The sequence below is a fragment of the Amblyomma maculatum genome, chromosome 6 (genome assembly GCF_055883805.1).
Source record: "Amblyomma maculatum isolate TAMU_Amacu chromosome 6, ASM5588380v1, whole genome shotgun sequence".
NCBI lineage: Eukaryota > Metazoa > Arthropoda > Arachnida > Ixodida > Ixodidae > Amblyomma > Amblyomma maculatum.
Window position 1 is genome coordinate 31,580,547 of NC_139349.1, and position 112,447 is coordinate 31,692,993.

General features: G+C 45.9%; 4 protein-coding genes across 4 annotated transcripts; 2 read left to right on the forward strand and 2 right to left on the reverse strand.

Moving 5' to 3' along the window:
* The first annotated feature begins 1,109 nt into the window (after nucleotides 1-1,109).
* On the forward strand, nucleotides 1,110-4,723 carry Srp19 (signal recognition particle 19). The gene is made up of 5 exons (XM_084606347.1): nucleotides 1,110-1,189; nucleotides 2,075-2,150; nucleotides 2,530-2,601; nucleotides 2,713-2,824; nucleotides 4,446-4,723. Exons 1-5 carry the CDS (start codon nucleotides 1,143-1,145, stop codon nucleotides 4,595-4,597), a joined length of 459 nt encoding a protein of 152 aa, XP_084462473.1. The 5' UTR covers nucleotides 1,110-1,142; the 3' UTR covers nucleotides 4,598-4,723.
* A 5,072-nt stretch (nucleotides 4,724-9,795) lies between these two features.
* On the reverse strand, nucleotides 9,796-31,680 carry Prosbeta7 (proteasome subunit beta type-4). Its single transcript, XM_084606346.1, has 8 exons — nucleotides 31,524-31,680; nucleotides 30,366-30,572; nucleotides 27,596-27,679; nucleotides 24,998-25,060; nucleotides 22,444-22,525; nucleotides 21,509-21,628; nucleotides 13,184-13,272; nucleotides 9,796-9,870 (listed from the first exon to the last, which is right to left on the reverse strand). The coding sequence occupies exons 1-8, from the start codon at nucleotides 31,628-31,630 to the stop codon at nucleotides 9,858-9,860; spliced, it is 765 nt and encodes a 254-aa protein (XP_084462472.1). The 5' UTR covers nucleotides 31,631-31,680; the 3' UTR covers nucleotides 9,796-9,857.
* A 17,082-nt stretch (nucleotides 31,681-48,762) lies between these two features.
* Nucleotides 48,763-92,268, reverse strand: LOC146185405 (neuronal acetylcholine receptor subunit alpha-10-like). Its single transcript, XM_084607812.1, has 9 exons — nucleotides 92,250-92,268; nucleotides 80,276-80,421; nucleotides 69,013-69,057; nucleotides 66,444-66,553; nucleotides 63,348-63,531; nucleotides 60,474-60,906; nucleotides 58,429-58,616; nucleotides 56,649-56,915; nucleotides 48,763-53,755 (listed from the first exon to the last, which is right to left on the reverse strand). The coding sequence occupies exons 1-9, from the start codon at nucleotides 92,266-92,268 to the stop codon at nucleotides 53,579-53,581; spliced, it is 1,569 nt and encodes a 522-aa protein (XP_084463938.1). The 3' UTR covers nucleotides 48,763-53,578.
* LOC146185406 (uncharacterized) lies at nucleotides 92,267-94,328 on the forward strand. The gene is made up of 2 exons (XM_084607813.1): nucleotides 92,267-92,911; nucleotides 93,519-94,328. The coding sequence occupies exons 1-2, from the start codon at nucleotides 92,267-92,269 to the stop codon at nucleotides 94,326-94,328; spliced, it is 1,455 nt and encodes a 484-aa protein (XP_084463939.1).
* The last annotated feature ends 18,119 nt before the right edge of the window (nucleotides 94,329-112,447 follow it).

Here is a 112,447-nt window from a genome sequence, read left to right on the forward strand (position 1 = left end):
ACGACAAAATGAGGAGCTGAGAACGGAAAGTTGGGCGCCGGTGTGATTAAGGGCAGAAACAGGAACACCATCCACAAGGACTTCTATGAGGTTAGACTGTGGAGCAGGGATCAACAGAGGTTATTTAGTCAGGGCATGTATAAAGGAGGCTATATATATGGTATGATATATACGGACTGCTCCCGTACACTGAAGCTAGAAGCCGTCGGGCCATCGTCGCGATTGACGACCTGCAAGGGCCCGTATTCCGAGTTTGCGTCGTTATCGAAGTGTCGCTATCTCACGTCACCTCAAGTCATCTGATTGGTCGAAACGCCGGAACCGGGTGTTGCCACTGCGGAACCGGAAGAGGTGGCAGCATCATGTTCCGGCGTTTCAATCAGATGACTCGAGGTCAGGGAGATAACGACACTTTATATAACGACGCAAACTCGGAATACGGGCCCAGATGAGATACCTATCAGAAACCGCTGCCCTTCCATCCGCCACAGCATCAGACGCAGCCTCATTCATTTTGCAACGGTTCATTCTTCACTACGGCGCACCCCGTGAACTACTCAGTGACAGTGGATGCGTCTTTTTACCTAAAGTTGTTAAAGGATTAAAGCTCTACTCAACAGGTGCCACTTAATTCATCGAACCTCCACCGTCTATCTTCGCTGACGAACAGACTCACCGAACGCATTAACCGTACCCTTGGCGACATGCTTTTTAAGTACGTCTCCTCCGACCACTTCGCTTCCCTAATGCAGAAACCTGCGCACGCCTACGTCTCATAGCCTGTCGCTTTGGGACGTTGATCCCCATAAACCAATCAAACCAGTACGCGTTAACGCAGGTGGTCGAAATTTCGGGAGCCATTCGGCACCCCTCGCTACATAGCTGTGTCTCATTGAGGCATAAAAAAAAACTAGCCTGCGAAGCAGAGAGAGGAATAAACTTTATTTTGTCAATCAGAGAGACCAGTTTTGTCCTGAGCGGAGCTCTGGGCTTGTCTTGTCAGCTTAGGTGCAGGCCGGCACTCCTTCGAGACTGCGAATCAACGCGCGAAGCGCAAAAAGGCGGGAATGCACAACGATGCTGGCAACGTTTTAAACCAAATAATTGACGTGAGGCGGCGCCATGGTATTAGCGGAGCCAACATGGCAGCCTCCTATTTAGCTTCCAAGCAGAATTCGGATCGTGAAAGGTATTATTTATGAAATTATGCTCTACAAGTGCCTGAAACTTGCTATAATGTCGCTGAGAGATGTTCTCTGTAACGTATCTAAAACTGCTGTGAGTTTGTTGGCTGCTTATTGTAATGAGAAGCCGCATATGTTGTGTGCACGCTAGACAACTCGGTCCTTTGCTGCCCTCCCCAGGTCTAAACTGAGAGGAACTGCGGTATATGAAGAAAACAATAGCGTCCATATTTCTGTCAAAATACACGTTTTTGTGCTACGTTATCTTGACGGGTTCATATATCTCCTACTGCTTCTAATTTTCAAAATAAAGTTATTGTATGTACGCTTATGTAGGTACCGGCGGTCGCGTTACAGGCGCACAGATAGAAAAACCTTAAATGAAAACAGAATTTAGTGTGCTTTTAAAAGCCGCTAACATGCTAACGATGCTACTCTTTAGAGGAAGGAAAGCTGGGGGAATGGCGATGAAAACTGTTCTCGTCTGGAGTTGTGGCTCTACTGGTTAGTGAACCCTGCGCAGCTATGCACAAGAGTTTGGAATGGTAGAATGCTGGGCGAGTTTAGACAGCAACACAAGGAATATTACTGCGTCCGCCTACTCGTGCCATCTTTTTACGTGCATTTTAGGAAGGGCTATGCTTGACTCCAAGTCTGGTTCCGGTATAAATTTTGTTTGTTAGGCTAGTTTCTCGTCCTTTTCGACAGATAATAATCTTTTTGAAACATGCACTGCCAGCCGGCCCATCACGTGGCCGTGTTTTACGTGCATTGTCGCGAACTGCAGAGGCGCTTCGCATAAGAAGCAGCTTTTCCAGTCTCTTGTTTATCTCGAGTGTGAACTGTGTCTTACAATGCAATGCTTATTTTTGCCTTATTTGCGTTGACAGATGGATCTGCATATACCCAGCATACATAAACAGCAAAAAGACTCTTGCTGAAGGCCGGAGACTACCAAAATCGAAAGTGAGTCGTCCTAAACTGAGAGCATGTAAAAATTAAAGCCGTGTAATGTGCTAGATGTATATTTACATTGCTTGCAGTGAACTTTTTTTTTTTTTTTTTTAATATAATGGTCGAGCTGGTTGCAGTAATAGACGTGCTTACACGACTATCAGCTTGCAACTGGATATTTTTGATCTAATTGTCTAGCCAATCAGAATGGTGCTGTTATTGCAAGGAATTAAGCAGTAGCCATCCTGATGAATCTCCTGCATCATTTATGCATCGACTACACAACGCATTTACAAACAACTGGTTGCACCATTAAGAAATTGATGGTGTAGTGTTGTTTGGCAGTTGCAGGCTTTTTTATGCAGTGCTCATGTTTAATTGTTCTTGGCAGTGTGTGGAAAATCCAACATACCAGGAGATAAGAGACGTCCTTGATGCAACAGGCTTCAAAGTGGGAGTAGAGGTAAGACTCGCTATATGCTTCAACTAAAGATGTCCACAGGTTAAGGCCTGCTAATAGTGCTGTTATCTCACAAATAATGCTATTACTTAACATTGATTTTGCTCATCTCAGAACAAGCTGTACCCACGGGAACAGAACAAGGACAGTCTCCTCTACCGAGGTCGCATAAGAGTCCAGCTGAAGAATGATGACGACACACCTTGTAACCCTCAGTATCCAACACGTGAGTTGTTAAAATTGTTAGGCTGAAAGAATTCTAAGGCCGTGTTCTTTAAGGATCCATTTAAAATAATTTAAATTTTTTGTTTGGTTTGGCTGCACATCAGCATGACTGCAGCATCAGACGAAAGCAGCATATGACCGTGCACAGTGAGTTAAGTGGGATGGTGGATCCTTGTAGAATATCGTCTCTGGACTTGTTCCGTTTAGCAACATGTTAGTTTTCAAAGTGCCTTGTCACTGCTATAATTGAATTGGTTACTAACGACATGCACACAGTTCGTGACTTATGCCACCTTTTTGTGTTTTTGTATTCAGCAGTAATTAGAGAGTCTTATCAAAACAAGGCAGCTGATTGGTCACGTGAGAAGGCAATGCAGTGATTACATTTGGTGATCGATGTGAAGCTCATTTTCCTGGCACATATAATCAGCTGCAAGGGAACTGAATATTTGCCGGCAAATACGCATATGAGGAACTGATTTGCTCTGGAAGTTTGCTACCCTACCCAGCTGCTTTCCATTGTTTGGCGGAGTATTAAGATGCAATGTCTAAGCCATTGAGAATTCCTGGTGTCACATTTCTGAATGTGCTGTTGTGTGCCTACCACAAGAACCCCCCGGTTTCTTGTTAAAATTTCACCTTGCTTTGTGCCCAGCATTTGTTTTTTCTGCAACTTTTCTTGGAATCGTTCACCAACCTGCTCAGTGTGCACATTGGGCAGCATTCAAAACAGACCGATTATGCGCACATCAAGGTGACTTTTTGTCCACATGTGAACTGACGAGAATGCATTCGATGTTCACTGAGGCATATCTATGCTGTCAGTACCTATTTGCTCGCCAACTCTTAATTTGTTTCACACAATGCACATATGCTTATGCATTCACATATTTAAGTGATTAGTGATGATTGTATATATAATGGTGCAAGGGCCAGCTTGGGCTAAGAGTGCCAAGCTGTTTACAGTAGCTGTCCAATTGAGAAGGCGTGTGCATGTGAAACAGTGCTCTCTTAGTGGAGGGTTTTTATTTGAAGTACTGTAACTGGAAGAAATTATACACAGTGTTGTGGGTGAGGGACTTGGTCTGTACTACTTATATTTATTATGCAATAATTTGGTTACACCTGCATTTGGAAATTAGTTACAACAAGAGTCAAAATTAGATCGACGCATATTTTGTGCTAGTTCTGTATGTAAATTGTAACCTATGTGGGTTTAACATCTCCAGGTGACACATAGGCTTTGACACTGTGTAGTAAAAGTCTCTAGAATAATTTAGTCCACCTGGGTTCTTCAACCTGTGCTAGCATCGCAAAGTACCTGGATGCTTTTGCATTCCACCTTCATCAAAATATGGCCATCATGGATAGGATTGAACTTGCAATCATGGGATCAGCTACTGAGCCACTGTGATTTGTTGTGCCAATTCTTTTTTCATAGTGCATGCTTGTATGTATAATGCTTTGCATGTAACCTGCATATGAAGTGGGCAGATGAGAATGCAGCATCTGTAAGCAAATCAGAGCGATCAGTAATCGATTTAGATGGGAGCGTTTGTAACTTTAAATATAAATATTTTCATGAAAATGAGTTAATACTATATAACTTATTTCTCTCGCAGGCAAAGCACTGATGCACCATGTTTGTGAGATGATCCCAAGGCTGAAGACTCGCACACAGCGCCAGGGCGGTGCTGAGCAACCTGCACAGGGTGGTGCCAATGCCTCCAAGAAGGGAGGCAAAGGCGGCAAGGGTGGAAAAGGGAAGCGTTGACCAGCCGTCGTGTTGAACATGCCCAACTGCCTGTCAGGTGCAGTGTGCCATTCCACCTCATCAAACAGACTTGACGTGTCCAGTGTGCTGGAAGAAAGTTTTGTATAAAGATTTTTATCACCTTTATGTTTTGTTTGTGTGTCTGAGAGGTGAGAGGCTCACCATTAGGCATGGCTTGATGCACTGCTGTTTTATGTCGAATACAATGATTCATCTTGGCAGCTTGCATCAACACATTGGCTACTATAGCTGACTGTGCACAGAAATTCCTGGTGCCATCTTAGGAGTGCACTGGTTAGAATATAACTCCGTAGGGTCATATTCATGGTGTCTCTTGCGTGGCAGGCAGCTTTATTGAAAATATCTTAATGAGCCAGGTGCTAAGCTGCTCATCAACAAATAAAATCCTGGTCTTCTTTTAGAATGCTCGTAGTGGGGCCTAGTGCACGTGAGTTGTAGTCCACTTTTATTAGTCTGTAGGAACAGTGCTCCCATTCACTGTTGCAATATGGTAAATTTCAAGGTGTGTGGAACATTGATTTTATTTTTTATTGAATATTTTAGGGGAATGCCCCAAGGTGTAGGTTTGTAATAGAAAGATTTAGTTTGCTGAAGGTGCACTGACGTAGACATATTAGGTTTGCCGGACTCCTCCTGCGCACATGCATTGACGGGTGAGTGCAATCGCGACCACTGCACCTGTGTGGGAGGAGTATAGTAAACCGGCATAAGTCTACGTCAGTATGTCTTTGGCAAGCTAAATCTCTAATGATGTAGTAATTACTGATGGACATCCTCCCAAGCGCAGCCATACGGCTACAAAACTTTGCAGTTAAACAAAAATTCTTCATGACCCTGGGGATCGAACCCGGCACCACCGCCTTTCCAATGCAGTTGCTCTACCAACTGAGCTAACCAGGATGGTCAGCAGATCAGATGGTAAGGCGAGAGCGAATTGATCAATAACTCGAAGTGGGAATTGTGTTGAGCGCTTGGGCGGACGTCAGTGAGCAATTACTCCCTTATTATTTTGTTTGTTATAATCTTAAAGTTCATGACAAATTCTTTTGAAGCAATTAGTATGTGGCAGCATGAATATAATGGAAGCAATGTACACACAATATTTGTGCTATTTGTTAAGTTTTTCTTTTTTTTTGCAGATTTGTAATGCTGCAGATTTACCCAGTACCTTTGTTGGCCAGTAAAATGGTCGATTTCTTTAAGATTTTCGACATTGTGATCAATTTTTTTTTCTATTACTGTGAAACCTTCACCTGCCCGGTGACAAAAAAATTATTGCAAAATGCAGAGTGCTAATTTAAAACTGACGTTTTTATACGTGTAGTGGTTAAGAATTGTGAGCAAATCAGGGTCTCCTTATCCCAGTGTATTGAACCGCAGGTTTCTGACTGCAGAGCACTGTCATCTTGGGTGTTATGACATTTTGTAGGATAAAGATTTAAAAACGGCTCAGTCTATCAGAGATTTCCTAGTGGTGTGTTTCGAATAATTTCAACCACCGCGGGCGGGGTTTTAACATGCGCCGACATCACGCGGTATGTGGGTGCCCTGCATTGTGCCTGCAATGAATGGCAGCCACAGCCCAGGTCGAATGGGGCCTTCCTGCTCTATAGTCCAGCATCCAAACCATAGACACAGCAACGTGGCACCACCATTTTGCGATCCCCGTGAAAAGGCAACTCCTGCCAGTGCAGAGCTTGGTAGCAATGTTGAATTTGACAGTACATGGAAACGATATACAAGGCAAGTGAGGAAATAAAATTTAGGTTTGATTGTCTCAGCTTCACTTTCACTGCGATTGCAGTCATTAATCCTGACGGTGGGCTCCAATGTTGCTAGTGCCAAACACTTCACCGTGGCTATTGCTTATTTGCCTGCCGAGTATTCGTGGAGCCCACACTGTTTGCTATAGTTTCTGAAGCATGGCAGCTTGCTGCAGTTTGCCTGATTGATACTAATGGGACCCTTACGAAATGCCTGATGACATTGAAGGGTACAGGAAAAGAATGCTAGCACCGTCTTAATCCACAAGAAAGGAGAATTCTAGAGGCTCGAAAAATTGCAGATCAACCAGCTGACTATCCGTTACAAATGCATTGCAGTGCCCAACATAGCTGTCCTAGTGCACAAAGTTCAGTGAGCAGGTAAGGACTAAACATGCTAATTCACAGAGGTATGATCTAGACAGTACAAATATGATGTCCATCATGAAGCGTTCTGTACCATAGCATGGTCATCATTGCTAAGCATTGTGCAATGCACAGCCTCTACATGGCCAGCATTGCATGTGCACAACCTGATGCAATGAAAAAGCACAGCTTGTAAAGACAACCAAGTGCAGAAGCCTCCTCCATAGCAAGTTTTTTTTTTTTTTTTTTTTTTTGTAATATTTATTGCCTTAGGGCATCAGTAGGGTATGAGACAAAGGATGACTGAATGGAAAAAGTTGGCCGATTTTATGAAGTCCAGGAATGAGCGATGATGAGGTCCCTGCATCCAAGCAATATATGAGGCAGGATTGCTTGCTGAAAGGCCAGCTATAGTGAGTTATACTAGCAGTCTGAACATAAATATTGCAATTCCTCTCATTTCAAGTTCTGCTCCTTTGCAAGATACCAAAGAATTTAAAACAAGCTTTCTTGCTCACATAATGTGAATGTTTTAAGGTAAGCAAGGCATTCTGGTATGGCAGGGTATACGAGGTATGCCTCAATGCTGTAGCAAGGGCTCCATATGAATTCCACCCACTGGGGATTCTTCAAAGCATAGTGACATGGCTCCATATGAATTCCACCCACTGGGGATTCTTCAAAGCATAGTGACATAGCACAAAAAATGCATATTTTGCATCCTGCCTCAATCAAAATGCAGCTGCTTCGGCTGGGATTCAACCCTGTGACCTAGGGCTCAAAAGCCAAATGCCATGGCCACCAAGCCACTGCCATAGGTGACCACTTCATCCACGTATTAAAAGCGAGGGCTCTCTGTGTTAAAAAAAAAATTGTAACTGCATAATATGGTTTGCAGCTATATTTATATTATTTATATTATAAATAAATAAATACTGTATCAACACTGGGCATGTCCGTTTACTTTTCTGTAAACAACAGTTTGCACTCTAAGCAAAACATTTTCATGAGCTAGTTGGTTCAAGATTTCTGGAATCAAAAATTCCAAAAGCACTCCCGTCATTCATGTCCTCTTTGTATACGTCAATTTAGTGTGCACTTTCAAAGAACCGATTTTTAAGCTCAATTGCTTTCATCTATGGCACATTTGCCGCTTTTCACCTCAGCCAGTTTCAGTAAACTCTCAAATACCTACATGTGCACCTGTTATGAAGCATTTCATTGTGCTACTGCAAAGTTTCTGTTCACTATGTTTGCTCTGTATATATACAAACCTAACTCTGTTCAAATATAGAGAAAAGCCCTGTGCGAAAGCCACATTTCATGGGTGATGACACCGGAGGCAGACGCAGTAAAGGAGGCAGACGCTGGGATGCCTCCATGGCTAACAAAGGACAGCAAGACTGGCTGTTCACAACGCAAGGAGACGCTCGTATCAGAGTTGCTGGGCAACGGGCCATTACCATACTTTGGGAGAGAAAGAGCAGCAAATGATTATTCAAAATATTTCCATTGCGGATCGAATTTTCCCATTCAAAATTATTTAAGACGAAAACATGTGTTCAGGTATACAAATAGTTTTTTGAATAAGTGGAACAAAAAGAAAGCCACACTCTTCGATGACTGTTGTGAAAATGGCTCCCTCCGACATCACACTGAATTCTCTAGTCAGTCAATATGGGCTTGAAGGTTTAACGCCTTGAAATGGTATGTATGACAGCGATTGAGCAGGGTTCAGTCAACCCTGCCATTATGCCGGACCATAGAGACTGTAGCTCATCGCTTGCACCCCTTTAGTCTACTTACGAATGATGTGCTAGTTTATTCCCTGGCGTTGGTAAAATCAAAAATCAACCTTCTTATGCATAATATGGCAGTACAGAGCTAGCATACTGAATTTGTGGTGCATCCGCCTAGTGGAGGTCAATGCTGCGTCATATGAAAAATATATGCACCAAATTTGCACTTCTTTTGCTACTTTACCACACAGTGCCCAACATATCAAATTTGATACAAGCATAAAGTGAATCACTTCAATTTCAGTTCATATAACTATGTGAATTACTAGCATACTTTTTAGTAACTGCAATCTACAGCCCACTCATCAAAGCAAGACTGTAGTGTAAGCTGTAGATGCAAGAGGCTCACCATAAGATAAATTCATGCCAGAGATAACCATAATGACCAAAGCCCTAAAATTTCTGCGCATATAATGCTGCATTCCCAGACCACACATTTTATAATTCTGCACTTAGTTTACTGCATGCACCTGCATATTTGGTTGTTGTGGTTCATTGACATTTATAAATTAAAATAGCTCAGTTCAATCATGCTGTAAATTTTTTTTCAAGTCTCTCGGCTTTGCACATTTCCGCCTTCAAGGCCACCATCAGTTGTCAAATCCTGGAAATTTATAAAATAATTTTGATGCATGGTCATTACAGGATTAAAGTTTGCTCTCGTTTCGCCTTTAAGGCCACATATTGAAATGCTCATCAATAAGGCTGCAATATTGTTGAGGAAGCTGCAAGGAAAGCTTTTCGACAAGCCCTTTCTTTTCAAACTGGTTACAAGGTTCACCGTTTATGCTACAGATTTACATTCTGAGTGCCGATAGCTTGTACCTTGTAGGAAGTGAATTATGAACACTAACGCCGCTCTGTCAACACTGCTGAATAATTTAACCTGCTGTTCAAAACAAGAAAACTGCATGTGTTGACAACTGTGACTGTCAATGTGAGCAGCTTATCCATCATGGCAAGGGTAGGTTACTTTTCCAGCAAAAAAGCAGGCACTTAATTCTTCAACAACCATGCTCCAAGCCTGATGGCACAGATAAGTGATGCACTTACCTCCAGATACTGCTCTAGGAATAGCAAACACTTATAGATCTATAGACAAGTACCCATCTGTAACTTGGTAGCTTAAACATGCTTTCCCTGCAAGCTGAAACTAAAAAAAAAGAAAAAAAAAAGAAAAAAAGGCCATCATCACATAATGTGGCTGTGAAGCCAATCTGCCAATGAGAGGAAAAAAGAAAAGTCTCAGTGCCTTGGCCGGTAGGAAAGAGCGGACATTTATTAGACAGGAGGCTGCAGGTTTTTGCTCCATCACTCGTAGCCCCTGAAAAAAGAAAAAAAAAGAAAAAAAGTTTCCTGATGCAGTTGCACTTTGGTAAGTTACTAATGTATGACCAATGTTAAAGGCACAGAGGATGTGTACAGAAGCCCACATAGTTGACTAGGATGCTCAAACAGTGCACTGGGGAGTACACCAGTGCCATTACAAGTGGCCTGTGGTTTAAAACATATTATCATGCTTAAACATTGCCATGCAGCGTACTTAACTTTACAAGTCTCAAAGGTATACAGGCAATGGAAACTGTCACAAATGCATAACTGAGTGCACCATTCAAGCAACCTAGGCAGCTGTACAGGACCATGTCTACAACAACCAGTGCTTTGATGAAATGCTGACAGGGGAAAAAATAATTCAGCATTTACTGCATATTTTAATCAAGGGTGGAAGCAGGCTCTAGCATTCTGGAGCAGCTCAGGGAGCAGTAATTAATGCCATTTTGGGGCAGCTTTAAAGCAAATCAAGCAAGTGTTTCTGGGGTCAAAACGTTTTGATTTGCAATTTTATATTCCTGACATCCAAAACCAAACAATTTGATTCCTTTTTATTCTAAATTCAATGCTTTGCTGACTACGTATGCACCTCTGACAACACAAATCGCCAAATATAAACGTCTAAAATAACAGATGACCTGAGCAATGATTCCAAGCAGACTAGCAGCAAACGCAATGCAAAATTTGACTGAAAAAATTTGACGTTTGTTTATCTGGTTTGACAGAGAAATATGGCGTCTGCCATTTTGATGTGCTCAAGCACTGCCACTAGCCTGGAATCCACATCAATGAGCAGCACGTTTCCACACTATCTCATTCATATCACTTCTGATCCCATGCCTGAGCCAATAAATTCCTGGACACTGGTCAGTACTGTCCCCAAGGAGGACAGATGGCACCCGAGAGTAGACTTTTCCTCCGTCACCCAGTGGCTCCTGATGTTTTATCCTTGCAAGACACTGCTACCTCAATTTCAGCATGTTGGCGATAAGCCCTGTACGACTTTCCAACCCCCTTGAAACGGTTTCTAATGACTGGCCCCTTCCGTGCGTCACCCCCAAAACAATTCAAGTATGCTTTTGTTTGACATGGACTTTGCACAATCGTTACTGATAAACAGGCCCAATGGTGGAGTACCTTCCTGCTTTCACAGCAGAAGCATTAAAACTCATAGTTTTATGCAGTTGGACAAATTTTCTAACGGCTCGTGGTAATTTGCAGTAACTGCATCACCTGTCTCTCCACGGGCGATTTAAAAGGCTGTGAGGAGAGGTTATGTCATGTGAACAACATTTTTCCACAATTAATTCCCTCCAGTTGCTCGCACCTCATTCTAAATTTACTAGCAAACAAATATTTATTATTGCTCCAAATATGCTTCTCTAGATTATAAAAATTTTATTTCTGTTAGGCACAACATAAGGTGCGTTATATCTCCGTAGTCATCGTTTCAACTGTGGCAGCTCCCAAATCCAGGATGCACAACTCGAAACATGCCATCAGCCTGCTGTGCTTCTCATGGTTACAGCGTATTACAATACTACAGCAGGTTAATTGGGTTGGATCACATTTTTTGCAGGCAATAGAATGAATCACCGTGCAGCAAAAACCAGCCTTCCGCTAAATTTGACATCAATACACTTATGGAGAATTCGAGTAGGAGAGCAGGTGCACTCGAGAGCACTTCAAAAGTGCTCTTAGACAAGTAGGCGCCCTCCAGTGGGAGAGCAGAAGTAGAATCACGCTTCCAATGGTAGAGGAGGAAGGCTTTTCCTCCGCTGAGAGCAGTCGAGTGCACTCCCGGCTGCTCCCTCGGCTAAAGCAAGTGTAGAGGAAGTCACATGGCATAAAGCGTCATATCCGCGCCATCTTGTTTTTTTTTTCCTCTCGAGTCAGCAACCCCTAAAAATTTGGCTGCAAAGCGTCGGCGCTCGGCGAGCTCGATCAGAATCAAGCAAATTTGCGTCAGGAGCAGAAAGCATTGCTCAAAAGTGTTGTATGCATGTTTGAGAGTCGCTGCTCGCGTCGAAAGGACCAAAGGAGGCAAATCGGCGCGCTGTGAGAACAAAGGCATACAAAACAGGCGGTTTTTCATGGAGCATTAGCCTTTCCTCGGGTGCAACTGCTGCCACTGCGGGCAGGTGGAAAATGCTGGGGAGAGAAGCGCAGTCACATGGTCGTGATGCGCTACTCTCGACACACAGAGAGCGTTTCCGTGGGAGGACAGTTGCACCCTCGCTCGGCATGCTCCTGTACTGCTCGGCATGCTCCTGTACTGCTCCGCAATACTCGGCACCTCTGCTCTCGTCCCCCCCAACTGAATGCACCATTAAGTAGCTGTTTTGGAGCAGTTTTAGAGCAATATTGCGCTTTGGAGCAGGATGGAGCAGGAAAAGCAGTTTGGAGCAGAATGAAGAAAACGGAGCAGCGCTTCCGTTCTGTTTAACGCAGGAATGCATTGTAACGCTTGGACGGCAATTTTCGCAGACCAAATTTCGCATCCCGGTCCAAGCTCCCTTGGACGATAACCCGCATTTTTCACAGGGTCGCTCTGCGCATGCGTGCCCCTCTCCAAAGCCTAGCTGTGCATGCGTCATTGCTGGCAGTGATCGACACAGCTGGAGCCGATCACGGAAGCCATGCGCAATTCATATTCATGACAGGTATCTGCAACAGATCGCAGTAGCTGTCAAGTACACACATCACTACTTCAAGGATGATGCTGTGTGTGTGATCAAAGCAAAAGAGCAAGGATGTTTTCAACCAGTAGCAGACAAATTTTCAACCATTCCCCAGATGACGCCACATCTTGTGAAAAAGGAGGATTAAGAACACCCGTGCCTCCGTAAGTGTACACTGCATGCATGGCCTTGTAGTAGCAGAATAGCTTATCTGTATCATCCAGGTGAGCTTGGTAGTAGATGAAGAATATCACACAAGCGCATCAGCAAGAATGCATTTCTGCAGCAGTTGCACCACACGCGTGTTTTATAGGTATATATTCAGGCACCATACTTACACAGGAGAACAATAACACACACTGTAGCCCTTGCTAGCACCAAGATAAAGCTCAATGAAATACTGCGCATTTAAAAGGTCATGCGTGCCACTCATGTTAAGGCAACTCCACTCTTCAAAGCAATTAGAAGATGATAAGGGATGTGAACAATAGTGCCTCTGTGCTAATCAGCCTAACTAAGGACCGTTGCAATTTAAACCAAATTATCACGCTACTGCGACTTGAAAAGAAAGACTGCCCTGGAGCTGACTTTCTGAGCTGTGCACAAGCTGTGGGGGATACATACTTCACCAAGTGGGCGACTTCCCAGTTTGAGTCGACCTTGAGCGGTCCTTCGATGACCACGCCCTTTGCAGTCACTGTTGCCAGCTGGTACTGCAGATTGGATAAAGAGAACAACATGGGTGCAAATGTCATTTTCAGATACAAGGACTCCAGGTGAAGTAACACAATACTAGCAGCACACAAGAGTTGAGGGGGTGCCTACTGGACCCTGGACGCTTGGCAGAAGTAAAAAAGAATAATGTGTTCCTTCAATTGCCTGTAAACTGAAGGAATTATGCTCTGCTGCTTTATAAATGACCTGAACACACTGATATTTGCTTTGCAAATTTAAGCGTAAATCTGCAAGTGGCCACTTGTGCGCCACTTGCAATTCAACAACACCGATGCATGGCTTGTCCGATAAAAATTGCATTGGCTAAGCTCTTGCTTAAGAATTCAGTGGAAGGCTGACTCCCGAAGAGTAAAGGCCAGACGACAGCTACAGAGCGCTACGTATGTATGTATATGTATGTACATGTGCGAGGGTTCGAACAGTGGCACACTGTGCCGCACGACTGTGCAGGCAATAGTTGGGATGAGCAAGTGAGCTGGCGCCAACGAGACGGCCAGCAGCAGAGGCAATACACTGGCTGCAACTGAGAACGCCATCCTACCGCATATCCGATCTGGCAGCGCCCTGACTAGCAGTCCTCATGACACCGACCCTCAATAAATTCAGTGCACTAGGTCTAAACACTGATCTAGAGTTCGAGTATTTTTGTACATCGATTGAGGGCGGTTTGAACGCAGCAACGCTACCCGTTAGATCTTGTACAGCGATGATATGGTAGCCGTGCCACTCTCGTGTCTCAATCGCGTTTTCTCAGGTAGTTGGTTCTAGGAATTAGATCTTCCAAGGTGGCTGTCAGTGAGCCAATCGCAACTGAGCCATAGCAGGCATAGAGCAAAGTGCAAGGTTTTGTCCTGCTCGCCAAGGGCGTCTTTTCCTACACAATTTGCCCATTCCATTGCTGTGAAAGGCAGCAGGGGGGAACGGCTCAAAACCGAAGGCGGGAAAAAATGCGAGTCTCATGCGTGAGGAGAACGCCCGCAAGCCGCGTGGTTTGTTTCCTTCATTCTCAAAGCTTCACAGATCAATACTTGAGCTTTACGGTAGCAGGAGCGAGAAATGTAATTTTGACTGCCATACCAGCCACATTTTGGCCACGTGGCCTCAACCTGCGTACGACTCGCACACTGCTCCTCACTAGTTCCTCAGTCGACTTTCGGCGTCCTACCCCCCGTCACTTGGCTGACTTGTTCTCCTCCTACCCTTCGCCTTGTTGGCTTGTCGCTTTGCTGCCTAACCTTTCATGGAGAATGGGCAGTTCTTCGACTGCAGCTTTCAGAACGCGGAACACCGACTTTAGCGGCCTTTCACAACATTTGTTTCGCAAGCGCTCTCTTAATTTTATTTCACACTGACATGCTGAAACAAGAGGCAACGATCAACAAGCTTATTGCAAACCTGAAGCGAAAGAAGGAGGGGACGATGCAACTCCTATTGCAGATGCTTTCAAAGGTGGTTCGGCAGGAAAGGATTTGCCATCTGCCAAGGAGTTGTGTTAAGCCATTTTGGCAACAGATATCCTGTTGTGAAAACTAGCTAACAGTAACTTTCGCAGTTTTCTGGACAAGTACACCCAACAGCATGCTCTCACCAAACAAAGAAAAATTAAAATCAGAGATGAAATTGGGGACTAGTACACTCGGATGTCAGACAATAATGCCACAGACAGTTGTCGACAGTATGTGACAAGCGTAGATGTTCTTGGAAAGGTGAGCCATTCAATGATAGCATTTCTTTTTACTCCATCTCTGGAACTTCTATGTAATCTTTTCAATACAAGAAGTTAATTTTGTTCATCAGGGATGAGGCATCCTACATGTGCTAGGCAGGAAAAAGACTGACGCTTCTATACAAAGAGATGGTTCACTTGACGTGCAATGCTTATGCAATGCATCATTTCGCTGAATGTATATCTGGTTCTCCTTTCCACGAGTGGTCGTGTCCATCGCAAAACAGGTGTTCCTTATATCCCCATCAACAATTGCTGTCTTCTGTGCCACAGCACCTGACATTCTTTTGCTGCCAAAGCCTGTTTTGACTTTACGGGGAACATGGATAAATGCAGCAATGTACTAAGCATGACACTTTGATGTGGTCAAACCTGTATTTGAGAAAATCAAGGATGAGGTTGTGTGTGTGATCAAAGCAAAAGCCGTCATAATAGTGAAAGGCGACCTGGCATACATTGGTGCAAATTTCTCAACTTTGACGGAAAGGATGATAGAAAGGTTGGGCTCATCGTTGAAGACAATTGAAAAAGTGCAAGCAGCAATTTGGGCACAAAAATGAAAGGGCACTACTGCTTGTACCAAGATGGAAGTGGCAGGAAAAACCAAAAGCCTTTAAATTGTTCCCCAGATAACACGTCTGCGCAGAGACGTTACAGCAGCAACACCTGCGGGCCCGAGTCCTCGTGAATTGTCATGTTTTAGGTTTGGGTCACTAACACCATGCGACTTCGGGAGGAGGTTAAAGTCTGGCAACGTAACAATGTGCTTTATTGTGGCCTGCCTTTATGACTATGCATGCTTTGTGCTTGACTGACCAATCACATGCTGTTCACATAACGCCAATGCCAGCAGATGGCCGCCGACACCGGAGATTTGGTGAACGGGGCCTTTAACGCAGAAGCTGAGATCTCTTGTCTTCGAAGCACCCGAGAGGTCTCAAATGTCTTTTTGTTAGTCTATGGTTCGTATACTCAATCTCTATGAGACACCGTGTTTGCGCAGTAGCGTTTGACCAGTGTGTCTTGCATCATGTGGGGAAGCCAGCCAAAACTGGTGCTGGCGATGAAATCGCTGCAGCATATTTGGTTTCACAGAGCCTTGTGTCGGTGTCAGGGCCTAGAAAGCGGTAGCAAATATTACGTCCTTCTATGTTGTTACACTAATCTTCCAAGGCTTGTTTTCTAGCCGCTGAGGCTTGCATATTCCCTTTGTGTTGGGGCTGGCCAGTGCTCATAATGATGGCTTTCTTAACGGATGTACACAGGAGGCTACAAAAGTGGCAGCTATGTTGTCAAAGGTTTATATGGTGACTGTAGAGTCCACTGGCATATGGTTGCTGCAAGCAATGTTACCCAGGACTGCAACAACTACAAAAAAGTTGTAGAAACCTCTAACTTCATTATAACGAGGTACAACTGTATTAAATAGGCATTCAAGTCAATGTCATAGCTTTTTCCAATCAGTATGCCAAATGATACCGTTCTAAATCTGTAGACTTCAAGAATGGAAGTGCTCGTTTCTAATTTTATTGGGAAACTCCCAGTGACTCTGTGTTCAGCTCAGGTGCTGTGCTTGCAATTTAAAACAAATATTTCGTCACGTGGAGAGAGAGTGAAACATAGTACAAAGCCGCTGTTGAAAAAAAAAAAAAAAAAAAGAAAAAGGTTAGACTTTCATGAGAAAGCAAGTATTCAGGAATGACTAGAAATTCTTAGTCATTACAGTAAAACCTCGTTAATTCGGATCTCACGGGAGTAAAAAAAACGTCCGAATTATCCGAATGCCGAATTATCGAATGAACAACAAAAACAGCACAAGAAAAAAGCTTTTATTCCTCACCTCTACTTCGTGAAGAAGTCTGTTATTGCAGTTTGTTTCTTCGCCGAAAACTGGGCGGCAAGAACAGCTTTTCGAACATGTGCCAAACCCTCCAACGCAAGCGTGTTATGCGGAGCATCGAGGCAAAATTCTTCCAATACAGCGAGGGCGTCCGCAGCTTCTTTGGTCGTACGCCGTGCCGGAAGTTCTTCGCGGAGGTCGTCTTGGTCATCATCGGACACCTCGCCAGTAGCACCGAGGGCATCAGCGATGATCTCTGTATCACTCAACTGACTGGCTATAATAACCCCGTCATCGATGCCGATGTAGTCGCTGAGGTGTACTTCAGCAGGAAGCAAAGCAACAAGTGCCATATCGTCATCATCGTCAGGCGCGGCAGCCTCCAGGCTTTCAGGCGGCTCCGGTTGCCCAAATCCGCAGTGTCTGAAGCAGTTGGCTATTACAGCTGCCGGCATGTTTGACCACACGTTTGCCAAAATGTGGATTGCGCTCAGAAGCGTTACAGTGTTAGGCTGTTTTCGCTCCATGCAGATAAGCATACGTTCCAAAACTTGTTTCCGGTATTTTTTTTTCACGTACTGTATGATCCCTTGATCCATCGGCTGTAGCGCGGCGGTCGTATTTGGCGGCAGAAATACAAGTTTTATCGCTTGAAGCTCAGAAACGCTGCAGTGCGCAGAGCAGTTGTCCACCACTAGCAGCACCTTCCGTTTCTTGGCGCTGAACCGACGGTCGAGCTCTAGTAGCCACGAACGAAATATCTCGGAAGTCATCCATGCCTTCCTGTTCGCATGGTAGTCGACTGGCAGGTGCTTGATGTTATAAAAACATCTTGGTTTGAGTGCCTTACCGATGACGAGAAGAGGAAGGCGCTCTGTGCCCGTCATGTTGGCCGCTAAAAGCACGGTAACACGTTCTTTACTTCTCTTCCCGCCGGTGCAAGGGTCCCCCTTAAACGTAATGGTCTTATCTGGCAGCGCCTTAAAAAAGAGCGCTGTCTCGTCCGCGTTGAACACATCGTTGGGGTTATAAGCTACGATATGTTCTTGGAGGTTGACGCTCTGCCAGCCCTTGACGACTTCTTTGTCGACCGCACCTCTCTCCCCGCACACAGCCTTGAACACAAGGCCATGCCTTTCCTTAAACCGTGCAAGCCAGCCCTCCGATGCTTTGAAAGAACCAATATTCATGCGGAGGGCATAGGTTTCTGCCTGCGGGCAGATTAACGGGCCACTTAATGGGAGCCTCGCATCCCGTGCGGTGCCAATCCACCGCAACAATGCACCTTCCAACTGAGGGTGGGCGGCGGTTCGCATACGTTTGCGAGCCGAATGGAACTTTTCATTCTGAAACGCTTCCATGATCTGCGCCTCATTTTTCACATACGTTCCTAGTGTGCTTCGCTTTACATCGAATCGACGCATCACCTCTTCACGGGAGGCGCCTTCTTTGAGTGCCTTCAGGATTTCCACCTTTTGCCCCAAGTCTTTGGCCACATACTTAGCCCGCTTAGCAGGAGTCCCCATCACGGCAAAGCGAAACACCACAAACGCGCGCGTGCGCGTACACACACACACGTGCACCGCCCCAACCGAAACACGCACAGAAAATCACAAAATGGCTGCCTTGAGCAAGCACGCACATGGAGGGAAGAATGCGAGAGCGAGGGTCGTCTCGTGCTCGAGAGAACTGATGGCAGTAGCGATGCGTGCTCTGAAAATGCTACCGTTGGTACGTTTTCGGTTTCGGAATAGAGTAGTTTCCGGCCAGGATCCTGTTTTCGGATGATGATAACAGCGATGCATGCTCCAAAAAGCCACTTCAGCACCGGCCACGGCCTGTCTCCAGTCTGAATTAGCCGGTGCGCACCGAATTTTGCTCCGAATTAACGAGGGTTTGCTACCATAGACTTGTGTACATTTTTGAAGGGAGGGTGTGAGCAGGCCGAATTATCCGAATTTCCGAATTAACGGGGGCCGAATTAGCGAGGTTTGACTGTAATACAGTCAAACCCCATTGCTGGTAACAGATGAGAAAATTTTAAATAACTAAATTAAAACCTAGTTGAAGATACAAACTATCATGAAAAACATGCGAAACAGCAAGGGACTAAGACTTTTTCTAGAGCTTTAGCAAGTTCTGAAGGCACTTGTGGCATTCAAAAGGTTGTGCAAAGCAGCCCCAATTGAATGTTGGACAGTCATCACGCAACAGAAGCTGGCCAAATGCTAGCTGGGGGGAGTTCCCTGCATGACAGCCGGAACGAAGGCTATCACTGTTTTCAGCATCTCATGGCAGCCAAAGCAAGCTAGACAGCCGCACCACAGTACAGATGTTTTCATTGTAAGATTATGGCCGTCAACACTATTACTTCTGGGACACAGTTTGACAAGTGCAAGAGGCTTGAACTGCTTGTCTGCCCATCCTCCATGGTGCTCTAGGCAGCCTGCAAAGTAACGGCCGTGCCGCTAGTGGCGGATCTGCTAAGTATGCCTTGGAGTCAAGCTGAGTGCACCACCTACACGCTGTGTTCCTATAGTTGCCATCCTCTTTTAATGCGAAAGCAATACTACGCCAGGTCTAACCACTCGTCACGTGGTCCGTGGACCCCCCTGCTCCCAGAGGAGCCGGCGCCGCGTCTAGCAGATGGTAAAATAAACCTGCCTTGACATTTGAATTCACGTTACCCCTCTGCCACGGGCAGGAGCTGCGAACTCTGGTTGCTCCTTTCATATGGGAGGGTGATGTTAGAATCAGTCTACCAGAACCGTTAGCATTCTCATTACTTCTACGACATGCAGGCACGTACATACAGCTTGGTTGAAGCGTGACTTTATATGTGGGCTGGTAGCTTACGCTCTCGCGTCATGCTTTTAAAGGATGAGCTTGTGTCCACAATAATGTACCACCGTACACTGATAGGGTGTGACAAGGGAATAAGGTAGCAGGCAAAAGAAGCTTCCGCCGTTGCTTTCGCAATTCAACTAGGGTTAACCAGAGCTAAACCACAACTAATTTTTCTACACCATTTGCACTATGATATTAAGCAGAATCCATTGCTGATGCACTGTGAAGCAAACTTTGGGGCATATGCAAGAATAGGGCATCCTACATCTATGAATGCGGAGCTCGGTTGTGCGATGCGCTACAGTGAGGCCCATTCTCCCCTTTTAGCGCGCACCACCATGTGACCAGTAGCGCGGCGCTCTAGGTAAAATTTCAGCTTCTCTGATGGTGCGCTCTCCACTCCTCCTTTTCTGACGGCACCCATTGAGCTAGGTCACGTGGTGTGGTGAGGTGAACAAGACATACAACTGGAAGTACATATGTCGTCGGTTTAAGTTTCTATCGCAAACTAGCCTGCAACTTAACAGATGGATGCTAAATGGGAAACAAAATGGTATTACACCATGCTGAATGCTGCACGAAGAATGGTTGAATCACAATTTTGATGCGAAAGAAAAATCTGATGTCGCATGGTGGTCTCTTAGTAATGCTGTACGAGCAAATTGCATGCTAGAGGCAACAGAGCGGAGCCCTACCACCAGGGGGTATATCTCGTGTGTGCAGCTATCCCACTCACTACTGCGGTGCCTTGACAACAGCTGTTGCGACACTATCTTTATGAGTACCATCAAGCGTTAGCACTGACAGATGGGCTTTCATGTAATGGGGCTAGTAAGGCATTCCTCTTGCAGATGTAAGGGTTACACGACTGCACCGACATAATTTTTAGAGTGATAGAGCTACTAGGTGAGCAAGTCGATCTCCGTGTCAGTACAATCCTTGATCTTGACTGACTTTGATAAGCCAGCATTAATAGGAATCATTTTCCATTGCTTTACCTTTGAGTGTAAACTGTGGTTGATCCGCCGCCACTTATTCTTTTATGCACAGCTGCCATCCATGAACTTATGTGATCAACCACACAACTTTAGGCTATCAAAGGACGTCAGACCAGATAACAGAGCTTGCTCTCAATGACGCGCTAGAATAATGCAAATGTTTACAGGAAAGCCATTCATTTGTCACCGACCTGTATTAGCTGTGATGTTTTGTTAAACAGGTACTGCTCACTACGAATTCCCCTTCTTGAGATACTCCTTCTGCAGTGGTGTTTACTACTTTTAGCCTTTTAGGATTTAGCAGTAGTGGAAAACAGTAACAGCCACTACCACTGAGATTTTATGAGATTTCCCTCTCAACTTCACGACTTCCCATAGCTCGACAGTGCTTTTTACTCACTGCGATGGCAAAATAATGGCCATTTTCTATAACACAGAAAAGTGACAGGGTGGTTTCAGGAGCACACAGGCACTCAAAATGGCAGCTTTTGTCAGTGTGAAACACTGCACAAAAGCCCCGAATGACACAATAGAGGCTAATGTCAGTTAAGAAAAAGAAGAAAGCACAGGCTACAGAGTATGCTGGCTCTTGCAACCAGATGACGTGAAGTACCTGGCACTGCGTAAGGTCACATTAAAACACCTCTTAAAGCTTTTGCAGTTCAATAAACACCATGAGACGTGTGATAGGCAGATGCAAACGGTGGCACTGGTGTACACGTCGCTGTCATACACTGTGCATGTATGTGCAACAAAGCTCTTAAAAAAATGCACTGCTCAAGCTACATGATGGCGAAACTTGCCTTGTCAAATGACCGTGCATCCCTGTAGTAGAGGACACGCAGGCAGGTGGAAAGCAAGTTTCGGGCTTCCTCTGCTGTCAGCTGGCCAGCTTTTTTCTCATACTCGTCACGGAGAAGTGGCTGTTGGACGTAGAGAACACATGGCACTGTTTTAAAAAGGACACGCCTGGAAGTGCAAGTGATTTTGGGCATGGAATATACACACAAAGGTGAAATTATAAAAAGATCTTGTTTGGCAGGGGTGAATACATTGAAAGCTCTCTCTCTCTGTCCAAAGGTGATCGACATTTTTGACCTCACCACCCAAATTGGTGGGGGTGACAGAAGGAGCACAATTGCCTATTATAGTGCGATGATCCTGATTGGTCCAGGGTGCCCCTGCCTTTTGCAGTGCTGCAAACATCTTGTGAGACAATGTATAAGCATTTCCCACCGTATATAATGGCACACTTCCTCCATCGCAAGAGCTATTACAACTGGTGCCACCTTTTGCACTGTACTCTTTACTTATAGCCGTCTATTAATCATATACTCTCATGGCATGCTTGAAGGAGCACACTATGTGCCTAAGAAATTCCCCTTATTGCACTGTTGTTAAAACTATGGGTGTGCAAATATTCAAATTTTCTAATGCAAATATATGGGAAAAAATTTCCTTCTAATATCGAAATGCTTATCTGATAAGTGAAGAAAAAGAAACTGAAAAAAAAAAAAAAAAAAAAGTAAACATTTTTTTTGTCAGGAATAAATAAAGGAGGCAATAAGATGCTTGGTTTCGATATATTATTAGCTCCACTCAGACCTACTCAAGTCTCATTAGGGGGGCTCCTCTGACAGCCATGCAATCTGTACCTATGAGCTCATCACATGACGATAAACAGCACAGATAAACAAGCCCACCAATATTTCAGTACAGGAGAGCCTTTGCATTTTACCTGAGCAATGTAGGCACCGTAACCAGTGGCCAAGGTGTCATTTTCAAATGCTGTTCCCAGCATGTCCACTTGGCCCAAAAACCTGGATTACATGGGAAACAGAACACACATTGAAATATTTGAATAATCGGCATAGAAGCACCCACATGCATGCATGTTGATATGCTTTTATCAGCGAACCTCATTCAGCAATAAAGCAGAGCTGTATCGTAAGCTTGTTGCCAATCTTCATGACACGATGTGGCAAAATTCATGTGGTGCAAGGAAGGAAAGATTGCAACGATGCAATCACAAAAAATGCGATCACTCAAGATTTATATAGTGTGGAGGAATTCGAAATAACAATACCCCTCCTTTCTCTTTTCGTTTTGATTCAAACCTGTGTTGTTGCCATTAGTGCATTAGGAACTCTGTGATCACCAAAGGAAGTGCATAGCAGCATGGTCTAGCCTCAGAGATTTGTGATAAAAATCTATTTGTCGCCATTGTAGTGTGCCTGTGAAAACAGTTCGTGATGGCAATACTCGTTTTATTACATTAATTTTAGTTATTTTCAAGCTTACAGAATTTTTTCTTCCAGCGAAAATAGCCACTTCGTCATTTTTGAAAATGCGGAACTCAATCAACGCAAACAGCTATGAATCGTCCTCGGCGTCCCATTACCCAGAAAATACAGTAAAATCTCGTTAATTTATTTAAGTGGACCAGAAAAAAATGTTCAAATTAACTGAAACTGAATTATCAAACGGTCTAGAAAAGAACTTACCGGAAACTGCTTTCAGCGTGGTAATTTTATCTAACAATCACCTGTACAATGGTTTGTTGTCTGCACTTGAAAAGACTAGAGTGTTTTCCCCAGTTTTGTCAAGTGTTTTGCTTTGATACATTGTCAGGAATGCCGAAAAACCGCTCCAAAATCACAAAGCCCTCTGCAATGGTTTTGTCACGTTTTGAGGATACTTTACTGCACAGACTGTGAACACCACATGACCAGCCCATATTTCAGCACACTGGAAGAATCACCGGGATGCAAGCGAGAAAATATGAGTAGGCATTGTAACAGTGTGACACCACTCCAAAATAAAAATAAAAGACCAGCTATGTGTAAAACAGCATCAGAAATGGCAAGATTGGCCTATGTGCGAGCCCAACCGCAGCCACGGGATGGCGTGAATACAAGGGAAGCAAAACTGAAACTAAGTGACTGAGCGATATTTTGGGAATAGGAGACTTTAGAGCATTGCTGTGCCTGCCATAGCGCACAAGAAGTGCACAGGCATCACTGTTTAAAGTAATTCGGGAGCGGGTAAGTCTACTTCAGTGATTGCTGGCAGCATGAGTCGTACCTAACCCCCGGTGCAAGCCCACCCATGCCTGAATTAACACGCGACCGGGCCAACAGACTTCCACGGGTACCGGCTAGGATTGCACCCTAGTTCCAGTTATCAGCATTTTTTAATTAGCAGTGGTAAAATTAACAAGATTTTATTACATGTTCTGCTCCATGTGAATGCGTGTACGTTGCTACCAGCCTTCGCAGTTGCTTTGCGTAAAACCTTCCATAGCACGATATGATATGAATTCAATTACCTTTACAGCGGGCTCATATATGAAAGATCACGCAGGTAATTAAAAAAAGCTCCCAAAATGTTTGCCCGGAACTCTTCTCTTTAAGAAGCAAATGTAAACACCATGTAATCAAAAGCTATAAATGACTTCCCATTTAATCTGCACCTTGGTTACTTGAACAACATGCTAGCATGCAGATGCTGTTGCAGTGTGGTGGAAAATTTGGGAAGAAAACACACACTGATCCTGTCCTTTATGGCAATGACTAACCCCTCACTTTCATTTTGAAACTGGGCTAACACAATGATGAACAAGACTGCCTGTGAGAAACTGAGCAATGCTTACAAAATTTGTGCAGCATAGAAGGCAAAAGTCACGTAGGCAAAAGTCGTGATGAGTAGCACACTTCTGCAAGCCTGTCGGAAGAGTTTACCAATCATTTATAGGGTTATCACAACTTTAGTTATCCAGGTCAAGAAAAGCTAGAAACATTCCATACAGCAAAGCATGTGCTGCCTGACTGGGCGCATTTCATATCGTTCATCAGTTCCCCAGAATTAGACCACTATACAACTGAGCCAAGATAGACGCTCACAAGAGGAAGAAATGTTACACTCATAGGCCTTCATCCAGTTCCTTTCTATCATCTGCATCCCTCCAGCTGTATCCACAGTTTCAAAATGTGTCGTCAATAAATCAAAGCCTCTGTTCTGTTACACTGAGCAGTACTACATCTGTACAGTGAATTCACTTTAGCACAACTGCCAGTTTACTGAATTGAAGGAAGTTAATAAAAAAGGGTTCCTATATAATTCGCCTCTGCATTATTAGAACTAATTTTTGGTCACTATTGGGTTCAAGATATTAACAGCTAGGGTATAATGTCTTTAAGCAGGAAAAAAACCAAGCCAGCGAAAGTGTGCGTTAAAATTAATGCAGGCACATAAACCAGTTTACTACAGCAAGCAAAGCAAGAGTAGCTTACGGAACTCCATCTTGAAGGCCACCAATGAGGTACGTGTTCCACAGTGGGTCAAACCTAGAACGCCTACATGGGGAGAGAGAGAGAGAGAGAGAAAGAGAAAAAAAAATATAGCTTGCTGTCGATTGCACACTCTTTCACCAGCAACTGCAATTCCATACTCCTCTACTTTTTTTCTACAGATGAGGGTAGTCAGCATAGTCATAGTGAATGCTGAAGATTATGCTCATGATAGGTACCCAATGCAACCACAGAATGATTTGGCTTATATTGGCCTCTAGAGTTCGGTGTCCACAAAGCAACATTGGCTATGAGAGATGCAACAGTGGAGGGCTCCGGAATTTCGACCACCTGGGTTCATTGAGCTTTTAACATCCATTGACATTGCACAGTACACGGATTGCCTTGCTTTTCGCTTCCAGTGAAGTTTGGCTACCATGGCCGGAATCAAACCTGCATCCTTGGGATCAGCAGTTGAGTGTCCTAACCACTGAACCACTGCAGCCGGACACCAGCAATAACTGCACTTGTAAAAATAGGTGCTTTTTCCAGATACACACTGAACAAAAATGTCACGGCTGGGAGTAGCAGCTTGCAACAATAGCAAAGGAGGAGCTGAAATGGAGAAAGAGCAACAAGGAAGGAATGCTGCCTTGACAGAAGACCTGTGAAACAGACTGAAATCGACCAATTCCAAAAGCTTGTGAACCTCTAGGTGAAGAAAGCAAAGGTGGGTGTGTTGAGAAAGTACCACCTGGGAGAAGAAGCAGGGATGTTACTGTTTTAAATTCCGCTGAAGGCCAACCCACATGGAGCAAATTTCCTCTGAACAACGTCGTCGCTGGTCATCCAAGCTGGGCTAGATATACTCGCCGGGAGGTTAGGCGATCGCCAGCTTGCCAGAAGCAGGCAATGCGAGCTGTCAGAGTAGACCAACCAGGGTGCGAACACTGCTCATTGGAACCCCACTGAATTTGATGATGCAATAGATTTCTTGCATCAGTGTCAGAAGAGCATGTCAAAATCTTGTTCTCGTAAATAATAAACCAAATGTCGTAAATAAACCCTTCTTGAAGATTCCTGATGTTTACCAAGTTGCTAGTAGGAAACAGCTGTGATACAAGCAAGTTTTTGCTCACAGCCAGCTGCCAGTGGCACGTCGATAAAATTGGTCATATTTTGCCTTTATTACGAGAGTGGGACTGATAGACGGGCAGTTCCATGAATAGACCAATTACTACAGTGCTGAGCAATTCGGCTATGCCGTCTCACGTGCCATCGATGCAAAACAATATAGACCCAGCAACAACTAAGGTCTGGCCACAGAACTCTCTGTCGCGCTACTAGCCGGTGGCCCCGCTTTCATGCGGGGCTGCAAGCGTTGCAAACTTGTCTACTTTGACGATGCAGCTGAGGCTGGACCTTTCTGGATGTTCCAGTCAACATGCAAACCACGCTGTAAAGACGAGAAAAACCTGCAGTAGGCTGTTGCTGTGCTATCAGACAGACTAGAAGGCTGTATACAAGACCCATCGAAGACCATTCTAGACACTGCCTATCTGCCTGTTTTTTACTGCCCTTGAAACGTGATTTAGGGTGAAAAGTGTATGTTGTTGAAGCGAGCCAGTTCGTGCGTTTTTCTCAGTCTGGCAACAACATGCTTGCAGGACTTTTTGACGGGTTAGTTGGTACATGATCTTGATTTTTATAGCGCTGAAGAAACACCACAGGAAGAAAGACACAAAAGGACAGAAGCATGCTTGGAGACAGCAGTCTGCTTTTCGCTGAATGTGCAACAGTGTGTTGGCATTCTGTCACACTGGTGCTGGCTGGCTGCACAAAGTTTTCAGCATGAAATCCTTCGTTAATCACGGTACAGAGGCTTCTTCAAAGGCTGATTTGGTTTGGTTTTGTGGGGTTTAACATCCCAAAGCGACTCAGGCTATGAGAGATGCTGTAGTGGAGGACTCCGGAAATTTCGACCCCCTGGGGTTCTTTAACGTGCACTGACATCACACAGTACTTGGGCGCCTTACTATTCGCCTCCATTGAAAAGCGGCCGCCGAGGCTGGGATTCGATCCCACATCCTTGGGAACAGTAGTCGAGCGCCCTAACCACTGTGCCACGCCAGTGGGGCTCAAAGGCTGATTTGTTCAATACTTTAGCATCTAGTAACTTACAGCCTAAGAATGAATGTCATACCAGAAGAGGCTCGTTAAAGAGATTAACAACACTTCTCAAGCATTGGAGTTCCGCTCCCTGCAGTGGAATCAAAGAACTCTACTTTCTGCTGTTCTCTTGCCTCTGCGGGTGCAAACAAATCTGGCAGGATGGCAAGCATTACTTTTTTTTTGTGCTTGTGGAATGGGTTTGTGAACCTCAACTGAACTGAATCACTGATATGAGGTGAACAGCAGCTGACGATACCACATAACATTAATTGATAAGTAGTTCAGTCTAACTGCTGGTAAAGTGAACTGCCTATGAAAATGTTCAAGCGTCAGCAGTAGAAGTCTGCCGATTTACTCTCTTAAGTAGAGAAGCATAGGCCATTGTGAGTCCTTCCTAAGTACAGGGGTAAATTAATGTATATCACGCACCTGTTGTACATGACACGGGTCAGCCATGAGTAAAGAGACTTGGGCTTCAGCTTGAAGCCGTCGTTGAGGCACTCTTCGCTGATGCTGCAGGAAGGAGAAAGCACATGCTGGCAAACACACTTAAGAAGGCCAGGAAAATGTGAAGTGATATATATTTGCACGAAATAGCTTTAAGAGTGACCCCGAGGCTAAATTAGGTTGGTCTGTATCTGCAGATGACAACATTCTAACGACAGAGGCAGTAAAGAAGTTTTTGCAAGCTCAAAAAGACCAGAAAAATGTAGAAAAAGAAAGGTCCGAAATACAACGCAGTAAAAATGCAATGCAGCTCTAAGTGCAGTGCATCAAAGCAGTTTTCTGCTTGAAGAGGCAACATGGCGATCACTGAGTTCTTTGCAGACCAGATGTCGACAGTCTGAATCAAGCGGCGAGAAAATTGTCTATTCTTAAGCAGTCTGTGTTGCTACCTGTGACAAAGATCACTCAGCAAAGTGGGCAACCCCCCCATGAGAGTGACAATGTCCGTGTGCATGTCCATGTACACCCGGCCTTTACAGCCAGTTTGCATCAGTTTTGGTTTGGTGTCTCACGAAAACCAGGAACTGCTTCATCGCATGGCTCGAGAAATGAGGCTGTTTCCACTTGTAGTTTTTTTTTATGCAGCAGAAGAATGGAGCTTTGCAGATAGTTTATCTTTTTACACAGTGCTCCTGGGTCATTGATCTTCAATATGTATAATATTTTCTTTGTTAATAATGCATCTGTAGATATCGTACCTTTTCGATCTTATTTTTAAAACTCTCCTCAAAAATGGCAATTTTCCCTTTTTTTGTGTGTTCCCTAATATATTTTTCACTCTGTAAATTATGCTCTAGGGAAACAGCATTCCATTATGTGCAATATTAATTATGCTGGCAAAAAAATATCTCCAGAGTCCTATGAAAAATGTCCATTTTCTCTCAGTAACGAAATAGTTAAGCAGTGCGTTGCCAGGTTGACGGTCACGATTTGCGAGACGTTGTTATGCTGTTGCAACACCACTCATACAAGAACCTGCTTGTCTGACCTGCATAAGCCGCACTGCAAAAGAAAAGGTGGTTCTATCAGGACAGAAAGGGAGGGTGACGTGACGATTTTCATAATATGCTTTTTAATGTATTCACACTTTTGGTATCGTTTCTCTCTTGTTTTCTTTAACCTCATCCTATGATAGTGAAGATGAAAATGAAGTACAGTTGCTAGTTTGCACTTGTGTGTGGTACTGTCCCTTTTTCGTATTTTGTTAGCACACATCAAGTAAAGATTAATGAGACCAACTAGCCCAATGTAAAGGTTTGCCGACACAATACAAATTACACAGATCTCATTATTTACTGCTTACACTCACAAAAGCATACCAAATTCACAAGCGTAGCTCAAACACCATTTTCCAAAAAACTTGCAAAAGCCAAGGCAGTGTTTCAGCGGCCAGAGGTGCATGCACTGAGCTAAAGGATCATCCATTGCAAAAGTTGGCCACACTGAAAACAAAATAGGAAAGCTATTTTGATTCTTTTACTTTGTACCAAGCCAGGAAGCTAAGAAGTGTTGTATGAATGCTGCTGTATCAAACAGAGGACAATAAAAATTCCGAGAGCACTGCTGAATCTGCACTGGAGAAATGCAAAACCACTGATGCCTCAACACTCGTTGCCTCTCTTCGCACGTCACGTCACGTATGCTGTTCATGATGTCACCGGCAGCGGTCCCCATGGCAACTGCATCGCTGTGACGTCCCTACATATATGTAGCCATTTTGCGCATTTGTTTGGTCTTTATCACTCCTTTATGACCTGATTATATCCTTATTTAATTGATGCTGATTACAGATTTCTGTCCATTATCAGGCATTAATTTGACTAATTAACTCAGAAACACATCCACTTCTAGTTGCATGATGTCACATCCCTTGGATGCCAACATTAGTCGTATGGCTATTTCGACATCTCACTGATTTTACTTTTGCATTTTTGGCTATAATTAATTAACTAATCATCCTATTGACACAATGTTTTTTTGTTTAGCATCCTCTCTCCACTTTCTTTCGATTGCAACCACTCGTTGAATCCTAACTCTTACGAGGACACAAGACTGTACACGCGTTCTGTACGCACGTTTTGTACACACAACCTTGCCAGCACAGCCTAGTAATGCTTTCGAATTAATATATAATGAGCATTGCATCCTCTCCACATGCGCACTATAATTGCCGAGATAATTTCTTCAGCCTTTTTCTGTACATAAACTGCACCCTTCATGAAGAAAACACCTCCAGCTAAACTCAAACATTTGTGTGCCATGTCACTCTCTTCCTTCCTGCCTGCTTCTTTGAAACAGCTAGATGCCTCTGCATTTTCACTTTCTTTCACAATACATTCTGGCTTACTTATATAAGTGCAAGAAGACCACTGTGCTGTAAGGACTCGCTAGTTCACTGTTGTTGTCACTGCTTCCATAAACAACGCAAAGTGGTTTTACCAGAGTCAAACCTAACCATATTTCTGATGGCCTGTGCACTTTGACGCAGTATGCAGGTCTTTATGCCAGGAGAGCTTAGTCAGATGGTTCCCACATGCAGTTTGGGATGATCCCAGCATACGCTGGCAGGAGTCTGTTACTTTTGTATCTGACAATAAAGTAGTAGTGAGAGTGTGCTCATTATCTTATACTGTCTTCTGCCTTTCCACTTGTTTCTCCAGTGTGAGCCAAAGAAGTTGCAGACAGTACTCACATTTTTTGGTCAATGACGCTCTTGAGGAACTGGTAGTCTGCGTAGTCGCCACTAGCCGCAGCTGCGATTTGGTCGTTAACCTTGAGAATGCGGGTGCAGTTCCTGAACCTTGCAAGTGTTCCATAGGAGCCGAGGGTATCCGCTGCAAGCATCACGCCGCCATCGAACTTGGTGGCTAGAACCGATGTGGCTGTAACCATTGGACTCCTAAAATGAAAACATTAAAAATTACTCCCGAACGTGCTAAATGATCTAGGTATGGCATGAAGTTTCGCGTCCCAATGTGACAACGGTTATGAGGTACACCGTAGTGGAGGGATCCGGCAATTTCGATCACCTGGGGTTCTTTAATTGCACTGACATCATTCAATTAAAGGAAGACAGTATACCAGCCCATTTGCGTTTCGCCTGCACCGAAACGTGGCCTGAATCGAACCCATATCCTCGTGATCAGCAGTTGAGAATCCTAACTGCTGAGTCGTTGTGACGAAGTGCTAACAAATTATGTGTGTCAGACTGCCTCTCTCAACCAGTATCCAACTTATTCTGCTAGCTAAACTCGTAGCCGACCAGAAAATCTATGAATCAAACTAAAAGCAAGCTGAACTGGGTGCAATAACTTAATTCAGTTCGCTCCACAATTCTGTAAACGCACGCTGAAAGAATGGCGATATTCACGAATAAACATACGCAGCAATGCGAGCGACACAATGCTTTGCTTTTAGAATAGGCTAAACAAGTGAGCACTGAACAAGTGACTCGGCGATAAATCCCTGAACACTGAAGCTAAACCTCCTCTCGTTCAGATCACTACTGTCAGCTCGAGCAAAACGTCCCGAAAAGCACGCTCTCCGTAGTTAATCTCTCCGTAGTTAATCTTTCAATGCGTCTTGGTAATACATGAGCCGCAGAAGGAAGATGCCGCTTGATCAACTCTGCCTACTACGGGCGCAAATTTACAAAATACAGCCTTCAAAAGTGAGATACGACACTGTTCATTAGCGGCGAAATTCATTTTCTAAACCAAAACGGTCAATAAATCGTACACAAAAACGTCAACTCATCCAGCTGAGCTACACGTATGATGGGCACTTTTCAACGTTCCACCCTGGGAAAGAAAAGAAGCAAAACCGAGTGTGCTATTCACGCGTAACTTACTGAGTCCGCTGTCGTATTCCTGAGAGCATTGATGCCGGCACTGAAGGCTGAAATTTCGAAAATCCAAAAGAGTTTCCGCCCGGACATAATTCCATGGTGAACGCCATCTTTGTATCGGCCAGAATGCGAAAGTGCGTCTGAACCAAACCTGATTCAAAATCCGAACTATCCGAACGCAGTACAGAGATCATCTGATAAAAATTGCGCTTAGAACGTACTACTGATACACTGTATATATCTATAGTAACTTGAATTAAAACTTCAAGGTATTTTTGGAAAAGTAAAAATTAAATCCAGAAAGTTTAGCTTATTTTGTATTTTTCTAGGTGGCCCTCTTGTGGCGCTATGTGGCGCTTTGTGATATTTGTGCGCCATTTTCAAAACCAGACTCTCCCTCACCCGGCCGCGTATTGACAAACCATATCCCGTAGGAGCACTCGAGCCATAGCCTCCTCGCTATGCTCGAGCAGACGACGCTCTGACGCGCAAGCACGTGACACGACGTCACTTCCTTTAAGTTGTTTTTTGCTTGTTTTTATTTTTTTTATGCCAAAAGAAGATGGCGGCGCACGCGCGCGCGCCGTTGCTTCGCCGACGCTGGCGTTGGGGCGTGTTGGTTAACCAGACAAACGCGTATCCTTCTACCATGGCTTAGTGGTAGTGCTTGTGGCTTAAGGGGTGCTGCGGCCGCAGTTTTGAGGCTTTATAAATGCAGTGGCCCAAGCCGTGCCATTTGGATGCTGGATACTGTGATGTTTGCAGTTCGAAACAAGTGTCTTGGCCGTCATCTCGAAGTCTGGTGTTTGACCCTGACAGCAAGCGATTTTGTGAAGCCACGACTGCTGAACTTTTGCTGCCTAAACATGCTGGATGCCGACTGTGCTGGTGCTGGATGTGCAAGTGTGTCGATTCCAAGAAAGCTGCGCAGCGCCGTTGGAGCTCGCCTTGGAGCCACTAATCGTTGAAAGTGCCTTGGTTAGTAGCACTGCAATATTTAGATAAGCACCGCTGGAATATGGGGGGTAAAAAGGGGGGAAAAAAGAGAGAAAAAAAAAAACTTGGTTACGTGGTGTATTTGTGCAACATTTGCTGTGATGCTGCGTCGCTGCTCGGGGGTTTTCGCTAAGGATGCTAAAGCTACTGGCCTACCCAAGGGCAAATGTAGACTACTACCGATGCTAAATTACATCTCAAAGGCCGTCTCTCATTTTATGCTACCTTGTGAGCAGCTGTTTTCACTCAGGATTGTTTTTTTTTTCTTTTTTTTTTTTCCAGTTTCCGGCATTTAAATACGGAAATGTTTCTATATGGCAACATGCTGGAACAGCGAAGCCAGTTTTCTGAAATTAGCGGTAATAATCCTTGAAATGAAAACATGCTCTCGTTTTGTGAACGCACGCATGATTACGGCGCCCTGGTCATAGCGGCAACCGCCCTTTTCTGAAGCCCATAATCTGGCGACGTCAAACTATTGATTCTGAAAGTAGTGGGATATTAGGTGAACTCGATAACCAAGTACTCACGCTTCTGTGGCTAAAAACAGCGCTGACACGAGACGAAGCAGAGGGTACACGACGCTGTTTCGTCTGCTTCGTCTCGTGTTAGCGCTGTTTTTAGCCACAGATCATGCACCAACCAGCCAGAATTTCCACCCTCTTAAAGTACTCACGCTTGTTTGAGAGCACTGCGTTGAATAGGCATTTGTTGAGCGCAGTAGCTAACTTAACTGCACCTGTTAAGCAGAGGCAGTGGCATAGCATGCTGTGTAATTTGTTTTTTGTAACTCTTTATGTATGTGATTGGTATTCTGCTCAAGTGTCATGGCAAGAAGAAACAACAGTGTTTATTTTTGAAGTTGTGGGCACCCCATAACATGCTTACGCAGAATGGTGCAGTTCGGTATTGAGTCAAATAAATAAGTGCTGGTTTTCACAACAACTGTTTATTCCTTGTATACATCTCAAAGTGACCTTGGCTAACTTGAATTCCAAACTATCTTACAGCTGCTTCAAAAGCTTCTGAATTAGGTGACATGTTGTACATGCACCATTATGCCTACCAATCTTTTTGAAGAAGGAATCATTGCTACAAAATTAAAGGATTAAGCTCACAAATTATAGCAACACTAGAAGAGAGGAGAACCAGAGTATTTTGACATCACTCCCTTATGGTTTGCACACTGGTCAGCTAGCAATCCAACATTTCAAAGAAACACTTGTTAATGTCATCATCATGTGCCACAAGTGTGTTTATAGTAAATTAGGTACTACAAGGACTTGTGGCTATAGTAAATTAGGTACTACAAGGCTACCCCGATGAAAGTCGTCTAGGAAATAGTATGAAACAACCAGTTTTAGGCATTTAAGTTTGAGGAACCTGAGTTCGATCCCAGCCATAGTGACCATGTTTTGATAGAGAAAAATGTAAGGCACCCATTTACTGTGTGATGTCAGTGCATGTTAAAAAAAAATCATTGGTCAAAAATGAGCCGGAGACCTACACTACAGAGTCCTGCAAAGCCTAAATCAATTTGGGACACTATACTAAACAAAACTGAAATACACTGCTTCTAAATTTAGGTGAAACAATGCCTTTGCTGTTTAGTAAATGCACGGCAAGCAATACACTGTAAACCATTTATGCAGAAGCAGTTTGTTTTACTGGCAAATGCCTTCAACTTTTTGGCAGGAAAAAGTGGCAGATGTGACTTCAGTTCTACAAATGACACTGGGCAGCCATGCAGCCATCAAAGAACCTACTTTGAATTGCAAATAGCCACATTTGTGTTTGTAAGGAGGCCCAAAGCACAGTGAATAAGCAAGATAGCGATGAAAATAATTCAACGAAAAGAAAGGTGGAGAGTTCAGCCAGCAGCAATATGACCCTAGCGTGCTGCTCCACACTAGAGAAGGGAGAAAAGGGAAATAAAAGAAGAATGAGGATACAAATGGTTGATGACAATGTTGTAGTGCAGTGAATTGGTTCGAGTTATAGAGAAGACCACGCACACAGTGGATTGCACTTGTCTCGCATAGTCGACATATAACACATGAAGTGCATATTCTCCACATGCACCAGTTGTCAGTGCACACACTTTCACTCTCATATTCTGGACCAAATGCATACACAGGCTCGCCACGCACTGATTCTGAAAAAGCTCAAACAAGACAGAAACATGATTGATCGCACTGTAAGCAGCTGTATAGCATGCGAAGCACAGCACTAACAATTTGTGGTGTGTCACATATGGAATGGTTTGACTGTTAAATTGGCAGGGTACCATGCCATCAACTAATGTCTAAAAGCTGAGATGATGGCTTTGGTTGGAAGTAATCTAAGCCCTTGGCGATGCAAGTACACAAACGTAATCCAAATGCATTGTTCTTGAATGGCTGCTTTCCAAATTGTTGATATTCAAATTAAAGTAGTGTGGTGCTGTATGTTTTTCTGAAAAACATCTTGCTGTGCAGCTAACTTCATTGCAACATCTGATTGAAGCTGGAACACCTGCAGCAGTACCACACAGCAAGACAAGAGTGTCCACGCAGATTGCAGAACTTTTGTAGACATGGAAAATAATAAAGTATGATTCATACTTATGAAACCTTTGCCCTTGTCTTCATTTTGATAGTGCGGCCCTAGGCAGCTGCTGCATCAAGATTTTCATAGGTGAACAGGCCCACCAGAACCAATGCACCCAACCAACCTTCTGCAGGGAGACCCAGCCGCTACCGATTCCAGTGGCTATGGGGAATGTGTTTATAAACCAGTACTACTGGAACTAGTAGGATCCCCGCAAGAAACCAGTAGGAAATTTTTACCTTGGATAAACAATTATCTTCTTTGGCACTTTTCAGCAATTGCTCTGATCCCTAAAAAGATGTTGGCTACATATCTACAGAATATCATTTAATATCTCATCAAGAGATGTGTGGGCATATGTGGGTATACGGTACATGTCCACTTTCTACTCTCTTCAACGTGGACATTATAATGTATACTATAATGATATATTATTAACATTTGCAGCAGATATTCACTAGATGTTCACTCAGTATAAGTTCTTTGGCTAAGATTTTTTTTTCTGTAAACTGATTTTACGAACGTTTACAAGGGAAAGTTATCAGATTGACGGCATGTGACTAGCACTTTGTGTCATCATTTCTACAATTAGTCATTTAGCTTCGAGGTGATGACTTCCTTCAAAAGCCTCTTCTCTTGCGCTTGCCAGCTAACTGCATTGGTCTGCATGGAAACTATCGCCTAATATATTGCGCTCGTGTACTTTCGACTCCAGTATAAGCGAGAAATGTAGCTCCAGTTCAGTTCAGTCGTGTCCGACTCTTCGTGACCTTATGGACCATTTCACGCCACGCTTTCCGGTCTCTCACTATCTTCCTAACATCACATAACTTCATCTGCAGTGCCTCGAGGATGCCATCTAACCATCGCGTTCGCTGCCTACCCCTTCTCCGGCGACCGTCAACCTTTCCCAACATCAAATCTTTCTCCAGCGACTCCTCTCTTCTCATCAGATGACCAAAGTAGCTGAGTTTTAACTTTAGAATTTGACCCTCCAATGAGCAGTCAGGGTTTATGGTCGACAATATCGACTGATTTGATCTTCTGGCAGTCCAAGGAACTCTCAAGAGTCTTCGCCAGCACCACAATTCAAACGCGTCAATTCTTCGGCGGTCAGCCTTTTACACAGTCCAACTCTCGCATCCATACATCACAACTGGAAAGACCATAGCACGGGTTATACGGATCTTGGTTGGCAGACTAATGTCTCTGCTCTTTACTAGGCGGTCAAGGCTAACCATTGCTCTCTTTCCCAGAAGCAGGCGTCTCCTAATTTCATGGCTGCAGTCTCCTTCCGAGGTAATCTTGGCGCCCAAGAGCAGAAAATCTGTCACAGCTTCCACTTCTTGTCCATTGATGCTCCAGGACTTGATAGGGCAAGACGCCATGATCTTTGTCTTTTTGATGTTCAGTTTAAGCCCAAACTTCTCACTCTCTTCTTGTACGCGCATCAGAAGTCTCCTGAGTTCCACTTCACTTTCTGCCATTAAAGTGGTATCATCCGCATATCTAAGGTTGTTGATACGTTTTCCAGCAATCTTCACTCCATATGAAGACTCGTCCAGACCGGCCTTCCTCATGATGCACTCTGCATATAGGTTAAATAGGCAGGGCGACAGTATGCAGCCTTGCCTCACTCCTTTCTCAATCGGAAACCAATCGGTAAGACCATGCCCAGTTCTGACTGTGGCCTCTTGTCCTTCATACAGGTTCCTGAGGAGACAGATGAGGTGAATTGGAACTCCCATCTCTTGGAGAGCTTGCCACAATCTGCTGTGATCTACGCAGTCAAATGCTTTCGCATAATCAATAAAGCAGAAGTAGATGGGTTTCTGGAACTCTCTTGCTTTTTCCATGATCCAGCGGAGGTTGGCAATTTGGTCTCTAGTTCCTCTGCCCTTGCGAAACCCAGCTTGCACGTCCGGAAGCTCCCAATCCACATACTGCTGCAGCCTACCTTGGAGGATTTTCAACATCACCTTGCTAGCATGCGAAATAAGTGCGATCGTGCGGTAGTTGGAACAATCTTTGGCACTGCCTTTCTTTGGAATGGGGATGTAAACTGACCTCCTCCAATCCTGTGGCCACTGCAGAGTTGTCCAAATCTTCTGACATAATGTATGCAGAATGCTAACAGCGTCATGGTTGAGGTTTTGAAGGAACTCAGCTGGAATGCCATCACTTCCGCTGGCTTTCTTCTTAGCAAGACTGGCTAAGGCCCATTCAACTTCACTCTTCAGGATGCCCGGCTCGAGATCAGTAATCACAACCGTCTTATGTTGGGTTTGCACATTCGGGTCCCTCTTGTACAGTTCTTCAGTGTATTCCTGCCACCTCTTCTTTATCTCTGAGGCGTCAGTGAGGTCCTTGCCTCGTTTGTCCTTTATCACGCCCAGCTTAGCACAGAAGCTTCCTTTGATATCTTTGATTGTCTTGTACAGAGCTCTTGTGTTCCTTAATTGGCTGTTGTCCTCAACTGCTTGGCACTGTATGTTCAGGAAGGCATTCTTATCTCTCCTTGCTATTTTCTGAAAATCCGCATTGAGAACCTTGTATCTTTCTCTTTCCCCCATAACTTTTGCCATCCTCCTTTCCTCAGCTATTTGCAAAGCCTCTTCAGATAACCAGTTTGCTTTCTTGCATTTCTTTTGCTTTGGAACTACCTTAGTAGCAACTTCTTGTATTATATCACGAACATCATTCCACATCTCTTCGGGCTCTCTGTCTTCTAGATCTAATTCTTGAAATCGATTGCTCACTTCCACAGCATACTTTAATGGAATTTGATCCAGATCATACCTGAAAGGCCTTCTAGTTTTCTGAGTTTTCCTCAATCGAAGCTTAATTTTGGCAACAAGAAGCTGATGATCGGTGCCACAATCGGCCCCAGGCCTTGTTTTTACTGCTTGTATAGCGCTTCTCCATCTCTGCCGGCAAAGAATATAATCGATCTGATTCCTGTACAGACCGTCCGGTGAAGTCCATGTGTACAGGCGCCTCTTGTGCTGTTGAAAATAAGTATTCGCTATGGTCAGGTTGTTTTCTTGACAAAACTCTACTAGCCTCTGTCCAGCTTCATTCGACTCGCCAAGACCAAACTTGCCTACAATTCCGGATATTTCTTCACTCCCGACCTTAGCATTCCAGTCTCCTACGAGAAAAACGACGTCTGATGATGGGGTGCGGTCTAAAAGGCATTGTAGGTCCGCATAAAATCTCTCAACGTCAGCTTCTTCAGCAGTAGTGGTCGGTGCATAGACTTGGACAACTGTTATGTTGAGAGGGTGACCTTGGATCCGCAGTGAAATCATTCGGTCGTTTTTGGGGTTGTACCCTAGCACTGCTTTACCCATTCTTCTGTTTACTATGAGAGCGACCCCATTCCTTCTCTTGGATTCGTGCCCACAATAAAAGACATAATGGTCGCCGGAGTTAAATTCTCCCATTCCGGTCCACTTGAGCTCGCTGATACCCAAGATATCAATGTTCAATCGGTTCATTTCTCGCTTGATGACATCCAGTTTACCTTGCGTCATAGATCTTACATTCCATGTTGCTATGTGATATATCTCCTTGCAACATCGGACTTTCCGGTCGCTTCCCGACACATCCACAACTGAGCGTCCTTTTGGCTTTAGCCCAGCCGCTTCATTCGTCCTGGAGCTACTAGGAATCGCCCTTTGTTCATCCCCAGTAACATGTGGGACGCCTTCCAACCTGGGGGGCTCATCTTCCGGCGTCATATGATTAATGGTATTGTGACTGGCCATAGGGTTTTCTTGGCAGGAAATACTGGAGTGGGTTGCCATTACCTTCTCCAGTGAATCACATTTTGTCAGAAATCTCTGCCGTGACCTGTCTATCTTGGGTGGCCCTACACAGCAGAGCTCACGACTTCATCGAGTTTCGCAAGCCCCTCCGCCACGACAAGGCAGTGATCCATGAAGGGGAATGTAGCTCCACTTTCCAAAAAAAAAAAAAAAAAAAAAAAAAAAAAAAAAATGTAGCTCCACTTTTTGTTAAATTGACTGAAATTCAACCCACATATAGCACTAGCCGAGTATAAATTATTTGACAATGATTGAAATATACTGCTATGAGCAATACTGGCTGATCGGCAAAGTACGTATCTTTCTCCATCCTTTTGAACCTTTTGCACAATCCAAGACTTGTTGGTTTCGACGCTGTAGGCTTCCAGCCATTCGTTGACGGCTGCCTCGTTTGTCAGGTTCGCGCGATACACTGATCCGAGCCCTTTTGACGCGAGCTCACCTTTTACGAGCTCGAGCGGCTCTGGGAGCTCGTCCATCATCTCTAGTTATCCGCAATTGACACACAAGTTCGCCAAGCACAAAATCACCCTGGTTAGCGCAGCGCGCAACGGATGAGCCAAGTGCACGTGCGTACAACCCAGAAGCACCAGACGAAATGCGTGGAGCTATGCGGATGGGGAGAAGTGCAAACTTCGGGGTGTAGCCGAGCCGAGCGACGATTCCAGAAAATACCAGAACAAGAACAGCCGCGCAAGTGACCACTGGACTGAAATTTACGTAACACATGACCGGTAACCGACCGACGTTTACAGAACACCAGAGCAAACAGCCCGCGCAGTGGTCACTGGACCGAAATTAACGTGATCGCGTGACCGAACTTTTAGCCGACGGCAATTCGCGTTATTTTTACGTGAACTTCAGCCGACAGCCGTGCGAAAATACGGGCGCTGCGCGAAAACGACACCTCAAGAGGCAGTGCCCTACTTTTTGAAGCTAGATCAGGGTGCCTTAGAACACGCAGCTACAAAAAGAAGTTTAACAATGGAGATGACGCATGTGCTGTATGTGGAAACTCCAGTGAAACAATTGACCATATTATACTCGAATGCAATGTTATCCATCTGGAAGTTGATGCAGGCGCAATCACTGTTCCTGAAGCTCTGGGGTTTAGAGATAACAATGGCCGGGTGAATAAACCGGCGATGGAAACTAGCAAAAAACGGCTGGAAGATTGGTGGCATAAAAGCAGAGAAGTGACATAATGTTAGTAATGTAGGAGCAAAATTTAATAAATAGAATGATGGTTTAGTTAACGATTCTAAATCAATAATTAAGATATATGAAGAAAAATTAGCATGATAGCTACTGCTATTACCCCGTTTCAAAGGGGACGCTCCTATATTCCATCCATCCATCCATCCATCCACCGAAACATGAGTACCTTTGACAAACACCAGCGGGAAAAAAAACGTAAATGCGAGCCCTGCATGAAACGAAACTGAAACCATGAGTAGTCTCGTCACAAGGCGCTAGGGAAAAACAGCGTCGCTGCTACTCGCGGAAGTGACGTTGTGTCACGTGCTTGCGCGTCAGAGCGTCGTCTGCTCGAGTGCTCCTACGGGATATGGTTTGTCAATACGCCACCCGGCCGGTTCTAGCCACCCTACCCGGGTTGAAGGACCCGCTCATCACGTACACGGAAATCACGGCTGAACACAGGGATGACAGACTAGACCTCCTACCTCCAGATCGGTCTCTCACACCTAAGGAGTGCATAGACTGGAAAAGATTACAAACCAACCGAATCTCTCCCTCCTCCAAAGTTTTGCTCCAAATGCGGGATAACAGCTAATCAGGATCGTCTAATTTGGAAATGCCCCAATTCTCCCTGGCATATTGATGGAATCACAGAGGAAGAAACTTGGGATGCCCTCCTCCGGAGGCAGGCTCCGGAGCAACAAGCTCGAGCAATCCGTCTGGCATCGTACGCTTTGCGAAAGACGTCCCCCTGCAGAGCTTCCTCTCCCTTGGAGGCTCCCTAGAGTCTGTGTAAGGAAGCGCAGGGGCCTCTACATCGACGGTAATAAAGTCATCTTGAACTTGAACTTGAACTTGAGAAACTCTGTTCCTGTTGAAAAAAAAATAGGATCATGAAGACAAATAGCCAAATATGATTTAAATAGTAAATCCTGTGGGGAACATTGCTGGCCATGGTTTACCGAGGTAAGGGTCAACAAAAAATTAGGAGGACGCTCAAGTTTCACCTTAAGAGTAGACGAGATTGAATTGAATTGAAGTGAAGTTTATTTTGCATCATATCACATACAATGTGTATATGACACTGGAAGCGCGAGGAAAACGGTGTCTCAAGGACACCTTGACAAAGCTCCACGCTCCCATAGTGGCATCACGCAACAGTGGCAGAACAGCTATGTGACAAAAAAATAAAATAAAAAATAAAAATGCAACAATAAAACAGCATTAGCAGTATTAATGCATTACTGCGCAACAGGGTCAAGCGGAAAGGATGAGGCGAAACTGGCCAAATAACTGAAAACATAGACAAACAATTTACAGAGAGTGCGCACAACACGGCTAATATTAATAATAAAAAAAAGCAAAGCAAGTAAAGTAACATATTGTCTTTAATTATCATTGTTGAAGGAGTTACTGATAATGGTACGTATTGATATCGCCTTTAACACCGCCTTTTCATTCTACGAAGTTTTGGCATTGTGAAACTGGCACAGCGTTTGGCAAAATGCTAAAGCCTAAATGTAAACACATAAATTGGTTCGATCACATATGGGGCTGCTTTCACAATAGTGGCTTAACGAAGCAGCCAATGACGAAGTTCGAGGCTAAGAAAGATTTAGAAATTATGTAAAGTGGGAAAGCAGCTGGGGAGAATCAGGTATAACTACAGATTTGTTGAAGGACGGGGGGATATCGCGTTAGGAAGACTGGCCCCTGTATATGCAATGCCGGGGGTCATCGACGGTGCCGGAATCATGAACTAACGCTAGCATTACCAATTAATTCATAACAAACGTGACGCTAAGGGCTTGGAAAATTACAGACTAATCAGCTTACTATCCGTTACGTACAAAATATTTACTGAGATAATCGCATATAGAATCAGGAAATTTTGGATTTCAGACAACAAAAGAATCAAGCAGGATTTCGGAAAGGGTACTCTACTATCGATCATATCCATATCATCAACCAGGTGATAGAAAAATGCTCGGAATATAACCAGCCCTTGCACATAGCATTCATCGATTACGAAAAAGCGTTGACTCAGTAGAAACCTTGGCAGTCATGCAGGAATTGCGAAATCAGGGTGTAGGCGAGTCGTATAGGAAAGTACTGGAAGATATCTATAGTGGCGCCACAGCAGCCATAGTTCTGCCTAAAGAAAGTGACAAATTCCCATAATGAAAGGTGTTAGGCAAGGAGGCACAATCTCCCCAGTACTATTCACAGCTTGCTTAGAGGAAGTATTCAGAGACTTGAAATGGGAGTAGTAAGGGATAAGGGTAGATGAAGAATACCTTAGTAATCTGCGATTCGCTGATGACATTGCCTTGCTAAGTAATTAAGGGGATGAAGGGGCTTTCCAGGCTTCAAAAGAGCAATCAGGTGGCTAATCTCTCAGTGTTCAGGAACAGTACTAGAAGCCCATATATTATTGAAATAATTAAGCAGCGCAGTTCGACCATCCTTGCCTTGGTTTTATAAAATTGAATAAGTTGATAAAGTGGAACTTACCTCATACCGGCCAGTTGCCTTAGCATGCTGTGTTGGAAAAGTTATGGAACGAATGGTTCTGGCAAGACTTGAGTGGTTTCTAGAAAGTAATGATCTTTATCCGAATATGATGACCGAATTTCGTCGGGTGATTGTGGTGGTTAAAACATTTATTAATAATTATATGGTTACAGAGAGGTGTTTGGGTTAGAGCCTTATTGCTCTCTTTCCCTCACAATACTAGATGGAGCTCCTATTCCGGGGCCCCATTGGCAAGTAACGCTGCCCGCGTCAGTTGAACCAAGGCCTTTTGAGCCTTGAGGTCTTGATAGCCTAGCAGGGCTGCCTCCCAGTCCTCCCTAGTTGGATTGGGGTTGGGAGGAATAGATGGGTTTGATTGGCACGCCCAGACCATGTGGGAAGTGTCAGCCACCTCCCTACACTACTGGCACGCGCGGTCAAAGGATGTACGTATTGAAATGCTTAAGCACCGCCGGGCACAGGGACGCTCTTCCATTGACAGCGTCATCGACCTTATGGCGACAGTAGAAAACGAAAAGTGTCACCATCGACTAGTAGCTGCTGTCTTTTTAGATATAAAGGGGACTTACGACAACGTCCTACATGATGCTATTCTTGAGGGGCTTGACGACTTGGGAGTTGGTGGCTGGCTGTACCTGTGGATTGTGAGCTATCTCAACGGCTACTCTGCTTACATGACTACGCCTGATGGAGATACTACCCACTATCAAGTCGGTCGTGGAGTTCCACAGGGAGGAGTCCTCAGACCAAATTTATTTAACGTTGCGCTAATTGGCCTGGTGAGTGAACCGCCAACTAATATCCCAGTTTGCAGGTGCAGCCTTGCAACTGCCCCTCTATTGCTTAGACTTTTACACTAATAAATTTTCGACGATCTCCGAATAATTTTGCAGAGGCTCGTTCATGTTCCGGCAGTCGGGCGCTCCATTTACCCAGAAGTAGAGAGCGCGGACTAACTCGTGGGTCATCTCGTTGCCAGGAACGGACGCGGGTGTGCGGGGGTCCAAATTAGGCTAATATTTCTGTTTATCCGTCTACTAGCAAGAATATTTGCCGTATCCAGATGGCCGTTTTGCTATCGCTAATTATGAAATTGGCATCCATTCCAACGCAATCGAGCACTATCGCAACTTCTTCAGCCGCTTTCGTGTTGCGGCTTCTAATCGTGGCTGCCGATACGGGGGCACCTCGACCACCGACGCCACTGCCGCACCCGATTCACGTCACTTGCCGCATCCACGTACGCAACCGAGTCGCTGTCCATCGATTTGAAGCGTCTGATTAATTTCCCGGGTTCGAACCCGACCGCGGGCGACTGCGTTTCCATGGAGGCGAAACGGAGGTGATGGTGCGAAACATTTATAGACATATACAAAGCTCCTCTGCGCTGGTTAGTGGTAAGACGCCCCATTACTGTGCCGGAGTACCCGGGTTCGATCCCGACCGCGGTGGCTAGCGTTTCGTAATTGGAGGCGAAACGAAGAGGCGTCCGTGTGCTGTGCGATATCAGCGCACGTTAAAGATACCCAGGTGGTCGAAATTACTCCGGAGACGACCTCCACTACGGCACCTCTTCCTCTATTTCCTGTTTCACTCCCACCTTCCTCCCTTCCTTGGCGGCGCGGTTCAGGTGCCCACAGAAACAAGTGTGACAGATACTGCACCCTTCCCTTCCTGTGAACCAATTATTTGAAAACTCTGGAGCTCCGCCGCTGCCCTGCGCGGCGAGTGGCGCTGCAGTCGAACCAGGCTTGATCGCTCCGACTCATTTGGCGGCGGCAGCAGGCGTTTCAGCGGTGCGCGCGCGAGTTCAAAGCGCTGACTTGACGCCGTGGAGACTAGCGGCTCCGGAAATATGATGAATTAAGCATTCCTATTTCCTTGATTTTTTTTTTTCATAGTTCGCTGAGTTGAGTAACAGATTCCATTCATGTGGGCGGCGCGGTTTGCGAATTAAGTTGCCATTGCACCTAATAACGGTAGCGAGAAGGATAGGAAGCGAACCACTCTATTATTCCTGCCTAGGAGTTCATTTTTAAAGCATGCGTATGTCCGTGTGTAAGAGGAGCCCTTTTAGTTCTTGAAGGTCCTTCTCTGTGATAATATGCACAGTCAGTAATAATTTAACAGACGACCGAAGCGCGCGCTCAAAGACCCGGTCCACGCTGACCATGGAACCGTTTTGCGAAAATTAAAAAAACAAACAAACAAAAAAACAGTGCGCGGTGTGAAGACCTTAACGTGACAACTTGAAGAGAAAAAAGAAGACGCACGCAGCGCTGTCGTCTACGTTTGACTACGCTTCCATTACTCTCCAAGTTACCATATGCTTTCTGTTTACAGCAAAATGCAACACCGACTTTCCTGGCAGCCTATGTAGCGCAATTAATGTAGTGCAAATTAGTTTAGTGCAATCGTACTCTAGAAGCTGTCCAAATATATATTATTTGATGCTGTAGCGTGACGTTCACATTAATTCTCAATTAACTAATTACAATAATCAATAGGGAAGAATAGAGACAACGGGTAACAACGGAGAAGTACAATTAGTCCAGTGCAATCATATCAATATAAGAGACAAAGTCACTGCGGACGCGCTTTGCACACATGTATGTACATTCCAAGAAACAAGTAATGCTGCATGCATGCTCATTTCACGTAACCAACAATAACCAACAACTGGGAATAGCTCCCATTGATTCTGCCAAACTGCATAACCGGCAGTTCCCTATGCCGCTATTTTGATACTTCACTGTTCCAACTGCCAAGTGTGGCGGGGGAAAATTGCAAAGCCTGCTGTCGGAGCTTTTCAGCACATAGACAACTTATCTTAACTAAAATGTGCGCACACAGCCAGTTTCTCAGAAGCAGGCGTGTGGCGTTTGATTGTTCACAAAATGGTACAAAATATACCAGAAAAGTATCATCTTCCCCTTTGGCGAAAACCAGTCAATCATCCCGCGTACGCTGCTGCTACACCATAAAAATGGTTGCTTGCAAGGTTTTACCTAAGTTCCTAACTGTTTTGTGAGTACCAATTAAGTAGCAGCTCCTGAAAAAAAAAAAAAAAAAAAACGACAGCAAGAAAAAAAAAAAAAAAAACAACGCTCACATTATTGCTTCAGACCAATTAATACTTCGGAAATGCTGCCCTTCGCCCATAGCGCACCAGCTTTTGCTGTCGCTCCAAGGTGTCAGTCAGGAGCCGGTTTCGACCGCCGCGCCTCATACCCTATAGAAAGCGACCGGGCGCCGCCCGCGTTGTACAGCGGAGGCGGGGAGTTTTCAAACTGAAGTTGGTTCTAGTAACGTTGCCTCAAACCATGTTTTCTTATCGGCACGTCTCAGCGCTGCTAAGTATGAAACCCCCAAAGTAAGGGAAATGACAGCAAATAAAGAGCTTTCAGGACCGAATTCTTGCGTTTGCGACTGTGTTTTAATGGAGGAGAAAACGCAAATGACGCTCGTGTGTGTTACATTAAGGAACAACAAACTGTGGAAACCGACACGGAGACCTTCATTTAGGCGCTTTTCTAATTTCCTTCTTTCAGCTCCTCCTCCATGGGCTTTTTCCCACGGTGCAATTCAGGTGTCCGCCGAGGGCAACACAGTTACTACTAATTTCCTTGTTTTTAAGAGCGTTAGCTTTCACTTTTCACTTTGGGCGATTTCGTGTCGGTTTATCCGGGGTCTGTCACGTGACTACTAAGGGCTTGCGCTAGAATTTCTTCAAGTCCGAACCAGCATTCACCATGGTGGGTTGCCACCCTATCCACCCAAGATGGCGGCCACCCTAAGGCCCACCCTAGGCAACGTGAGGCCAGCCAAGGTGGCGGTCACCCTAAGCCTACTTTAAGCCCACCCTAGGGGTTAATGCGAGGCTTTACATGTGGGCTGGCAGCCTACGCTATCGCGTCATGCCCTAACAGTGGAGCTTAAGCATCCCCCTTGATTTTTCAGTACTCCTTGCGAAATTTCACAGTATCGTCACCGACGCTAATAGACACATGAGGAGTAAGGAGGGCGTGGTGAAGCTTCGGATGGAGCCACACGAAGTAAAATTTTTCAGAGACAGGACAGGTTCTCCATCCGCTGCTCGGTCAAAGTTTCGACTTGAATAGGCCTTCATACCGTTCGTATCAATTTCCAGCTCGCTACGGACTTTGAAATAGTTGGTCTCCAATCTCCATGGTTTACCTAGCTTACTGCACTCCAACGGCTGATCAGTGAGAAGGCAGCTGCTTTCTAAGGAAAACAAAACAAAACAAAAACTGTAAGCTTCAGCTCTCAAAATGAAACATACGGTTTTAGGCAAATTCTTGCTGAATGCGGCATGACACAAGACGGCGTGAGCATTTCTAAGCCACTTACTGCCATCTACAGAGAAAAAATTTCAGGATGAAGGAGACAATTTGATTGAAAATGCGCGCGGCTTCTTACCATATCAGGACGAGGCGAGTACCTCAATGAGCGGAAGTGGGACGTTATGAAACATCTGGTCCCTGTGCGGACGGTCAGTAGTGTCAATCCTCTTTAAGAGAGCGAACACGGGATTAGGACAGCAGGACACTAGTAAAAATAAAAAAAAAAATAAAGTACTCTCATAATTCTCTTTCTTTTTTTTTTTCATCTGGGGTACCTCCCCAACCGAGTTCAGTAGGCCCGATAAGCATGCTTTTGTGCTACGGCCAACACATCCTGTCGAGCATTATTCTCCGCAGCAGAGGGCATAACCTTCCCGCCGTCCGCTTGAGAAACGACCCAATTGAAAATGTTCCGAAGGTTGTTTAATCAACTGTTATCACGTACAGCGCAGCATCCTAACAAACAGGGTCAAGGTAACGTTTTGTTACTGGACGACAAGGTGTGCGTGTGTTTGTGTGAAGAAACAGCATTTATTTGGGAATGTGCGAAACTGTCTCGCGAACACTGCTGGAATTCACCGTGGCTGTGACAACGTGTGCTTCTGATTTTTAGCATTCAAACAACAGCATAATAGGAAAAAACGACATCATATTTCTGGGCATTTCTATGTTGCGTTTCGTCACTTTCCAAGCAGCCTGATTCGCGAGCGAAAAAAAAAAAAAAAAAAAAAAGACATCTCGACCAGTTGACGACATCTCGACCGGTTGCACCGAAATGAAAATGTTTTGCTCGGGAGGAATGGCCACACGAAGTGATTCAATCACAGTCAACCAGGTGAGTTTGGAACGATAGTGATTTAACGTGAAGAAAAAAAAAAAAAAAGCGAGTTAACGAAGCACACAATACCGGGGCGAATGCATACCGTTAACACGTATTGCCAGCCGACGTGTCAGAGGCTGATACCATCGTCAGCGCTGTCGTATCTCAAGACTTTTGAACACAGTATGAGCGAATGCAGATATCTCAGTCGAACACTGAGCTTATTTCTGCATCTCAATTTTTATGGCGCATTCGGAGCTTATGCTCGCCGAAGATTCACCGATATAAAGGTGACTGGCACACAAAGGAAGGTGGCAACACATGGTGCATTTATGACTGAACGAGTACATATTTCACTTTTGTGAGGGACTGATAATGTGCTGTGCAACACACAACAATGAGTGAAATTGTTTCCTCAAACTGGGTAACGCCAAGCGACATATACCACCACCGCGAAATATTTCACAGAAAAATTCAAGTACGTGCTGACAGAAAAAAAATGAAATAAATGTCGGGCAAGAGATATAAAAAAAAAAAAGACGAACATTTTGCTGCCCTCGGCCATAAAGTTGACGCAAAGCGCAGACAGGACCGAGCGCATGTTGCGCTGGCAACAGGTCGCAACAATGCTTCATGCCTGGGGCCTCGGTGTCAACATGCGCTTTCCGTTAACTCCGGACGGACGGACAGTGTGCCCATTGCAACAGCGTTATCCCGAAGAGGATGCTTTTACCGCTCTTCCCACGCTAACCGTCAGTACTCGTCTGGGAAGAGTTGTGGAGACTTCAACCCTCTCCGTGCGCAATACTCACAGCGTTCCACGATCTGCCGGGCTAGTTGGTTATAATCCATATATGTATCAGCAGAGTGAACACAATCATGGGGAAATGCAGACAGGATAGAGTGCTGATGCACATAGGTGCAGATAGGTAAGCGCTCTGTCCTATCGGCATTTCCTCTTGAATATGTTCGCGCTGCTGATACATATGGATCGCAGCGTCCCCCCGCCTTTACCGGCTATATTGTGTAGCAAGAGTGCACAAAATTCTGGATGTGCAAGGCCCCTTAATAGCATACTGTTTGTGAGAAGAGGACCTAGGACGACACAAACGAAACTTGTCTCTAACAGTGGAAAGAAAACGAAACAAACAAACAGGGAGGTTAAGAGAACTGGCGAGAACAAAGCACTTTCTTCTCTAAGAATGTGAGGCGTAGTATTCCACACTACGGTTATGTACAAACGATTATCTACGGGCTTTTGTGTATCAGAGAGGTGCTCTTTGCGTCGTCTGCGTCGACAAGACAAGAGAAGCTGGCGTACGTGTCCGCGACTTGTGGTACGTTGCGGGCTTCGGGCCAAGTCAGTCCCGCTTGGAGAAAAAACAACTGCCCGCTGCGAGGGCTGGTCCGATGATGCAGCACGCGCGCGCCACACCTCACACTTCCAGTGACGTCAGCACGGGCGAAGCGTTCGGCGCTCCACTCAACCACTCGCTCTAGTCCCTGGTGAACCGGAAGTGAGCTCTTTTTCTCGAAGCTATACAGATGGGAAGAAAATGGCTTCTGGTCGGTCGACACGAAGCCCGGAGATGAGCAACGAATGGTGCAACGAACGCGACAAAGGTACAGCGCACACATCCACAGTCAAAACTTAACATTGGCACGCTCTCCGAAGAGGCCTTATTATTGCGACACAAAACACGTGATGGAAACCTCTCATCATGTACTCCTGAAACAAAGCAAAAAGAGACGAGACAATTGAAAATGCACTGATTAACGGTTTTCCAGCTTTTTACAGGACAGAGCTCCAGGGCTGGATTTGCAAAGCGGTGTGCTCCGTTCTTGAGCGTCAGACTCTGGGGGCTTCCAGCCGCGATAGCGTGGTAGTCCTCGCGAATCTTAACGACTGCGTCCAGGACCTGACGAACTCCTCCGCCGAATGAGCCCCAAGATAGCAACAGCGCATTGTTAGGCAAGCTCTGCGGATGTGTTAGTGCAGGGCAAATACTGGTTCACGCTTGTACCGGTGCAAAAACCAAGCTAACAAAAAACAAACAAAAAAAAAACAAAAGTGGAAGGCAATGACGACCATCGATACAACGGTGAGGCAATGCATTTAGCCGCGGAAGAAGGCGCCATTTGATTAGACGCTTATTATCTCTGGCTACACTCCGCACATCCAGTGTGCCGCAGGTAAAACTGATACTCTGAAGAAAAAGCTTCCAGCAATGCATTCTCATGGATTCCAAGTTTTTGTTTCATCGTTCAGGCGGCCGTCAAACAATGCTATGCTTGAAGTGACGTGTACCCATATCTTTTCTAGCTTTATTCACGAAAACCCTGTTCTTGCCAACACACACTTATAACTGACGATTATTGCAAATAGTGTCAAAACCAGGGGAGTTTATAAGTCATTTTTGCACAATGATACCAAGACTTGCTTCAGTCTAGGTCGACAGATACAGAACCCAGTTCATTTTAATGGCATATGCTTTACTGAACGCTATAAATATATTCCTTGTAAGGTTTAAGACTTCAGAGAGCAGCAACTGTCCAACGTACACTTCCGACCGCTGGATTTGCTTTTGAAAAGTGCACCATTTCTGGCGCCCATGAGGACAAAATGTCATTAAAAATGAGGAGGAGGCATCGCCTCAACTTTTAGTGTTTTAGGGACTCCACGAGGGCATAAGTTCTCCATTACAAGACTAAAAAGGCAAATCATGTACCTGAAAGTGTTCGATATTGTCTGTACATAAGTTTTCAAGTTGTTTGTTTCTCGGAGAGGAATACGCAATGTGGATACATTCCTCTAAGCTGCCATTTACGCGGAATGTGATGGAATGTGTGCGGCGATAACAAACAATACAAACATCCGAACCCATCACTAAGTGTGAGCGTGCACGTGCAGCTGAGCGAAGCATCGTAATATTTACAACGTGCAAGTAGCCTTAAGTTTCTTCCCTTCTGTGGCAAGAGAGAGATAGAGAGAAAAAGAAAGGTCTGTTTTGAACTTATAAGCAATGGCACTCGTGAATACGTTAGGGAGGGCTGAAGAAAAAAAAAAAAAAGGCCACTGCAACAACTTCGATTGATTTCCATTTTCCACGCTGACTCATTTCACATACGAACTGCGACCAGACCGGGCCGAACCGCGGTGCCGCTAAACACAACTTTACTATACCTCTACGGGAGGAGACACACCTGAGTTTCAATTAACGCATGAGAGAAAAACGCACGTCACTCGACAGCGAACACCGGGCGCAAATAGAAAGTTGGCGTACGCAAAGATTTAGCACGCAAACACAACACGAACGGAACATCAGCGCTTTTTTCTTTTTTACCACGACTCGTGGACCCGTACGGGGAACACACACACACACAAACATCTCGATTCACTCGTCGCTGAAGGCGCTTATTCTCCAAGGGGGCACCAACACTGAGCACAACATACTTGTCCTCGAGCGCTTGCAAGAGCCACAAGTCGTATGAGGCAGTGGTGAGCAAGTACGGTGTGAATGAAGGCGCGCTCGCTCGTCGCGGGGCGCCTATCACTGACAGGTAACAAGGGAAACGAAGAGCAACCATCAGAGCGCGGTGCGTGAGCCGACAGGTGCCGACAGTTGCAAAGCGGCGGCACGCAGTCCTAACACCGTTTGCTTCTGCGACACCGTTCAGGCGGATAACAGAAAAATGGGCGTGTACGTGCGATAATGTTAGTTTCACTTGGCCTTTTTTATCTTTTTTGGTAAAACACGGATGAGTTATTTCTGAGAGGTGTTACAGTGAGATGAGAGAGGGAGGAGGTCGCTTGGGGCCTCCATATTGAAAGGGTCGTGAGTTCCGCCCTTGTGGGGTACAGGCGCATGGCTCTGACACAGAGTGCGTTATAAAAAAGAGCAAACTTGTACACGGTGAGTAGATAGTACCTTGTGTGCGTTCACTGACGCTACGGTTAGGTGATGGCATCGACGGCCATGCATGGCTCAGGTTTGGGAGCACATTCGCGGGCAACGATAGGACCGGAGAATAAGAGGACCGTTTTTCAGAAACGTACAAACTTGCTCTGTCGAAACTTCGAGCAGGTACAAAAGCTGCTCCGTATTTGGCACTGTATAAAAAGAAAAAAAAAAAAGGAAAACTGTACCACGTGTTCTCGAGGAAGTCCTTTGCGCCGGGGACTTCGGACCTCTCTCAGTAACGTCGGCTTCAGCTTCTATTTTTCTTCACAGGAAACAATGACCACAAGAACAATCATTACGGTGAGGTGCCGTATTGGTCGGCTCAAGTTAGTGCGGTTAAGATGAGCCCCGCAGTAAAGCTCAGATCCTGACGATTTCGCTCGAGACACAACCAAGGAAACGAAGCATTTAAGAAATTTGGGAGCTTTTCCCCAGCGACTAGAGTCTGCAAAAAGAAATATCTTTCAGTTACTTAGTTATTAACTAGAACAGGAGTTGGAAAATTTCACTGCATATTTCTTTGTCGCTTCCGTTAGTATAAGCAGAGTCCTATCAGCCATTTGTAAGCCGCGCAGAATGGCTTTGCATTCTCTAAAAGTTAAAGTGGACCGGACTGCACACGCGCACAATACCGTTTTAATGCACATTTTAGATTAGCAATATTTTACTTTCGGCGAGCACAAAGATTGCTGCCGAAACTTTACGAAACAAACTCTGTTCGTTGAAGTGGGACTCTTGAAGGCGAAGTCAGGTCTCTACGGAAGCAAAACAATTTCCAGTTTCAATTGTCGTAGTCAGTTTTTCAATTTTCGACATTTTCAATTTTTCTATCAGGGAACTGCTAGAGATTTTCATACACGCGAGCTTCAAGTAACCAAACATGCATTTGGGCACGGACCACTCCACAAAAACCCTTTGCAATCAGAGTGCATGAAAGTTGAAACGCGTGCTTCGGACTTTTTTTACATATTTTTGAACCCTATTACCGTTTACGAACAAAGTGGCAAAAATAGAGCGCCCTTAAGCGTCTTTTGACAAATACTTAACCGTTACATCTAGGTGCCAAATTTTCCATCTACGTAACCAGACCGGCACCACGGTTTTCTCAAACATAGCAAAACCGACTAATCCTGCCGCCGACAACCAATATGCTTAATGTTTCACTAGTTTGCGTGCAGAAGCGTTCAAGCCTAGAATCGTTGGTCGGTCAATCAGAAGAGAAATTGCGTTCATCCGTAGGGTGTCCCCAAGCGCGACCACCAGCAGCAAATTTTCTCCAATCTCCGTAGTCTCAGTGAGACGTAGTGCAGGAACTTTCTCAAAACCTGTGTGTCTAAAGATCTTCGTGGGCATACGAAACCAACTGCATTATTCAGTGTAGGAATATAAGGCTTGTTCGAATTATGACTCTGATAAGATAAACACTTTAGATTATGACAGGCCAAATTCTGCACAAACTGAGCATTTGCTTTTCTGCACGAAATGAGCGTGACAGTGTATAACTTCTCAATCTCCACTCAACCGGTGAAACGAGCCTTAGTCTCCGAAGCTCGTTCCTTAATGGTTGCTCACACTGTGAGACTAATTAATGCACAGTTTTTCGCAGTGTAACTGAAGGTACTGCATCCGCCCCGACTCCGCGGCCGTCGACGGCGCAGAAGGTGGCGACGGACGGCGCACGGAGCAGACGCCGCAGCACAGCGCAGACGACACGCCGCAGTGCGATCACAGCACAGCAGATACGCTCTTGTGGCGGCGGCGGTCAGGGCCTCGCGGACGAAAAGAGCACAATGCAGGTGGCCACGGCGATGGAGAGGATGAAGGCGGCCAGCAGGAAGCGGTCGCACACCACGGCCACCTGATGCCACTCTCCGCGCACCGCGTCCCGCCGGTCGCGCTCGGCCACGCGAAGCTCGTTCTTCTCGATCGTCTGGTACACCTGCGCCACATGAGGAGCACAACTTCGTCAAAACGGTGCGGTGCGATCCCTGCGGCACCTGCTTTCACGGCTACAGCCATTGAACGCCGCAAGGGCCGTCACCATGACTTCTGCTTCCCGAGTGGGATGGCGCCCCATGGAAATATGTTTACGGAAAAGTCTTAAAAGCACTTTTTTATTGCGAAAGCAATACTACTCCCATTTTCAACCCTTCGCGTAGCCACGGTCGGTAGGCACGTTTGACGTTTAATGACCCCAGATGGCTGTGACGTCATACCAGCCGCGAGATATGGGCTACCAAGTCGAGTCGTCGGGTGGCGGCGGTCGGTAGGCACGGCGCGCTGCAGCTGGAGCCGAGCTGCTACCGAGTGGAGGCGCTGCTGTCACCTCTTCTCTCGCAGTTGGGAGGAGGAGGAGGAAAACGATGGATATATAAATGCTCGCGCTTGCTCAGCTGAGGCACTCGCTATGCATCCTAATAAACAGAATGAAGTCACACCGTCTCGATGAAGCCAGGAAACGACAGCGGGCTACAGAGTACAGAGACACACGAACAACGGGAACGGCGCCTCGCTCGACGGCGCGCTTAAATAGCTACACGAGCGTGTCACGCTTCTCTTGAATCGTCCTCAACTGGTGACGACTCCGAATGGAATGCAATGGAAGCTTTGAACAGTGAAGACTCTTTGTCGACGCGTTCACTCAGCAGTAAAGAACGTAGGAATGCAACTAGGCGGCATCGACGCGTCCAGGAAACAGAAGAACGCGGCAGCGGAACTATAGCGTAGCTATGCTATTATTGCTTTCGCAACCTACCGGGCTAAGTCCCAGCTAATTTTCTTTCACAGTGCACCTACGATGTCGTCCCTTAAAAAATAATAAGAGCGCAGTATTTCCTTGAACAAACTACAAGAGTACGAAGCCTCATTTTGAAGAAGATGTATGTGAAACATTGCGATATGTGCGCGTGGGTGTTGTCCGGGACCGGCAACGGAGAGGAGCGCGACCCATATTCACTGTGTGCGCGCGTCCCACTGTATAACAATTTTCCGAGCAATCTTCCTCATTTCATCGTGCACGCAAGTAGGCAGCCGTTCGTTAGCTGTTGGCGCGTGGTTTGAAGAACACTGCTGGATATTATAAAATGACGTTTTGAAGCTTTATTTTTTAAAACGCCGCGATCAACGTGTGTTTTGAAGGCGGATACGTCCTCGCATAAACTTCCCCTCACATTCCAACGTACTTTCACGTACGTGCGCTACACAGGTTCAACAGCACGGTCCTTGAAACTGGACAGCCCAGATTTATCTACGCAAAATACCGCCCTCAAATGGCATTACAAACAAACTAAAACAAGCTGCGTACCGTTGGAGATGACGGCTACCTGTGCCGCCTGCCACCACGTTCTCGTCCTGTGCGGGCGGTCATAGGTTCCATGCGCACGTATTGTGTTGTTTTAAAAATACGTTGCCTTTGAAATGGCGTTTCATACTTCAGTAATCTGTTTTAGGGTGTAATCGTCTTTTCTTCATGAAGGGACAACATCCTAGACACACAGTGAAATCATAAAGATGCTTTTAAAATTTGTTTACATGTGTCCTTATGGAACACAATTTCACTCCGGATGCAGAAGTGGCTATGATGGCGCTGGCATAGCTCCGCGGTTAGATGTGAACGAAGCTTATACGAGCGTGCTGCAGTCGTACCAAACAGGGCGCCTCAATAGCAGCGCCGCCACGAATGTCGCTAATTAGCGCGGTGGTAGTTTTGGTTAAATTATGTTGAGTGTACAGTGCGCTTATTAGCGAGAAAAAGGAGTTAGAAACGGCGTGACTATTCTGCGCGAGTCGAAATCACGCGGTTCTAAATCCGGCATGAAGTCGGGTTCAGAGCACAAAGGGATCGCTAAAGCGTCCGTTCGCATCAGCGTTCGAGCTGTTGTATTCATATATACTCGAGACAGCGGTGTACTATGAAGACGACGATCATCACCATTATCTCCACCACCCTCAGTTGAACTATATATACACACTGCAGGGTAAATGTCTCTCCTAAGTCTGTGCGCATGAACTCGATAGCATTGGGTCGAGTCAGCGTCGGGTAATCGAGGTCACCCTTACTCGACCCGCTTGGTGTCGGGTAAGTATAGAAGCGGTGCCTGGCGTCGATATTCGCATTTATTGTGCGAGTTTCCTGTTCGTGTTAAATTCCCGTTTTTCTATTGTCGAGAGCTTTGCTTACTATTTTTTATCGTTCATGAGGGGAACGCATTCTATTTTGTTGACGATTCAAGCCGCACCGAAAGACTTTTGATCCCAGAGTTCCTCATAACTGAACTCCCTGACTGGACAGCGTCTACATGCTTTCAGACAAACGATGTAAGCCAGTTAACGCACACCCTGCATGCAGGCGCTAACTCGACTCGCTCCGCCGTCTACTTTACTGGACCCGACGGCGTATACATAGACGCGACAACTGGTTTTTTGCTCGACAGGATAACTCGAGGACTCTCTCAAGTTCGTGCATACAGGGCTTCATATCCCTTCAATTCACTCTGTCGTGTGCCAGATGCAGCCGTTCTCTGCGAGGTTCCTAATCAAGTTTGCGGGGGTTCAATTCCACCATTTGGCCACACATATTTTTTAACTGACGCCCTTAGGTGTAAAGTCATTTAAAATATTGGTCACCCAGGATTTTACAGTCTCACTGACTCCAGTTTTTTTCTTCCGTGCGGGACCTCCAACGATATTGCGCGGGAAACGCAACGGCTTCACTTTGCATGGTCGTTAATGACAACAGTTCACGATTATTCGGTGTACGATAGCAGTGCATGCTGTCGCGCTGTGTGCTCTTCGGTGCGGAATTGAATGGCATGGGGACGGTGCGTGCATACCTTGGCGAGAACCCGCAAGAATTGCTTCTCGAACTCGTCCGAGGAGCCGTCGACCGCGGGACCCGGTACCGGCGGCGGCGGCACTCCGCCGCCCAGCATGCCTCCGAGGCCGGCGCAGAACTCCTTGCGGTGACGGAGCCGCGGTGAGAAGTTGTACCTCTCGATGTGGTCCAGCTCCAGCTTGTCTGAATCCAGGGACGGACTCGGTGGCTGCAGCCTCGAAGACTTGCTCGAGTCGCGCGACGAATCGTGCCGCTGGTGGTGGTTCTGAGGTTAAGACAGCTTCCGTTTAATCATCTATACACGTGCACGTTGTGAGCACAGGGAGATAGAAAGTTTTCATTGTAGTTGGACATGGATACACTATCACATGGCTTACATGCTACTCTAGGCTGGAATGACCGAGAATCACATTGAAGGTTTTAATTTACTCTAAATCTCAACACCTGCATGAAGACCACGGAAAGTGCAGACTTTTTCAACCAATCAGGAGAGAGCACTGACCTTAAAGGTATTCCTGCACGGCTCGTTCTCAGCGTGTATAGTCTCTGCAAGCGCCACTCGGCAGAAACGCCGCGTATATGAGACCAGTGACGGAACGATATTCTCGCGATCCAAGCAACAGATTGTCAAGTGGCAGTGTTTTTTCTTTTTTAGAGGTAGCCAGCTCGCGGCACAAAGGGCAAAAGTTCTATTCCAATATAGCGATATTGCCTGTCTATGAAGTCACGCCCCTCTCAAGCAATGAGGATTTTCTTCACATGGCGCCGACATCACATTCCTTGCCGCATGGGACCTTTAACGTTATTGCATTAAAATCGAATATCATTTTAGAGAAAGCATGCGAACGAGGTCCTATTGATCGTTTCGATAGACTTGGCCAAAAGCGTCGGCTCAAGGAGGCGCTTTGTTTGTTTGCTTCCCTGTCCTAACTTTGACACTTTTTGTTGTTCGGGAAACGTCCCCGTCTGTTAGCTGTTTTTTGTGGTCGCGTTTTGGAAGGCAGCAGACAGATATTTCTACACTTCTTGCTCACCGAGAAGGTCCCTTTCTAATGATCGCTAAGATGAGGGTGGTGAAGATGCACTTTAAACACGAACAACACTATAAGGGGATGAAAAAAAAAAATGGGAGTAACATGTACTCTAGCGCAGTCATACATAAGCAGGATATGCTGCCCAAGCCATGGGGTAAATTTTTATAGTCTTAACGTTGACTGAATGCATCTGGTTTAGAAAACTGTGCATTATAAAGAGAACAACTGGGGCTACAGATTAAGTGACCAACGTTTCCTCGTACATGCCATGTTGAGCATATTGAGTAGCGGAAGCTACTGATTTCATACAGTAATTAGTGCAGGCTATGTCAAGGCGTATCTTGAAAAGGGACGTGCTGCTGAATGACACTACTGTGACGCCGTCCAAGAATAAGAAGCTCAAAATGGATCACTTTAGATGCAGTTGTAGGCGTACACAGACAAAAAAAGAAAAGAAAAACTAAAACTACTGATATAACTAGGATGAAATTAGCGCTCCCCCTCCCTTTTTCTTTGCTTCTGCTCTCCTTGTTTTCCTTCCCTCTGAGCGCACGTCTATGGACACTTCTTTGTGCTACAGAAAACGTACTTTTTCGTCTTCTCCGCCACCCTCAAAATGCGTCAGCTATTAAAAGACGTTTGCCCGGTGTAATAGGCTTAGATCCAACGAAACCACGTTACACGCTAAAGGAGAACGTTCGTCGCTTTCGGAGGCGGTTATGCACCTATTACAGGCGCGTGTACCTTTCGCTCGTCCGAGCTTGGCGCGCAGCAGCCCAGCAGCAGCAGACGGGCCAGGAAGCCGAGTACGAGCCGGCGCAGTCCCCTGGGCACCTCGGAGCCCCGGGCTCCCCGGTGGTGGAGACTGAGTGTCACCACGCTCAGCGCCGTGGTGCACGCCACCACGCACGTGCTCAGGCCGTAGTACACGCCTGCGACGCGATGCAGCCGTGAGCCATTGCAGGATTGGAACGCTTTTTTTTGCTTTAAACTTAGAACAACGTAACGCCGATCATTTTATGAAACTATCTAAGGCGCCAGAGGTGCTCCTTTCTTGTGATTAGGAGGGTGGCATCATACATACTGAGGAACCGTGGCATTGGTGCGGGAAGAGTCGCCTGGCGGGTTGCAGAATCTGCAGAGCTTTGTGAGAAATTGGTGTAGAGCGTGGCAAATCGATATCAACGTGTTTAAAACTAAAGCCGTCACGTTCACCGCAATTAAACCGATGCCCTTTATATATAGTATCAACGACGCACAGGTGGAATTCGTGTCTAACATAAAGAACTTAGGTATTCATTTATCCTCGAATCTGTCATGCAAACTTCACATTGATACGATGTTGAGCAAGGCATCTAAAGCGCTTGGCTTCATTAGGCGCAACTTGAATTTGACCAATTCATCTACAAAACTAACGGCATACACTGCATTAGTGCATTCAAAACAAGAATACAGATTGTTTATATGGCTTCCACATCAGACGTATCTAATAAATAAAGTTGAATCTCTCCAAAATAAAGCTGCACGGTTCATCTCGAAGAACTACTCACGCTCAGCAAGCGCATCTGAAACAAAAAGGTGCAATCACTTACCGCTTCTCGAGAAACGCAGGTTGCTCCAACTCTTGTCTTTCTTTCACAAGCTTTATCATCATCATTAATCTTTTTCTGTGCTACACATAAAACCATGCAATCAACTATTTGCGCGATTGAATCCCCAATACAAAGTGCAGCCCATTTTCTCCCGCACAAACCTTTAATTTCAGACACCACTTCTTGTCACCATTCGTTGCTGGAGCCAACCGGAATTCGTGGCACCGATCATCGACCACGACACATTTGCTGATAGCTTGAAGTGCTTGGGCAGCAATTTTCACTTGCAATGACGTATTCGCTTCATGTGTGAACATTCTGAATGCTTGCCTGTTTTTGTATGTTCTGTATGTTAAAATTTATTGTAACGAGAGTATCCTCGTCATGGTATAGGGCGGCATCGGTATAAATGCGGCGACCGATGTGCCGGTTTAGTATACCCAGTATTTGGCGTTGCCGTTAATCTCTGTCAGACCCTTTGGTGCTGGTTGGAAGGGGTTTTGGATCCGTTACCAGAGTTTCTGTTCATTGTGCTGTAAGGCGGTCTAGTATGGTAAGTGAAGATTTGCTTCATCAAAGATGCCAAGTAAAAAGACGGTGTCCGTTGGATGTGTCAGCATGGCTTTTTTTGACTGAACCAATAACGAGATGGCGCTACTTCAACACGGCAGTGCCCGAGATACGGCAGTGCTCACGCGCAGTGCCCATGAAAATAAAAATTAGAAAAATATGCCCCGCATAATAAAATCTATCATAATGAGTTGGACGTGTCGGCAGAGAGATTGAGAAGCAGACGCCTCCATTTTGCCAAACCAGGACGACGACCAATGAACGCTAAAAACGTCACCCACATGATGTATGGGTTCATGTGCCAAAGATGAGACATTGCTACGTTCAATGCTCACCTAGTTGCTCGTAAGTAAAGGCAACGGGATTTGTACTGGTGAACAATTTAGAAAACAAAAGTTTATTAGATATGCCGAATACTGAAACTCAGCGCTCTCGGACCTCACTGTATTGCGAGAAACGTTGTACAGACGAATTGAGATTCGTGTCCCAGCGCGGAATTTCCGTGTGATGGTTTAAACACCTGGGGCGACGAAAATGACATTTTCTTTTTTTGAAAACTAGTAAGAGGTATCTCGTAGTAGCGGAAAGTGCCGTTGAGACAGGGCGAGACAGGGTGCTGCCACTCACTGAGCAAGGGCACGGAGGCGGCAGGCGGTAGGCTGTCTCGCACCACGACCAGGAAGACGGCCAGGCAGAGCAGCGTGTTGATGCCCAGCGTCACCTTCTCCCCAGACTCGCAGGGCACCAGGAAGCCCAGCAGCGCCAGTGCGTTAACCACTACGCAGGGCAGCACGAGGTGCAGCAGTTGCGAGCCCGGCCTCCGCCGTAGTCGAAGGGTGTACGTGACGCCCCGGTACGGAGGCGACGCTGCGGCGCCGACATCGCTTCCGTCTTCGCCGCCGGCCGCCGTGGACGGCGTCGCCGTAGAGGAGGCGGCAATTGGGGTGCTGTCGGGCGCCGGGTGCGCCTGCGTCGAGACAGTCATCTCGAGCAGCTCGAACTCGCCGTGCCTGAGGAACCGGCCCAGGCCGTCCGTGGTCTGTGCGGGCTCCAGTTCCACCTGCGAGGCAGGAACACCCCATCGGCCACCCTTTTATCGCTGCCCGGGAAGGTGGCGATCCTCTGAACCCAGGGGAAAGGGGAACACGCGCCGACATTGCAGATTTGTTGACCTCATAAGAAATGACACATACCTAAACAGGAGGATCGACCAAGAATTGTGGCGCAGAAGTATTTTTGAGATATGTTGCCCCCTCCCCTCTCCCATTTTTTAAGTCACTTGGTTACAAATTCAACAGTGGTAGCCTCCTGAATGCATTATAATTTCTAATTTTTATTTTGGTGCTTTATCTTTTTGTTTACTTACTTCTCTCCTCCCCAGAAATCACTTCACTTTTGGTCACGTAAACGTAAATTACAAAGCCCCTCTTTCTTCACAATAAACTCTCTCCTCTAGTTCATCCTTCTTGCCTCATAAGGCATGGCACGTACCCACAGTGGGACAGAGGGGGACTGGCCAGGGTTTCGGGCAGGTAGAAAGCGATGAATAATTCACCCTGTCTTAAGGCTGTACCATACATAAGTTATGAATTAGAAATACATGCCGATGAAAAAAGCTTTTGATTTTTATGTGGTAGGGATATAGCAACCAAGAAAAGATATTTAGTTGAATAAAATTTGAAAATGAAATCAGGACACTCAAGCGTTAACACGAAATCTCCTGGTTGGTTGCAGAATTATACTCTCTCACATTGGCTTTAATGCATGCCATTTGACAGTTGCACCGAAGGAGAGGAGGAGGAGTTCGCCCTCGATGCGAAAATAGAAAACTGTACGTCATGAAACGCGTCGTCTACATCATTTCCCTTCTTCCTTTTCCTTATACCTGTTCGCGTTCACCATATAAAGGATATCATCTAGCAGAGGTGCAAAGCGTACTTAATGAACAAATTTCTCCCTCTTCTGATTCCTTAGCACACAAGTGGTCACTTCTCGAGGAAGAGGAGAAAACGACTTTATTCAACGCACTATTAAGCGTCAAAATGTCCTGGGCCAGAGTCACCAAGGCCAACTAGTCCTTCAGCTGGTCAGAGGCTAACCGAGCACGCCAGGTTGGGGGAGGAGGGTGTGGAAAGTGAGGTGACTGTATTGCAACAGGGCAGGAAAACATACAGTGTCGATACATCGGCCCTGTCTTGAAAGGTCCCAAAACTACTTCGTTCATGAGGGAAACCCTTTCGATTTAGAAGTTGCCTTCATTCACTCGTACAACTCCAAGCACGATAGCCTTTGAGCGGGCACTTTCTTAGGCTTTCGTGCCTGTACGCAAGTGCGCCGTCATCCTGAGGTCGTCATGATCACCTTTGTATTTCAAAATCGACCGTTCCCCGAAAGAGGAAGTCCCGGCGCAAATTGAGTGCCTTCGATGAAATGTCGTCTCAAATATTTTTCTGCACCACGATTCCTTCTTGCGCGATACCCCGGTATGTGCCATTTGTTATGACGACAATAACAACAATGTCGGCGGCATGGTAAGTGAATGTTCTTGGTGAGGGAAGTTGAGGCGTAGTAACTGCCTCACTGTCATGGCACTTCAACACCCCAGTGAGAGAAGGGATGGAACGTAGAGTGAAAGGGGGAAGAAATAAAAAAAAAAACATAAAAACGTTGAGGGAAGAATCAAGAATAATATTGATCACTCGAAGGTGCACCGCGCGCCTTCAAGAAAAGTAGCTTTTACAGGGATCTAATCCAAGCCACACGCTCCATGTTACATGTATAGGATGGAGAAGAAAGGGACAATGAAGCGCACTGCACGATATTTGGTTCAAGTTCAGGCACGGGGAGTGACGTGACTTACATATGCATGCAGGTGATAGCATCCTGCAACATTGCCTGCCCTCTCTTCTTCCCAGAAGGTGAACGCTGCCTATAGATGACATGCACAGTTTGTGGGTTCCCTTGTCGGACGGAAACGACAGGAACAAAGGGAAGGGATAAAGAGTTCTTGTTATGAATATACATTCAACCGAGCTTCTTTTTTGGCCCACACCGTGTACCTTGTTTTATCTTCCATTCCTTTCTCGATGAAATGGTGTACCAACTTCGATTGGAGTCGCTCTTGTGTTGCCCGTTGGTTCTATTTGCGCAAGACGTCACAAACATATCACGTTCACCAACCGTAGTAACCGTGCTTTGCCAACCCGTCAAGCACAGGGTCTGTATTCCGAGTTTTCGTTGTTATCGAAAGTGTCGCTATCTCCCCGACCTCGAGTCGTCTGATTGGTGAAAACGAAGGAACCGAAAGTGATAGTGACACCCGTTTCCGGTGTTTCCACCAATCAGATGACTCGAGGTCGAGGAGATAGCGACACTTTCGATAACGACGAAAACTCGAAATACGGACCCCAGGTACACACCAGTTCATACCAATTCGTTCAGAAATTCGAAACCCCAAAGTTTCGCAGAGGCTTGTCTGCAGGTGGCGGTTCATGGACTTGCCTGCTGCGCGTCGTACGTCCAGGAGACGAACTGCAGCTGGCAGAGGTGCACGTCGAAAGGGAAGTAGTGCAGGTCCAGACGGCAGGCGCTGGACAGAACCGCCTGCACGGGGAACAGCACCTCGCCCGTCCACCGGACGATCACATTGCTGCCCAGCTGGCCGGCGTGGTAGTCGCCGCGGGCACTGCGTATGAAAGCAGAGGCCCGAGTTGGCTGCTCCTGCCAAACGTAATGTCAGGAAGCCCTACATCCAGTATACTGCTCGGCCTTGTCAGTTGCCAGCTACCGCCTCCCACGTAACGAAAGCGTTACGGACGGACGAACGGATACGAACCGCGAGCATGACCCATTAAAGGTTATCGGATTAAAAAATCTGGAACGCAAGAGGAAGTACACAGGACAACGTTGGGCAGAACCACCTGCACCAGGAACAGCATTTCGCCCGTCATTCAGACGATTACGTTGCTTGTCGGCGTGATAGGATAGTCTCCTCGGGTAGTGTGTTGTGTACTTTTTGCATTGCCATATCTTTTTTTTTTTTTTTTTTTTTTTATTGCGAAAGCAATACTACTCTAGGTTTCGAGCCTTCAGCGTAGCGCGTCGGTAGCCACGTCTTACCCACGTGACGCTGTGACGTCACACCTCATGTGACATAAAAGCGAGATATGGGCTCCCAACTCAAGCGGTCGGCGTAGCGTGGTCGGAGCCGCGGCTCAGATGGCAGGAGCTGCCAACGTGGGTCTCTTGTTTCACATGGGACGGTTATGTGAGAATCAGCCTGCTAGGACCCTGGCATTCACGTTACCCCTATAGGCTACTAAGGCACGTTCATACGGCTTGGTTAAAGCGGGGCTTTATGCGTAGGCTGAGGAAGAAGAAAAAGAAGAAGAACGCTCGGTCACCCGCAGCTAATGCTTTCGCTCAATATTTGGCTCAGCAGCGTTGAGCTCTTGTATTTCTTTTTTTTTTTTTGCAGCTAGCCTCCTCATGTCTGAACCACACAAAACAGCGTGTGTGACTAACCTCTTGCACTGCATAACGCTGTGGTATGTCATATGCAACTATAACGGGCAGTGCTTTGCCAGCAAGCTAATGGTCAGTTACTTGGTTCTAGTTTACTGAGAAGTTGCGGGCTGAATAGGATCCGTTGTCTCTACCCAGGACACAGGAAATCAACTGTACAAGCGTAAAATAACCACAAGTTTATAGAGCGTGACTTTCGCTAGCAGCGTGAAGTTAGGAATGCTTTTATTAATTTTTCTTTTCGGATGAATATTATTTTGACAGAGACAGCCTCGTGTTGATTGGCCTGGAGGAAAGGTTTGAGAGGAAGCAATGTAATTTTTTTTTTATGAGTGAAAAATGACGCGACAATTCAGTCAAGTTGCTTTAAGAGCTACTTTAGGAGTCGTCTGAACCTGATAACCAATACTGACAAAAAGCTCAAAAAGACAAATGACATGTTCTGTTGAACGGCGAAGTTTTTTTCCTGTTCTGATCCCGGATAAGCCGGCTGAGTTTCGACGAGGGCGAAAAGCAGAGAAAGTAGGACATCGTGATTTCGACGACTGTCGAATGCCTCCACTGCCGATACTAATTGCAGTGACTTACTCGACAGGAAGCTTGAAACGAGGCTATTTGGTACAATGTGAAGCTTAGAATATCGTTGTTGGGAGTTGTTAAGACTGAGGCCATCAAGATTCGCAGAATGTTTTCTGCTTATTGCGCGTAGTGTCTCAAAAGTGCCTTGTTTAAAGAAGTATCTCTCTTTGGGCAGTCTTTGCGCATACGGCACTCTGACAAAAATCACACCGGTGTGACAACTAATAAACTAACTAACTAACTAACTAACTAACTAACTAACTAACTAACTAACTAACTAACTAACTAACTAACTAACTAACTAACTAACTAACTAACTAACTAACTAACTAACTAACTAACTAACTAACTAACTAACTAACTAACTAACTAACTAACTAACTAACTAACTAACTAACTAACTAACTAACTAACTAACTAACTAACTAACTAACTAACTAACTAACTAACTAACTAACTAACTAACTAACTAACTAACTAACTAACTAACTAACTAACTAACTAACTAACTAACTAACTAACTAACTAACTAACTAACTAACTAACTAACTAACTAACTAACTAACTAACTAACTAACTAACTAACTAACTAACTAACTAACTAACTAACTAACTAACTAACTAACTAACTAACTAACTAACTAACTAACTAACTAACTAACTAACTAACTAACCAACTAACTAACTAACTAACTAACTAACTAACTAACTAACTAACTAACTAACTAACTAACTAACTAACTAACTAACTAACTAACTAACTAACTAACTAACTAACTAACTAACTAACTAACTAACTAACTAACTGTAGTTGGTTCACATACTAATAATCCATAGAACCAAATGCCAATGCGTTTTCGGTGTTACCTGAAACACCTGTCCATCCCTGAGCAATACTGTCTGAGCAAGTCAACAGACGCACGAAGGCACGCAAGCCCTTAAATCAGTTCAGGCATTTTGTATACAGCTGTGTACGTTGCAAACTTGCAGGCTTTTCTAAGGGTGCGCTAAAGCTAGGACTTATTTCTGCGTTTGATGCAAATTTAGTATTGTTCACTTTGCAAATAGGCTGCCTTTTTATGCCTTATAATAACGGCAGCAAAATGAATTTCATAAAACAGTGAGTTTGATAGCACGTACTCACCATTTTGTGGCAAACAGATTTTGACGGAGGTATATATTTCCCATTTTTTAAATGTTTATAGTATCATGTGCATCCTGGAAATACGAAGTGATCCCGCAATCCCTTAAGTGAATCCTGTTTTAGCATTACATGAGTTTGTAACTATTTTGAAAGTCCGTAAAAAATTTGTAAAGTGTGTGAGAAATGTAATTACTGAGTGTTTCCTTTGCAAAACTAAGGAATTTTATTTCTTGAAGCCTGGATATACTATTTATGCCGAATATATATCTGCTCTGACTATAAATTGCAATGATGCCCTGAAAAAGCTGAGGCAATCGAATGGGAGGAAAAAGCAAAGTTCATCGTCCTACTTGTTGTATAGGACCAGATCCGGCTTCCAGACTTGCGCCGATGGAATACGCAAAACACCGATGCCGCCGAAGTCCGATGCGTTCCATTTCAGGTGAGCGTCCGTCCAGCGCTGCGAGCAGTGCACACAATGCCCTTTTCACTCTCGCAGCGATAAAGAAAAAAAAAAAAAGACATTTCGACTCGTTTAAATTTAAGCATCGCAGTCGCGAGGAAAAAACGTACAGGTAGAGGCAATATTGAAGGCATACCCACAACGAGCGTTCGACGAATGGCTAATCAAATAAACGTGATTGACGAGCATTTTTTCATATTTTCGTTCAAGCGATTTTCCTCTGGACGAGTGAAGGGTAGAAGTAAAAATAATAATGTTTACCCCTAACTGATTTCCTCCCCTATTTCAGCTTACGAAAGAAAATATATAGCGGCACAAACGATAATGCATTTGGCGCGATAACAGTTGGTACAGTAAAACTTTATTAACTAGCGATAGTTATGATTAGAAGAACTAACGTCAGCAAAAAAATCAGAAGCCTTTTAATCACGTTTGCATTTTTGTTTTAGTAGAAATTGTGACCGAAGTGTACGCTCGTAGCAGTGACAGTGCGAAGAAAACAAAGCCGATTTGGTATAGTAAGGTGCAAGAGAAATCAACACCAGCAAAAACAACACTAGTTATAACGCGGTTGCAAATATGTGTTTCTCGATGAGACATCCTAACGCTTTGGGGAAGGAGTCAAAATTGAGTGACCTCATCACTTTTCTATGCTGTAGCCTGCTAGATGCATTAAATAACAGTTAGCCGCACTTAAGCTAATAACCTGTACCATGTTTCATGTTATTTTGCGCTGAACTAGCCTACACTATATTATCAAGCCCATTCTCTCGGTGTTTAACGTTGTTGCGATACTGCTTACAACGTTTACCTATAGGGCCATTTGTTTAAACTACACTAGCTACACCAGTGTAGCAAATCTTCTATACCTACAATGGATTTTTGCTGCACTGGTGTAGGTGGTGTAGTTTTAAACTATATCTTGTCCTTATTGAGTTTTCTTGGCTATGTAATTTGCTGTTACACCACTCTACACTTGACTGCACTACATCGCAATTTTAAGGGTAAGAATTTTTGCGTTTTATTTTTGAGAATTCAGCGGATTTTTTCCGTGTTTATTTCAAAACACCTTTTTCTTTTCTGCGAACATGCTATTTTTAATTTTTGCAAATGAATTGCATTTTTTTAAAGTGAAGTAATGCGGTACACCTATGGGGTTTTATGTCCTTTCTGATCACTTTGTGCTATAGTGAGTGCTCGATTTTTCAGTAATTTCCGTAATTGGCGAATAGCTCCGCACACAACTGCGCGCATGAAGAAACTGCTACCGCCATAGGAACAAATTAAATAGCAGGACCATCCACCAAACACACCAGCAGAAGTTTGCATAAAATCTGAGTTATTGCATACTATCTTTGGGCTGTTGTTCTGCGCTGATTGGGAGGACGAAGCGTCACATGACCTCGTCTTTCTGTTGACGGCAGCGATGAAACTGTCGCTGAAGGGAGTAAGATAGCGGAGCACTACCTCGAAAGAGCACAACTGTGCTACATCGGAAATTTGATAATTTTCTTTTATGACCGGTCCTAATCAATAGCCAGTTAACACTGGTCTGCATGTTAAGGTTCCTGATCTTTCTCGGTTAAAGAACAACTTAGAAGACTGAATTTTGCGCATGTTCTTGAGGTCTTTATCGCGGTCTAAACAGAAAAGTACAAATTCTATTTATAACGCATTTTAATCTAGTTTAATGCTGCCACAACAATATTTTGTTTATAACGCGCTTCACTATATTTTTCTCCATTTTAATACTACGGCCCCATGAAATATACGATGTCATGGTATACTGCTATTTATTACACGTATTCGCTGACAGCATTTGACTGTGGTTTGCTATAACACAATTTTGCTATAACACAAGATCAGCGTATGCCGGTTTGGGATACTGAACTTAATTTTTGGCTTGTTTATTACAAGTACATGCGCTGCGCAAAATTGCTAGGTATGCTGTATTAAAGCACTAAACACTTTGCTCATTAAACCTCCCCCCCCCCCCCCCCCCCCCCCCCCTTCTCTCTCCTGACGGCGAACGTTTTTCTTCGGTAACCGCGGAACGCGTTTTTCTAATCGCCGCATTCTGCGGCGGTTAAACAGTCGCCGTATATCACCTCCGGCTGAGCGGAACTTAAATTCAACTTGGAGCAGGAACCGGTAAACACATTTTTTACCTCCTCCAGCGCTCCAATACCGCCGACTTAGGTCTTACTATTAAGAGGAAGAAAAGGAAGCCGGAAAATTCTGCAACGGAGTACTTTGCGTAAGAATTTTTTTTTTTTTTTTGCCGTTCCCGAGCAGACGGAGACTCTAAAACGCACCCGCGCGTGCGAAATTTCCATCCACGAAGTCGCGTCGCCATTTAGAATACGTGTACGGTGAGGCACGTGCGCGCTGAACAGGGACAGACAACAGCTGGAAAGACAGAAGGACATTTTAAAATAGTGGATGTATCAACCTACCTGCATTAGCCTGCAGTTCGTCGAGATTGTCTGGCTTTTTTCATCCTGAAAGAAAGAATGGGACATAGAACAGATACATTGAGAGAAACATAAAGAAATCCAGTGAGGAGGGGTGGGACGACCCAGTCTATACAGCTAACAATCGAAGCGGTTCATCACGAAAATTACACTCGATGACCAGCTTCTACTTTTCAAAGCTCCCTTAATTCTAGCGCGCTCGCTTCAGTCTCTCATTTACCACGCCACGCAGTCCCCCTTGCGGAGGAAGAGGAGTGCTATTGCGAATGGAAAATAACGGGAAATTGGGAAAATGAAGGCGCGGGAGGGAAAGAGTACAGCGAGCTGGCGAGCTATGTATTTCCGCACTGGGGAAGAATCGCGTTCCGTTTAATTACACATTCGGGCGCGCGCGCCCACACTCCCACGCGAACGAACGAGAGCACCTCAGAGAGACGAAGCACGCGTGCGCACCCAGCTCTTCGATGCGCGGTCATAAAGAGCTGCACTGCGGGAAAGTACGCGCGCCTATAATTAGCCGTATATCGATGGCGGCGGTCAAAATAACGGACGAATACGGGAAACAAACACGACGCTCTCGGAGTCGAGCAAGAGGGTTGGAGAAGGAGAACCGAGAGCACCGCTTCGCGTGATCAAGTGGCATGCGTCCATGCAGGAGGAGGAAGGAAAAAGGGAAAAAAGGGGGGAAAAAAAAAGAAGCGAACTAGCCACTTTCACGCGGAGCGTAGTGGGAAGCCCCTAGGCGCTCGAAAAGCGCCCAGTGTGTTGCACCCCCACAGCATACCTGTACACATATACCTGGAACTTTGTGCGCGCTGCCTCACAGTTTTCTCGTTAGTCGGTGTGTGTCTCTGCTATTGCATTCCCTTTCGGGTTTGTTCGTCCTGCATCGTTTTTTTTTTTATCCACTTCTTTCACTAACTTCTTCTTCATTTTATTTTTCTTGCGCAGGCGCAGCTCGGCATCGAGTATCGTTGATTAGGCGCGCGTGCGTTTTGTCCTCTCGATGCGTAGCGGTGTAAGCAGCAACAGCGAGCGAGGAAATGGGGAGGAATGGGGAAAAGATGGCGTTCCTCCCCTCCCTTCGTCTGCCGACATTCAGCAAGAAAAACGAGGCCCCGTTGCAGCTCTGCGCGCGCGCGCGCGTGTGCGCGATCCCGTTTTCTGTACATAGGCGCCTGAACACCTTGCCGTTGCCACTGAGGTACGGAGAAATGCATTTGCAGCCAGGTAAATGCAGCTCGCGGCGCCGCACGCCCGCGAAACGATGAATTATTGAGGAACCGCTTCTTGTTTCGCGCTCACCTTATCCGTTTCACTGTCCTTGTTTTCGCGAGACTCCCTGGTCTCGTTTTCTTTATTTCGCTGACACGTGCTCTTCTTATGTCCGGAGTAGCACCAGTGACTGCGCGAGGTAAACTCGGCCGCTTGCCTCCGAGCTCACCTCAATTCTTTCCATTATTCTTCTCTCTCTCTCTCTCTCTCTCTCTCTCTCTCTCTCTCTCTCTCTCTCTCTCTCTCTCTCTCTCTCTCTCTCTCTCTCTCTCTCTCTCCCCCCACTCTTGCTCTCTGTGCCTCCAATTCTGCTCCACTAATATAAGCCTTATCTAAGGGTGCCAACGGAGCGATTCCTCCTCTAACCACAAACTCCACGAGAACGATAGCGGGGCTGCACTTATCACTTATTTGATTGTCACTTATCTATACGGTATATTTTTTTGCCACCTCGATGTGCATTATGTATGCATCGTTCTCTTATTTTTTTTTTTTATTCGCTTCTCTGCTGCCTGTGTAAATCGGATGCTGTCCTGCTCTTAAAAAAAACACACGATAAAGCTCATTATTAAATTCATTTGCTCGGGAGAAACGTCTGTGGATGATCAATTTTCCTGTAGCACCTAATCTTGGGAGAGCACACACGAGTACGACCCGTGTACTCTCGCGTTCGGAATGTGCCGCCGCTTCTCTCTTTCTAAAGACCATGGACTCCTTTTCTGGCCCGGGCGCGGTGACCTGGTAGAGCGTTTTCGCAGGATTAAAATTCTTGCAGGAAGATGCTTTAATTTGTCAGAAAGGACGGCGATAAGGAAGGTCGGATTCCGTCATAGAGATCAGGATTAGCAAGACAGCTCTAGCCCTAAAAAGTGCTCCCAGAGCTGTTGTTCATTAAAGCAAACTCGAATAGCTCAGAAAATTAGCGTCGCAATATTTGATTTCGTTCTCATCGCTTGGCCCCCCGGATGATCTGACAGTGCAAAGGCAAGCGTTGAAATCAATGACAAGTGACAGAAAGAGCTGTAGTGGCATACGATGAACCTTTTTTATGATTTATTACCCAGCTAGATGGATGGACAGAATATAGGAGCGTCCCCTTTGAAACGGGGTGGTAGCAGTAGCTATCATGCTCATTTCATGCTCCAGCTTCACAGCAATACAGCGCACCCTAGCGATAGAACAGCGACTTTTTAATGCGTCATACACAGACGCGCAGTTCATGCAATTTATCTCGTTAAATGTTCTGACTTGGTTCCCGTTAAGACACTGCGTGCAGCTGCCCTCCTTATGTCCCACAACGCCTGCCACCGTCACCCAAACCTTCTACCTACATTCTACACTCTGGCGGAACGACCCAATGTTGTGGTACTCTGCACTGGAGCCCTCGACTAAGGATCCAGCCGTGTATGATAAATGCGCCTAATGTTTAAACCGACACCACCAGGTACTGGCAAGCATGTCAAGCACTTCGCCCGACTGTCCACATTCGACAATATTTGTTGACAAATGCTCAACGTGGCAAAGCAGACGTAATGAATTTCCAAATGGGCCTTCAGTGCCATCCCGACTGCTGAGTGGCGTGCTAATACTTAGGCATGAGGAGCATAATCCTGACGAGATAATCCACAGATGATATCCTCGAATGGTTAGCCATGCAAAGGCTGCATGCAGGCTACTATAATACCAGCATGCCGCAGCGTGGATGCGCAATGCGGCAAATTGTCTGACCGCGATGTATAGTTAGGGTTAACAGCACAGAAACTATGGCCTCAGGCGACAAGGCGATGGCGTAAGCATCTTTGCATACCCGCAGACTGCAGTACGCTGATTATCGCTCGTCACTTCCAAAGTAGGTAGGATTCGTTAGGAAGAAGCGAATGGTGGGGCAAATACGGAGACTGCCGTCCTGTGGGCCTGATGCTTTACGAGTCCGCCTGGTACGCAGACGGTGCGCAGTCTGATACCCAGTGTCGCCATGTGCTGACCAGAGGGTACAAGCTCCGCCTCGGACTATAGCGCTCACTTTGTCTGAGATGAAGCGCTTCGGGGAAAATGGGGCCATGACCCCACATCTTTCACACTACGACAGTTAGCAACGGCGCACTCTGGCTAAGCTGCTCTGAGTTACCGGCTTCAAATAACCGCCAGACTGCTTCCGCAACTCGTTTTAGGCAAGGACCGTCTTTATACAGCCCAAATACCCAAGTATCCTTGAAGTAAGGCAAATTTTATGCCTTGAAGTAAGGCATATTTATGACGCAAATTTAGTGGCAACTTTAGGCAACTGAAATAAAAACTATACAAAACAGAGCAACGGAATACATTTATTTCATTCCACGAGTGCAAATTGAGCACCTGTTACTCGTTGCTGAAGCTCTACACAGTGATGTAAAATGATTGCCACTTAATAGCGTGATTATACAAGGGACAAAGTACGAGAAGGCGAACCACGAAGAATCTTCCTTCTTAGGACTTTTGGGTTTCTTCTTTGCGACAGTAGCATCCCCTTCCAGTTGCAAGAATAGCCTGGGTTATGCTTAAAACATCTTCCCATGTAAAAATGAGCGAAATGTTCCTTAGAAAAAAATAGGTAAAAGTAGCCTGGAGGCAAACGAATTGTAGCCGGAGAGAAAGATAAGATAAGAACGGAGACTTTGGGCCGAACGCGCTGGAGGCCTTTAGATCCGCCACCAGCTCGATACAGGGGATGTATGCAGAGCGCAGTTGGTGGAGCGCAGCGGGGGAGGGACGGCTGACGGCCAGTGCAGAGATGCGATTTCGATCTCCGCTGCCGAGTATTGAACACCCACAGGACCGGCCGCTCTTTCCCCACAGAAGAAGGATTTGGAGGGAGGAAGGAAGGAGGGGAGGGTGGCTCCAATAGTAGGGAGAACATTCGAGGCTGTATCGACCTACGTCTGGGTTCCGGCCTTAAAGCTCGGAAATTTCCCTGCTTTCCCACCCCTTCCGTCATATACGGTTTAAGTTCGGTTTTTAAGTTGGCCCGCTATGTAACGCACAGCCATTCCGGCTTGGTTTTTATGTTTCTCCACTACGTTTCACAGAACTAGCAAGGGCTACTCGTGAAAGGGGAGATAAAGAAAAGGTCTGTAAGGAAGAGAAATAAAAAATAGGGGGGGGGGGGGGGGGGGGCGACATGGAGTCGCTCTGGGACAACGGGTTTTAGTATTGATTAACTGGGAACTTTATGTTTTTTATCCATAAACGTATTACTAAGCCATTACGCGAGATGTAAGCACATGGAAAGAGGTAAGAGTAAAAGATGTAGAAAGTAAAAAATAAAGAGCTGCAGTGCATACTGCACGGGTCGATCATGAGTGCCAAGCACATGCTACCTTTTTTTTTCTACAAGGATAGTTGTTTCTTGCATGCTTTCTGAACATATTTTTCTCGATTAAGCAGCAGAGGAACCACAACCAAAAAAACAAAAATCGTTTTCGTGTTTCAATAGTTAACGTACGAATGAAAGGAAGGTACCTGTGTGTCATAGGGAGAACATTCTTTTCAGGTAACGGTTTCAGGAAAGCGGGGGAAAAAAGCACGAAGCGAGTTAAGAAAGAGTGCAAACATTCGTCGAAATTAAATCACCGCTCAATACGGTGGAGGAGCCCCAGGTGTTTTCTTATCTGAACGTCTTTGTCTGCATAGAAAAGCGGGCGTCGACTTCAGCGACGCTCAGCTGTGGCTCGGCCCTCTCCAGTGCAGTCTGTCGGTGTTGCAGCGCCTTCGTGCGTCACTCGCTGCAGCGGACATCGATAAACTCCCAGTAAGGCTTCGGGCTCGCATTGCCCTTCTCGACCTTCTTTAATGCAAAAATATTTCTCGGCTCAAGGGTGGCGTCGACAGGAACTGTGGACGGAATGTGTGGCGACGAGATGGGTGCATAAGGAATGACGTAAGCACACGATTAATTAAGCTCTAAGTCGTAGCAACGTTGTCAACAGATTATTAGTTATAATCATGGTAATCATGATCTAGACGATGAGATAAGATAGTTAATAAGACTAATAGCGACTGCAATGAGAATTTAGTTCATCAATAAGGGTGAATATAAAACGTCATTAGATTACATGTATAGTGATAGTTAACGATATAGTACTAAGCAACGAAACGCAGAACGATGGTTGGTTTGGTTGGTTTGTGGGGTTTAACGTCCCAAAGCAACTCAGGCTATGAGAGAGGCCGTAGTGGAGGGCTCCGGAAATTTCGACCACCTGGGGTTCTTTAACGTGCACTGACATCGCACAGCACACGGGCGCCTTGCTTTTCGCCTCCATCGAAAAGCGGCCGCCGAGGCCGGGATTCGAAACGCAGAATGAGTCATTACAGAACTAGGTTTGAAATTCGCAATGATTTCGCATTTGAACAAGCAAGGAAGCTTCAGCACACCCATGTAACTTTTGTTTTCTGCTCAAAGATTTGCTAGCCAAAATGTTCCAACAGCTGCTCAAATACTTAGGAATGGCTTGTTCGCATGGCTATCTTGTCATCGATTCCAGTGATGCAGAACTACGCGCACCGCGCACTGCATACTGCTCCAGAAGTTTTTGTGAAATTATAATTAACCTAGCAGCTCGCGAATTTTCGTAATCTTGCTTGCTTTGAATCGTTGTCGCTTAGTAGCTCACTTGTAACGGTTCGTGCGTGTTGCTAATAATGTGTTAACATTGCGACGGCCATGCTAACAAAAATCCAGCCTCTGCCTGTTGACGTTCGACGGTTTCGAGGAAGCGGGAGCAGAAAAGAAAAAATTAGTTTCCTCTTTAACGATATAGTACGGTAGAATTTATGGCTTCTACTTGTCGGCTTTCTGCGAATCCTACATTACGTACACGAACTTTGCCACTCGCCTCATGACCAATTCCTTAGTTTGTTCCCCTATTAACATTCAGCGTACAGTTGTAAGTTATCACATGTAATCACGGATGTAACCCAGCCGGGTCACATCAGTGGTACTCTACACTATACTCTCTGCAGTGCCCACGCTGTGGAAAGGTAACTAACCTCTACCGCGTGGTGTGGGCATGGCAATTTAATCCCATGGTTGATCCCATTCCAAACCCATTAGAAGAGATGTGGGAGTCTTTCTGCTCAGCGATGATCCTGACCGTCAGCATTAGCTAGTGGGGAGGGCCTGCGCAAGCCCGCCAACATGTTCTACATGACTCTGTAAATGAAGATAATCAATCAATCAATCAATCAATCAATCAATCAATCAATCAATCAATCAATCAATCAATCAATCAATCAATCAATCAATCAATCAATCAATCAATCAATCAATCAATCAATCAATCAATCAATCAATCAATCAATCAATCAATCAATCAATCAATCAATCAATCAATCAATCAATGTAATTCAAAGAAACGACCTCAGGTGCGGAGCGAGAAGCAGGAGCCGTTCGCTTCTTTTTATTCGCCACGCGTATCCGATAGCGCTTATTCCTCCTTCTTCTGGTTCGCATCTTCTACTTCAAACACCTGCTTCTTCTTCATACACCTATCAAATTTTAGTCATACCGGTACGTATCTGTACAAATATACTACATTGCCTGACATTGCGCCACGAAATATTCCCTGATTACGCGAAAAGCAAGGCGCTCGTGTGATGTGCGATGTCAGTGCACGTTACAGAACCCCAGGTGGTCGAAATTTCCGGAGTCCTCCACTACGGCGTCTCTCATAGCCGGAGTCGCTTTGGGACTTTAAACCCCACAAAACCAAAACCAAAACTTTCCCTCCACCCCCACCGCTGCCCATCGGGTTCGCCTGCTGGGACCTCCCAACAAAATACGCTCGACATTTTCGTGTCGTATATATCCGGCTGTGGTGGACTTGAGGTTTGCAGAAAGCCGTAAGGAGTCGCAAACTAGAACCTTAGTGCAGTCACTTGCATTTCCTTGACGTTTGCAAACAGCCACAGAGGAGTTAAAGCACGTGTCTGACCGTTCTTAATCGCGCTTCCGCACTGTAAACTAGGTTCAGCCGTGTTGAACCTCAGCAAATTTTTTGCTTTTAAAGGGAGATTATAGTTATAATAGCGTATTTAGTGACGGCACCCTTAGGAAAGAATAACAGAAGAATGACCGAGAGGAAGATGAGTGGGAAGAGTAAAGCACAATGAGGTAAAGTAGATTGCAGGGTAGAGGATGAAAGGGGCAAGCGGTGTTGTTAGGCTGAGGAGGCGAACGTGAGAGGAAGACATAATAGGAAGAAAGGGGCGAGGGATGATCCGAACGGGAAGAGAGCCAAGACCACCTAGAAGGATTGTATGTGGCGCTTGCAGACACGGACTAACGAAATCGCGCGTTGTCGCGCGTGTTGCCGCCCAATGGTCAGCCGCGTCTACACATGCCGCCGCCGTTGCTTGTGTCCGAGCACGGGCACTACCGACAGTATCTGCAACTTGCGGCACGCCGCTTAAGTTCCGACGCTGTCAGCGCTATCGATGACAGCGTTACTTAGTCCGTAGTGGTCGAGGCCGGATTAATAGCTCGTAATAGCTCGTAAATGCAGTAATAGCTCGGCTGTAACTCTTCCCCGCAAACTTTTGCGGTGTTTTTTCAGGAGCTTTGTAAATCGCGAGGACAGCGAGGACACTGACAGCTGTCGATGAAGTTCGCACTTCAGAGTGGTAACCGGGCTGTCGGTTCTTTTCTCCATTTTGCTGCGTAGGCGGTACTATGATCAGCACGCGAATATTCCGGCGTCTGCATGTATTCTCGCAAAGTTCTGTCGCGTTTCTGAAGTCTCGGCTCGGAGTAAACACGTTCGTTAGAGTAAAAACGTCGAAATGTCGCATAGCAGGGTAAATGCAACTGGTTTCGAAAGATTGCCGCATCGTGCATCGACGACATGTACAAAGGTTTCTGTCCCAAAACCAAAGTTGGTGTACTGCTTATAACATATTTAGCTGGTTAACTGTTCGGCTCCATTTTGACTTTCTCTACGCCATCAAGTACGCGATTCTTTTTCTTGCCACTGTATGTATTTGTTTTCGCTTTTCTTCGGCGCTTCGACCTCAGAAGCAAACAGCATTGTTTCAGTACCTTCTATCGTTTCAAGGTCTGACCGGGGTCTAACTCAGAGTGCTTGCTAGCTCGTACGAGGCAGCCCACCAACCCCGTTTAGGGGTGCAGAAAGTGGTAGGTCATTATAGTATGTAACACAGAGCACATCAAAACAGCCCACATAGAAGGAAATATTGAACGAGCCTGAGTGCTCTGGTTGGTCCAGTCTTCTGCATAGGCCCCGTCATGCTGTGTGCTGTATTAAAGAAGCGCAAAGCGCGTCCGATATCCGCAAACGAAAGGTCTCATCAACTTGCCTCCAATTAAGCGCGGACTCTCCACGCGCTCACAAAGCCTCTTTATTGTGTGTCCGCTGCTTCAGCACGGTAGATTCCACTAAAAAAGTTGTTCCCTCGATAGATCTCCACGACATATTTCCGCTTCTAGTTTCTCTTGATTTCCTTCAACACTTGGCAAAACAATTTTCGTTCCAAAATTCGACCGTTTATCGAGATCCCTCTGACACGTGACGGTGAGCACCAGCTGTTCGTTTAAGTGTCTGATTACCGCGTAATTTGTCTAATTGTCTCGTGTGAATCTGCGGCATTTGCGAAAATGAAACGAATAAATTCAGTACAACAGCGGCAAAAACTCAAGTAGGAAAAGCGAGGCAAGAACAGGGAGCAAAACCCTGTCAACGCGATAGCATTAGAGGCTCCGCTAATAGGCGCCAAGAAAGAAAGCCTGGCAATGCCATCATTGTCGGCGCTGTGATCGAAAAATCCCGGCCATGCCTCTCGCAGGTGGTAGTTGGCAGGTGACAGGGCAGGGCTCTGATTCGTCTTTGGTATCTATGACGTCACAAGACCATGTGACATCAAGTTGTCAGGAGTTGCCAATTCGGGTAGCTCCTGTAAGATGGGAATAGAACACACCGAGACCCTTGGATCGCGAACCATACACATTGCCTTAGATCACGCTGGCACGTTCGCATGGCTTAGTTAAAAAGGGGTGTTACATCTATGTATGGTGGTCTTACAGCTTACGACTATGCTGAAAAAGTATATTTAAGGTCTCAATTAAGGAACTAATGTTTGAGCGAATAGCAAAGCCAATGCACTCGAACGAGGACTCGCAAAGGGAACCGGCGAACCGGAGACGTCAACGCTGCCGCGTCGTAGCCTAAAAGGTGGAGATAATTGTCGATCGTACTTTTTATTCCACTCCACAGTCCACGTTTTTTTCTTTCTTTCGCTGAAGCTAAACCGACGGAGTCTCGGGAGCCCAGCTGCTTGCTTGCAAAGTCGCTTCTGTTTCCTTATCCTTAACAACCGTAGTATACCTCTTGCTTGCAGCAGAGTCAAAACCCCTGCCAAGAAGTTGGCCGGCTCACTGGCTTAAAGGCCTCGCTAACGGTGTGAAGCGGGGACGCCAGATTGAGGCACCGTCTACAAAGCAAAAGAGCAGCACAGGAAAGTAAATCGCAAAGAAAGCGCAGAAAGATTGATTGTTACGCTGCAGTTCGCCTGAAATAAAGTACACGCGAGATCGGACTGTAAACCTTCCAGCGTCTCAGAAATAAAGAAAGAATGATTGCGAATGAAAAGAAGACGGAGAAAGGTAAGACCAGGAGCTCCACGAGATTCCTGGTTGAAGTGAAGGCGAATCGATTTGTCGATGTCAACTGATGTTCTTCTCTTCGGTACGTCTTGCCTTGGCTCTAATTACAACCGAGGTCAGTATTGACCTTTCATTAGGAAGCTCTAACGCAGGCGAGGTCTTCATTTGCGAATTCGCTTTCATTTTTTTTTAAAACCGAAACTCCTCTAACGAACAGCTGGTGCTCACCGTCACGTGTCAGAGGGATCTCGATAAACGGTCGAATTTTGGAACAAAAATTGTTTTGCCAAGTGTTGAAGGAAATCAAGTGAAACTAGAAGCGTAAATATGTCGCGAAGATCTATCGAGGGAACAACTTTTTTAGTAGAATCTACCGTGCTGAATCAGCGGACACACAATAAAGAGGCTTTGAGAGCGCGTGGAGAGTCCGCGCTTAATTGGAGGCAAGTTGACGAGACTTCTTGTTTGCGGACATCGGACGCGCTTTGCGCTTCTTCAATACAGCACACATCACGACGGTGCCTATGCAGAAGACTGGACCAACAAGAGCACTCAGGCTCGTTCAATATTTCCTTCTATGTGGGCTGTTTTGACGCGCTCTGTGTTACATACTATAATGACCTACCACTTTCTGCACCCCTGAATGGGGTTGGTGTGCTGCCTCGTACGAGGTGGCAAGCACTCTGAGTTGCACCCCGGTCAGGCTTTTAAACGATAGAAGATACTGAAACAATCCTGTTTGCTTCTGAGGTCGAGGCGCCGAAGAAAAGCGAAAACAAAAACACACAGAAGCAGGAAGAAGAATCGCGTACTTGATGGCGTAGAGAAAGCCGAAATGGAGCCGAACAGTTAACCAGTTAAACATGTTATAAGCAGCACACCAATTTTGGTTTTGGGACAGAAACCCTTGTGCATATCGGCGATGCACTTTAATGAATTAACAACGCCCGCACACCAAATAATGAAGACAAGGAATGCTCGTCATAGTGTCACGTGCGGGCATTAAGAAAACGGTGTTGTTGGTCCGCAACTTGCAAGCAACTGGAAAGAAAAACAACAACAACAACAACAACAACAACAACAACAACAACAACAACAACAACAACAACAACAACAACAACAACAACAACAACAACAACAACAACAACAACAACAACAACAACAACAACAACAACAACAGAAACGCTAACATGGCGGCTAAAGCATCGCGTAAGAAACCTTTGCGAGGTTAGCAGCTTTGCCCAGCAAAAGGGGCATCGTCTAGAGGTCAAGAAACAAAGAAATAGCATAGAAACAGGGAAGTCTTAGTGCACTGACCACGTCTAGGAGCTGTAGCAGGGAAAGGTCCAGGTCTACGCGCAGCGACAGGGACGAGTTGAAGGAGGGCCGTACCGCCGGGTCGTAGTTGGACATGAGATAGCGCGTCAGCCGGTACTCCTGCTCGTCCGCCCGACCACAAGGCGCTGCGAACATCCAAACGCCAGTTGTGAGGGAACATCCAACAACATTCAAGCGAACGTCAGAAAAAGAAGCGAAGGGTAAAGTACAGTTCGAGCAGGGACCCAGATAGCACCTTCAGAGACGGATGCAGGTCTACTGCTAAGAGTCTGCTGCAAAAAATGGGGAATAAGAGGTAGAGAAGTAAAGTGTACGGTGATGATTATGAATCATGAACGTTGAAGGTACGTTAGCAAATGAGAAAGAACAAATACGCTACGAGGAGCATTGGCTGCATTCACCTGGAGGACACTATAGAATTGTCGTGTAAAAGGACACGTTCGGTAAAATATAAAGGGGAGCCATTTTCTTTTAGCACACTGCACACGTACAAAACAGAACACCCTAGCGTTGATAGGTCGGAATAGGCCACTTCGCCTCATACCTTTCGAAAAAAAAAAAAAAAAAAAGCACGCGAAGGCGCCCTCGTCAGTCGTGTATCTTGCTTGCCCTCTTGCGTTAGTAGGTTATGAGAATGCATGCGATGGCTCTTTGATGATTAGCCTTTTTATTTTTGTGAAATTTGTAGCTCTGGCTATGGTAATTACTCAGGCTGTGCCTCTCTGCGCTGGAACCGGTATCTTCCTGTAGCCTGGATGTTCTACCATAAAGGAGTCGAATAAGGAAGATCAGAACCCTCATAGTGCACTGGATTTGCCGGGTGAGTTAAATTGTATCGTACAGCGCAAACAAAAAAGAGCATGTACGGTGCATATACCAACATTACTGTTTCTCGCGGAAAACGTACAAGGAGTCCCGAACAAGAACGGCGTAATGCACAGACCAGGCTTGCTCATTTTTATGCCGTCAGCGCCTTCGCTCTTCTTATCTATAATTTAAGCAGGCTAGTCCAAGCTCATGCGCTTGCTATTGCGTTCCGTCAGCTCTGCCAGCAACTAAAACCCACTTACCTGTATGCGCGTCAAGAACTTCAGCTTTTGAATGTGTCTCGCGGTTTTAGTTAAGCAGTCTAGAGCTTCGCATGTATTTATCTAGGTGTCATTATAGCTAATGACAGGAGCGACGAAAGCGCGATTTGAGCACGTTTGGAAAAGCCTTGTCAACGTTGAGCGCTTCTGAAACTAGACCAAATCATTACTCCGTAAACAACGACAAGCGGTAAACAAAAAATAAGCAATAATGAAAAAGCCTTTGAACGAAAGAGCAGAACTGACCGTCAGTAACCATCATGAACCAAAAGGGTTTTTGAGTAAAAAGCTAATACACGTGCAATGTAAATAAACTGCAATTTTGCATAGCATATTGACACAGATATTGTGTTTTTTTGACTCGGTAGGAGTGATCTGCATTGAAAAGTTTCCATGTATACATTTAAGTTTTTGTGCTAGCGCCCAGTCAGGAGAGTATACTGATAAAACTCGGTGTGTTTCGTGCGATAGAGGATGAATTTAAAAAAAATGGAGATGCAAATCGTTTGTGGGACTAGAACTTATTCATTTAAAAAGTCAGATGCATCCATTGTGAGCTTCAGCAGACGCTGATAAGAAAGAGCCAAAAATTAGCTTTACCTCACCAGACTTATTTCTATATATATATATATATATATATATATATATATATATATATATATATATATATATATATATATATATATATAGCACCCGCCCATATGTTTGCGGTACGTGGGTGGCCACTTTACAGTTTACTAGTAAAGGGCTCAGTAATGCTACGCTACACAACGCACATGACTCATGAGTGAGGGTTGTATAGAACGTTACGTCTCATTATTAGGTTCATGACATGGCTCATAACCGTACACCGACGTGGTGACGTTATCAGCAATTTTGTACCACGAACGCCGCCCTCGGCCACATCAATCAGTGCCTATAGTTATGGCACTTGCCAACTAATCCCTGCAGAGGCACGTTCCTGTGCACGACCGCTATGTATGCTGCCCAAGTTGACAGGAGCGACATAGATATAGTCCTCCGCTGTAAGGAAGCTATATGAGCGTCCCTACACGGCCGAAAAGTGACGTGTCTGACTGGGGATCCAGGGGCATTGGTGAGTTCGACTGCCATCTCAAATGGGCTGCTCAAGCTCCTGCATATTCGGTCATGTCATCTGGTCTCGTGACGTCACACAGTCAAATCGCCAGTCAGTGGCCGGTTATATCACTTGCCGTCAACCAACTGACAAAGACATGATCGTGAGGTATACCAAACAGACACAATACATACCCTTGATACGATAGCTCCTTTGCTGACTTGTCGATTTTTGTGATGTTGTTATGTGTAATGCTATATATGTGCGTTCACTGCAATAAAATTTCAGTTGATAGTTTGCGCTCTTGTGTTTCGTGTCGTTCTTTACGTCGGTTTTTCTTCGATGTTTGAACAATACAGACCACCTCCAAGCCTACAATCCATGTCACTGGCTAGACGCTACCTACCAGAACCATTCTCGCATTTTTTTTTACTACTTTCGTAGACACCGCCGGCTTTTCTCGTACTGACACTAGCAATGTTTCCGCATAAACAAACAAAAAAATAAACAATAGAAGAATTGCGCAGTCGTGGTAAAAACCTAGGCTGCTAGACTGCACCAGCCGTGTCATTTTTATTTGAAACAGGCCCAACTACTTCTCCGTGGTCAGTGCAATATACACAGCAACGTTTTATCCTGCATCAAGCAGGAGAACGTTCTGCAGGAAAGCGAGGTCCCTGTTTCCACTTTGCGCTCACACTTTGCAATGCAGATGCGCATCTCGCCGCCATCACAAATGACTGCAGCTTCGCCGCTCTCTGTGCGGTTACCGAGCTGACGGAGCACTGCAACCATGCGGCATTTTTGTTTTGCGCGTCTAATTTGCATCGATCAGGACAGCTCAAGGACGGAAGTGATGGCGCAGCGCTATCGCGTAATATGTACTCGTGGTAGTGATGTCACTACAGTTTACAATTTTCTAGAATGCAAAGCATTTTGGCTCAGATACTGTATGCAACAGTCGCTGTATGATAACCCCCAGTTTGTTTTGATTTGGTGGGGTTCTACGTCCCAAAGCGAGTCAGCTTATGAGAGACGCCGCTGTAGAGAGCTCCGAAAATTTTGATCACCTGGGGTACTTTAATGTGCACTGAAATCGCACAGCACACGGGCCTCCGCGGCCTGGATTCGATTCCGCATATTTGGGCACAGTAAATAACCTCCAGTACCTCAAGTGGAGTAGTACACATCTGAACTATGCTCAAGTTCTGTGAGACGCTCTGCATACGTCGCAGAAAACTGCGAGAAATGATCTTGCGCCCGGAAGCGTTTGCGGATGGAAAGTTTCGTTGAGGTAAACTTGATTAAAGGCTCTGCGTATAAAGCGACTACCAACAACGCAGTTGGTTTCAACTCTAGCTGCTCCCTTTGAACCCTGTTTTCGAACACAAGGTTTGCATGCCTTGTAGAGCCGGCAATGGAAGTTTCACGTTGCTGATATGCATCTTTTTTGTTCCCGCTTTCCACTCCTTCGCCTCAAAAGCGGTCCTTGCAGTACTGCCGGCAGTATTTCTTTATGCCAAAGAAGCCTTTATTTATTTTTCTCTTGTCCGGGAAATTCTGGCTGCCGGCAGCGGTGCTAACGGCGTCACAGCAGCTTTCTTCTCACGCAAGGCTGCTAGATTCGCTTCCGTCTTGACGAGGCTTTACTTCTCCCCGATGTTTACACAGACAAGCATCTGGGACTCGCGGCACCGTTTTCCACTCCACCGATTCACAGCCACCGCCAGAAAGCGTTAACTCGGCAGAAATCAGCGGCGCGCGAAAGCGGAGCCTGCAGGGCTCGCTCCCGATTCGAGGTGCGCGCAGCCTGCAGCGTGTCGGCGGGGAAAACACGTGCGTAAGCCTAAAAAGAACCAACGGTTCACTCGGGGAAGTACAGAAAAAAGATAAGAACCACCTCACCTTCGACCTCTTCTGGCACTGCGGAGGTGAACGGTAAGAAGAAAAGCGAGCTAAAAGAAGGAAGGGCACTGAACGGCAAAACGAATAAAATATAAGCACGAAGAAGCGGGGGCGCGGATGTCCTCCACAGAGAGAGCAAAATCAGCAAAAATCTTCGCTTTATGAACTTTGGCTCCCATCCTTCCTGGGTTTCGAGCGGAAAGGTTTCAGCTTAACGCTGAGGAGAGGCACAGGTCCAAATTTTGCTGATTCATCTTTCTCAAGTCCGCTGCGCGTCCATATATTTTTTCAGATCTCTTTCTGAATACCTCCTTTTTTTTTTTTTCGATCAGCTGGGGACAGTGAGCCCGAGACCCGGCAGCGAGAGTAGGGCGTACTTACCTCGGTCATATTTGATGCTTTTATCAAAAGCCTTTTAGGCGACTTTTATCATAATTTCCATCCACTCCTTCTCTATCTCTCTCCACCACTTTAGAGCCTTCCTGCGCACTGCGCTAGTTTTGTTTTCCTACCATCAAGTCTTCTTCTAGATGAACTGCCACCCGGTAGATCTTTCCGGCTTATATTGCTGAGACCTGTGTATCTAACAATATTACTCTTTTGAGGAAAATAATAACTCCGGTAAAGAAAGCATTCAGGAGAAAATGTCGTTTAGTCCCCATACAGAACACGTTTTTTGAGAGATGGTCTTTAAAAAAATGTATCAAGAAGTCGAAATTAAAATTGATCTGATTTTAGAAAAAAAGCTGAACGGCGAAGAGAAGAGATCATGAAGCTGAAGGCAAGAAGCAAATAAATAAATAAATAAATAAATAAATAAATAAATAAATAAATAAATAAATAAATAAATAAATAAATAAATAAATAAATAAATAAATAAATAAATAAATAAATAAATGTAATGAAAATACCAAGGGGGATGTTGCAGACCTAGCCTATGCACTTTTGTTATCAATTACGAGCTCCGTTGAGCTCGATCAGATGAGGATCCTGTCGGAGGGACGTAGTGAATGGGGCTGATGAAGTGTTCTAATGCAATTTTAAGCAGCCATTTAGGCGATGCATTTTTGAAAGGTACTTCCTCGTCCTCTCTCCTATATTTCCTTTAACTTTTGCAGCCTGCTGTACCTCCAAACACGTTTAAGGCAAATATGCAGAGAAAGGTATTTGTTTTTCCTGCAAACTAGTTTTCGTACTAAGGATAATTATGTCGTAAGCGAGCTTTTCCGTTTTGTTTTTCACTCAGACCCTGTTCTGAGATATATGCTGGCGACCTACAACATAAGCATGCATTTCTCGCTCCCTGCTATAGTATGTACGTGGCAGACAGTACCCTAAGCCAGAAACCATGCTCTGTGCCCCATCCCTCTTGGAACTCTCGCCAGGGCTAATGCTGCTTAGATACACTCGGTGTTAACTTAATACTTCCATTTAAAGCCTGATTCCGTCTCTAGGTGCGCGTGTTTGCGATGAGATGCGAGCGTGAATTAGAACTAACATACGAATTGGCACACATTGTGTTTAAATTAAAATTTCGGAGCGATAGCAGTTAATATTAGCCCAACGTTGTTGCGTAGCTGAAGCTCGTTATGGCTGATGGCTTGACTCGGTTTAGCACTTAAGTGGATCAGCATCAAGCCAAGGTAACACAAAAGCTACCCACCTGTAATGGGCTTCAGTTACTCAGTGATTCAGGGCGGTCTCTCGTTAACCACTCCTGCGGTAATCAAGAGGATCGGCACCAAGCCAAGATAAGTGAAACCAGTTGCTAAGCGAACAGAAGGAATAGGAGTGAATAACAGGAAGAAGTATAAGTAGAAGAGGAACTTAAGAAGAATGAACAGAAGATGGGGAGGAAGTGAGTGGAGGCTTTCGTGGAGTGAGCAATGGGCACGTGTCTAATATTTTTATTTGAGCAGCAGCCTAGCTTAGCAAACAAGTCAACATTCTTTATTTCATACATTCCTGCTTGCTTGTAACGTTTCTGGCTTGCTTCTCGTAATCCGTTTCGAGGCGTAGTGAAGTTTTTACGCCTGACCTCCAGTTTTTTAAACGAAAATCAGCAACAAACATCGGTTTTCATGGTTATCCTGTTCAGATCCAAGACACCTCCAGGCAAAGATGACGTTTTTTCGATTGTTGAAATCACTTGAAAAGTCTACGGAGAGATGCGACGTGACCTACAACTCTCTCGACAGTATTCGTAAGTTCTGCAGGTTCTTGAACCTACCTTGAAGTACCAGCTCAACCAAACAAAAGGAGTAGAAGAGAAACGTCGACAACATGTTCTCGGATGTACTGTATGCTGCCCTTTTTATGTTGCCGTTCTCCTCCTGTTATTACGCGCTTGACATGACGTCTAAAAGCATATGATTTCAGGGCTTTTTTTGGTAGAGATTTCACACAAATAATAACACCTTTTTTGAAGTGTTCTATGAACCATTTCATGATTATCGCATAAGCCGTTGCTCCTCTGGTGTTTCAAATCCAAACGATAACAACCTATCCGAATATTTATTTCGAGTGCGAGAGGACGAAGGTCCTGGGTAGCATCTATTCTTAAAAATATAAGGACAATAACAAAATATACAGCTTTTATTACTGCTTATGTCCTACAAACAGAAAGATATAATATCTTGTATTTTTTGTGTAAATCAAGTTCTAAAAACAAATATTAGTTTGCTATTTTTGAGAGCATTTTGAGGCACTAATGCCTTTTAGCCATCTTTGAACAGGCCTCGCGCATTCTTCGAGTGAAAAGAAAGCCAGCAACGTAGAGGAGAAATTCGAGCACTTGGCTGCAAGATAGGGGAGACATAAACAAGACTTTCATTGTCTAAGAGCACTTACTGCTGGGCTAGTTGGTTTTGGTTCATAATTAAATAGTTTTAAGGCGCAAAAAAAAACAAACAAGACCCATAGGTAGGTGACAGGACGAAGTACCATCCTGTCACCTGCCTAATTGTCTGTTTTTTTTTCGCCTTAAAACTATTTAAGTAGACATTCATTGGCTGCTTTCTGAACTCCACGCACGCCTCGTAGGGGTCAAGCAGGGATCGTCACAAGAGGCTTGTTCAGAAAGAATGGACAGCGTCAGGTAAGCGTCAAAAGTCATTTATGAAATTGGTGTCTCATTTTCTAATAAATACACATATTGTTGTTACTACTGCAGAAAACAGTTCCCAATAAATTTTATAGTAGAAAAATGGGGGGGGGGGGGGGGGGGGGCGCTGATCTTGCGGAAAAGCTCTGGCATTGTCTCCGTATTAATCTCATGCGCGGTTTGGTGTGGTTAAAAAGAATACGGCGGTAAATTGAACTTAAAAATAAGCATATCTTAGTCTACACTGCTATTAATTGGCAGATTGCCACGCTTATTTTGGTGGGAAGTCCGCTCGCTCATTTTTACTGCAAGGTCTGTACTTTTATATTCGAGGGATCGGTCAAGATTTGGGAGAAGTATGTAGACTGCTAATCAGGACACAACACAAATCTCACAAGAAAAAAAATGGCAAGAGAAAATAAACGTGGCAAAATCCATGGCGGGCGCAACGAACTGATAATGATGACTGAAGACGGCCTTGTTACCGAGGCTAAGCCACTACTAGGCAAGACGGACAAGCAAAAATACGCACATCAGCGATTACTACTCCACGCTGTGAAGACAACGCAAGGGAATGGGATGAGGCGATCTACGGGTTCATAGACAGCTCCTGGTGCGCCACCACCACCACGGCGACAACTGCAGCTTACTGCGAGAATATTGAGACGCACTAAACTTAGTGCTACACATGGGACCGGAACCAGCGACTACAGAACTGGAGCTTTGGCCTTTGGGAAGGCACCCGACTAGCAAGGAACATAATAACAAAAAATTACAAGACACTTTGGCGACTAAAGTGGTGAAAGGCGAAAGCCCGAGTGCCGCATTCTGCTACGCATTTGTTGCGAATGTGGCAGTGAATGTTGCTTCGAGTAAAGAGGGTGACTACTGTTTCACATTCTTGCCTTCTTTTACGGCATGGTACATGTGTACGCGGAGAATTGTGACAGATACTGCGCCTTTTATATCTTGTAAATCAATTTCAAACACCGCTGATGCCTGCTTTACTAAAGCCTCCTATCAGTGTAAGGCGCTACATTATTGGGGACACTAAAGCTCATCCTTTAAGGGTATGACGTGGGAGCGTAAGCTACCAGCCCACATATAAAGTCATGCTTCATCCCAGCCCTATGTACGTGCCTGCAGGTTGTAGAGGTAACGAGAATGCAAGTGGTTCTGGCAGGCTGATTCTGATATCACCCTCCCATATTAAAGGGGCGACCCGAGTTGGCCGCTCGTTCCCGTGGCATAGGGGTAACGTGAATTCAAATGCCATGGCAGGCTGATTCAATCTTGAACCGCATATACCGCGATAGTGCCCTGTGATTGGTCGATACCTCTATGACGTCATCCCCACCCCAGCCAATCAGAGCCGCCGCAAAAGCGTGACAATTTTGCTGACGACAACGATCAGCCATTAAAGGCTTTCGCCTTAATAATGGTCAGGCACCATTGCATCTAAAAGATATTAACACGCGCAGATATAGTACAGTAGTACAGTAGTGCCTGATGACTGAAATGGGCCACCTAGGAGCGACTCTAAGCGCACCATATGAAAGAAAGAGGAATGCGGACTGACAATGTGAGAAACCGGCCTTCGGTCGGCCGTTAATTGGGTGCGAGGCTAAGAGGTAATCCAGGAAATGAACGGAAAGGCTGGCGAGCAAGACACATTTTAATCCATGCTCTTAACCTATGGCAGCCATTCCGAGTCTTCTAGAGCACAATTCTGAAAAGGAGCACAGCACTTGAAGGAACGCTACCTAATAGGCCTCACTTGGACCTTCCATGAGGCAGATAATTTACCTCGAAGGCATTTCGGAGAAGAGCGGGCTACGCCATGGCAGATGACATCCAGTGACTTTCGAGCCGTGTAGCTGTCCGCTACAACCCCCTCCACCCAACCTTCAAATATCTTTAGACTGAGGTCAGTATTTTTCTCACCATCCTGACGCCTGGAACTCCGGGTGCGCTGTAATTAAATGCTCAACATTTGGCCTCAGAAGCAAGCACTGTTGCATGGAGACTTTCGGACGAAGGTGTTCATTGTAATTATCGTTACCTGCGTAAAATTCCTTGGTTCGCGCACGTACAGGGGCCCCAACAGCTTGGAGGAAAGCATTTGGTACCATCTCGACAAATGTATGCTGTTTTATTTTTATTAATGCGAAAACTTGGAAATAAAAATCAATCTTTTTTCTTTGCTATTTTAATAATTTCTTCATGTTTCATCAGATACCCATCTGATGCCCCGAGACAATAACTATTGTTAAAAAGACAAAAGAAACTACAGATCGAGAGAAAACTGCTTAAGAAATAAAAAAAATTAACCCGATACCTGAGCCTATTTAGCCAGTAACGATGGCTGCATGAGAGTCAAGTTTTTCCTTTCCTACTTCTTCAGCCTGCGGCTAAGGATAAAGAGTACAGCCAAGGGCGGATACGTCATCGAACCGAACTCGTGCCGTTTTAGAATGTCCATCGACACTATCAACGTTCTGCGCGCTGCGCGCGCACGTTCCACAGTTGAGAAGAAGACTGTGGCCTTGATTACAACGGTCGTGAAGCCGGGTCTTTAATGGAATCGGGTGTTGCGGCCGTAGCTGCCAAGCAGATGTCGCAAGCCAATATACGTCCGCTGATGACTGAGGGGTCTTCCGCCGGCGTCGTCCAAGAGCTCACCCAGTGGGAGGGCCGGCGAGACCGGCTGTACGCCTGCACTGCGATGCTCATCGGCCTCACCGTGCTGCTATGGGCGCTGATCAGCCTCACGGTCGATCGGCGTGGCGTCGTCTTATACATGGAGCAGGAATTCTGCTGTCCTCGCCTCATAACCACCCTCGCAGAGGTGCGCCTCTTAACAGGTTTGCCTTATTTACGCGATATATATGAGAAAGTCCTTGCAATTCTTTTGCATGATATGATTGGTTCGGCTTGGTTTGGTTTGGGGGGCTTTATGTCCCAAAACGACTCAGGCCATAAGAGACGCTGTAGTGGAAGGGTTTCGGAAATTTCGACCACCTGAGGTTCTCTATCGTGCACTGACATCGCACAGCACACGGATGTATTACTTTTCGCCTCCGTCGAAAAGCGACGGCCGCGGCCGGGATTCAATCCCTCATTTCTGGGCACAGAAATCGAGAGCCTTAACCACTACACTACCACGGCGGGGCTTTTGCATGATATGATATCGTGAAGCACCGCTTTTAAAGAGAGTCCTTTCTAGGACAATGCTTTATTAGAAATGCCTGAAATGATCAGTGTTATCAGTATTCTTTGAGTGCAATATTCAGCCGCATCAAGTTGCATGGAATGGCGCGAAATAACTAGCTTTAGCCTTTTTTAGAGCGCAGCTCTTTGGCGTCCGTTCCTGGGTTTCGCGTCGGCGTCGGCGTCGTCGTCGGCCTCGTAACCAGCTCCGCCCCCCTTTCATCCCCCCAGCGCTAGCAGCGACCGACTGATACCGCTGGATGCCGCTGACGCCGCTAGAGAGTCAAGATAACGTGACTGCATAGAACACCGTCGCCGCCATGCAGAAAGAGGAGGGGAGGGTCACCCCCCCCCCCCCCCCCCCCCCCCCCTGTTTCTGTGTGGCGGATAGGGTGCTCTTCAGTTGCCGACGCGCCGGTTATTTCACGTAGGCCCCGGCACGTCGACGAATACGTGACCACCTTCCCACGTCTAGACCTGGTTCTTGGCGCTGCGGAAGCGAGGGTATCATATTGTTTGCGTCGGCATCGGCGGCGTTGTCCCTGAAACCAACTCCGCAGCTGGGGTTGACTCACTATCGGCGTCAGCAGCATCAGTCAGTCGCTGCTATCTCTTCCCTTCTCCCTTTATCGCGTTGTCCGCTTGCTGCGCGCGCTTCTGCCCCCATCGTTTGCCGCTGGGTGTACACGCCGCCCCCTCCCCCCTCTTCCTGCGAGTCTCCGGTTGTCAAAGCGCCGGCTCGAACTTAATTCCTTTCTTCACTCCTCCTCCAATGCAACCCCTGTGCGGTGGCAATCAGAGAGCCAGATCGGTGGCGGCGGATTTGCCTCAATCTATCGAAAAGGTGAAACAGCTTATTTGCTGCGCTCAAATTTCGCATTAGGAAGTAACGTAATCGTCGGTAATTTTTTTTAAAGCATTCAAAATCACCGTGTAATACATATTACTTTATAGAAAGGCGTTGTCTGTCGCTGTCTTCCTAACCGACGTATTTGAAGTTAATTGCAGCAAGGTTGTCAGTTCCGGCTTTTAACCTATGCGAGCTTAGCGCATTTTTGAGGAACACCAAGCCCTTCGTGTGGGCGCAAATATAGTACAGGGCGAATGCATGCACAACAGGATGGGTATTACGTACTGTCACTCCCAAAGATCATGTTAGCTTCGCTGGTGCCGTAAGTGCCCGTCCACTGTACTGTCCAGCAGATCTTGTGGTCCGCGGACTTTTGATTAACTATGCATAAAGCTTCCGTTGTCGAAGAACATGCCTCAATTTTTTGACGACCCAGCCGGCGGCATCATCTACGCAGGTATCCAACACGAGCATTGCTCCGTGCAGTTCGTTTCACGACTTCGCTTGCTTTCGACGCACCAGCATCCAAGAGCTGGATATCACCCTCAAGAGCCTGCTGAGAGACGTCGTCTCGCCTGCCCTCCACGGAATCGCCCGAGACCCAACCTCAGAGGTGTTGTACCTCTTCCACAGCAGTTGCACTCGAACGGCCGTCGACACCGGCTTCACTCTGCACGAAGCCGTCGGGAACATTTTGCAAACTCTACGAGTGTACTTACCTATGCCGAATGCCGACATGCTCACCCTTTTGGGGAGCCTGCAGCTTGGGTATGGTCTTATGGTGGCCGTGAATACTTCCTTCGTTCCACAAGTGAACGGCTTGCCGGCAACTTTGTTCTTGACGGCGCTCGGAGCACGCAGCATGAACGAATACAATATCGACCTGCTCTTGCGGGAGTTCAACGCACTGCTCAACTCCACGACGACGCTCAAAGATGTTATCGAACTGCACAATGGCCTCGCGAAGAGCGCTGACCCGGTGCATCCTACCAGTACAGAATGGTACCGAGATTTGCGCCGCCGCTCATCCAGCGTCCAGGAAGTGGACAGTGCCTCTATCGTGAAGTACTGGAAGCCTGTCCTGATATCTGCCGGTGTAACAGAAAAGGCGCACCCGTTTATAGTCAATGCCAGCGACGGCGCCGCACGGGTCTTGGAAACGATGTTCGCATTCGAGCGCCGACACGTGGCAGTCGCGTACGTGGTGCTGAAGTCGGTGGAAGAGCTTTACGAAATGGAATTTTTCTCTGTCAAGCACCCACCAGAGTCTCCAGCCAACATACAATACTGCGATGACAAAACCGAGTCTCTCAGGGCTCTATGGGCAATGGCTATTTACGAACGGCTGAAGTCATCGCGGCGAAATGTCTACCTCTCTCAGGTAATTTGGTCAGATAGGCGGAAAAAAATTCTGAATTATATTCTGACTCAGTGTCGGTAAAGCGCAGATTAAAGGACAATGTGTTCACGTTCCACTCCATTGCAAGCTTGGCTTCTCTGAAATTCATACGGTAGCGCTACTCGTACTGTTTCTTTGAGCCAATAACACATATTCTCCAACAATGGTTTCTCCAGCAACATTTTGTACCATTCTGTACAGCACTTATTGTGTCTGGACAGCCGCAGGGGGGAGCCTATGAAAGAAGTTAACTGGTATAACCTAAAAAGTGGCGGTATATACTCATTGTTTCGTGTCATAGAAGTGTTTTATACACTAATTCTCTTTCTCACACTCTCCCACACACACGCGCGCACGCACGCACACACATGCGCACACACACACACACACACACAGAGAGAGAGAGAGAGATAGAGAGAGAGAGAGAGATTTACTGGGATGGATATCAAAGTTAAGGCTTCGGCTAGTTCATGAAGCTGGAAATCAGCCAGGATGCGATTCCTGTTTATTGCATGAGCCCCTGAAAGTGAATATCGTCGTATTATACACGGGTAAGTCACCCGCGTAAACGCATTTTTATTTTTTCCAGGTCTTCAGTCTCGTCAGATCCGTCATCATCGACCAAGCCAAAACGATAGTGGCCTTCAGCAATGACGTTAAGAAAGCAACACGGATGCTAGGAGACCTGCAACAGCTGTCGTTCATCGAGGTGACGGAGCAAGCATTGGCAGAAAGGCTTCCAGACGTGACGTCTGTGTACTGGTCCAACGTCCTGGCTGTCAGGGCCCATACACAGAGGCTCGCTCTGAAGCATGCGTTGGTCGACTCGGGCGTGTGGTGGACGCTGCAGAGCAACGGCCTGTACGACGTTCGGGCCTCTGTGCACGGAAGGACTCTGTACGTGTCCGGCGCGCTGTACTCAATGCTGCCCAACGGAAACGACACAGACGTGGTCGTCAACGCCGCGCTGGTTGGTGCTCACGTCGCCAACGCCCTCTGGCAGAAAGTCTTCACCCTCGACATCCTTAGCAATAACGGTCGCGCTCGACTGCGCCGTTTCAAGGCTTGTGCTGTTAACCATCTGGGCAAGAAAGCGACCGGCCTCGAGTACGCGCTGTTCTCGATTTCGTCCGCCGTCGAGGCTGTCAAAGGTACCACTTGGTACAACCAGGCGGTTTCCTGGGGAAATGCCAAGCTCTCGACCAGCCAGATTTTTTATATGGTCTATTTCATAAGTAACATATGTGCTTCCAGAAGCCACCCCATGACGTACAACGATACCGTGAACTTGGGACATTGGTACATGCGACGCCTACCGGATTTTGTTGCAGCCTTTGAGTGCAATCAACTGCCACCCCTGTTGGACGACGCGTGCTTCCAGATGGAAAAGTCCTTTTAACGCGCGTCCGATGGACTGTACGATTTACCCACAAAGCATGTATGAGGAAGAAACAGCCTTGTTTGTTTCTCTCCAGAAATAATTCAGCTAATTCAGCTTAAGCCGAATTGTCATCTTGTTTCTTTGTACCGCACAGGTAATCCCACATTAAAAGATTTGAAAATCATTCAGGACGTGTAGTAAACTTCGGCAGGTATAATTTTGTCTCATTGTAACCTTGATCTAAACGAAATATTTAGGTAATAATGGCATAATGTAACGTGTTGACGTTTGGCTGTTTACGATTAGCCAGTTAGCCCAACTCCAGGCTTAGTTTCCGCAGTTTCTGGAAGGTCTATAGTAGAACACGTGCTCGGTCGAACTCTTTTTACTATATGTAGAATTCAGAAACTTGAGAAAATTTAAAGGGACAATCTACTGTCTTTTTCAACAATTTTTTTCTTGTTTCGTTCGAAACCTCTGTCCTCAAATTAACGAATACCCAGTGTGGAGCTCAGAAACATGGTAGGGCAATTTAAAATTACAATTTTTCATACGGTAGGGCCGTTTAGTATTTCCTCAGTGGTTGACCTCATTCGCAAACATTGACATCGTGGACACGAAGTACAGTTAGTATAGTAACTCTCTGCAGCTGTATGAACACAGCGACTGCCCCACCGCCGAAGTCGCGTGCAGAACGTGCGATTAACTAAGATGACCAGATTTTGTCAAAGCTATAATTGAGAGCACCAAAATTGCCTGAATAGAATGAAATGAATAGACTGAGTAAACCGGGTGACATCTACCGCAGGTACCTGCAATCCAATCGTTTCTGACTGTGGCAGCGCCGCTACAAGTATAGCGACGTCTTTGGTTGCGTTATTTTGTATTGAATGCATTTTAAAAGCGAATTAATTAAGGTACAGGAGTAAAAGTAGCTATAATTTATTAAAAGAAAAAATGTAAGCTGTCCTAAGTTGATATGAACACCAATGCCAGTCCGTATGACGTACCGCAATTATTCCGGAGCGTTCCACAGTATGCAGCCTCTTTCTAGAGCTGCGACACACCCATTGCCTCCTTCCTCTCCCTTCCCCATGACTCACACTCTATCCATACGTATTATTAGTACATGGTGCCGATCCCGACAGTACACCTATACACTGGTGCAGTCCATGCACCAAAGATTGCACTGATTCGGTCCGCACACCAAGCCCTGTGTCAACGCTTGCTTTGACACAGGGTTGCTTCTAGTGCTAAGCTGCTTGTCTTTCACGCTGAGCTTCGGATGTTGCTGTCTTTGTCTCCTATGGCAAAGCTGCACTAAATACAACAATGGGAGGTGCTCATATTGTTACTTGGTGGTGAAAAGGTCAATGACAACAAATGAAGAGTCTGGGTGTGCCCTAAATAAACTCTTTATCGGGCTGACTTGTGTCCAGAAAAGGACTGAGCGATTAGACGGCGGCAGTTGCTCTCGTCAGCGCCCAATTTAAAGTCCGCTAAGAAGCATCTAGATAAAGATGCAAAAGATGACCAGATAAACTTGGAACCGTTGCGGAAGCGGACGCGAGTGCCTGGAATCTTTGAGATACGTCTCGGCGCATCTTGCGCAACAAATAAAATGATAAAACCGCGTCTCGCGATAACGAGCACGAACTAAGAGTACCAAATCGGTCCTTGTGCTACAATCGTAGTAATAAGGCCGCATGCTGGCTGCTGTGGAAAAAAGGCGAATATTTGAATGGTTCGCGATATTACTCCCCCCTTAAAAAGGCATCGTGTCGATACTTCCGAAATGAACAGAAAAAGGTAAAAGAAAACGTTAGAAATTGAACCACTTGGGGCCTTTAGCACGCGTATGAGTGCTTCAGGAGAACATATACGATTTCTAGGCGCGCCCGGCGCCGATGGGATGTGGTTGCGCCGTCGGGTATGGCTTCCTAGTCAAGTTGTCCGATGCGTCGAAGAACTGTATAGAAGCCGAAGTAACTCCGCAAGAGTTTCCGCTGAGGCCGTAATGACGTATCGGCGTCTGGACCAACACTTGGTCTCTTGGCTTGTCGTGCCGTCCCAAGTTGTATTATCGGGTGTCGGTGCACTGCTGGTCTTCAGTGCACAATCGGGTGAGACGCCGGGCTTCCTTTCCGCTCTGAAGGTAAGCTTCAACGCCTATCCTCGTCTATGACGTGCGGAAGAATTGTGTCAAGCGTGGTCTTGGGCGTCCTGCCGCACACAAGTTGGAACGGGGTCGTCCTGGTCGTCTCCTGGACGTGGGTGCTATAGGCGAAAACCACGTAGGGCAGTTTGGGGCCCCATCTCTTGTATTCGGCGTCGACGTACATAGTAAGCATGTCTGCGATAGTCTTGTTCAGACGCTCTAAGTTCATTTGTCTGCGCATGGTACGCAGTTGTAGTCCGATGGCTTACCTGGCTGTAGTTAAAAATGGCTTACATGAGCCCTGTCATAAATGGAGTTTCTCTGACCGCGATGAGAACTTCAGGAGCTCTGTGTCGCAGGAGAACTCGTACGACGAAAAACCTAGCAACGTCTGCTGCGGTATCGTTAAGCACGGCTTGTTTCGGAGTGGTGCGTCATGTAATCGGCGGCCGCGATGACCAAATTGTTTCCCGCTGACGAAGTTGGGAAGGAGCCGAGGATGTCCACCCCTAATCGTTAAAAGGGTCTAGTTGGAGGTGGCATGGGCTTCAATAGCCGAGCAGGTGTCATAGCGGGTGTCTTGCGTTGCTGACATTCGCGGCACGTTTTGACGTAATAGGCGACATCGACAGCGAACTGTGGCAGATGACACTTCTCCCGAATTAGGTGCAACGTGCGTGCAAGTCTGAGATGCCTTGCGGTTGGCTCATCGTGTTCTGAGGTTTGCCGGCACAAAGAGATGTCCAGTTCTATTGGATGCAAAGTTATTTCTCACGAGGACGTCATCGTGCGACGCGGATGACCACAACTGACGCCTGAAAACAGCAGGAGAAGTGGTCGACCAGGTAATCGACCAGATTTCTTAATTCAGGGTCCGAACTTTGCTGTTGTGCGAAATTGCTGGCGCTTACCGGTCCGAAGAAGGCGTTGTTTTCGTTCCGAGGCGTTTCAGTAGGAGCTTCTGATAAGCAGTATTCGTCGGAATTCTTGCGGCCAGACATTTAGAGCACCGTGATGTCGAATTCCTGAAGACGCAGGCTCCATTGAGCAAGGCTGTTGGTGGGACCTTTCAAATTGGCGAGCAAGCACAGAGCATGGCGATCGGTCACAACTTTGAATGGTCGTCCATACAAGCATGGGCGAAATTTCAACGCGGCCCAGATGATGGCGAGGTATTCTTTTTCGGCCGTCTAATAATTCGGTTCGGCCTTCTATAGAGACCGGCTAACCGTACGCGATAACTTTGTCCTATTCGTCACTTTTCTGAATGAGGACCGCTGCTCCTCGTAGGCGAAGTGGCACTTCTCTAAATTCAATGTTAGCCCTGATTTCTTTATTGCTTCCAAAGTCATCTGGCGTGATCGACGCGGTCTTCTTGCGATCTCTTTCGTCGACATCAATTCGCCACTAGCCGCTCTACAAATCTATTGAGGAAGAGTACCTAGCGTAGCAGACACGGTACAGTGTGTTGTTAATGCGCAGAAGAGGGTAGACATCTTTCTTCGTTACGTTATTCAAGTGGTGGCATTTAACGTAGAAGCGGAGTGTTCCGTTTTTATTCTTCACCAGAACGACTGGTGCAGCCCAGGGGTTCTTCGATGGCTGGGGATGACATCGTCACGAAGCCTTTTATCGACTTGTTCGCGGATGGCTTGGCGTACCAGCGGCGACACACGGTAGAGGCTTTGGCGAAGAGGTCGAGCGTGTTCGTCGGTGACAATGCGGGGCGCCCCGCTGCGCTGATTCAGTGGTAAGACGCCCGACTACTGTGCCGAAGCACCCGGGTTCGATACCGACCGTCGGCGACTGCGTTTTGATGGAGGGGAAACGAAGTGGTGCCCGTGTGCTGCGCAATGTCAGTGGACGTTGAAGATCTCAGGTGGTCGAAATTATTCCGGAGTCCTCCACTACGGTATCCCTTTCTCTCCGCGTTCTCTCCGCTTTCACTCTCACCTTCCTCCCGTCCCTTACGGCGCTGTACAGGTGTTCGCAGAACAAGTGTGCAGATATTGCGCTTTTCCTTTCCCGTGAACCAATTATATATTGGCCAGCCGAGTCCAATGCACTTTCGACGCTGACTAAAACACTCGTTAAGCTTTGAAGAGAGCGTATCTGGTCTTGTCTACTTCGAGGTAGTGCTGGATTGAGGTCGAATGTGAGCTCGTAGCATTGGTAAAGTTCGTCTTCTTTGGTATGGTCGGGGAGGGCAAACACGTCTCGGATGTCTGTTAGCTCGTTGATAAAAGCGATTTTCGTGCTCTTGTTGAGGTGCCAGTATTGTTCTGCTAAGTTCGTCACCAGCACCTGAGTTTGTCTTCTCCGGAAGGGGGGTATACCTTTTGCGACGCCGAGCCTTCGTTCCAAGAGTAACTGGGTGCTTCCTTCGACGACCCCTACGGAAATTTCGGTGCCCGCGCTGGCCTCGCAGGAGATGACGCTTGATCGGGGCGGTGCGGTCAGTCGCGGTCAAGTCTCCGTCGAGAATCGACGACGTTTAGAGCGATGTGAGGCGATCATGTCGTCGTAGTTGGTATGGCGTGGTCCGTGAAGAGCTTGATGAGCGAAGGTTGATGATCATCCGAGGTTCACTGAGAAAATAAATACTCAAAATCACGTCTCGCGAGCAGTGCTGTAGGACTACGAAGCTGGTAGGTTAAGTTCGTCTATTTACTGTCTCTTGCGTTGTACCGCACCCCGTGAGCGTAATAAGGTTATCGCCAGCGGTGCGGATCAGTGGATCATCCCAAGTGGTCGTCACTTTCTTGAGCCGAGCGGCGAATGATCCGCTGATGATTGAGTTGTCTCTTCCTGTGTCTACTAGGCGGTAATCGGGCGACCGTCGACAGCAACTTCGAGGTCACTTGCTCGTGTCGTTGTACTGTTTGTTGGCTTTGGTGTTAGATCTCGGCTTTGAAGTCGTGGCTGGGGTACGCAGTTGTGATGTAGCTGGGCGGCGATGTAACTTTGAAGTCTGGACGCGTGATTGTCGAGGGAGTCTTCGTAAGGTTCGTTGGCGGAGGATCTTCGCTTTTTTGGCGTGAAGCAACCTCCCCTCCTAGGCTGCTTTGACACAGGGTTGCTTTTTTTAGTCTCTGGGAGCTAGGGGACCTTCCTCGGCCGTAGCTGCTGCCGGGCAACGCAATTCGTGACGGTTACAGCGATGGAGAGCGGGACAGTTGGCTTGACTGTGCATTATCTCCCTTGCGCAGGAAGTCGTCGATTTCTTGTAGTCGCTTGCCAGGACGGAGTCACGGGGCGTCAATAGCGAAACCGCGTTGGTCGATTCATCTGTGTGGACAGTAACGAAGGATGTGACCAGCCTCACCGCAGTGAAAGCACACAGGGAGGTTACTCGAAGTTCCCCAGGCCTCGCATTTCCTGGGGCTTGAAGATCGCTAGTCGCTTGGCGGGCGGTTGCCAACTGGGGGCGTTCAGGAGCGGCTTGTGTGAGTCGACGGGAGCTCGATGGGTCTCGTCGGAACGCCTCGATGGCTCTCGTCGGATGACTTCTGTGAGCGACGCAACTTGAGGATACGTTGACAATTGCGGGAATCGGCACAATTTTTCACCGATGACATAACGGATAATCTGACGGAGGCTATCACTGCTTGTAGCGGTGCTGTCGCAGTAACTCCCAGACAGCACTTCAAGAGGCCGATCGCAGATGCGTGTGCGTGCTTCCAAGGATTTTATAATACTCGCGGCTTCATAGCAGAACTCCGCCACAGCCTTTGGTGGCTGGCGTATGAGACCGGCAAAAGGTTGGTCTTTTTTACCGCGCATCAGAAAGAATACCGTATTCTCCTCGGCCAAAGACGCTTCATCTCTTCAATGTAAGCCTGGGCGGACTCCTTTGGAAGTTGAATCCTTGAATCAACGAGGTACTGCGCTCTTTCCTTTCCAACGACATTTGAAAAGTTTTCAGAAGCTCCATCTTAAAAATAAGCTTCATGGTTTTCAGACCAGATCCGTGCAGATCCATGAAGTGCGATATAGACTTTACTTAACTTTTCTGGGTCCTTGCAAGCGTTGAACGATACCACACGCTTGAAAATATTAAGGCAGTCTTTCGCGTCTTCTTCCGGTTGCTCTCGAAAGCTGACTGGCTCACGGGGCTGGACGAAAACGAAAGGCTGTGCATGCCCGGCTGGTTCCGCCTTCAGTGGCTACGTTGACAGCGAATCAGCACCATCACCAGAAGTCAAATGGTGGTGACAAGGCAGATGACAACAAATGAAGAGTCTGAAAGTTCCCTAGAGAAACTCTGCTGGGCTGACGTGCGCCTGCAAAAGATTCGGCTATTCGGCGGCGGCGGTAACAGCAAACGTGCTTAGCGGTCGTGTCGAATTACGAATGCTCGTTGCTTTCGTCAGCGCTCAATTTAAATTCTGCGAAGAAACATATAGATAAAGACGTAAAAGATGAATTCAGCAACCTGGAACATTGTGGAAACGGGAGCGAGTGATACATTTCGGAGCATCTTTCGCGACAGAGGAAATGATAAAGCCGCGTCTCGCGACAACCAGCACTAACAAACAAAAAGTATACAATCGGTCCGGGCACTACAATCACAGTGATAAGGCTGAATTCTGGCTACTGTGGAAAGATTTGAATGGTTCGCGGCAATATTGAAGGTGTGACCACATTTTTATACGCGGCCTCCAGGTGGCGCAAGATGAGAACGACATTGTGCTTCACGCGCGTGTTTGCTCTACGGACGCCCGCTTTCCTGTCCGATTAGTAGGTTCCTTGAACCAGCCTTAGTCACAGCGAAGCCTACACGTGTCTGAACAGGTCGTGCCCGGGTTAGATTTCATGCTAAGCGGGTCTAGGTCGCCGTGCTCGACGATGACTCGACACAAAGAAATGCACAAACTTGTGCGAAGCGTTGCAGAGAGGCCGGCGAACAGCGCCAGCAGTGGCTTGACAAGAAACAAAAAAGCTGATTCTAAGCATTCCATTGTACCACTGCATGGTACTCTGCGTATGCTTTAAAATGTAGCAAGAGAGGCTGCTATCACCAGGGGCTGATTGTGCCACAAATTCATATCAAAACTGGCTGGTGCGCACTGATGCTGGCTGTTAGCGCGTAAGGCCACAGTTAGGATAGTACAACTTAAAAGAAATACTTAGATTTGGCAGTCAAAAATTTAAGTTATTTCATAGTTTCTATTTTGTATAATTATCTGCTTGAGAACGAATAGAAAAATAGTCGAGTATGTTCTTGCAAATGTATTAGAAAACTTTATTATCGGTTTTAGTGGACGCTTAACTTGTAGACCCTGCTACTGCTAGATGATCGTCAGTCGATGCTAGAGGCGGGCCCTTGGGCTCTGGCCATGACATAGAGTTGAGTTTCCAAGGTCGTAGAAGATCGATCAGCAGGGTCTCCTACGAGTCTGACTGCGTGAGCCTCTGGAGATATTCAAGTGGGGGATACGCCAAGCAGTCCAAGAATGCGTGACCTGCGGTGGTTCTGCCGCCGCATTTGCTGCACTCCGGGCTGAATCTGTCCGGATATACGTGGCTAAGTACTACTGTGTCGGGGCGGATCTTAGTTTGGAGCTGTCTAAATGCTACCTCTTGCTCTTTAGTGAGGTCATTGTTGGGTGGGAGGTAAGTTAGTATTTCGAGTCTATACTGTTGGGTTATAGGCGTTTAAGGCTTTTATGGTCCCATAATACAACATTTTGGCCGAGTGGGTTACATACATTCATTATTACAGCGCAAGGACGGCACAGAACAAGAGGAGGACACAACAGCGCTGTGTCCTCATCCTGTTCTGTGCCGTCCTTGCGCTGTAATAATGAATGCTTTTATGGTCGCCCCGACATTCTAGTTGGTGCCCACAGTCTGATCGTTAGGTTTTTCTCTCCTAACTCCTACTGCTGGCCTGCCGTCAGTCACGTACCCCTGCAATGTTAGCAGAGACAAGTTAACAATCGCTGGACAACGTATTTAACCAGCGCGGGAAAGGTGCATGGAGTCAAAATTATTGACCGGAGAAGGAATAGTTATAAAGTACGACTCAAGCTTCCGGAGTGCGAAAGACGCAAAGAGGGAGGAGACTATAAGTATCGAAACTTGCAGTTGAAGAATGCTCGAGCAAGGACTTGGAGCCACTATGAGCGACGAGATCTCTAAAACGAGGTAATCGTAGGAGGCGTACTTTTTGTGCACCGCGTACAGAGGCGAGGTGAATTCGCCGGGAGGAAACGAAGTGCTCGGAGGGTAGCCGGAGATGAGACGCGAGAGATCCGAGGTACAATGAGGGCCACTGAAAGATACGAGACACTTTCTTGACGAGGACAAGACCGCAGGCGCTTTCTGGCCAGGAAAAACAGAATCTTCAAGAGAGCGGCGGGTACTCCTAGCCTCTTCTCCCGGTTTCTGGCCGTCTCCTGAAGTATTCTTCGGGGAAATGCGATAGCGCTAGGCAGCAACAGCAATACAGGAGCCAGTAGCGAGAAACGGTAGATTTTGCACTGTTTTAGCTGCGTACGGCAGTACCAACACTTCACCAGGTAGTGCCCCTTATGAATTAAGATATAGATCCTCACTCATGAATCTCCATGACAGCACTTGCTTCTGTGCATGACAGCGTCTCGAATTCTGCTCTTAAACTCGTCGTTACAGACACTATTTTTCCCTGGAAAAGAAACAGACTCTACAAGTCTGAGATGACTGAAGACGACGCACCCAAGTGCGCTGGTCGGGAGAAGGATATAGTGTCTAGAAAAAAAAAAGCGATGTTTCATTTTTTTTATTTGTGGAAAACCTGGAGGAGGGAGGGGGCTCCAGCGCACTGCATCGAACTGAGAGCAACGAGAGCACGTCCACATCATATCTCCTTCTTTCTTTCTTTTTTACCCGTTTTCTTCTTACCACTTTTGTAACGGTGACGCCGGAGGTAGAGACGGGAGAAAAAGGCGTCTCCTATGAAAAAGCGATCTGCCGAGGCCCGCGTCTCCCCGGGGCGATCCATCTATGACCAAAGCGAAACAAAAGCTGACCGAGCAGCGACATCTCTATCGTCCAGGGCAAACAAAAAAAAAAAAAAAAAAAAAACTGCGCAAACCAACAACACGACCGTTGCTTATCCAGTGCCACCTAAGAGGCCGGGGCAGCAGCAGTAATAGTAGTAGCACGGCCGATGTGGTTTTTACCAGTTTGCTGTGAATGCATTGTGCACACAGCACACGGTCGCTCGAGTAGTTTAATGCTCGCAAGAAAGAAAACAGAGCGGGGAAGCTGCTCGAGTAGTCGTTGCCAACTCTGCTTTGTACTGAGAAGACGAAGGGAAAGAAGCATAAAAGAAATGGAGGCGAGGACTTTGAATGAAGTGCGAATGTAATAAGGGAACGGTGCTACCCAAGACGAAACTGAGTGCTCGGTATGCTCTGTCGTGAAATGTACCGACGCCGCCCGGGGCAGTCGATTTGGCTGACATTAAAATGGTTGGAGGACAGACTGAGCGTGTACTTGTGGACTTTTTCATTTCCTACTCGTTATCTTTTAAGGGATGCTTTTTTGTTCTTTCTTTCCCTGATGGCAGCAATTCGTGAAGTGCCTGTCCGCAGTGCAACACGCGACTGACGACTAGAGGTGAACCACCTTTCCAGGGCTTTGACAAATGAACACGAACTCAGGTGAAACGATTCAAACGTGACGAAAGGTGGGTCTGGTTGACTCAGTAAGCGAACTTTAACTCCTTCCCGAAATGGGAGAAAGCAGCAAAGGTACATCGTATAATTTCACTCTAGTGGCAAGAAACCTTAAGACGTGAGCTCAAATTAGTTAGGAAAATAGTGTACTATTTTTAAAGGATGGAATTGAAAACTGACTCCTCCGCCTTTGATAAATCTGAAGGTCAGCATTTTTCGACTTATTTGGCTGTTTGCAATATTAGCACTTATACGCAAGCGATGATGCTATATCATGTTGGCTTGAAATTTTTTTCACATCGTAAACAAATCAACCTGGAAATTCATTTGTTTGTGTGGTAGCTTTAAAGGCCCGGTTCTCCAGAACATTTGGTGTCGTGGACGTTACAAGCGAAAAATCAAGAGCATGTGGTTCTGGCAGGTGTAGATGGCAGGTGACACGTGCGACCACTGATTGGTCGGCTGGTTGGGTGACGTCACGAAATTGTATGACATATTGCTGAATTGGCAGCTCCTGCCAATTTGGTTGCTCCTCTGAGATGGGAGGCTGAGGCGACATTTAACCCTTTGGCATCTTTGGATCCAATCAGACGCGCCAGCTCTAGACAACGCAGTTACGTTCACGCGGCTTAGTCAAATAAATCAAAGCATTATATCCATGTTGACTGATATTTCGCATAATGTGGCACTTTGTGACAGTAAGCTACGCCAGAGATTAACAGATGCACGAATGACCTAATTAGCTAGTGATTACGTTATCTGCAAAATGCATGTATGCCAACGAACATACACAAGGGGTGCCGGCAAACGGGAAACATTAACTCTTATGTGTCCCCCAATTCTAGCTGTTTAAAGGGCCATGGCATGGTCATCTAATATATTAAAGTTATGTAGTCTGGCAGATAATACTGAACCTTATTATTTTATTTCAGAAGTTTGAGTTCAATAGAGGCATGCTCTATTTCGACATAACTTACTGAAGTTGAGACCGCGAAGCTCCTCTCACCGAAAGCCGTCGCCACGTCGAAATTCTTGGTGATGTCACAGACGGACACCGGCTGCCGTGTCGTCTCTGTGCTGTGCGGCTCCAATAATATATATATATATATATATATATATATATATATATATATATATATATATATATATATATATATATATATATATATATATATATATATATATATATATATCTACACATTATCGGAGCTCTCGCACTTGCTTAAAGACTCACATGAATCCTAATGACACTAAGCTCAGCATATTTCTGAAAACAAAACACAGAGTGCAGTGAAGCGTGATCTAGTTCTTGTCCACAAATCCCCCTTCGTCGCGACCGCCGCCATCGTCCGGATAGCAGCACTGCCTCAACCGCCACGGAAACGCCGCGCCGCCGCACCGGCAGTGTTTTCCCAAGCCGTCCGCGCCAGCGACATTGCGGATACGCTGCGCCAGTGTCATAAAAGCATGATAAAATTTGTTTTTTTTCGTAATAATCAGAAGCCTCGGGAAAAAATGTAAAAAAAAAAAAAAGCTTCTTTTCTACTCACAATGGCACAGCAGCTGCCGCAGTTGCGGTACCCGTTTATCAGACGAGTTTTCGTGTTTGCTAGCTTCGCTGCTAAGGTGTCGCCGGAAATAACCATATCTTTCTTTTACTACAAAACGTGAAGTTTTGAGTAATAATTTTCATGATTAGTAGTCAAGTAGTCAATTTACGATAGCCCGCCGCTGATCAATTACACAGTGCCGTTCGCAGCGACGTCGACGTGAAGCAATATAACCTACGATCCAGGAGAAGCAGACGACCAGAGCGTCGTCGTCCACCGCGCCCGCGGGCGGCACCTTTGCGGTAAGATTGCGGCATCCGAAGATGTAAGCCTTATGAACTTATCGTTTAATTTCATAATGCGGCTGGAGCCAGACCTGGGTTTGCAAATAAAAATTACGAGGCACTTTAGCGACTAAAGTAGTGAAAGGCGAAAGCCTCAGTGCCGCATTCTGCTACGCAACTGGCACTAATTATTAATTCATTAATTATTATTAGTCAGGAGGTAATTAATTAACCATCAGTTATTATTTATTCAGTCATTAAGTAAGTAGGTAACTAACATGAAATTATTAGTCATCAATTAGTGCCTTATTGATTAATTCAAGAGTTAGTCATTAATTAGCAATTGGCCATTGGTTGACATAAGGCCATTTAAGGCACTCATTCGCGCATACTCTGGTGGTGCTCTGTAATTGGTCGATACCTCTATGATGTCATCTCGCACTGGCCAATCAGAGCCGCCGCAAAAGCGGGACACATTTTGTCCACAACATCATGAGCCATTAACGGCTTTCGCCTTAACAGCTGCGCAAACGATGCTGTCTGCTAAAAAAGGACGGGACTATGCACTATTGGGTGCCTCGATGTAGAAATATAGCAATAAAGTATACGCTGATGCTGCTCCGTCGGGTGGTACTCGAAAATTTGTACGAAAGCGCCGTCGTCAGCACTCTATACACGGCATATCTTGTGTGTTGCTTTTGAGACTTATTTCGGTATACAATGTGCACATTGTTGGACGCCAACTCGCGCGGCTTTCGTATTCGGGCACCGACGTCTGACATGCACCTCATTTCCGCCCTTAGAGTCTGCAATTTCGTAGGTTAAAAGCGCTAACGGAGATCGAAAAGCTTCGTTCGCGGTAATCGATGTTCATGACCGCGCAGTATGGTCCGCCCCATCGGTTAACCGCAGCTTCGCGTAACCGCTGTTGACGCTGCTAGTGCACAGAACATTCAGCAGAGGAAGCAGCGTCGGTTTATGTCGTCAACAGGAGCGTCGGTTGCCAGATCTAAGTTGCTCAAGCAGAAACAAAAATATTACTTTTATAAATATCTCCGGCTGAAACTTTGAGGTTTATTTGCTTGACACGTACGGGATAAGACGCACTAAACTGCTTATATTTCCAAATTGGCTTTATGACCCTTTAAAGTTGTCTCGTATGACATCTGGGATTAAAGGATCAGGACTTCAAATTCTTAACCAAGCGCATGAGAACCCGCATATGGCGCAGTTACTCGCATCATGAACGCCTTTGTTCCTTTGTTCCTTCAAAAATTTCTCAAAGTATAAAAATGCTTTCTTACGCGACGTGGGCTATTCGTAAACAATTTGACGGGCCTTAAAGACAAACTATTGGGCTGATGGAGTAAATACTCCCTCCCATACGCCTCATCTTCTGAATAAAACAAAATGCACTCTTCAGCATGGCATATATTGTGGGCGCAGATTCGACACCGGCCACGGCGGCAGCGTTTCGATGGCGGCGAAACGTAAGGCGTCTGTGCACTGTGCGATGGGAGTTTTACGTGAAGGAACCCTAAGTGGGCAAAATTAATCAGATACCTTCAAAATGGCGCCTCTGATTGCCGATGTCGGCTTAACCAAGCCGAACAGGGGAAAAAAAAAAAGAAAGAAAAAGAACGAATGTAACTGATTCTAACTGAGCCGAACCAAACAGAACTAACCAAGCTAAACCAAATCAAATCAAGACAAACCAAATCGAACCGAACCGAGAAAAAGCCAAACGCTCCCTGCAGAGAGAAAACACAATATAATCTCTAAAAAGTGGCAAATACTTCTTACCAAGCTGATTTCATCTTTCTTATAACCATTTGTTCCAAAGAACCATCCTGCGTATGAGCGAGGACAGCATTAGGGAAATTAAGCTTACGTAGACGTAAGAATACGTACATCAGCGTGTCAACTGCGCAGTATCGGAGTGAACTCTTTCCATCCAGAACACCGACGTCTGCCTCGCTTCCGCACCATACTCTCGATGTTGACTTGCGCCCTAGCAAAACACGGATGATGTCGAGATCTATTGGCCTGGATGCCGGAGCAGGCTCGTAAACTTTTATCTAAATGGACGGGGCCAATCGTCGTAGATTATGACACCACAAAACAATGGATTCAAGCTAGAGCTAGAAAAAAAGTTAGACCACGCAGCCACCTCAACCTTCGATGTCTGCGCTGCCGCAGCCCCGTCCTATCTCGAGAGCTTACAGCCATGTCTGGAAGAGCAACAACACCGTGCGGCTAATTCCGTTGCGTTAAAGCTTCATCACGCTGTGCAACAGAAGCAGCGGGAGCAGCATCTAGGAGAGCCGGCTGGGTGCCATTCAGCACGGCGACGCGGACGTGAGGGGCTAAACGAGTTCTCGCCGCTAACAAAGCCCCATCGGCTGTGATGGGTGAAGCAATTATTTAGCCCCAGAGAGCCGAGGGAGGAGGCTAAAAGATAGAAGAGTGCCCGCAGCTCTTGTATCCCAGCATACCTCGCGAAGCTGTTGCTATTACTGGAGCCAGCGCGATCAGCGCACTTTTTTCAATAGCTAACTCTGGATGAAGGTATAGGCCAGGTGTTGACGAGCTCCTATGAACTATAATGTGGGGCCCGGGTATCTGAAAAAAGGCTTGAGGGTGCAGAGTGGCCGTAGAATAGCTAATGACTCGTCCGAAAACTGCGATCAACTAATATTATGCAAAAGTTGTTAGCGGCGCGCAGGTTCGGCACGCAAGCACACAGCGATAAAACGGAAGCCCTGAACAAGCAAACAAATTTGTTCTCGCAGGCTCCGCGGCTGTAGAAGTCAGGTTCACGTTACCTCTGTTCGCCGGTTGCGGGTGAGCTGAGGACGGTAGGCTGCGATCAAGTGGCGTCGAAGATAGAAGCCGGATCAGGGGCGCCCGAATAAATTATTTCAGCGCCGACGCACAGGGGCTTTGAAGGGCTGGGCCGGCTCTGACTAAAGCTCACGCGGTAGGATTGCAGCAGAAAACTGGATATCTGTTGTAGCGGTTTGAGCCACTTCAAGTATGTTGCGGTGCAAACCAACTCTTGTAATATGCTGCTGTAAAAGAATTGATTTAAGAAGCCACGAAAAGAAGTCTGAAAAGGACAAAAAGAAAAAAAAAAAAAACGAAGGCGCTGGAAAAACAAACAAACAAACATTGCTCCTGCACTATGCACGCATGTACACACGCACATGAACGCTCACATCCTCATAATCAACGATTTAGTAGGTAGGTTACATTGTTTCTTACTACACGAGATGAAATTTGAGCACTGTATGGAGAAAAAAATTGCGGAAACTTAAGCTCGGATGTTAAGGGCATGACGCCACAGTCGTGCTTCTCTCATCACTCTTAACCAGTCGGCTGCTAGATGTAAGTACACAACTTACGAGTGCATAATGCATCGGCCTGCTGAGAAACAATGTTCTGGGCTATTATCTCAGATAATAATTACGTCAAAGTGGATTCGCTCTGATCATCCATATATGCAGCAACAAGAAATCAATCGATCGATCGATCAATCAATCAATCAATCAATCAATCAATCAATCAATCAATCAATCAATCAATCAATCAATCAATCAATCAATCAATCAATCAATCAATCAATCAATCAATAAGCTACTGATGCAAGAATGCCCCTGCTTCACCTGCTACCTGAATCATACATTGTAGGTCGTTTGGATTATTTCTTTAAAGCATATCTATATTTAATGATCGTGGCTGTAGAATGGCGCAACAATCGACACCATTTTAATTAACTAGATGACATGTTAAGCCAAATGGTATGTGGAGACAAACGGCACGAATCATTACCAGCCCACAATAATGCTTTTACTTCGTCTCCTGTAAAGCGTGCTTTACCTTGTTAAGATTTTGCTTGCAAGAAAGCCTTCAAGTGAAACCGCGGCGTGATCACTGTTAACAAGACACACACACACACACACACACACATATATATATATATATATATATATATATATATATATATATATATATATATATATATATATATATATATATATATATATATATATATATATATATAGTCTGCTTGAAATCACCCGTACCCTTGTTTACTGCTTGAAACTTTGCAAAAATGACATGAAAAATTCACCGCAGCTTTAATCCCCACACATTGCCTTTACTTTCATACATCCGAAAATAGGATTATTGTATACAACGCCTTGGCGCGTCACCAAAAAGTGGGAACGTAGCCGAAGCTTGAGCAGGGGTGGAAAAGGAGAGATGAAAATTAATTTTTTTTAAATTATGTAGTTATTGCCCAAGGGCAGAAATGAATTTGCAAGGAGAAGAAAAAAAAAAAAAAAACGGAGGGCATAATATGTGTGAAAAAAGATTGGCCGATCTCATAAAATACAAAAGCGAGTGATAATGCAGTCCCTGTACCCAAGCAATATATGAGGACGATTTGTGTGGAGAAAAATCTGCTGCTGCAAGTTACGGAACTATGGTTGTATTCAGCATCGGGCAAACCCTCAACAGATTGTATCAGCTTCGATAATTTTGGAGCTGCAGACAGGGCACGTTGGGGCGGATATTGAGGTCACGCCTGAGTGACGGCACGAATGACGGCAGCCCCGATCCGGACCCTCCGAAGCGCAACCTCCTCTGCACGGGTAAGATCGCGGGAGAGGGTCAACCTACGCGCACGGAGGGCGCTGCAGGCACGTGTGCAGCGCCGGATGAGCTCCTCTTTTTTTGAGAAAAAGGGTAGCGTCATCATTGCTGAGGAAACGAGGCACTGATGTGGATAATATCGTCAGGTATGTTGCAGAATCTGCTGAGGTTTGTTAATTGACTAGATCACGTGTGACCCACTCAATTTGAATGAGTTGCGGGGTGCTGGCGTTCATACAATATATGTTCTGGCATATTTCTGGGCTGCGACTGACGCGTCGGAGTAGGCGCGTTGCTTAAAGGGCCTCGGTGCAGTTGGCAATGTTGCTTGCAAGAAGTTTGGGGATGGAGGCTACAGAACAAAGTGCGTCTTGGATAGCAACCAGCTCAGCACAAAGGGAAGAAGGAAAGTTTGTGAACTGAAACCTGTTCGCATCTACATATTGACCAAAACCGATCTATGACGTAAGCAAGATGCGATGGCACTGCTGTCACAGGTTGGGCCAACTGTGGGCGAAAAGAAGGATTAGCTTCCATAAGATTAGATGAAACTAATAGTTTTCAAAGCAGTTTCCTGATTCCACATCCCGTCTTTGATGTCGTACTTTGGTGCAGAGCTACCGCGACCATCCTTGAACGGACTGTGAAAGTATGAGATCTCAATCCAAATACTAAGTACTTTTGAAACATTGCGGAATGTATGGGGATGCCAGTAGTGGAAAACTAAAGTTAGTCGGTGCATATTTATTTTTGAAATTTTATTTACTTTTATTATTAAGAATGGAGATAATACAGAATGTTTGCCCTCGAGAGGCAGGACAAAAGGAGGGAGCATGCCTTCCTGACAGGGCCCCGATCTAAGAGGGAAACGAAGATGTAGCAGTAGAGGCGACGACAGCAGTTTCACAAACAAAAACAAAAACAATGTGCATAGCTTTACATTTTGACTATATGCACATAAGGAAATGTAGAAACATTTAACGATTTAGAGGGATTTCTGTAGTTTGGTTGCGCAAGAGGCATAAAAATGAATTGTGAAAAACAGTGAAAAAGCAATGGTCTATTATGAAAGGGGAAAAATATGAATATTTAAAAAGTATTTTAACCAATAATATATTTATTTTGTATATAATGCTTATATCTATACCCACCTCTTATGAAATACCCCGGAACTGGGGGTATTTTAGATAATATAGCGATGTGATGCGATGCGTTGAAGGCAAGTGTGGCATAACGTGTGACGACATTTCTGAGCCAAATTATTTTTCACAATGGCCCGATAAATTAGCGTTGGGAAGGCGGGCATAGCCCGGAAAGTGTTAATCTCCTCCAGGTGCTTCTCTCAATGGCGCAAGCTTGTTGTATTGTCGGACATGCACCGCGCAAGCTACATTCCCTCTTGGGTTATGTTGTTTAAACAATACAAAGGTTTAGGTTGAAGAGAGTCCTCAAACAGCACAGTAAATGAACCTTGCAGAGCAACAGACCACCAGGATCCCTGTTTACACACACTCGTCCCGCTCGCGAATGCCAGAGCCGCCTGCGCTTGAATCGAGAGTCGCCTGCGCTGCCCTCTGCTACATTGCGCCGTTTTCTTTCGTTCCCTTGCCATGACGTTTTACGAGTTTTTCTTTAATACAATCTTGTCTAAGTTGTGCAGTTTGAACGAAAGCATTAGCAAATAAATTTTGTGCATGTGGCAGGATGTCAGGCTACACGAGAAACGCACAAATTCGAGAAAAACGCAGCGGATAGTGAGCTTTTCGGCGCTATGGCAGGCTTCACAAAACACATTTATAGCGGTGTTTTAAAGATAGATTATCTT

Coding starts and splice junctions, on each gene's coding strand:
- LOC146185406 (XM_084607813.1), top strand. CDS start 92,267: ATGCTCACCCTTTTGGGGAGCCTGCAGCTTGGGTATGGTCTTATGGTG. Junction 92,912..93,518: donor GAAATGTCTACCTCTCTCAG/GTAATTTGGTCA, acceptor TATTTTTTCCAG/GTCTTCAGTCTCGTCAGATC.
- Srp19 (XM_084606347.1), top strand. CDS start 1,143: ATGGCAGCCTCCTATTTAGCTTCCAAGCAGAATTCGGATCGTGAAAG. Junction 2,151..2,529: donor GGAGACTACCAAAATCGAAA/GTGAGTCGTCCT, acceptor TGTTCTTGGCAG/TGTGTGGAAAATCCAACATA. Junction 2,602..2,712: donor GCTTCAAAGTGGGAGTAGAG/GTAAGACTCGCT, acceptor TGCTCATCTCAG/AACAAGCTGTACCCACGGGA.
- LOC146185405 (XM_084607812.1), bottom strand. Junction 69,058..80,275: donor TGCTACAGCTCCTAGACGTG/GTCAGTGCACTA, acceptor TCTTTCTTTCAG/GATGAAAAAAGCCAGACAAT. Junction 56,916..58,428: donor CAAGCTCGGACGAGCGAAAG/GTACACGCGCCT, acceptor TCTTAACCTCAG/AACCACCACCAGCGGCACGA.
- Prosbeta7 (XM_084606346.1), bottom strand. CDS start 31,630: ATGGCGTTCACCATGGAATTATGTCCGGGCGGAAACTCTTTTGGATTT. Junction 30,573..31,523: donor GGAATACGACAGCGGACTCA/GTAAGTTACGCG, acceptor TTTTCATTTTAG/GAGTCCAATGGTTACAGCCA. Junction 13,273..21,508: donor ATGCACGGTCATTTGACAAG/GCAAGTTTCGCC, acceptor TCCAATCTGCAG/TACCAGCTGGCAACAGTGAC.